Genomic DNA, 144,179 nt, shown 5'->3' on the forward strand with positions numbered 1-144,179 from the left:
TAAATATTTATTCATATTCACCGATTGATGAACTTAGAAGGTGAAAGGAGGATAAATGAGTAGCAACGTACTTAGTGAATGGAGAAACTGAAGCCTAATTTCCAGTGTGGGGTGGGAATGTAATAAGAAGCAAGTTGATTCATAATGCAACACTCAGGCAAGGTCAAGGCATAGAGGTGCCGGGTACCTCTGATGGCCGGCGGGTGGGGGGTGGCTGGAAGCAGATTGACTGTAAATCTGTATCAGGAGCAGTTAGTCTCCAGATCTTTTTTCCTACCCTGCACATCCAGCTGATTTTTTTCCACTACTCTTTCCCCATCCCAGCAGAAGGCAGGAGGTTTACTCTCGAGAAACGATGAATCAGAGACATCCTGTGCTCAGAAACAATAGGTATGGTTGAGAGCAGGGGGAAGAACTATACCTTAAAGATAAATTACATGAAAATTTCTATTCTGAACATTGGAATTCCTCCATTTCCTTCCTTGTGTAAAGGTTTCTAAATGCTGGCAGCCAGGATTGGACCCCCGGGGAGGAGATTGGAGGAATCCTCTCCGCGGAAACTGACTGACCCAAGCAAAACATTCATGAATGCTGACATTTGAGTGCTCCAGTGAAACCATCAGTCTCCTTCAATCACACTATGGGGAGGCCCAACAGCTGACACTTAAACCTTCTAATTAGCTTTTCAGTACCTCGCTATTAACTAGGAAAAGACAGCTAAGTGTTGCTAGACATTTGAGGAAGACTTTTTTTATTTTTTAATCAATTTTTATCTATTTCTGGGCTTTCTGTTATTTATTTTTAAAGACTTATTATTATTTATTTATTTTGTTTATTTTTGGCTGCATCAGGGCTTAGCTGAGGCACGTGGGATCTTCACTGAGGCATGCTGGATCTTTCGTTGTGGCGCACAGGCTTCTCTCTAGCTGTGGCGGCGTGCGGGTTTTTTTTTTCCCCTTCTCTAGTTGTGGCACACAGGCTGCAGGGCACGTGGGCTCTGTAGTTTGTGGCACACAGGCTCTACTTGAGGCGCACGAGCTCAGCAGTTGTGGCGCGCGGGCTTAGTTGCCCTGGGGCATGTGGGATCTTAGTTCCCTGACCAGGGATTGAACCCAAATCCCATGCATTGTAATGCAGATTCTTTACCACTGGACCACCAGGGAAGTCCCTGAGGAAGACTTCTAACATGGAAGACAAAGACCAAAGCAAACAGAAAAGAAATTCAGAAAAAATAGAGATAAGCAACCAGGAGTAGAATAAAACGTTTCTAAAAATTCATTCATGACATCAGAGAGATGGAGAGTTTCTAGACAGGTATGCAAGCAAAAGAAAATTGACAGATTACCTTACATTACTGAGAGAAATTTAAGAATCACATCAGGAAGTTTGTGGATGAATTATGACAGGTATATAGAAAACTGAGCAAAGTTTAAAATGAGGCAATTAAATTTCAGGGGAAAATAAAGTTAAGCAAGAAAAGAAGTGAAATCACAGTACAGTGTAAGGCTCAAACGTGAGTAATATTTACATAGGGTAATAATGTGAACTCTTAACCACCAGTTGTGCTATAACTATATGGGAAGGATGGGGGAGAAGTGAGCATGTGTGTGTGTGGTGGCGGGGGGGTGTTGTAGTAAATCTAAATCCTTTCTCTCCATAGTGGAAAGTCAGTAGACAATGTTCAGAACTGTAAACCCCAGAAATATTAGTATTAAGTTGAACCATCTGAAATTGTTGATGTTAACCACTTTTCACCTACAAAAATCTCAATTTCTTATGATTCAGCCTAATATAAGCATTATTTAGAAATATGGAAGTAAATACTAGAACTATGTGGAAGAGTTGAAGGGGATTACCTGGACCTAGAACACTTTTTAACCAAGAGATAAAGAGCCCACACAGCCTGTGCTGGGCTTATCACCTTGTGCGAGAATATCTTTCTCTGTTTCGTACTCAGTCAAGTATGCTTTTGTTTTGCTTAATTGTATGTCAAAGGCCCTCAGGCTCACCCCCAGCTTTTATATAGTATTTCAGACTTCACATGGGAAGGGTCAGGGTCCTTTCTGCCAACATGAGAGGGGTCCATGTAGGCAAACTGCCTTGTGTGGGCTGCCAGGAAAGACCTGCTGGCCATGGGGGACCAATGTCCACTACTGAAGCTGGTCTTGCTCCATCTCTCTTCTATGTAAGTAAAGTGTTGTTCCATCCATTGCTTTACTGTGTTGTTTTCTGTGGTGTCTCTGATACCTAGATGCAATAGGGAGAAGTGTTTAGAGTTCTCACCTGGGATTGGTAACCAGTACATGGTACTCTGATGGACAGCTACTATCAAAAAAACCCAAAAAACAAAACCAACAACCCAGAAAATTAACAAGTGTTAGTGAGGATATGGAAAAATTGGAACCCTTGTGCACTATCGGTGGGAATATAGAATAGCACAACCACTATAGTACTTCAAAAAATTAAGAATAGAACTATCTTACGATTGAAAAATCACACTTTTGGGTTTATATCCAAAAGAACTGAAAGCAGGGCTTTAAAGAGATATTTGCACACCCATGTTCATAGCACCATTCACAATAGCCAAGAGGTGGAATCAACCTCAGTGGATAAACAAAATGTGATACATACATACAATGGGATATTATTCATCTTGAAAAATGAAGGAAATCCTGTCATATGCTACAACATGCATGAACCTTGAAGACATCATGCTAAGCGAAATAAACCAGTCACAAAAAGAAATACTGTATGATTCCAATTATATATGGTGTCTAAAGAAGTCAAAATCATAGAAACAAAAAGTAGAATTATGGTTACCAGGGGCTGGGTGGGGTGGGGAAGGGGAGCTCTTGTTTAATGGGTATAGTGTTTCATATTTGCAAGATGAGAAAGTTCTGGAGACCTGTTTCACAAAAATGTGAATATACTTGACACTACTGAACTGTGCACTTAAAAACGTTTAAGACATTAAATTTTGTTATATGTTTTTTATCACAATAAAAAAAAGAAATATGAAGCTGAAGAATTATTTCACTCTTCTCCACTGTAGAATTAGATTATTCAGAAATCCAAGAAACCCTTTTGGATTTTAAAACAATACTTTTAGGACACAAGGAATGTAAATTGAGAGAAACTGTCTGGAAATGACTAACTAAACAACTTAGTATAACATTTTCCAGAATGTGTTTTATAGAACACTAGTTCCTTGGGATGTTAATATGAGCTAAATAATGTAGTCTAAATTGTTTGAGAAGTGCTAGATTAAACTTATATTTTAAAATATAAGTTCCTTACTCTGGGACATCTTAAAATCTTTTATAGTCTAATATGCATTTTTAATCTCTGAGGGAAGATATATGTTTCCCAAGCTTATCTGACCACAGAAGTCTTTTTTTTTTCGTGGAACATCTCTGAGGGGTAATCTTATAAAAAACACATTTTGAGAAACAATGATAGAATATAGAGAAATAAAAAAATATTTAACTGGTTTAAGCAAAATTTTAATTAGACTGGTGAGCTAAAACAGTTTCAAATAAGTGCTGAAAATAAGAGGCAATACTGCTAACAACAACAAGTTAAAAAAAAAAATACCAGAGGAACAATCTCTAGCTGGTGTCCTTTACTGTGCATTGAATGTCCTCAGAGTGCTTAGCAGAGGACTAACCTTGCATATAGTTGGTGTAAATATTTTTAAATAACTGAGTGAACTACATAAGTTAGTAAGAAACAAATTTTAACCTTTAAATATTTCACCAAGTAAATCGTTCAGAATTTGGAAACCTAAATATTTCTTTAGATGTATCTCAAAGAAGTTATGACATTGCCTTCTAAATTCCAAAATTCTCATATCTAGTTCAAATGTGAGACTTGAAAATTATATAATGGCCTGTGGTCATCATCAAAACTATGGCTGCACTACTGAATCCTTACAGTCATTTTGTTAACGGCAGGCAGGCTAACTTTTTCGAGACATAAATCAGATCATGTCACTCTGATATTCACCATTCCAATCCTCCAATTCAAAACTCTAATGACATAGTATTGTACTCTCAATAAAATCCAAACTCCTTACCTAGGCCCCTGAGGGTCTACATGATATAGTCCTTGCTTACCTTACTGACTTCATCGCCTACCTCTCCTTCCTCACTCAGTCCTTCCTTGAAAACACCTAACTTTTTTTTTTTTTTGGTACGCGGGCCTCTCACCGCTGCGGCCTCTCCCGTTGCAGAGCACAAGCTCTGGACGCGCAGGCTCAGCGGCCAGGGCCCAAGGACCCAGCCATTCCGCGGCATGCGGGATCCTCCCGGACCGGGGCACGAACCCGCGTCCCCTGCATCGGCAGGCGGACTCCCAACCACTGCGCCACCAGGGAAGCCCCACCTAACTTATTTTTGATTCTAGAACTTTGCCTTCTACCTGAAGGCCTTTTCTCTTATTACCCTTCATATTGTAAACATCCTCCCTTTTATGCCCTTCATATTGTTGGATCTTTCACTTCATTTTTGTTATTACTCAAGTGTCACCTCCTCAGAGTAAGATCTTCCTAGGTCACCTTATCTAAATAGTACCTCTGTTACTCTCTAGCTTCTTACCCTACTTCCTCAGTTTTCTTCATATAATTTATTACTTCCTGACATATTATTTTTACTGACTTTCTCTCACCCACTGAATGTAAGCTCTACAGGGGAGGGACACTGTTTTGTTATCTCCAATATTCCATGTCTAGGACTCAGGAACTGGGAATGTTCAATAAATTTTTGTTGAAACAATAGAATATGATACTTTCTGATATTAATACCAAATGAGTGAAATATAAATAGCTTGTGGCTTTTTAACTTTATCCTTCATAATGCTAATGGACATTCAATGATCTACTTGGTTTTTTTGTTGGGGAGGGTGATTATTTTTGTCACTACTCAAAAGTCAGTCAACAAATATTTATTGAAAACCTACTGAGAGTCAGTCACTATTCTAGTAATCATGCTTAAGAAAAAATTATGGCTTAGGAAAAAAACAGTGACTAACCTTAGGATATCTGCTGTTAGATTGGATTAGTTTTTAGGTCTAATTCTACTCTGAGAGATTTAAGAATATACAAAGGATGACTGACAGAAGAGAATGATTAGCTTGCCATTCTTTGTTTAGAATTCTTCAAAGTATAATAGGAATCTAACAAGTAGATGCTGAACTTTAAACAATCGTTCATTGTTTAAACATTTAAATAGTTATTGGTCCTGAAGTAAAAATTAATCAATTAATTATATTATGAAAAAAACTGAAAAATATCACCTGCTTCTCCAGTTCTATTCTGTTGTTGGTCCCTCTGAATGAAAAAAAATTTTGTGTTAAAATACCCAGTGAATAGCAGTGATCTTAAAGTTAATTTTATGAACTAATGAATGTATACACCCATGTAACCACCACCCTAGATATAGACCATTTCGTTACTCCACAAAGTTCCATTATGCTCCTTTCCCAGTCAGTTCCCACCCACCACATTGTTTTGATTATTGTAACTTTATAGTAAATTTATTTTTGGCTGCATTGGGTCTTCGTTGCTGTGTGTGGGCTTTCTCTAGTTGTGGCGAGTGGGGGCTACTCTTTTTAGCGGTGCATGGGCTTCTCATTGCAGTGGCTTCTCTTGTTGTGGAGCACAGGCCGTAGAGTGTGCGGGCTTCAGTAGCTGTGGTGCATGGGCTCTGTAGTTGTGGCTCACGGGCTCTAGAGTGCAGTCTCAGTAGTTGTGGCGCACAGGCTTAGTTGCTCTGCTGCATGTGGGATCTTCCCAGAACAGGGATTGAACCCATGTCCCCTGCGTTGGCAGGCGGATTCTTAACCACTGCACCACCAAGAAAGTCCCTATAGTAAAATTTTGAAATTAGGTAGTGTAAGTCCATCAGCTTTGTTTTATTTTTTTCCAAGATTGGGTTTTGTTTTTCCATATAAATTTTAATATCAACTTGTCAACTTCTAAAAACAGCCTGTTGAGATTTTGATTGTGGTTGAATTGAATCTATGTTTATAAACTTTGAGAGAATGGAGTTTTTAAATCTATAAACATGGTACATATCTCTCTACTTATTTTGGTCTTTTAAAATTTCCCTGTGAAATATTTCTTAGTTTTCAATGTATAGGTCTTATAGTAAGTACTAAAGTAATGTTACTTTTTTTTTTTTTGCGGTATGTGGGCCTCTCCCGTTGTGGAGCACAGGCTCCGGACACACAGGCTCAGCGGCCATGGCTCACGGGCCCAGCCGCTCCGTGGCACGTGGTATCTTCCTGGACTGGGGCACGAACCCATGTCCCCTACATTGGCAGGTGGACTCTCAACCACTGCGCCACCAGGGAAGCCCTAAAGTAATGTTATTGAATTAAAGTCTCTTCTTTCATTTACTACCAAAATGTGGTTTAAACCCTTTGAGCATTCCTCAGCACCTAACCATCATCCTATAATTCCACCTCCATTACTCTGTTGAAACACATATCCATAGCCATCAGTGGTCTCCTTATTATTTCTAAATCCTTATTTTTCCTTACTTCTCTGTAGCAGTTAAAGCCATTTACAACCTCCCCTTTGAAACTCCCTGTGCACTTGGCTTTCATCCTCCTTTGACTTCTCGTACTACTATTCTGACTCTTCTTTCCTTGTTTACCCCCTAACCATGAGTATTCCATAAGACTCAGCACTCAACTGTTTGTCTTCTGTTCTGCTTGCTGCTTCTGCCTTATAGAACCAGTGATTCATAACCTAAATATAAATTCAACCATCTTCCAAGTGCAGGATTTCAAAATTTATATATATCCCCATCCATCTATCTTTTGTGAAATGAGTGAGAAATTTTAAAATACTCTCAGCCCTAACCCTTTCTCTAAACATAAGTCATATAACTTCAAATGCCTTCTACACTCATGAGTCATCAATTGCCATCTCAATCTTAATATATGAAAATATAAACTTACTATCTTCTCTCCTCCCTATTATCTTCAGCTCCTCCTCCTAACCCCTAATTTTTTCCAGTAACACTGGCTCAAAATCTAGAAATCATAATTGAGGCCTTTTTCATTTGTCATAGCCAATTAGTGAGGAAGTTTTTTCAGGGCTTTCCATTTAATAGTTTTCACCTGTCCTTTCTTTTCCATCTCCAGTCACCCCTTTGAACTTTGCATAGAAACACGTCAAAAATTACTTCAAGCAACTTTTCTGATCACAATGGCATGAAACTAGAAATCAACCACAGAAAAAGAAATGACAAAAAACCAATTACATGAAGACTAAACAACATGCTACTTAAAAAAAACCAATGGGTCAATAAGGAAATCAAATGGGAAATTTAAAAATACCTTGAGCCAAATGACAATGAAAACACAACCATACAAAATCTATGGGATGTAGCAAAAGTAATCCTTAAAGGAAGTTCATAGTGATACAGCCCTTCCTCAAGAAAACAAGAAAAATCTCAAATAAACAACTTGACCTACCACTTAAAAGAATCAGAAGAAGAAGAACAAACAAAACGTAAAGTCAACAGAAGGGAGGAAATAATAAAGATCAGAGAGGAAATAAATAAAAATAGAGATTAAAAAACAATAGAGGGCGAGAGGGGGAAGATGGCGGAAGAGTAAGACACAGAGATCACCTTCCTCCCCACAGATACATCTGTAATACATCTACACGTGGAACAACTCCTACAGAACACCCACTGAACGCTGGCAGAAGACCTCAGACCTCCCAAAAAGCAAGAAACTCCCCACGTACCTGGGTTGGGCAAAAGAAAAAAGAATAAACAGAGAAAAAAGAATAGGGATGGGACCTGCACCAGTGGGAGGGAGCTGTGAAGGAGGAAATGTTTCCACAAACTAGGAAGCCCCTTCGCGGGCGGAGACTGCAGGTGGCGGAGGGGGGAAGCTTCGGAGCCGCGGAGGAGAGCACAGCAACAGGGGTGCGGGGGCAAAGCGGAGAGATTCCTGCACAGAGGATCGGTGCCGACCAGCACTCACCAGTCCGAGAGGCTTGTCTGCTCACCCGCCGGGGTGGGCGGGGGCTGGGAGCTGAGGCTCGGGCTTCGGAAGTCGCATCCCAGGGAAAGGAGTGGGGTTGGCGGAGTGAACACAGCCTGAAGGGGTTAGTGCGCCACGGCTGGCCGGGAGGGAGTCCGGGAAAAAGTCTGGACCTGCCGAAGAGGCAAGAGAATTTTTCTTCCCTCTTTGTTTCCTGGTGCACGAGGAGAGGGGATTAAGAGCGCTGCTTAAAGGAGCTCCAGAGAAGGGCACACGCCGCGGCTAAAAGCACGGACCACAGAGACGGGCATGAGACACTAAGGCTGCTGCTGCTGCCACCAAGAAGCCTGTGTGCGAGCACAGGTCACTATCCACACCTCCCCTCCCGGGAGCCTGTGCAGCCCGCCACTGCCAGGGTCCCGGGATCCAGGGACAACTTTCCCGGGAGAACACAAGGTGCACCTCAGGCTGCTGCAACGTCACGCCGGCCTCTGCCGCCGCAGGTCCGCCCCACATCCGTGCCCCTCCCTCCCCCCGGACTGAGTGAGCCAGAGCCCCCGAATCAGCTGCCCCTTTAACCCCGTCCTGTCTGAGCGAAGAACAGACGCCCTCTGGCGACTTACACGCAGAGGCGGGGCCAAATCCAAAGCTGAGCCCCAGGAGCTGTGCTAACAAAGAACACAAAGGGAAATTTCTCCAAGCAGCCTCAGGAATGGCGGATTAAATCTCTACAATCAACTTGATGTACCCTGCATCTGTGGAATACCTGAATAGACAACGAATCATACAAATTGAGGAGGTGGACTTTGAGAGCAAGATATATTATTTTTTCCCCGTTTCCTCTTTTTGTGAGTGTGTACGTGCATGCTTCTGTGTGAGATTTTGTCTGTATAGCTTTGCTTTCACCATTTGTCCTAGGGTTCTGTCTGTCCGTTTTTTTGTCGTTGCTGTTGTTTTTACTTAAAAAATTTTTTTTCTTAATAATTATTTGTTATTTTAATAACTTTATTTTATTTTATCTTACTCTATTTTATTTTATCCTCTTTCTTTCTTTCTACTTTTCATCCCTTTTGTTCTGAGCCGTGTGGATGAAAGGCTCTTAGTGCTGCAGCCAGGAGTCAGTGCTGTGCCTCTAAGGTGGGAGAGCCAAATTCAGGACACTGGTCCACAAGAGACCTCCCAGCTCCATGTAATATCAAACGGCAAAAACTTCCCAGAGATCTCTATCTCAACACCAACACCCAGCTTCACTCAACGACCAGCAAGCTACAGTGCTGGACAACCTATGCCAAACAACTAACAAGACAGGAAAACAACCCCACCCATTACCAGAGAGGCTGCCTAAAATCATAATAAGGCCAAAGACACCCCAAAACACACCACTAGACGTGGACCTGCCCACCAGAGAGACAAGATCCAGCCTCATCCACCAGAACACAGGCAGTAGGCCCCTCCAACAGGAAGCCTATACAACCCACTGAATCAACTTTAGCCACTGGGGACAGAAACCAAAAACAACGGGAAGTATGAACCTGCAGCCTGCAAAAAGGAGACCCCAAACACAGTAAGATTATCAAAATGAGAAGACAGAAAAACACATAGCAGATAAAGGAGCAAGATAAAAACCCATCAGGCCTAACAAACGAAGAGGAAGTAGGCAGTCTACCTGAAAAAGAATTCAGAATAATGATAATAAAGATGATCCAAAATCTTGGGAATAGAATAGACAAAATGCAAGAAACATTTAACAAGGACCAGGAAGAACTAAAGAGGAAACAAGCAATGAAAACAACACAATAAATGAAATTAAAAATACTCTAGAAGGGATCAACAGCAGGATAACTGAGGCAGAAGAATGGATAAGTGACCTGGGAGATAAAATAGTGGAAATATCTACTGCAGAGAAGAATAAAGAAAAAAGAATGAAAAGAACTGAGGACAGTCTCAGAGACCTCAGGGACAACATTAAACACACCAACATTCGAATTAGAGGGGTCCCAGAAGAAGAAGAGAAAAAGAAAGGGACTGAGAAAATATTTGAAGAGATTATAGTTCAAAAATTCCTTAATATGGGAAAGGAAATAGTTAATCAAGTCCAGGAAACACAGAGAGTCCCATATAGAATAAATCCAAGGAGAAACACGCCAAAACACATATTAATCAAACTGTCAAAAATTAAATTCTAAGAAAACATATTAAAAGCAGCAAGGGAAAAACAACAAATAACACACAAGGGAATCCCCATAAGGTTAACAGCTGATCTTTCAGCAGAGACTTTGCAAGCCAGAAGGGACTGGCAGGGCATATTTAAAGTGATGAAGGAGAAAAACCTACAATCAAGATGACTCTACCCAGCAAGGATCTCATTCAGATTTGATGGAGAAATTAAAACCTTTACAGACAAGCAAAAGCTGAGAGAGTTCAGCACCACCAAATCAGCTTTACAACAAATGCTAAAGGAATTTCTCTAGGCAAGAAACACAACAGAAGGAAAAGACCTACAATAACAAACCCAAAACAATTAAGAAAATGGGAATAGGAACGTACATAACGATAATTACCTTAAATGTAAATAGATTAAATGCTCCCACCAAAAGATATAGACTGGCTGAACAGATACAAAAACAAGACCCATATACATGCTGACTACAAGTGACCCACTTCAGACCTAGAGACACATACAGACTGAAAGTAAGGGGATGGAAAAAGATATTCCATGCAAATGGAAACCAAAAGGAAGCTGGAGTAGCAATTCTCATATCAGACAAAATAGACTTTAAAATAAAGACTATTAGAAGAGACAAAGAAGGACACTACATAATGATCAAGGGATCGATCCAAGAAGAAGATATAACAATTGTAAATATTTATGCACGCAACATAGGAGCATCTCAATACATAAGGCAAATACTAACAGCCATAAAAGGGGAAATCGACAGTAACACATTCATAGTAGGGGACTTTAACACACCACTTTCACCATTGGACAGATCATCCAAAATAAAAATAAATAAGGAAACACAACCTTTAAATGATACATTAAACAAGATGGACTTAATTGATATTTATAGGACATTCCATCCAAAAACAAAAGAATATACACTTTTCTCAAGTGCTCATGGAACATTCTCCAGGATAGATCATATCTTGGGTCACAAATCAAGCCTTGGTAACTTTAAGAAAATTGAAATTTTTTCAGGTATCTTTTCCGACCACAACGCTATGACACTAGATATCAATTACAGGAAAAGATCTGTAAAAAATGCAAACACATGGAAGCTAAACAATACACTACTTAATAATGAAGTGATCACTGAAGAAATCAAAGAGGAAATAAAAAAATACCTAGAAACAAATGACAATGGAGACACGATGACCCAAAACCTATGGGATGCAGCAAAAGCAGTTCTAAGAGGGAAGTCTATAGCAATACAATCCTACCTTAAGAAACAGGAAACATCTCGAATAAACAACCTAACCTTGCACCTAAAGCAATTAGAGAAAGAAGAACAAAAAAACCACAAAGTTAGCAGAAGGAAAGAAATTATAAAAATCAGATCAGAAATAAATGAAAAAGAAATGAAGGAAACGATAGCAAAGATTAATAAAACTAAAAGCTGGTTCTTTGAGAAGATAAAAAAATTGATAAACCATTAGCCAGACTCATCAAGAAAAAAAGGGAGAAGACTCAAATCAATAGAATTAGAAATGAAAAAGGAGAAGTAACAACTGACACTGCAGATACAGAAGATCATGAGAGATTACTACAAGCAACTCTATGCCAATAAAATGGACAACCTGGAAGAAATGGACAAATTCTTAGAAATGCACAACCTGCCATGACTGAATCAGGAAGAAACAGCAAATATGAACAGACCAATCAAAAGCACTGAAATTTAAACTGTGACTAAAAATCTTCCAACAAACAAAAGCCCAGGACCAGATGGCTTCACAGATGAATTCTATCAAACATTTAGAGAAGACCTAACACCTATCCTTCTCAAACTCTTCCAAAATATAGGAGAGGGAGGAACACTCCAAACTCATTCTACAAGGCCACCACCACCCTGATACCAAAACCAGACAAGGATGTCACAAAGAAAGAAAACTACAGGCCAATATAACTGATGAACATAGATGCAAAAAATCCTCAACAAAATACTAGCAAACAGAATCCAACAGCACATTAAAAGGATCATGCACCATGATAAAGTGGGGTTTATTCCAGGAATGCAAGGATTCTTCAATATATGCAAATCAATCAACATAATACACCATATTAACAAATTGAAGGAGAAAAACCATATGATCATGTCAATAGATACAGAGAAAGCTTTCAACACAATTCAACACACATTTATAATAAAATCCCTGCAGAAAGTAGGCATAGAGGGAACTTTTCTCAACATAATAAAAGCCATATATGACAAACCCACAGCCAACATCGTCCTCAATGGTGAAAATCTGAAAGCATTTCCACTAAGATCAGGAACAAGACAAGGTTGCCCACTCTCACCACTCTTATTCAACATAGTTTTGGAAGTTTTAGCCACAGCAATCAGAGAAGAAAAGGAAATAAAAGGAATCCATATTGGAAAAGAAGTAAAGCTGTCACTGTTCGCAGATGACATGATACTATACATAGAGAATCCTAAAGATGCTACCAGAAAACTACTAGAGCTAATCAATGAATTTGGTAAAGTAGCAGGATACAAAATTAATGCACAGAAATCTCTGGCATTCCTATCAAGAATGATGAAAAATCTGAAAGTTAAATTAAGAAAACACTCCCAATTACAACTGCAACAAAAAGAATAAAATATCTAGGAATAAACCTACCTAAGGAGACAAAAGACCTGTGTGCAGAAAATTATAAGACACTGATGAAGGAAATTAAAGATGATACAAATAGATGGAGAGATATACCATGTTCCTGGATTGGAAGAATCAACATTGTGAAAATGACTCTACTATCCAAAGCAATCTACAGATTCGATGCAATCCCTATCAAACTACCACTGGCATTTTTCACAGAACTAGAACAAAAAATTTCACAATTTGTATGGAAACACCAAAGACCCCGAATAGCCAAAGCAATCTTGAGAACGAAAAATGGAGCTGGAGGAATCAGGCTCCCTGACTTCAGACTATACTACAAAGCTACAGTAATCAAGACAGTATGGTACTGGCACAAAAACAGAAAGATAGATCAATGGAACAGGATAGAAAGCCCAGAGATAAACCCACGCACATATGGTCATGTTATCTTTGATAAAGGAGGCAGGAATGTACAGTGGAGAAAGGACAGCCTCTTCAATAAGTGGTGCTGGGAAAACTGGACAGCTACATGTAAAAGTATGTAGAAGATTCCAAAGAATCTACAAAAAAGCTACTAGACCTACTAAGTGAGTTTAGCATGATCACAGGATATAAGGTTAATATAAAAATCAACTATTTCTATATACTATCAATAAATAATGGTCATTCAAAATAAAATGTCAAAAAGCAACATCACTTATAATAGTAACAAAAACGAAAAAAGAAGAAAAGAAAAATAAGTATAAATTCAACAAGATATGCGCAGGATTTGCATTATGAAAATTACAAAATATTGATAAAGGAAATCAAAGCCGATGTAAGTAAATTGAGAAATACACCATGTTCATGGACTGAAGGACTCAAAATTGGTAAAATGTTGCACCTATAGGTCTAATTCAATCCGAATTAAAATCCCACAGGCATTTAAAAATATTAAAAAGCTGATTCAAAAGATATATGGAGGGACTTCCCTGGTGGTGCAGTGGTTAAGAATCCACCAGCCAATGCAAGGGACACAGGCTCAAGCCCTGGTCCAGGAAGATCCCCCATGCTGTGGAGCAACTAAGCCCTTGCACCACAACTACTGCGCCTGCGCTCTAGAGCCCACAAGACACAACTACTGAGCCTACGTGCCACAACTACTGAAGCCCACGTGCCTAGAGCCCGTGTTCCACAAGAGAAGCCACCACAATGAGAAGCCCATGCACCGCAATGAAGAGTAGCCCCCATTCTCTGCAACTAGAGAAAGCCCTCATGCAGCAACAAAGACCGAACACAGCCAAAAATTAATTAATTAATTATATATATATATATATATGGAAAGGCAAAAATACTAGAAGAGCTAAAATAATTTTTAAAAAGAACAAAGTGGTACAAAGATCAAAACAGTATAGCACTGGTAGAAAAACAGACGCACAGATCAATGGGACAGAATAGAGAGCCCAGAAATAAACTCACACACTTATAGTCAAAGAATCTATGACAAAGGGGGCAAGAAAAGACAGTCTCTTCAGTAAGTGGTCCCGGAAAAACTGCACAGCTACATGTAAAAGAATGAAATTAGAACATTTTTAACATCATACACCAAAACTCAAAATGGGGTAAAGACCTAAATGTAAGACCAAAAAACATATAAATCCTAGAAGAAAACATAGGCAGAACACTCTTTGACATAAAACGTAGCAATATTTTTTTCGATCTGTCTCCTAAGGTAAAGGGAAAAAAAGCAAAAATAAACAAATAGGATCTAATTAAACTTAAAAGCTCTTGCTCAGCAAAGGAAACCATTGACAAAATGAAAAGACAACCTACTGAATAGGAGAAAATATTTGCAAAATGATATGACTGATACGGCGTTAATATTCAAAATATAAACAGCCCATACTACTCAATGTCAAAAAAAAAACAACGTGATTAAAATATGGGCAGAAGATCTGAATAGACATTTCTCCAAAGAACACATAAAGATAGTCAACAGGCACATGAAAATATGCTCAACATCGCTAACTACCAGAGAAATACAAATCAAAACCACAATGAAATACCACCTCACATCTGCAAGAGTAGCTATCATCAAAAAGACCACAAAGGGGCTTCCGGGAAGATGGCGGAAGAGTAAGACGCAGAGATCACCTTCCTCCCCACAGATACACCAGAAATACATCTACACGTGGAACAACTCCTACAGAACACCTACTGAACGCTGGCAGAAGACCTCAGACCTCTTAAAAGGCAAGAAACCCCCCACGTACCTGGGTAGGGCAAAAGAAAAAAGAATAAACAGAGACAAAGGAATAGGGACGGGACCTGCACCAGTGGGAGGGAGCTGTGAAGGACGAAAGGTTTCCACACGCTAGGAAGCCCCTTCGTGGGTGGAGACTGCGGGTGGCGGAGGGGGAAGCTTCGGAGCTGCGGAGGAGGAGAACGCAGCAACAGGGATGCGGAGGGCAAAGCGGCGAGATTCCCGCACAGAGGATCAGGGCCAACCGGCACTCACCAGCCCGAGAGGCTTCTCTGCTCACCAGTCGGGGTGGGCGGGGCTGGGAGCTGAGGCTCGGGCTTCGGTCGGAGCGCCGGGACAGGACTGGGGTTGGCGGCGTGGACACAGCCTGCAGGGGGTTAGTGCGCCTCGGCTAGCCGGGATGGAGTCCAAGGAAAAGTCTGGACCTGCCGAAGAGGCAAGAGAATTTTTCTTCCCTCTTTGTTTCCTGGTGCGCGAGGAGAGGGGATTAAGAGCGCTGCTTAAAGGAGCTCCAGAGACGGCCAGAGACGGGCGCAAGCCGCGGCTAAAAGCACGGACCCCAGAGACGGGCATGAGACACTAAGGCTGCTGCTGCCGCCACCAAGAAGCCTGTGTGCGAGCACAGGTCACTATCCACACCCGCCTTCCGGGGAGCCTGTGCAGTCCGCCACTGCCAGGGTCCCGGGATCCAGGGACAACTCCCCCGGGAGAGCGCATGGTGCGCCTCGGGCTGGTGCAACGTCACACCGGCCTCTGCCGCCGCAGGTCCGCCCCGCACCGTGCCCCTCCCTCCCCCCCAGGCCTGAGTGAGCCAGAGCCCCCTAATCAGCGGCTCCTTTAACCCCGTCCTGTCTGAGCAAAGAACAGACGCCCTCCAGCGACCTACACGCAGAGGCGGGGCCAAATCCAAAGCTGAGGCACTGGGAGCTGTGAGAACAAAGAAGAGAAAGGGAAATCTCTCCCAGCAGCCTCAGAAGCAGCGGATTAAAGCTCCACAATCAACTTGATGTACCCTGCATCTGTGGAATACATGAATAGACAACGAATCATCCCAAATTAAGGAAGTGGACTTTGAGAACAAGATTTATGATTCTTTCCCCTTTTCCTCTTGTTGTGAGTGTGTATGTGTATGCTTCTGTGTGAGATTTTGTCTATATAGCTTTGCTTCCACCATTTGTCCTAGGGTTCTATCCGTCCGTTGTTTTGTTGTTTTACTTTTTCTCTTATTATTTTTTTAATTTTAATAACTATTATATTTTATCTTACTTTATCTTCTTGCTTTCTTTTTTTCCTTCCTTCCCTCCTTCCTTCTTTCCTCCCTCCCACCCTCCCTCCTTTCTTTCTTTCTACTTCTACTAATTCTTTATTTCTACTTTTTCTCCCTTTTATTCTGAGCTGTGTGGACGAAAGGCTCTTGGTGCTGCAGCCAGGAGTCAGTGCTGTGCCTCTGAGGTGGGAGAGCCAACTTCAGGACACTGGTCCACAAGAGACCTCCCAGCTCCACATAATATCAAATGGCAAAAATCTCCCAGAGATCTCCATCTCAACACCAGCACCCAGCTTCACTCAACGACCAGCAAGCTACAGTGCTGGACATCCTATGCCAAACAACTAGCAAGACAGGAAGACAACCCCACCCATTAGCAGACAGGCTGCCTAAAATCAAATAAGTCCACAGACACCCCAAAACACACCTCCAGACGTGGACCTGCCCACCAGAAAGACAAGATCCAGCCTCATCCACCAGAACACAGCACTAGTCCCCTCCACCAGGAAGCCTACACAACCCACTGAACCAACCTTAGCCACTGCGGACAGACACCAGAAACAACGGGAAGTACAAACCTGCAGCCTGCAAAAAGGAGGCCCCAAATACAGTAAAATAAGCAAAATGAGAAGACAGAAAAACACACAGCAGATGAAGGAGCAAGATGAAAACCCACCAGACCTAACAAATGAAGAGGAAATAGGCAGTCTACCTGAAAAAGAATTCAGAATAATGATAATAAAGATGATCCAAAATCTTGGGAATAGAATAGACAAAATGCAAGAAACATTTAACAAGGACCAGGAAGAACTAAAGAGGAAACAAACAACGATGAACAACACAATAAATGAAATTAAAAATACTCTAGATGGGATCAATAGCAGAATAACTGAGGCAGAAGAACGGATAAGTGACCTGGAAGATAAAATAGTGGAAATAACTACTGCAGAGCAGAATAAAGAAAAAAGAATGAAAAGAACTGAGAACAGTCTCAGAGACCTCTGGGACAACATTAAACTCACCAACATTCGAATTATAGGGGTTCCAGAAGAATAAGAGAAAAAGAAAGGGACTGAGAAGATATTTGAAGAGATTATAGTTGAAAACTTCCCTAATATGGGAAAGGAAATAGTTAATCAAGTCCAGGAAGCACAGAGAGTCCTATACGGGACAAATCCAAGGAGAAATATGCCAAGACACATATTAATCAAACTGTCAAAAATTAAATACAAAGAAAACATATTAAAAGGAGCAAGGGAAAAACAACAAATAACACACAAGGGAATCCCCATAAGGTTAACAGCTGATCTTTCAGCAGAAAGTCTGCAAGCCAGAAGGGACTGGCAGGACATATTTAAAGTGATGAAGGAGAAAAACCTGCAACCAAGATTACCCAGCAAGAATCTCATTCAGATTTGATGGAGAAATTAAAACCTTTACAGACAAGCAAAAGCTGAGAGAGTTCAGCACCACCAAACCAGCTGTACAACAACTGCTAAAGGAACTTCTCTACGCAAGAAACACAAGAGAAGGAAAAGACCTACAATAACGAACCCAAAACAATTTAGAAAATGGGAATAGGAACATACATATCAATAATTACCTTAAATGTAAATGGACTAAATGCTCCCACCAAAAGACACAGATTGACTGAATGGATACAAAAACAAGACCCATATGTTTGCTGTCTACAAGTGACCCACTTCAGACCTAGAGACACATACAGACTGAAAGTAAGGGGATGGAAAAAGGTATTTCATGCAAATGGAAACCAAAAGAAAGCAAGAGTAGCAATTCTCATATCAGACAAAATAGACTTTAAAATAAAGACTATTAGAAGAGACAAAGAAGGACACTACATAATGATCAAGGGATTGATCCAAGAAGAAGATATAACAATTGTAAATATTTATGCACCCATTATAGGAGCACCTCAATACATCAGGCAAATACTAACAGCCATAAAAGGGGAAATCGACAGTAACACATTCATAGTAGGGGACTTTAACACCCCACTTTCACCCATGGACAGATCATCCAAAATGAAAATAAATAAGGAAACACAAGGTTTAAATGATACATTAAACAAGATGGACTTAATTGATATTTATAGGACATTCCATCCAAAAACAACAGAATACACATTTTTCTCAAGTGCCCATGGAACATTCTCCAGGATAGATCATACCTTGGGTCACAAATCAAGCCTTGGTAAATTTAAGAAAATTGAAAACATATCAAGTATCTTTTCCGACCACAATGCTATGACACTAGATATCAATTACAGGAAAAGATCTGTAAAAAAATACAAACACATGGAGGCTAAACAATACACTACTTAATAATGAAGTGATCACTGAAGAAATCAAAGAGGAAATAAAAAAACACCTAGAAACAAATGACAATGGAGACACGACGACCCAAAACCTATGGGATGCAGCAAAAGCAGTTCTAAGGGGGAAGTTTATAGCAATACAAGCCCACCTTAAGAAGCAGGTAACATCTCGAATAAACAACCTAACCTTGCACCTCAAGCAATTAGAGAAAGAAGAACAGAAAAACCCCAAAGCTAGCAGAAGGAAAGAAATCATAAAAATCAGATCAGAAATAAATGAAAAAGAAATGAAGGAAACAATAGCAAAGATCAATAAAACTAAAAGCTGGTTCTTTGAGAAGATAAACAAAATAGATAAACCACTAGCCAGACTCATCAAGAAAAAAAGGGAGAAGACTCAAATCAATAGAATTAGAAATGAAAAAGGAGAAGAAACAACTGACACTGCAGAAATAAAAAAGATCATGAGAGATTACTACAAGCAACTCTATGCCAATAAAATGGACAATCTGGAAGAAATGGACAAATTCTTAGAAATACACAACCTGCCAAGACTGAATCAGGAAGAAATAGAAAATATGAACAGACCAATCACAAGTACTGAAATTGAAACTGTGATTAAAAATCTTCCAACAAACAAAAGCTCAGGATCAGATGGCTTCACAGGCGAATTATATCAAACATTTAGAGAAGAGCTAACACCTATCCTTCTCAAACTCTTCCGAAATATAGCAGAGGGAGGAACACTCCCAAATTCCTTCTACGAGGCCACCATCACCTTGATACTAAAACGAGACAAGGATGTCACAAAGAAAGAATACTACAGGCCAATATCACTGATGAACATAGATGCAAAAAATCCTCAACAAAATACTAGCAAACAGAATCCAACAGCACATTAAACGGGTCATACACCATGATCAAGTGGGGTTTATTCCAGGAATGCAAGGATTCTTCAATATACGCAAATCTATCAATCTGATAAACCATATTAACAAATTGAAGGAGAAAAACCATATGATCATCTCAATAGATGCAGAGAAAGCTTTTGACAAAATTCAACACCGATTTATGATAAAAACCCTGCAGAATGTAGGCATAGAGGGAACTTTCCTCAACATAATAAAGGCCATATATGACAAACCCACACCAACATCATCCTCAGTGGTGAAAAACTGAAAGCATTTCCACTAATATAAGGAACAAGACAAGGTTGCCCACTCTCACCACTCTTATTCAACATAGTTTTGGAAGTTTTAGCCACAGCAATCAGAGAAGGAAAGGAAATAAAAGGAATCCATATTGGAAAAGAAGAAGTAAAGCTGTCACTGTTCGCAGATGACATGATACTATACATAGAGAATCCTAAAGATGCTACCAGAAAACTACTAGAGCTAATCAATGAATTTGGTAAAGTAGCAGGATACAAAATTAATGCACAGAAATCTCTGGCATTCCTATCACGAATGATGAAAAATCTGAAAGTTAAATTAGGAAAACACTCCCAATTACCATTGCAACAAAAAGAATAAAATATCTAGGAATAAACCTACCTAAGGAGACAAAAGACCTGTGTGCAGAAAATTATAAGACACTGATGAAGGAAATTAAAGATGATACAAATAGATGGAGAGATATACCATGTTCTTGGATTGGAAGAATCAACATTGTGAAAATGACTCTACTACCCAAAGCAATCTACAGATTCAATGCAATCCCTATCAAACTACCACTGGCATTTTTCACAGAACTAGAACAAAAAATCTCACAATTTGTATGGACACACAAAAATCCCCGGATAGCCAAAGCAATCTTGAGAACGAAAAATGGAGCTGGAGGAATCAGGCAGGAATGTTGGCAGGAATGTACAGTGGAGAAAGGACAGCCTCTTCAATAAGTGGTGTTGGGAAAACTGGACAGGTACATGTAAAAGTATGAAATTAGATCACTCCCTAACACCATACACAAAAATAAGCTAAAAATGGATTAAAGACCTAAATGTAAGGCCAGAAACTATCAAACTCTTAGAGGAAAACATAGGCAGAACACTCTATGACATAAATCACAGCAAGATCCTTTCTGATCCACCTCCTAGAGTAATGGAAGTAAAAACAAAAATAAACAAATGGGACCTAATGAAACGTCAAAGCTTTTACACAGCAAAGGAAACCATAAACAAGACCAAAAGACAACCCTCAGAATGGGAGAAAATATTTGCAAATGAAGCAATGGACAAAGGGTTAATCTCCAAATTTATAAGCAGCTCATGCAGCTCAATAACAAAAAAACAAACAACCCAATCCAAAAATAGGCAGAAGACCTAAATAGACATTTCTCCAAAGAAGATATACAGACTGCCAACAAACACATGAAAGAATGGTCAACATCATTAATCATTAGAGAAATGCAAATCAAAACTACAATGAGATATAATCTCACACCAGTCAGAATGGCCATCATCAAAAAATCTAGAAACAATAAATGCTGGAGAGGGTGTGGAGAAAAGGGAACACTCTTGCACTGTTGGTGGGATTGTAAATTGATACAGCCACTGTGGAGAACAGTATGGAGGTTCCTTAAAAATTAAAAATAGAACTACCATATGACCCAGCAATTCCACTACTGGGCATATACCCTGAGAAAACCATAATTCAAAAAGTGTCATGTACCAAAATGTTCATTGCAGCTCTATTTACAATAGCCTGGAGATGGAAACAGCCTAAGTGTCCGTCATCGGATGAATGGATAAAGAAGATGTGGCACATATATACAATGGTATATTACTCAGCCATAAATAGAATCAAAATTGAGCTATTTGTAATGAGGTGGATAGACCTAGAGTCTGTCATACAGAGTGAAGTAAGTCAGAAAGAGAAAGACAAATATCGTATGCTAGCACATATACATGGAATTTAAGAAAAAAAAATGTCATGAAGAACCTAGGGGTAAGACAGGAATAAAGACACAGACCTACTAGAGAATGGACTTGAGGATATGGGGAGGGGGAAGGGTAAGCTGTGACAAAGCGAGAGAGAGGCATGGACATATATACACTACCAAACGTAAGGTAGATAGCTAGTGGGAAGCAGCCACATAGCACAGGGAGATCAGCTCGGTGCTTTGTGACCTCCTGGAGGGGTGGGATAGGGAGGGTGGGAGGGAGCGAGACGCAAGAGGGAAGAGATATGGGAACATATGTATAACTGATTCACTTTGTTATAAAGCAGAAACTAACACAGCATTGTAAAGCAATTATACTCCAATAAAGATGTAAAAAAAAAAAAAAAAAGACCACAAAAACCAAATGTTGGCGAGGATGTGGAGAAGAGAAACCTTGTACACTGTTGGTGGGAACGTAAACTGGTGCAGTCACTATGGAAAACAATATGAAGGTCCCTAAAATAACTAAAAATAGAACTACCATATGACCCAGCAATTCCACTCCTGGGTATATATATGAAAAGAAAAACGTGAACTTGAAAAGATATATGTACCCCAATGTCCATAGCAGCATTATTTACAATATCCAAGATATGGAAGCAACCTAAGGGTCCATCAACAGATGAATGGATAAAGAAGATGTGAGATATATACATATATATATATATATATATATATATATATATATATATATATGTAATGGAGTACAACTTAGCCATAAAAAAGAATGATTTTTTGCCATTTGCAACGACATGGATGGACTTGGAAGTTATTATGCTTAGTGAAGAAAGTCAGACAGAGAAAGACAAATACTGTATGATATCACTTATATGTGGAATCTAAAAAATACAACAAACTAGTGAATATAACAAAAAAAGAAGCAAACACAGGTACAGAGAACACTAGTGGTTACCTGTGTGGAGAGGGAAGAGAGGAGAGACAAGATAGGAGTAGGGGGTTAAGAGGAACCAACTACTATATATAAAATAAATAATCTGCAAGGATATATTGTACAGCATATGGAATACAGCTAGTATTTTAGAATAGCTATAAATGGAGTATAACCTTTAAAAACGGTGAATCACTATGTTATACATCTGAAACTTATATAATATTGTAAATCAACTATACCTCAACTTAAAAAAAAAAGAAGAAAAAGAGCATTTTAGAAAAGAAAAAAAAGTAAAAAGAACAAGGTTACAGGACTTGCACCACCCAATCTCAAGATTCATTATAAATCTACAGTAATCAAAACAATGTGGTATTGGTAAAAGGACAGACATACAAATCAATAGAAAAGAATAGAGAGTCCAGGAATAGACCCATACAAACATGGTCGATTGATTATTGCCAGGGAGCTCCCTGGTTGCCTAGTGGTTAGGATTCCGGGTTTTCACTGTCATGGCCCAGGTTCAATCTCTGGTTGGGGAACTGAGACCCTGCAAGCTGCACGGCGCAGCCAAAGGAAAAAAATTGATTATTGCCAAAGGTACAAATGCAGTTCAATGGAGAAAGGGTAGTCTTTTCAGCAAATGATGCAAAAAAAAAATGTATCTTGATACATATCTCACATCTTATATAAAAACTTAAAATGTACCACAGACATAAATATAAATACAAAACTCTAAAACTTTTAAAAGAAAACATAGGAGAAAAATTTATGACCTTGGGTTTGGCAAAGAGCTTTTAAATATGACACCAAAAGCATGTTCCAATTATAGATTGGACTTTATCAAAATTAAAAATTTTTATTCTGTGAAAGACACTGTTAAGAGAATAAAAAGATAAGCCACAGATTGGGAGAAAATATTTGCAAATAAAGGACCTGTGTCCAGAATACATAAAGAATTTGCGTAATTCAACAATAAGAAAACAAACAACCCAAATTTTTAATGAAAACAGATATTCAGATGGAAAATAAGCATATGAAAAGATGTTCAACATCATTAGACTTTAGGGAAATACAAATTAAAACTACAGCAATATACCACTTTATACCTATTATAATGGCTAAAATCTTAAAAACTGATAATACCAAGTACTGAAAAAAATGTGAAGCAACTGGAACCCTCATGCACTGCTGGTGGGAATGCAAAATAGTACAGTCGCTTTGGAAAAAGTTTGGCAGTTTCTTATAAAGTTAAACATATACTTATTGTGCAACCCAAGAATGCCACTCCCAGGTATTGACTCAGGTGAAATAAAATTTATATTCACATAAAATCCCATACATAAATGTTTATAGCAGCTTTATTCATAATCACTAAAACGTACCAAAATGCCTCTCAACAGGTAAATGAATAAACAAACTGTACTACATCCATACAATGTAATACTTAGCAATAAAAAGGAACAATCTATTGACTTATGCAACTACATGGATGAAGCTTAAATACATTTTGCTAAGTGAAAGAAGCCAGACCCCAAAGGCTACAAAGAATATATTTCCACTTATATGACATTTTGGAAAAGACAAAACTATAGAAACAGAAAACAGGTCCACTGTTTCCAGGCTTTGGAAGTAGAGAGAGGGGTTGGCTACAAAGGGTCAACACTAGGGAACTTTAGGGGTGATGGAACTGTTCTGTATGGTTCTGTAATGCTGGATATATGGAACTCTATTTGTTAAAACCTGCACATCACAAAGAAGTTTTACTTCTTAAAAATCAATCAGGAATTTAGATAAACTCAAGATGAAATGCAGAGGACCACAAATGAATCTAACTGCTTTATAAATGAGTGACATAATCATAATCAAGGGGGTAGGGAAGACAGGAGCTATCCTAAGTAACTTTGGAAAACAGTGTTTTGACTGGATACTCTAATACTATATACTATATAATAGGCTAGAAAATATCTCCCCAAAGATACCCAGGTCCTATCCCCTGGAACCTGTGAATGTTACTTTATATGACAAGAAAAAGGGGGAGGGTCTTTCAGATGTTATTAAGATTTTGAAATGAGAAGATTATCTGAATTATCCAGGTGGACTCTAATGCAACGACGTGTTCTTATAAAAGAAGGGCAGAGGGAGATTTCACACACAGAGAGAAAGCCTTGTGAAGGCAGAGCAGAGAGAGATTTGAAGATGCTGGCTGTGATGGTTAATTGCATGTGTCAACTTGGCTAGGATTTAGTATCCAGTTGTTAGGTCAAACACCATTCTAGATATTGTTGTGAAGGTATTTTTTAATGTGATTAACATTTAAATCAGTAGACTTTTCAGCAAAGCAGATTACTCTGGCTATGGCTTTATCCAATCAGCTGAAGGCCTTAGGAGCAATGACAGGTTTCCCAAAGAAGTTTTGGCCTCAAGACTGTAACATCGAAACCCTGCCTGAGTTTCTAGCCAGCCAGGTCTCCCTGCAGATTTCAGACCCAAATTGCAAAATCAACCCTTACCTAAATTTCCAGCCTGCCAACTTGTCCTACAAATTTCAGAAGTACAACCTGAATAATCATGAAAACCAGTTCCTTAAAATAAATCAAGATGATAGATGAGAGACGGAAAAGGGAGGAAGGGAGGAAGGAAGAGGGGGAGGGAGGAAAAAGGATGGTGCTATTGGTTCTGTTTCTCTGAAAACCTAACATAATGACCTTGGAAAATTGGAGTGATGTGGACACAAGCCAAGGAATATCAGTAGCCACCAGAAGCTGAAACATGCAAGGAATGGATTCGCCCATAGCCTCAGGAGAAAGCATGGTCTTGCCTTGATTGTGGCCCAGTAGAACCGATTTTGGACTTCCAACTGTAAGAGAATAAATTCCTGTTGTTTCAAATCCACCAAGTTTGTGGTAATTTGCTACAGCAGCCATAGAAAACTAATATGACCTATAATAAATTTCTCACAAGGTCTGAGTCCACAATCCTGAAACTACATGTATCCTAGGGTTGAACAGAAAATAAATAAGTTGTAGATAATAAAAGCCAGATTTCTCACTGCCAGAGAAAGGAGTTATACAAATAAGCAAAAGGGTAATACTAAAATGAGCCTCATGTTGCTGAAGTTATCTGTATAAGCTCATGTTTGTTTTGTTTTGTTGTGAGCATTTAGTCAGTTAGATAGACACATGTACGTACAGATAGATTAGTAAACATTCATCTGTTTCCTAGCTCTGTCTACTGAGAGATCCTGGCTTTGTCCACTGAGGAGTAGTGATACCCCAGTAATTATTGTGTGCTCCTTTGAGGATAAATCAGAGTCTTGACTGATTTTGGAATATTCCTCTCATCTACTGAGAATACCTTTCATAATTGTAGAGAAAAAAATTATTCTAAAGATATTAAAATAGCTTTTTTCTTAAACATGATAAGATATGCAGTGTTAGTTGTTAACTAAATGAGAGAGGGTTCTGGAACTGGACTTCATATTTCTGAAATCTTGTTGAGTAGAAGTAGAGACAAATTGCTGTTCTGAAGATTACAGCAGATTTCATCTATCTTTAGGAGAATACCGCTCTTTAAAAAATTACCTTTAGGGCTTCCCTGGTGGCGCAGTGGTTGAGAGTCCGCCTGCTGTTGCAGGGGACACGGGTTTGTGCCCTGGTCCGGGAAGATCCCACATGCCACGGAGCGGCTGGGCCCGTGAGCCATGGCCGTTGAGCCTGTGCATCCGGAGCCTGTGCTCCGCAACGGGAGAGGCCACAACAGTGAGAGGCCCACGTACCGCAAAAAAAAAAAAAAAATTACCTTTAGAAGGCTATTTGATCATACAAAGTTATTTTTGTGATCTGTATTAGAAACACTACACTTGCCTTCACCAGTTGGAGGACCTGTGACATTCAAACACAACCAAATAACTGATTCCTTCCTCCTCTTACCTTATACCTAGATGGTATTCAATCAAATGTACTTAAGGTATACTTTTCCAATTTTAGGTGTTAGGAGTATCAAACAACAAGACAATGTTATTATCACCTGGAACTTAACACTGCATAATGCCTCCTAATTGGTTTAACTCTAATTTCTCCCAACTCTAACTGTATTGTCTGTTTAATCTTAGCCATTTCTTTTTTCTTGCAGCTCTGGCATTTAAGATTAAGTTCCTTATTGCCCTCAGAAATCAAGTCAAAACACTTGAAGATCCTCTACAAATCAGTACCGTATCTATTAAACTCAATTTCCTACTACGTATTATTTTCCACTCCAATTAGGCCTATTCTTGAATTTCTTCCACATACATTAAATTTGTGATTGCATTTTTCTTTTGCTCATCATATTGTCTCCGTTATGTAGAAAGTCCTCCCTGCCTCCTTTACCAATTCAGTTCAACTCTATAAATTCAACAAGCATTTAATGAAATCCTACTAAACACTAGCCAGTGAAATTAAGCAATAAAAAATGTAAACTAGAAAAAGGCATCAACCTTATACTCAAGAATTTTATCATCTACATACTTTTAAAGTCCTAATTCAAGTCCTACCTCTTCAATGAATCCTTCCTAGGCTTTCCAGTCCATGATGGACTTTCTTTTCTAATTCTTAAAGCACTCAATCTCTTCTCTAGCAGAAACCAAGTTATAAGCTGTAGAATTTGATTATCAACTATTTTATTCGCATGTGCTTTTGTTTCCTAAGTTTTGTCTCTTCAACTAAATTATAAGTTCCTTGGGTATAAGACTATATCTTTTGGCTCTTTTATATGCCCTCAAAATGTCACACACACTATAGATACTTTAAAAGCACTTATTTTATTTTACTTCTTTTATTGATACATGATAAATCTAACCATACTGGTTTGCTAGACATTTCTCTATTTAAGGTAAAAATAAACCATGGAATCAGTGGGTTTTCCAAGGCTAAAACCAGTTTTGAACCTCTTACTAAATAATAAGCCAGTTACAACATTTTTATCCTTTCTCATATATAGTAAATGTCTTTATTACATCAAAACTACCAATTAATTAAATCATAGGAACAATAAAATTAATAGTTGGTATAAAAAGAAAAATTCCAGGTTTTTAACTGAAATTTTCATCTTTCAACCAGCTGTTGAAGGTTTTTTAAAACACAATCCAAAGTTTCCTTAAATTCTTTCTAACATTAGTTACACCATCCTTTTGACTTCCAAAAAGTTTGGGAAGGTTTACTTTAATACAATTGTGATATGTTATGGATACCCTGAAGAAGCAAGATTGATTCTCACCCAAAATTTGGTTTGGATATTGAGACTGATGACACCACACATTCCAATAGGGTATGAAAAAGTTATTACTCATATAATAACATTTTCTGGGGAGAGCAGACCAGGCCTCACAAGCTGGTCTGAAAATGGCTTGATAGAGCAGAGAAGGGAGACTGGCTTTGGGTTTTTATGGTGGTTAGGGGTGAACCATGGCAAAAGTTCCTATACATGGTTTGAACTTCCCACTGATGCCAAAGAAGGAAACACCTGTGCTTTCTTACCAGCTTGACCAGATGTGGGGCAGAAGGGGAAGAAAACAGGGTGAGGCTCAAAGTCTTTCAGCAGTCACACATCAAGATATGGATCAGACTCTTTATTTCTTGATAACTCAATACAACTAATTTTAAAAAGCACAAATACAAAGATATTGAGCAATTATGTTTATATAATTTCATCAAATTTTAATTATCTTCATTTAAGCTATATAATTGATTGACAAGCAAATACTACATATAAAACATAAAGGTGAATTTTTTGTTGAAGACAGGAAACAAAATTTTAAATGTTCTTCAAAAAAGTTTAAGCAAAAATATTAATGGTATCACAATTAATGCAACCAACCAATTTTCAGAAATTACTCTAGCCTTTCACATTTAATTTCCTTCTACTAAAGCTATTAGAATATATGATAATATTTTAATTTTTGTTGTATTAGAAGAAAATAACACATTTTATTCACTATCAATAACAAATTCTTTGAGATCATTATTAAAGTACCACTCTTTTACTGCAACAGTGAAGCATAGGTTCTGTATGAATATAACTTGCAAAATCAAAACCAAAATAAATAATGATAGTTAATGCTGCAAATAAAAACAAAAGTAGATGACACAGTCTTAATTTCCTTCAATATTTAAATAAATATAATCAAATAATGTTACTATGGTAACCATTTCTTTAATCAACAAAAGAAAGTGGTCTTCATAGTTTAAGTAATAATGTAAATTTCTGCCCTAGATGATTACAGAGTAGTAAAATAATTCAATAAATTAGTAACTAGTTCAAAATAAAGTAAATTGTGTGGTATTTTGTGAGGAGGATGAAAACTCTTTTTCAGAAGAAGGTGTTGGGTTTTGATCCTGTTCAAATGGAAACACAAAACTAAAATCATCTCTTCCAGCTCCCAATGTATGAGTTGAAGAGTCCAATGGAAAAGAAAAAGTAAAGGTATCTTCTCCTTCTGGTTTCCCAAATAAGTTTCCTGAGGAAGATAAATATTACAATATCATGCTATTCATGTTACATAATATGATTAATTTGGTTATAATCTACCAAATTACAGTTTACTGCACACAATAAACAGGGTAACATTGAATCACATATTTAACTGTTTTTCTCTTATGTGTAAAGCATTGTCCTTTGTACTGTGGAAGGTTAAACAGATCCAAACTTAAACCCCACTTACATGTAATTTGAATTCAAGTATATAAAGAACTAGTATATAAGGTAGAAAGAGGAGTAATAAATGTCAAATGGAGAGAATAACACAAAGGAACAGAAATAGGTGTACATAGGAAATATAAGGGTAACAGAAGTCAATTCAGCTTATCAGAACCATTGAGAAATAACAAAGAGTTATTAAAATGGAATTAATAAAGATGAGCTTGTAAAGACTGCTGAATTTCCAGCTATAGGATCTGGACTTTATTTGATAGATAAGATGAACTCATTAAAAGTTTACAAGCAGAAGGGCTTCCCTGGCGGCGCAGTGGTTGAGAGTCCACCTGCCGATGCAGGGGACACGGGTTCGTGCCCTGGTCCGGGAAGATCCCACATGCCGTGGAGCGGCTGGGCCCGTGAGCCATGGCCGCTGAGCCTGCGCGTCCGGAGCCTGTGCTCCGCAACGGAAGAGGCCACAACAGTGAGAGGCCCGCGTACCGCAAAAAAAAAAAAAAAAAGTTTACAAGCAGAGATATGACAAGATTTGAACTGCTTTATAAGGATTACTCAGGACAGAATGTGTAGAAAGCCTGGAACAGGAAAATGTTTAGAAATGGGGCTAACAGGAAAGAGATGATGAAAGCTTGGCATTACCTACAATCATAGAAAAGGGAATGGAGAAAGAAATGCTAGATTTGAGACATACTGTATAAGTCAAATTTATTCAACTATTACTTATTGCATAACTACAATATACTGTTTATGGCATTGTTCAAGGAAATTGACAGAACAGTGAAAAGGATTTTATAGTTTTAAAAGGAATTTTTGAAATCAACTTTACATAAAGAATTACTTGGTTAATGATTCCCAGAATTGCCTTTAAGGGAAAATATTGTTTTTCATTCATTATATTATTTAAGACTATAATTATAAAAATATATTTTCAACATCTTAATTAGAATTTTTAATTACTATTAAACAATTTTAAATGTATGGTAATCCAAAGACTTACTTGAAATAAGTCTTTTAAAGCATCTATACTTTTTCCACAGAGAACCAATTCAATTAATACGTTAAGCAAAACAATTTACTTTGTGCCACTTTGAAATTTCATATATTTTCAAATATCTCAGTTATTTTACCCTAAATAAAGCTGAGCCAACCAGCAATAGGGTGGGTGGGTAGATGGATGGCTGGAGGGATGGACAGATCAGGATGGACTGATCCTTGGGTTCTTCCTCTCTCCCTTTCTCACTTCAGTACATATCCATAAGACTTAAACAAAGGAAAACAGCTATAACATAGCTATAGATCCAGAAAGAACTAAAAATCTTGAATCTCCCTTTGAAAAATGCATTTGACATTATTTTAATTTCAGAACAAAAGAAGTTCATATGAAGTCGTCATAAAACTCCTGTGATCACCTTAAATAAAATAATAGATTACTGTACAAGATTACTGTGTAGTCTAGGTGCTGTGGAGAATTCAAAGGTAAACAAGAGTCCCTGTCCTCAAAGAACCTATGATTAGAAAAAATTATATATATATTCATAATGACAGATAATAATGGTATAGATACAAAAAAGTATTTTAAAAAAGACATTCAGAAAAGTGAAAGAGCTTTTTTTTCAAAATAGAAAATAAATTTTATTTCTATGATAACGATGACTAAAAATTCAGAAAAATATCTTAAAAATTTATAATTTGTGATAGTATGTGCAGAAGTCATATACCTAGAAATAACCTAATTAAATATGGCTACTTTACTTTTACCGTGTTTTAAAAATGACTAATGGAAAGTCAATTCCAATTGCTGTCTGTCTGTTGTTGATCTGGGAAGTTTTCATAGACTCAGTTACTTAGTCTTCAGATAATATCCTCTTTACTTTCTGTTAGGCAACCAGAGCCCCAAGTTTTACAGCTTGGGGAATAGTCTTCATCTAGGCCCTTTTAGGGAGAGACCTTTTTGGAATGGAATGTCAAAGGGGAAAAATAAAAGGTTCTGTGGAAGAGAACTTGGTCTTGAAAAGATGGTTAGAAAGTGATAGAAGTCGAGGATTTCAGGAAGAAAAAGTGGGTAAGAAAGTGTGGGCAGATTTGGGATGCAGTGAGTTCTTCAGTATGGCCAAAGCACAGATTATTTTTATAGGAGAAAAGGTTTAGGAGCTAGGTTAGAAAACTGGGAGCATAATTTGCTACTCCAGGGGAGCCACTAAAGGTATTTAACCAGGGCAATGAGATGGCCAACATTATGCATAAGGAGAGTAATTGGGGTATGATCTATAAGTAAGCTAAAAGGATGAAAAGACCAATCACAATGTTACTGCAATAGCCCAGGTGAAAGGTAATAAGACTTTGAAATATAATGATTTCCATATAATGAAAATAGAAAAGAAAATAAATATTTCAGAGACAGAACTGATAAAACTTGATGACTAGCTGAATGTAGTCACAGGCACAGAAAGAAGTTAAAATTAACCCTGATGTTCTGAGTCTTGGCAACTAGAATAATGGAGAGACCATTAGGTATATCAGAAAGAGAACAAGTTTGATTTCAGATATACTGAGTTTTTAATGTCAACAGATGCCTTAGATATAAAGAGATATCAATTATACAATTATAAATAAGGTCCTACCAGACGACTTCACTGGTGAATTTTACCAAACATTTAAAGAAGAATTAATTGTCAATCTTTCTCAAGCTCTTCAAAGAAATCAAAGAGGGAACATTTCCAAACTCATTTTATGAGGCCAGCATTACCTTCGTACCAAAGCCAGAAAAGGACACTACCAGAAAAAAAACTACAGATCAATATCTCTGATGAATATAGATACAAAAATTCTCACTAAAATACTTGCAAACTGAATTAAGCAGCATGTTAAAAGGATCATTCATCATGCTCAAGTGGGATTTATACCTGGGATGCAAGGATGGTTTGATGTATGCAAATCAATCAACATGATACATCACATTAATAGAATGAAAGAAAAAAATCATATGATCATCTCAATAGTTGCAGAGACAGCATTTGACAAATTCAACTCATTCATGATAAAACTCTTAAAAAATTACGTATAGAAGAAACTCACCTCAACATAATAAGCATAATAAAGGCTATATACGATAAGCCCATAGCTAACATCATACACAATAATAAAAGATTGAAAGCTTTTCCTCTAAGATCAGGAGCAAGATAAGAGTGTCCACTCCCATTCAACATAGTATTGAGAGTCCATGTCAGAGCATTCAGGCAAGAAAAAGAAATAAAAAGCCTCAAAATTGGAAAGTACGAGGTAAAATTATTTCTATTTGCAGATGGCATGATTTTATATATAGAAAATCCTAAAGACTCCACCAAAAACTTGTTACATCTAAACAACAAATTCACTAAAGTTGCAAGATACATAATAAACATCCAAAAATCAGTAGCATTTCTGTACACTAACAAATTATCTGAAAAAGGAATAAAGGAAATGATCCCATTTACACCAAAACAATTAAATACTTAGGAATAAACTTAACCAGAGAGGTAAAAGACCTCTACTCTGAAAACTACAAGACACTGGTGAAAAAAATTGCAGACAGAAATAAATGGAAAGGTATCCCATGTTCACAGAAAAAATTGAAGACAGAAATAAATGGAAAGGTATCCCATGTTCACAGATTGGAAGAATTAATATTGCTAAAATGACAATACTACCAAAAGCCATCTATAGATTCAGGATGATCTCTACCAAGATTCTAATGACATTTTTTACAGAAGTAGAAAAAAATCCAAAAATTTATATGGAACCACAAAAGAAAAGCCAAAGCAATCTTGAGAAAGAACAAGGAGGGAGGCATCACACTCCTGATTTCAAGCTACAGTAATCAAAACAGAATGGTACTGATATAAAAACAGACAAATAGATCAATGGACCAGAACTGAGAGCCCAGAAATAAACCCAAGCACACACAATTAACTGATATTTGACAGGGGAGCCAAGAATACTCAATGGAGAAAAGACAGTCTCGTCAATAAATGGTGCTGGGAAAATAGGATATTCATACGTAAAAGAATGAAACTAGACCCACTACCTTGCATCACTCACAAAAATTAACTCAAAACAGAGTAAAGACTTAAATGTAAGACCTGACACCATGAAACTCCTAGAAGAAAATATAGGAAAAAAGATCCTTGATATGAGTCTTGGCAACAATATTGGATATGACACCTAAAGCACAAGCAACAGAATGAAAAATAAATGGGATTGCATCAAACTAAGAAGCTTCTGCACAACAAAAGAAACAATCAACAATGTGAAAAGACAACTTACAAAATGGGAAAATATATTTGTAAACCATATATCCAATAAAGGGTTAACATCCAAAATATATAAAGAACTTATACAACACAACAGCAAACAAACAAATAATTCAATTAAAAAATGGGCAGGGCTTCCCTGGTGGTGCAGTGGTTGAGAGTCCACCTGCTGATGCAGGGGACACGGGTTCATGCCCCGGTCCGGGAAGATCCCACATGCCATGGAGCGGCTGGGCCTGTGAGCCATGGCCGCTGAGGCTGCGTGTCCGGAGCCTGTTGCTCCACAACGGGAGAGGCCACAACAGTGAGAGGCTCGCGTACCGCAAAAAAAAAAAAAAAAAAAAGGGCAAACAATCTGAATGGGCATTTTTCCAAAGAAGATATACAAATGGCCAACAGGTACATGAAAAGATGCTCAATGTCACTAGTCACTAGGAAAATGCAAATTAAAAACACAATGAGGGACTTCCCTGGTGGTCCAGTGGTTAAGAATCCGCCTGTCAATGCAGGGGACATGGGTTCGATCCCTCGTCCAGGAAGATCTCACATGCTGTGCGGCAACTAAGCCTGTGCACCACAACTACTGAAGCCCGTGCACTCTAGAGCCCACGCACCACAACTACTGAACCCATGGGCCACAACTACTGAAGCCCACGCACCTAGAGCCCATGTTCCACAACAAGAAAAACCACTGCAATGAGAAGCCCGCACACTGCAGCAAATAGCCCCCGCTTGCCACAACTAGAGAAAGCCTGCATGCATCAACGAAGACCTAGTGCAGCCAAAAAGAAAAAAGAAAAAAACAACAACAGAAACACAATATCTTCTCATACCTGTTAGAATGACCATCATCAAAAAGACAAGAAATAAAAAATGTTGGAGAGGATGTACAGAAAAAGGAACTCTTGGGCTTCCCTGGTGGCGCAGTGGTTGAGAGTCTGCCTGCAGGTGTGGGGGACACGGGTTCAAGCCCTGGTCTGGGAAGGTCCCACATGTTGCAGAGCAACTACGCCCATGAGCCACAACTACTGAGCCTGCTTGTCTGGAGCTTGTGCTCTGCAACAAGAGAGGCCGCGACAGTGAGAGGCCCACGCACTGCGATAAAGAGTGGCCCCCACTTGCCGCAACTAGAGAAAGCCCTCGCACAGAAACGAAGACCCAACACAGCCAAAAATAAATAAATAAATAAAATTTTTAAAAAAAAAGAGAAAAAGGAACTCTTGTGCACTATTGGTGGGATTATAGACTGCTAAAACCACTATGGAAAACAGTATGGAAGTTCCTCAAAAACTTAAAAATAGAACCACTATATGATCCAGCAATTCCACTTCTGGGAATATATCCAAAAGAAATGAAACACTAACTTGAAAAGATATCTGCGCCCCTATGTTCACAGCAGCATTATTTATAATAACCAAGATATGGAAATAACCTGTGTGTGAAATGATGGATGAATGGATAAAGAAGTTGTGAGATATCTAAATATGTATACATGCATATACAAATATTATTCAGCCATAAAAAAGGAGAAAATCCTGTCATTTACAACCACATGGATGGACCTTGAGGGCATTATGCTAAGTGAAATAAGTCAGACCTGTATGACCTCACTTATAAGTAGAAACTAAAAAATTAGAAAAGAAAGAAACCAAACTCCCAGAAAAAGAGATCAGATTTGTGGTTACCAGAGGTGAGGGTATGGAGAGGGGGAAATTGGGAGAAGGTGGTCAAAAGGTACAAACTTCCAGTTATAAGATAAATAAGTACTAGGGATGTAATGTAAAACATGATGCCATAGTTAACATTACTGTGTTATACATATGAAAATTGTTAAGGGATTAAATCCTAAAAGTTCTCATAACAAAGAAGAAAAAATTTTTTTAATTGTTTCTATATTTGATGATAGATGCTAACTAAACTTACTGCAGGAATCATTTCACAATATAAGTACTTCAAACCATTATGTAACACACCTTAAATTTATACAGTGGTGTATGACAATTTTATCTCAGTAAAACGTGGGGGGAGACTAAGAAAAGTAAGGTCCAGGAGTTTAAGAGAGTTAGGAGAAGTCAGGGAGGGAAGATATGTATTATAATATTTGAAAATGCTGAAGTGAATGAGTGTCAAATGAGAGTGTCAAAGGGGAGAATGTAAATAGATTTAATATTTTAGATAGTCACATTTAAAGAATGTCTACAATTGCTGGATTCATTCTGGTCTTGTGGCATTTAATAACCATTTATGACAATTCCAAAATTTATGTCTCACCCCAATGAATTCCAGGTTCATATATAAAATTTCCTACTTACTTTCACTCAGATATCTAATATAGGCTTTTCAGTGATAACACTTCTAAAATTAAACTCCTGTCAATCTCAAATTAACTTCTACAGCCTTCTATATTTCAACAGATGTTAATTCCATTCTTAAAATTATTCAGGTCAAAATCTTGGCATCATCCTTCTTTCTCTTAATGCTTACATCCAGTCCATAAGCAGATCCTTACAACTCTACCTTCAGAAAACTTAATAACCAAAATCTGATCTTTCTCACCACTTCCACTGACATCATCCGCACTATTATCAGTTCTCACCTGTACTATTTCAATAGCTCCCTGATCAATCTCCCTGATCTCCCCCATGTTTCCATATGGTCTGTTCTCCGTATAGGAGCCAAACAATTCTTTTAAAACCTGTCAGATCATTTCAGTCCTTGCTGAAAACTCTCCAATAGCTTCCCATCTCAAACAGAAAAAAAACACCCCGAAGTCCTTAAATGGTCTAAGTGTCCCCTATGGTTTGCTCTCCCTCCAACTTCTCTGATTTAATTTCTTACCAGTTTTTCCTTCCTTATTTGATTCCAATCATATCAATTAAGCTACTGTTCAATGAACATGCTGAGCACACTCCCATCTCAAGGCCTTTGAACCCTCTGCCTAGAACAGTTATCCCAGTAGCTTGTACCTGCACCTCCTTCAGGTCTCTGCTCAAACGCTGCCTTTCAGTGATGCCTTCTCTGATTCCCTTGGAACACAGCAACTATCTTCCCAATCCAAATACTCCCTATTTCCCTTACTCTGCTTTAGTTTTCTTCATAATACTTAACCCCACAAGTGAGTAGAGTTAACATCAGGCCTGTGCTGATCCAGGCCCACCTGGAAGAATGACCTTGGAGTCTGACTCCTCACAGCACTTGTTTTCTTAGAAAATAAGAATTAAGGTAAATGTATAATGATGTGTTTGACTAGTATACTGGGTGGGACTACACCTGAATTAGAGGACCTGTGACTTGGTATATAGTCCTTCCTAGCTCTCAGGTGGGAAACCAAGGCTGCAGCTTTTGTGTGTCAAGGTGATCTACCTGCATCATGCCTTTTGTCCTAGCAGCTTTACATATCCCATGTAGACGAGGTAGCAAAAGAAAGCTTATTATTTGGGTTGCTGGTGGGCCTCTCAATAAGATAAAGACGCTGTACATGCTGTTATCTCCTATCCTGTATCTTTCTATAAAGTTAAGTAAATCTAAGACTAAAAATTGTGACAGTGAGTCTGACTGCCAATTCAAATCCATATCAACTGTTTTTTAGTGCATTACCTTACATATAATCATTGTCTATTTTCAGTTTATCCCACTAGAACATAAACCCTATGAGAATTTTGCATTCTTGTCCACTATTCTATCACCAGAGCCAGAAGCGGTACTTGATATAAAATATACTATATATAAATACATTTATTTTTATATGTTGAATAAATGAACTAATCAACGGATAAATGAAGAAAGAAGGTCCAATAAAAAGTAAGCCCCAGCGAGACAAGACAAAATCCAAAAACTCCAGAAGGGAGATGGGAATAGTCAACAATATCAAATGCTGCAAAGTGACCGAATATGATAATAAAAATAAAATACTCATAATGTTTGATAATTAGTAAGTCATTAGTAATATTGGAAAAAGCAAGTTTTGGTAGAGTAGTGAGAAAAGAAGCTAAATTGCTAAAAAATAATAATAATAATTAGTGAATGGTGCAGAAGTAACGGATATTTTTAAAGAATAAACTGAGTGCCTAAGAAAATCAGAGACAAACTAAACACAAATGGTGAAAGTTAACATGGTTTTATATATAGCAAACTTCAAATCACTTACCAATTTCTTGTTGTGATGAGAGAAGATTTAAATTTCCTGCAGAATAATGTTCATGAAACTGAAAAAAATTTTCCATTAAATATTACTCATGAAATCAGTAGAACAGTAGGTATAGCATTTATATTAGACTCTAAAGCCTAGTTCGTCTAATAAGCATAATTAGGGTAGACAAAATTGCAACATTCTTTATAGCGCATTATTGTAATTAAAAAGAGATCTATCTTCAAAACTATCATTGACTTATATTAAAATAAGGTTTATTGATTTGACTCTGGCAATAGATAAAATATTAATAGGCTATATATATATATATTATACCAAGGATACTTCCTACTTTGGAATATTAATATAACCTAAAATTCTAATTAACTTTGTTTTATTCTGAAGGCCTTTTACAAATCAGGTTGTTGTTACTGCTTTCCTGACTATAAAAATAATACAAAGTATTACAGCTTCATGTCAGTTCAAATAAAGTTTTGCTGCCAAGAGTCCATTTTCTCTGTAAAACAGGGTTTTCAAAAAATGGGATCATGAAACATAGTTTTCTGTCCTCTTAACATTGCATTATGAGCATTTTTCCACATAACTATTCTTCCAAAACCTTATTTTATGGCATTTTATTATTCCTCTAATATGGACATACAATATAGTTTCAATCATGCTTTTGTTTAAAACATTTAGGTTGTTTCTATTTTTTTCTAATATAAATCACACTTGAATATATACTATTATGCACAGATTTATACTTCTTTGACAATTAATAAGGAAAGCTGATTTTCCCAGAGATTTTATAAGGCACTTGAATTTCTTTTTCGGTGAATTATCTATTCACCAAATAGACTCTGTCCATAACTCTATTGAGGCAGTAATTTTCTTGCTGGTACATATAAGCTCTTTATATAATAAAGACCTTAACTGTTTGTGATATTATTGCAAATATTTTATAACACATTATCATTTTGCCTTTAAATTTTTTTAACATATAAAATTTTGTATGTAACCAAACCAAAACCCTCTTTATTTTCTTTTGGCTCTTCTTCCACTGTTTTTATGCTTAGAGAATACTTCCTTCTCTTAAGATCTGGTAAATATTCACCTATATTTCTTCTGAAATATTTTATGGTTAACATTTTAAAATGTAATGCATCTATAATATCTATTGGTGTACAGTGTAAGACAAATGCCTAATTTATCCCCACTAATTTGTGGTCCTATCTATATTGCATTCTAAATTCTTTTGTTTCAAGACATTTCCCATGCCATTGATCAATCAATCAATCCTTGTACCTTTACCACACTATTTTGATTGCTCTACGCTTATAGGGTATTTTAATATGTAAAAGTGAAGTTCCCCCTTATCAGTCTTCTATTTCATACTATTCTCTTATTATTAAAATCAGTAGGAGCCATAATAATATCCTCTCTTTCATTCCTAATATAGGTAAATCTTATCTTTTTATTTGTCAATCTAGTAAGTTTATAAATTTTGTCAATTTTTTTCAAACAACCAACTCTGGCTTTGCTAATTTTCTCTATTGTTTGTTTTCTATTTCATTGACTTCTTATTCTTCGTAGTTTTTCATTCTACTTACTTTGGGTTTACTTTCTTCTTTTTTTAGCTTTTCAAGGTGGAACTTTAGGTCACCGATTACAGACCTTCTTTTCTATTAATTTAATTATTTAAATGGTTAATTAAATTATTTAAAGTTATTTTGCTCTCGTTTTGGCAGCAACCTACAGTTTCTGATATGCTGAATTTTCATAACCATTCATTTCAAAATCTTTTCTAATTTCTTCTTTGATCCATGGCCTAAATATTTAGGACTTTCCTACTATCTTATTGATTTCTAATTTAATTCCATTATGATCAGATAACATATTCCGTATAATTTCTATCCTTTTAAATTTATTAGGAGCCATTTAATGGCCCAGAATATGGTCTATCTTGGTGAATGTACCACCAGTGCTTGAAAAGAATAAATATGCTGCAGTTGTTAGATGTGGTATTCTATAAATGTCTGTTAGGTCAACGGGGTCGATGGGGTTGTTCAGATTTTATATGAGATCTTTCTTGATTGTGTTGCCTAATTCTATCAATTGCTGAGAAAGGAGTATTAAAAACCTCCAACTAAGTTTGTGTTTTTGTCTATTTCTCCCTTTAATCCTGTCAATTTTTGTTTCTACATACACATGTAGTTGAAAAAACCAACTACCTACCTGAAAATTTTTTCACACTGAGAATATATGAAGTTTGTTTAGAATTACAAAGCCAAATTAATTTTTAAACTGCCTTTAACTGCAATTTAAATCATTGCTATCCTGAGATTCTGTTTTATGAACTGATGTCAATTTGAGCCACCTGAGGTTGAAAACATAAAGATAATGGGGGAACGTTGTTATGCTATCAATACTCAGAATCTTTTAAAAATTGCCTCTGCAAGTGGTATTGGGAAAGTTGGAGAGCTACATGTAAATCAACGAAGTTAGAACACACCTTCATGCCATACACAAAAATAAACTCAAAATGGCTTAAAGACTTAAATATAAAACAAAACACCATAAAACTCCTAGAAGAGAACATAGGCAAAACATTCTCTGACATAAATCATACCAATGTTTTCTTAGGTCAGTCTCCCAATGTAATAGAAATAAAAGCAAAAATAAACAAATAGAACCTAATCAAACTTACAAGCTTTTGCACAGCAAAAGAAACCTTAAACAAAATGAAAAGACAACCTACAGACTGGGAGAAAATATTTGCAAATGATGTGACCAACAGGGCTTAATTTCCAAAACATACAAACAGCTCATACAACTCAATAACAACAACAAAACAAACAAGCCAATCAAAAAATGGGCAGAAGAATTAAACAGACATTTCTCCAAAGAAGACATACAGATGGCCATTAGGCACACGAAAAGACGCTTAATATCGCTAATCATTAGAGAAATGCAAATCAAAAGTACAATGAGATACCACCTCACACCAGTCAGAGTGGCCATAATTTAAAAGTTGACAAATTACAAATGCTGGAGAGGCTGTGGAGAAAAGGGAACCCTCCTACACTGTTGGTGGGAATGTAAATTGGTGCAGCCACAATGGAAAACAGTATGGAGGTTCCTCAAAAAACTAAAAATAGAGTTGTCATACGATCCAGCAATCCCAGTCCTGGACATATATCCAGACAAAATTATAATTCTAAAAAATACATACACCCCTGTGTTCACAGCAGCACTACTTATAATAGCCAAGACGTGGAAACAACCTAAATGTCTATCGACAGATGAATGGATAAAGAAGATGCGGCATATATATATATATACAATGGAATACTACTCACTCATTAAAAAGAATGAAATGATGCCATGTTGCAGCAACATGGATGAACCTAGAAATTATCATACTAAGCGAAGTAAGTCAGAAAGAGAAATATAAATACCATATGATATCACTTACATGTGGAATCTAAAATATGACACAAGTCAACATACCTACAAAACAAAAACAGACTCACAGATATAGAGAACGGACTTGTGGTTGCCAAGGAGGCGGGAGGGGAGGGAAGGATTGGGAGTCTAGGATTAGCAAAGGCAGACTTTGTATATAGGATGGATAAACAACAAGTTCTGACTGTCCAGCACAGGGAACTATATTCAATATCCTGTGGCGAACCATAATGGAAACGAATATGAAAAAGAATATATATATATATATATATAAATATATATATAACTGACTCACTTTGCTGTACAGTAGAAATGAACACAACATTGTGAATCAACTATACATCAATAAAAAAATTTTTTAAATAAAATAAATTGCCTCTGTTTTGTACTGTGCTCCAAGGAAGTTTAGTATTAAAGAATTAAACTTTCTGAGGTTTCAGTGTACAATTTTTTTAGAAATAGAACTTTAGCTTCTCATATTACCTGATGTGATGAGATTTCTGAATCAAATACAGAAGAATCAAATAAATTCAATCCAGGAGATCTAGAAGTATAACTCATAAGAAAAGAAAATCCAGGGGATTCCTTTTGTGTTTGACATTCAGTAGCTGTATTTCTATTTCTGATACAGAGAAATAAGAAATCATCAAAATGTTAAATACATATTATTAAATATTGCAGACTGGTAAGCACCATAGGCAATGGCATAGAGGTAAGAATTAGCATAGCAGGAAAAGGGAGGAAGTAGTTATTGAAGTGACAAACCTATGGAGAAAAAAACAAACCTATGGTTTTGGGTGGAGAATAATATTAACTAAAGTAGAATAATCAATTATGAAATGATAATAAAGAATTCCTACTAAGAATATACTGTCAGGCTCTATTCTATGTATTTTCATTATCATTAATTTACTTATTCCTCACAATAACCCTATGAGATAGCTACCATTATTATCACCTCCATTTCAGAGAAGAGGATTTTGAAGCATAGGAAGATTAAATGATTTGCTCAAAAGAATGTAAGTGCCAGAGTTGGTATTTGAATGTAGCAACAAAGATTCAAAGTCTAAGCTCTTAAGCCTGATGCTATACTGTCCCCAAGATCTTGAAAGCAGTCACAAAATTTTAGTCTTAATGAGAAGCCAGCCATCAGATTGCTTCATAAGGGAGTTAAGTTATAAAATGATTTGGGAAAAATAATTAGACAAGACAGTATATAACACGTGGTTAAAACATGAATTCTGGAGGCAGAACTGCCTAGGTTTAAATCTCAACTCTGTCACCAATGAGTTGTATCACCTGTGATTCTATTTCCTCATCTATAAAATAAGGATAATAATGTACTTACATCTCATAAAGCCGTTGTGAATATGAAAGGAGCAATATTTATTAAATGCTTACACATAGTGTTATTAAGTGCGTGTTAAATAATAGAAGTCTGAAGATACTTCTATAACTCTCTCCATGACCATTAATGAGTCACTTTACAGACTGGTTTTCTCATCCATAAAGAGAGGTTTTAGTATACGATTGACACATACTTTTACAGTTCTCAGATTTGATGATGAGTTCCACTTTGAACATGCTGTGTTTGAGTCAACAGCATGACATTCATATATAAAAATCTTAGTAGCAATTTAAAAAACAGAGTAGAACACAGGTGAGCGATTTCTGATGAAGTGAAATCTGTTTGACATATATTTTAGAAGAATCTCAGGGTTCAGATTTAAGAAAAGATTGAACTAAACAGAGAGCCTGAATGCAGCACTATTTTCTTGGCTGTAAACTACAAATCTGTATTTTCCAAAGTTAAATAATGATGTTACAGATATTTATGCCTACTAAGGTTACTTAAAAGAATGGTAACTCTTGTTTTAGACACTATAACATTAAGGAAAAATGACTGCTGGAACATTATTCAATGATGTACACAACCTACCAAATGTGATAGTAACTTTTTAGCTCGACATTTAAAATTTTTCCATACATTTTTTATTCTTCTTAAAATCTTAAATCTTATACTATTGAACTTGATAAGTACTCATGATCTAGTCCACCTTCAGCTAAATGTTTCAGGGAAAATGGGGAAGAGGATCTATGAAACGAGATGGCAGAATGTTTATAACTGTTCCAACAGAGTGATGGGTACATGAGAGTTCATTATACTTTCTCTCTCTCCTTTGTATATTTGAAATATTCCATAATAAAAACTTTTAAAAGTTTCAGGTATTAGGCATTTTACTATTCCTATCAATTACTTACATAACTCAATATGTAGATTCTTTCATTATAATTACTAATTAAAATCTTACATTTCAAATGAGGGGGTTTTAGGTAATTTCTCCACAGAGTCAGGTGTTCTCACAGCTTCAGGAGTCCTTAAAAATAAAGGAATTTCAGGAGTTCGTGGAAAAATCTCAGCCCTTTCTTCTACTTCATCACTATTACTTTCTATTGGCTTCCCCAAATGTTCGACATATGTAACCTGCAAATTCAAAGTAACAGAAAACTATAAAAATGAATGTTATTGCATTAATAAACTCATATATGTAAAAATATGAGGTTAAAAACATCCTATTAACATACGATGTTATCATTTCATAGACAAAGTAAGTAAAATAAGAATAATTGGTGAAAGTGATATCAAAATATATCTGTTCAAAAAACAGGAAAATAATTATTTTTGATTTTCCAATTTTTCTTTTCTTCCCAGCTCTATCTCACCTACCCCTACCTGAAAAAGTAACTCATAACAAGGACATACTCAGATTGATGAAAAATGGTTAGGAATGATTTTTCTTTTAAAATTTCCACATCATGCTCTGGGTCAAGATTTGTATACGATATCACCTTGAAAGAAAAGAGCAATCTTGCTCTCACTTCTTATGTTCTTTGCACTTTTTGCCCTAATAAATTCATTATATACTTTCCCTGCAAAGATTGAGAACTTGAATACTAATTTTCCTTTATATCATTTTGTAGGCTTAGGAATATGATTTCTCAAATGTTTTGTTACCAAATCCCATTACGGAAACAGTTTGGGTCCCTCCAGCAAAAAAATGAAAATGTGCTTTTTACCTGTATTTCTTTACAGCAGAATACTACTCTTGTTTCTCCTGTCTTATCCCTTAGTAGCTACGGTACATTGCCTACACCTATCATCACTAAAGCTTTCCACTATTAAAAAATATTTTGAAGATACTTTTGTGGCAGCCTGGGCAAATAATTCAATCTTACCAAACAAAATTGTTTTCTTCAGTTATGATTTAGTTGTTGTGGTATCAATTATATATAGTCAATTATTAATGACAATTTTTTGTGTAAATTTTCATGTAAACTTTTTGTGGCTTCATTTTTAAATCTATAACTCCTCCAAGGGATAGAATCTGTAACATCACAGCAACTTGATTACCAAACTAATAAGATCTAGACCTCACATAAATAATCTTCATTATACCAAATTGAAATTAAAATGGAAACAGAATACTTTAAATTGTAATATTTTGCTTAGAAATTAGAAACCAAACATTTGACTTACTTGTGAAGTACATTTTGATTCTCTCAATTGTTTTACCGTCTCTTTATCTCCACACTCAGCATCTGTTTGTTATATGAGAACAAAATATATTTTCTGTTTGTAATTTAATTGTAAATGAAACATATTAGCCAAACCATATGAAATTGCCAATATTTAACTATTCTGGGTCTATAAAAATGGAAATTTTAGGGCTTCCCTGGTGGTTGAGACTCTGCCTGCCAACGCAGGGGACACGGGTTCGAGCCCTGGTCTGGGAAGGTCCCACATGCCGCGGAGCAACTAGGCCCGTGAGCCACAACTACTGAGCCTGCGCATCTGGAGCTTGTGCTCCGCAACAAGAGAGGCCGCGACAGTGAGAGGCCCGTGCACCGCGATGAAGAGTGGCCCCCGCTCGCCACAACTAGAGAAAGCCCTCGCACAGAAACGAAGACCCAACACAGCCAAAAATAAATAAATAAAATTTTTTTTAAAAATGGAGATTTTAGATAGTTCAACCCAATACATAAAGAGAATAAAACCTATATGAACAGTTTAACGAACGAAATTATAAAGAGAACATCCCATGTAAGCACCACCTAGGTAAAGAAACAGAACATTATGAGTTCTCCATAAGGCCCCATATTCCACATATCTTCCTCCTTATCGGTAAACACTAACCTGACTTCTGTAATAATCAATACCCTGATTTGCTTTATACAGTTTTATCACCTGAGCAATATAGTTTTTTTCCTGTTTTAAAATGTTATATGATGAAATAATAATATATTTTTCGTGCTTTTTTGTTTAGTATACACTTATGAGATTCGTTATGTATTGTTGCATATAGACATAGTTTGCTTCCTTTTACGGATGTATTCCATTGTACAAACACAATATATCTATCTATCCATTCTATTGCAAATGGACATTTGGGGTGTTTCTGCTTTGAGGCTATTACAAACAATGTTGTTAACATTCTTCTATATATATACTTGTATATTTATGTACTTGTATTTCTCTAGGTATATACCTAGGAGTGGAATTACAAAATATAGGGTAGTGTATCTTTCATTTTACCAGATGTTAAACTATTTTCCAAACTTTAGTTTTGAAACTATTCACCAATTTTTGTTGTGGCAGCTAGCCATCCTGAGCTATCCTAGGAAATCATTCGATTTCACCAGACAAAATTACTAGTTCCAATTATAATTTAGTTATATGACAATATATTTCATTTATAAATGACAGTCCCTACCAATAGTTATGAGAGTTCTAACTGTCCTACATTCCCATCAACATCTAGTATTGTCAGACTTTCCGAATTTTGCTCATCTGATGGGTGTATAATATCTCATTGTGGGTTTATTTTTCAGTTTCCTGATTTGTTGAACATCTTTTCATGTTTATCTGCCACAAAAGTTTCTCTATTTGAAGTGCCTATTCATTTATTTTGCACATATTTCTTACTGGGTTGTCCATATTTTTATTCTTGGTTTGTAGAAGTTTTTTATACATTTTTGGAAACTAGTCCTTTGACAGTTTTATGTATTGGAAATATATTCTCTTGCCTCCCATTCTTTTCATAGTGTCTTTTGATGAATAGAAATTCTTAATTTTAATATAGCCAAATTTATCAATTTTTCTTTTATGATTGGGCTTTTTAATTCTTTTTAAGAAATTCTTTCCTATCTTGAATAAATGTTTCCCTATTTGGTCATCTGAATGATTTATAGTTTTGTCTCTTGAGTTCAGTCACACTACTATTTTCACAACATATTAACTTCTTCAAAAGATAGGGTTGGAGATTGTTGAAGAGTCTTTTCTTCTTGGAAGATAATTATATGCCTTCTTGGGTGTGAAGCCTCACCATACATGCTCACTGGCAACTAGGACTATGCCAGATACATGCATTTCCCCATATATCTGTATTAGGGGGTATATTGTTCCTAGAGATTGTCTGTTCCTCCCTTGTCTAACACTCTGTCAGCTTAGCATATATAGAGGATTATAAACAGGTGAAATATATCACCTGGGCAGATAAGATATAATTCTTTTCTCCAGAAGAAAGCAGGAAGACTATCCATCTACATTAAATAAGCATATTGTCTTGGTTGAATCCTATATTGAGAGTGAGAGGAACAGACTCATAGTATATTATATGACCATTCTGAATGTGCATATATTTGCAGAAAACTACACTGCCAGAATGAGCCATTTTTTAAATTTCAAAATAAGTCAGTAATCCACATGCTATAGACAAGAAGAGGTAAAGACTTTTATATAGCCTAATGAATAGAATAATTACTATGCGTTATTGGGCTACCAAAAAAATATATATATATACATATCTATGTGTCTTTATGATATATTATATATATACATACATGTATACATATACATACACATATATACATAGAGACAGAGAATGAGTCTCTGTCTCTCAAGGGTGCATCAAAGTTCCAATAGCTAGTTGATTCTAGGATAATAAACTCATACATATATATTCTGTGACCTTTCTATGATTTTATTCAAAGAAAGTAATCCAAGATAATAAAATATTTATATAAAAGAATATAGTAGCGTTATTTATAACAGCAAAAACCTGGAAATAACAAAATATTCACTGTGAGAGAATGGCTAAATAAATTACATCATACCGATGCAAAGACCTATTATAAGTCATCACAAATAAAATCTATTTAATGGCATGGAAAAATATCCTTAACAGTACATCAAGTGGAAAGAAAAGGATACAAAATAATATACACAGTATGCTTCAAATTTGGAGGAATAAACTAAAAGAACAAAACACAGATATGCATAGAAAAAAATATAAGAATATACAACAGTATTATGTAGTGTCAGTTATATCTGGGTGGTCATATTTTTGTTTCTTTTATATTTTTCTCCATTTTCCAAATTTTCTACAATAAAATGTATTTGTTTTATATTTAAGAAAAATGTATTTAAAAACCAGGCATGCATGGTCAGTTAACCAGAGATGCAATCAATACAAATAATTTATTTGACTAGTATAAAAACCTGATATAACTTGTTACTCCCATTTCTTAGGAAAAATATAAACAGCAAATACCTGTATCTCCCTTTTCCAACCATTGATTGCAATCTGATTGTTTTGGTGGAGTTAACAATCTAAAATACAATAAACAAAATTTTTATATTATTTACTGAGCTGATAAATTATTTCAGAAATTAAAGCATTTTCTTATTTTTAAACGTTACCTGAACTGCATAAAATTTTGTGAACTTTTAGAAGCCGTAACATGTGAACGCTTTGAATGGTTATTCACAGCAGAGTCATTCAATACCTGAACAAAAGAAATTAAGCATTAGAATTGACTACACAAAACAATGTTTTGCTTGCCATGGATACTCAGGGCTCTCCAAGAACACTGTCATCTTCCTCATCCTCACTGTTATTATCAACATCAACAACAACTACAAACAAAACATTAAATTAAATGAAACAACTACATACAAAACATTAAGTCAAACACTGGGAAACAAAAAAGGTTTAACTCTCAAGGAATTTGATGTTTTTGACAAGTATAATAACTATGTCTGATAGTATTTCTTCATTTAAGGTAAACTTTAAAATTTTTCTTCCTTATTCATGATTAATCAAGTGAATCTTACCATTTTCTCAACTAATAACCTGATGTCCGTGTCTCTCCATCCCCTATAATCTCACAAATTGACTACAGGAAAGGAAAACAGTAGGTTAAAAGATTAAAGCCTGAAACTTTCTTTTTAAAATATGTATGATATGTATGACAAAGCTAATATTTCATTTTTAACTTTAATTTTATTTAATACTAATATTATTTTAACATCTTTATTGGAGTACAATTGCTTTACAATGGTGTGTTAGTTTCTGCTTTATAACAAAGTGAATCAGTTATACATATACATATGTTCCCATATCTCTTCCCTCTTGCGTCTCCCTCCCTCCCACCCTCCCTATCCCACCCCTCTAGGTGGTCACAAAGCACTAATACTAATATTTAAATCGCTACTTTACTAATGTTTGTATTGTCTGTTTCAAGTCTTTCATTCTCCCTGAGTCACTCATTTTGAAGAGTCACTGATTTTTCTTATTTGACCTGAAATTAAAATACCTTTAATAGGAAAGTTTATCCATTTATATTTGTTATAACAGCCACTGGTCTTAATTCTGTCATCTTATGTGCCTTTAGATCATAAGAAAAAGACCTTGTTCCTCAAAGAACACTTGGCCCTTAAAGAACAAGTGTTGTTCCAGTTTTGATGTATGTTTTTTGTTTGGTTTTTTTTTTTTGCGGTACGCGGGCCTCTTGTGGCCTCTTCCGTTGCGGAGCACAGGCTCCGGACACGCAGGCTCAGCGGCCGTGGCTCTCAGGTCCAGCCGCTCCGCGACATGTGGGATCTTCCCGGACTGGGGCACAAACCCGTGTCCCCTGCATCGGCAGGCGGACTCTCAACCACTGCGTCACCAGGGAGGCCCTTGATGTATGTTTTAAACAATATACATGTTTGTATATTCCTCCTGGTACAAGTATTTGTACAAGTATTTCAAGTAATTGTTTAGAGTAGGTGCCAAGAAGTGAAATTGCTGAGTATGTGCGTTTTTATTTTTAATGAGTACTGTGAACCAGTCCTCTAAAGCAGTTGTCCCAAATTATACTCCCACTGGTGTTGACCTCACTAGACATTATCAAATGTTTTAATGTGTGCAAATCTGACAGGTGAAACCAGGTATCTCATTGGTTTAATTTGCATTTCCCTGTTCTCCTGAGGTCAGGCATCTTGTTATGTTTAGTGACCCTTAGTCTTTCCTTTTATGTAAGCTGACTTATCCTCTGACCATTTTTATAGTTTTTTAAATTAATTTTTAAGAATTATTATGTATTTCTTTGTATATTATACATTACAGATACCAATCCCCTAAGTGAGAATTCTGTCACTCTTTTAACTCTGTTAGTGTCTTTCACCATACAAAAGCTTTTTTATTTTGATATACTCCATTGATCAATTTGTCTTTTATTGTACCACACTGTTATAATAACTGCATTTTGATAATGTTTAAAAATGTTTGGGGATGATGAAAATGTTCTGAAATTACAGTGATGATGGTTACACTATCTTGTGAACATACTATAAACCACTGAATCGTACACTTTAAAACAATCAATTTTATATGTGAATTATATCTCAGTAATGAAAGTTTAAAAATAAACATTTTAGGACTTCCCTGGTGGCACAGTGGTTAAGAATCTGCCTGCCAATGCAGGGGACACGGGTTCAAGCCCTGGTCTGGGAAGATCCCACATGCCGCAGAGCAACTAAGCCCGTGTGCCACAACTACTGAGCTTGTGCTCTAGAGCCCGCGAGCCACAACTACTGAGCCCACGTGCCACAACTACTGAAGCCTGTGCGCCTACAGCCCGTGCTCCACAACGAGAAGCCACTGCAACGAGAAGCCTGCGCACCGCAATGAAGAGTAGCCCCCGCCCGCTCCAACTAGAGAAAGCCCTCGCGCAACAACGAAGACCCAACGCAGCCAAAAATAAATAATTTATTTAAAAATTAATTAAAAAATAAAAAAATAAACATTTTAATATCTGGTAGTAAGAGTCTCCCTAACATTCTTTTAAAAATCTTTATTTAAAATCATTTATTAATCTATTAATATAGGAAATCATATTGTTAGATTTTTCTTAATGCTAAACAATCATTGTATTCTTTGGGAAAACCAAGGTTAATTATAATATATTACTCTTTCAATGTTACATTGCAAAATTTGGTTTGCTAGTAACTTATTTAGGATTTTTACATCTATGTTCATTCTTGAGACTTATGTACCATAATCTTTCTTTTCTTTCACTATCCTTGTCCTTGCTATCTAATGGATTATTCATTTATAACTTGTTGGATAGTTTCCGACTCTTTTTATACTCTGGAATTGTTTGTATAAAAAGATTATTTAATCCAATGGTTCTCAACTGGGGGCAATTTTGCCTCTTAGGAGACATTTGACAATGTCTGGAGATATTTTTGATTGTCATAATTTGGGGATGAGGTGCTATTGGACTCTAGTGGGTCACAAGACAACCCCACAACAAAGAATTATCTGACCCAAAATGTCAACAGTGCCACCACTATTGAGAAACTCTGATCTAATCCTTAACAGTTTGGTAGAATTCAACTGAAAAATTGAGTCTGGCGTGTTCTGAAGGGCATGTGTGGTGGAGGGAAAAGGGAGGGAAATAAGGGAGAAAAGAGGGAAATAGGTATTTATATACACTTCCGTTTCACTTACATCAGTTTCTTCTAAGTTATTGATCTATTCATGTTTTTCTTTTTCAGTCTATTTAGCAATTTATATTGTGCTAAAAACCTGTCCATCTTACCTAAATTTTCAAATTTATGGGTATATAGTTTTATAGTATCCTTTTAGGACTTAGAAAAGATGTCTTACGTAAGTGTAGAGATATGCACTTTTCCCCCCTTTTATTATTTTCTTTTGTTGGGGGGGTATTCTCTTTTTTCTCTACACTTGCTGAAACTTATTAGCTTTTGGCTATATTAATTAACCCAACTTCTAAATTTCATTAATTTCTACTTTCTTTGCATTTATTATTTTATTTCTGTATTTTGAGTTAAGCTTTTCATACTTTGGGTGCAACTTTTCATACTTAAAGTTCAGCTAATTTTAATCTTTCTTATTTTCTAGTATATTTGTTTTCAAATATAAATGTCTCTCTGAGGACCAATTTGGCTACTTTTCACAGGTTTGGGTTTATAGTATTCTTTTAAGTAGTTTTTAAATTCTATTTTGATTTCTTCTATAACCCAGAAGTAATTTCAAAGTATGTGAATTTCTTTTTTCTCAGCCAAATAGTTTTTTGAGGAGAGGGCTATGTTTTCGTTTAACTTGTATTTTTTTATGCTGTGGTTAGTGAAGATAGCAGCTTTTTAGAATTGGTTGAGATATCCTTTTTGTTCTAGTAAATAGTCAATTTTGGTGAATACTGCAAACAAAATTTAACTGAATTCTGTGTATGTTGGGTAAAAAGTTTGCTAATTGTGCTACTCAGATCCTCTACATCCTTACTTATTTTTCATCTATTTGATTTGTTCTTATGACAGAAACTGCCAGTTTTCTATCCTATCCAAAATCTACATTTCCTTTGTGCTGTGATTTTAAAAGCAAACAAACAAAAAACCCATCATATTTCTTAGCCTTTCTGCAGATAGAGGTAGCCATGTTACAAAGTTCTGGCCAATGAAACATTAACATAAATTGTTTAAGAAGCTTCCATATAAGATCCCTAAAATGAGGCTGACTCAACTAGCCTTTCTCCCCTTCTTCTTTCCTGCCTAGAAGGAAGATATGATGACAAGTTGTAATGGTTAGCTTCTGACCATGAAATAACCTTGAGGTGAAAGCTTAGCGTTAAGGATAGCAGGGAAAGGAAACACCAATGGAGCTTGAGAAATGATGACATTGTGGAGATGGTGCCACAGTTCCCCTCTTCAATACAATTCCTTTAGAAATGTCTTACCGTTTTTGGTCTACTGGGTACAGAGATTGGTATTTTCAAATATGTTTTATTTTTAGAAGTAAGGGAGGAGGCTACAGTATGTGCTCAGGCTGCCATATTGAAACTCTTTTAAGTCTTTTAGATCCTGAGATTGAACTAATGGCTACTTTAACATATTTATAACACACACACACGTCCTAAATGCAATACATTCACTATCTCATTTAATGCAAGCACTTAATTTGTACTATTAAAAAAGAAATACCTACCTGAGTATCACTTTCTTTTTGTCTGAAGTCAATACTGGCAAGTTTTGACTGCTTCACAGAACTTTCTTCTTTTTTATCTAGGTTATTAAATGGTACTACTTCAAATCAATTCCAGAAATAGAATCAAATAGCATGCCCAATATTTAACCTAACCTTGTAATTTTAAAAAATCAAGTTACATTAATATTTAATTTAAATTAAAATAAAGAATTATGAATCACTACATATTCTTAATTCCTCAATATATAATAGCTATTACAATAACCATGAATGAAAAACAGCTGACAAAAATAAATTAATTAAATTAAATTTAAAAAAACAGCTGACAGGGCTTCCCTGGTGGCGCAGTGGTTGAGAGTCCGCCTGCTGATGCAGGGGACACGGGTTCGTGCCCTGGTCCGGGAGGATCCCACATGCCGTGGAGCGGCTGGGCCCGTGAGCCATGGCCACTGAGACTGCGCGTCCGGAGCCTGTGCTCCTCAACGGGAGAGGCCACAACAGTGAGAGGCCCGTGTACCGCAAAAAAAAAAAAAAAAAAGGGGAAAAAAAATAAAATAAAAAAACAGCTGACAAAACTACATCTTTATAATGGGACTACATCTTTATAATGGGGAACCAAAGAACAAAGAGTGGTGATATTAATGACTGGGGGACTAAAACAGCCAATACAGTTAACCTAACACAATGTAGTTAATCTATCCATTGAATGAAACATTCAAATATCTCAGTGACTAAGTCATAAATATCATTATCACAAGTCTGCCACCCACTTTAATCATACATATTGATAATACAACCTCTCAAATGAAAAATATATAATTATTCATCCTCCCCTGACAGCTGGAAACCAGGCTGAAACACTTTTTAAAAAAATATGGTATGAGTGATTTCTTTCTCAAAGAGAAAAATGTTATGTATAGAAGGCACATCTTGTTTGCTCTCAGAAAAAATCAAAGTGGCACTTTACTGAGTCTATAGGTCTCCAGTATTGTTTGCTCTTGCTTACACCAAATGATAACTAAAGTTGCTCCTTTCTATTTCTTCTTTTATGTGTTTTCAAAGAAAACTAAGTTTTTGAATAATAAACAGATACTGTACCTTTAACTCTTGGTTCTGAAGGATGCATCTTTATTGGTTTGACTAATTTCTGAGATTCATATGGAAGAAATAATTGACTGCTTTGAGGGGTTTTATTCAACATAAGTACATGCTGTTCATCTTTTTCAAAAATTCTAAAGAGTGAATTATAAATATTAGCTAAGTAAAAAATTAACATATTTTAAAGCTAGAAGAGATACTTAGATATTATATAGTTAAAACTCCTCAATTTGCAGATAATGAAAAGAAGTTCCAGAGAATTTAACAAACCTGCCCAATATTATTAAATTACTTACTAGTGTCACAACTAAAATACACTTTTCCTGATTAAGTCCAGTGCTCTTCTCAATGTACCACACCCTCATTTTTAAAACATAATCATTTTAAAAGACTTTCTAAACCTGTGTAAAACATTTTAAACCAAAACTGTATTTGCAAATAGCATGCTTTAGATTTTGAAGTACTACTTCAAACTTTAAAAAGATTTATTCAGAAAAAAATCAACTAGCATGAACACAGACATCATTAAAGCAATATTACAATCATAAATGGATCTCTTAAGTATTTTACTGGAAGAATAATTTCATTGAATTTTTCCTAAATTAGAGAAATAATTTATATTATTGATAGTTAAATAATAATTTAAATACTGGTATTATTTGATAATAACTATCAAAATATAAGTTAAAATAACTAAAGTTATATAAGTTTCTCTCAACAGAGAATTTTTATATTAAAAAGTTAACAATAAAGTGAAATTCTGTACATTTCTGTATTTTTCTAATCAATTTCATTATAAAATTAAAGACACATTACCATGGATGTGAGACGTGGGAGTGGGGAAATCAATAAAAATAACAGATCCAAGGAAATAAGATAAGGGAAATTAACTTGGGAGAAGAGTGTGTTGAAAAATCAGATTAAGAGCAATATAGCCTGAGAAGAGGAATTTAAGATTTTAAAAGGGTATAGGCAGAAAGAGAAAAAGTAGAAAGTTTATCAAAAACAGCAACAGTAATACATCTATTTTTCTGTCACACGATAACAGACAAAATCAATCTTTTCTTTTTAAGTGTCTCCACCACTGATGTCTATTTTATCACCATTAGGATGAAAGACAAGGAAACATATGATGCCACAGATTCAGTAACATTTTGATTCATCTTCACTCTCTGTGGCAAAGGAGAGCTGGTCAAGCTGGCGACAGGATGATAAAAAGGCAAATACATTGCTGTTCCCATCATTTTTCCTCTTGTTTTACTCCTTTTGGTGACCCATAATGGAAAACTGGGTGAAATGTACAACTGACTGGTTACAGAACAGCAAATGGGCTGCTGCTACCCTATTTCTCTCTACACATTATCCTTTACCTTACTAAATAATAAGCAATTTTGAATATTAGTCCATAATATTTAAAGGTATAAATTAATATTTTTGTAAGAAATGAATAGAAAACAGCCTGCACAATAAACGTTTATAGATACTATGTAAATATTAGTGGCTTGGGCTAGAATATGTAATCAAATTTTAAATGCAGAATAACTGTTCATATAAAATCCCATTTTAAAGTTTACTTATACCTTTCTTTCGATTCCTTTCTCTTTTCTATATTTTTATTTTTTTCTTCCCAAGTTTCTGAAAGATTCTTCATTTCATAAAGTCTTGCAATCTGCTAAAAGGAAAAATGATAAAGCAAAACAAAATAATTACCTGCAAAGCATTAAGGATAAACATATGGTTTATCCTAACTAATGAATATGATTTTTTTCTACATAATCACAAGACATATTTTTGGTAGTATTAGCAATCTTTTAGTGAAAAGAGTCAAAATTAACAATAAATCATACTCCTTTTTTCTTACAACTCCATTAGCAAACCTATTAGATTTCAATGAACTTTCATCTTCTTTTTTAAAAAGGACAGTCAGAAGCAAAGTAGACATTGATTACCTACGTAGAGATGTAGTTACCATATATTTTAAAGAAAGTAGCATCCACTTTCTTCTCATTACTAAAATGATATTAATACTACTTGGAACCTCATGCCTATGAATGATAAATATACCATCTTTACACAGTTTTCAGAAAATTTAGAAAATCAGCTATTCAACTTTTTTTCAAGATTTGGAAGTGACTTTGATGGGTTCTCATATCCATCAATGAAAGCCACATTTCAATACAATACTAAAAATGTATTCATGAAGATATCATGCACCATCAATCTTAAAGGCTAAACTAGCTTTATAAAGATTATAGTCATAAATTTTCTAGATTAAGTCTTTTAAATTATTTACTGCCTTGTTCTCTTTTTTGACAACACTGTTGTAAGCTCTGCTAATGCCTTTAAATACCTATTATTAAGCTCCATCTTGTTCCTTCCTATCTTCTTTCCTTAGCACCCAAAGAAAGTTAAACTATTCCCCAAAACTCAGAGCTGAATACACTCAATACCTAAAACACATTTTGGCTTCAATGGTAATCTGAGGCAAAAAAATTATTATAAGCTTTTCTCCATATCGAGGCTCTTTAGAAACAGCTCTTCTTAGACATTCATCTAACACACCATTACACTTATACATTAACACATATATTAGAAACATATAACAAAATTAATACCTGGTTTAAATAATTAATTTCTATTTCCACATCATCTACTTCTTTCTTCAATTCATATGATCTTTTGGAAAATTTGTTGGCATGTTTAAGAGTATCTTGTGTTTTACATCTCAAATTAACCCTTTTATGTTAAGGAACTATGTTATACAAGTAACTTTCACACTTACATACACTATATAAAAATAATTAGTATTATGTAACATTATTTGTATATGTACCATATAAGCAATATTAATAACAATATCTGAAAATAGCTGTAAGACTAGTACAAACATTTGGCAAACTGACAATTTATTGTTCGTCTATGTTATATATTTAGCTTAAAAATAACATTTCTTCAAAAATATGTGTCAGGATTTTTTATTTCAGTTAAATATTTTCACAGGGTGGTTTTTTTACTTTTGGTTTTTACCCAACTTTATCATGTCATTTGGCATGATGAACATAATCAATTCAGGTCCAAACTTAACATCTTGTGTTTCTATAATTTATTTGTTCCAAAGTTAACATTAAAAATCCACTCAATTTTCCTTTTCTTGCTGTTTAAGGTCCATCAGTGCACCCTGCAGAACTCAAAAGAGAGCTGCATCTTCTATCTGAACTTTCTGCTTGAACTGGATTTATACCCAATTTCAAGTAGAGAATTTCTCAGCTGTTAATAGACACCCTGCATGGTTATTAGCTACTACCATTTCCTAAGTTACTCTACAATCCATTTAGGAGAATTTAAAAATGAATAAAACAGTGTCAATGAACAAGAATTCCAGAGAAAATCTTTATCAGACCTTTCCTATTTCACTAAAACTTATGATTTATATGCTAGCACATGAAATTTCAGATGAACATTATTTATAATGCTATGCTGTTATTAAAAGTATCAATTTAAAATTTCAGATATAGACATTTAAATCCTAATCTTCAATTCTCCCTACCTCCATCACCTCTTCATGTCATGTAATCTTATGTCTCATCCGTTTCTACATCCAACTCCCTAAACCCCTGCTGTGCCTTATGCATCTACCAACCTCTGCCTCTTCCTAAACACAGATGGGCAGCAAATGAACAACTAAGTACAGAATAAGCTAAAACCCAAACATGGAGAGAGCAAGCAGCAAAGGAGTTAAAAGGATGATTTGGGATGAAGTAGAATGAAGCAAGGTAGAATGCAGGGATAAAGAAGACTTAGTACAAACAGTGGAGTTATAATCTGATAGGAAAGCATATGAAGGATTGTGTAGGTTGGAAGAGGATTAAAGTTCCAAGTTCATCATCAGGGAAGGTCTCCTTGACAAACAGATGAGACTTAGACCAATTAAGAATTACTTAAGCATCTAATACAATGCCACTGTATTACTTGTTTACATGTCTGTTTCCTCTACTAAACTGTGAGCTCCTTATAAGAAAGTTCTGTATCTTCTTGAGTATTGCCTGGCACAAAGTAGGTACCCAATGAATTCTGACTCACCTCCCTACCATCTTCCATCTTAACAAGTAATAATCAATTGATTTAATTGGAACTCTTTGGTAAGACAGAGCAAGATGACTTTTTCATTGGTTTGGGTGATAAGATATGCCACTTAAAGACAGATACATAGGGCTTCCCTGGTGGCGCAGTGGTTGAGAGTCCGCCTGCTGATGCAGGGGACACGGGTTCGTGCCCCGGTCCGGGAAGATCCCACATACCGCGGAGCGGCTGGGCCCGTGAGCCATGGCAGCTGGGCCTGCACGTCCGGAGCCTGTGCTCCGCAACGGGAGAGGCCACAACAGTGAGAGGCCCGCGTACCGCAAAAAAAAAAAAAAAAAAAAAAAAAAGACAGATACATATACCACTTATTGGCATTAAAATTTCTTGCTTCTGATGACATGCACATGTATGAAAACTAATCCCAAATGATCTTTAAAGTAATCTCTAAATTTTTTAATTAAACAAAATACCAAATCAATGTGATTCTCACAAGGAAATGCAATAACAATTAAAATACAGAAATAATACTTATCCAATAAAAATTCTAAGTAGAAATACTACTGTGGATACATATGTAATGTCCAACTGGTAAGTGATGGAAAGGGAGCAGGCACTGAAAAACAAAGTCATATTTTAGACTAATTTATTATATTTTTATTACAAAAATAATGTTATTAAAACAGTATGTAACAAAACCATTAATACCTAAAAATTCCATAAAAATAGTTTCATTCATTTTTAGTTGTTCAGTACATGCCAACACTCTGTTTTGAATTTCTTCATGTTCTCTTTTCTTCTCATAATATTCATGTGAAAGAGGTGTTTCTGAGTATTTTTGTTGGTATTGCTTTAAAACATCTTTATACTGACATATATAACTGTGGTACATTTTTCTGTTAAAATTAAAAGAAATGATGTCAATATAACAAAAGTATATCTAAAATCACTTGTTAAATAAAGTCTACTAAATTAAGCATAACAGACAAGTTAAAAATCTACTTATTCTGCTTCCTCAATACTGTCTGTCCTTCAAACTTTTTTCTTAACTCTATTACACTTTCCAATTCTCTACTCTTTTTCTCCACTACCTGAGTTACTCACTCCTTAATCATTTTCAATTAAACTTCCACTTCCACCAGTTTAATGAAACTACCCTTCCCAAGGTTATCAATGATCTAATTTGTCCACCTTAGTGATCTCTTTTCACTTTTCATCCTAAATGACACTGCAGAACCTGGTTCTTTTGATGACTTCTTGAATCTCTATCCTCCCTGAGTTCTGAATCTCTATTCTTCCCAGTTCAGCTACCTCTATAACTATGCTATTAAATCTCTTCAGTTTTCTAAGCTAAAGTTATCATGTTCTAGGTGATAGAACTCTGGGCTCACAAACATTCTTGTATGCTCCAGAACTATTTTATAAGAAAATTTCAACACTGTTTGGAGGAACTCCTTCAAGTACAACTAAGGTAGAGGTGCCTGGTCATCTATTTCGGAACCAGTCTTGAATGAGATGGTCAATTCTTGCAAAAGGATATTAACTCTTCCTTCTCATTTGAATTTTGCTTGATCTACAATAGGGGTCAGTTACTATGATCAATGGGCCAAATCTAATCTGCCACCTGTTTTTGTACAGCCTATGAGCTAAGAACAATTTTTACATTTTTAAATGATTAAAATAACAAAAGAATAATAATGTTTCATGGCATATTAAAATTATATGAAAATCAAACTGTAATGTCCATAAATAAAGTTTTATTAGAACACAGTCAATCACTTATGTACTGCCTAAAGTTGCTCTTGTACCACAGTATCAGACTTGAGTAGCTGTGACAAAGACTGTATATTCCCACAAAGCCTGGAATGTTTACTATATGGCCCTTTACAAAAAAAAGTTTGTCAGTCCTCATCTACAACACTGAACATGTTCAATCCAGGTTCATTGCAAAAAACATATTCTTGGGAGGAGAAAAAGATGGCAGAGTAGAGGGACGTGGAGCTTACCTCCTCCACAAACACATCAAAACTACATCTACAAGTGGAACAATTCTCACAGAATACCTACTGAAAACTTGCAGAAGATCTCATACAACCAAAGCTATAAGAAAAATTCCCATGTAACCACTGCTCCTGCAGAAGGGCTGAAATCTGAGCCAATTACCTGCACTTCCCCTTTGGCACGGGGGTGAGGCTTGGGCAGGTTCTTGTGCAGGCAGATTTGCGAGCACACGTGCATGCCTAAAGGACCTCTGAGCTCATTATGAGCACTTCGGCAGTGGATGTGGCCCCTCGAGGGCAGCGCTAACAACAGATTTCTTTGTGGGCGTGCACACCAAGTAGCAGGTGGCATCACAGAGTTGCATGTCCCAGTGGACAGCTCCTACGGAAGAACACGCAGTGGCTCCTTTCTCAGAGGGAGAGCTCCCAGTCCCACCTACCTCACATCACAGCTTAGAACCGGATCTGGGGGCTTCTACTCCAACAACTGGGGAGCAGACCCTGACCCTGACAGGGCTGTGACAACCACCAGAGCAAAGAGGAGGCCCCACCCAACATCCAGTGCAGGCTCTGGTCACCACAACACCAAACACATCCCCTATCAAGGGGACAAGGGCCAGCACAACCTGAGGAAAGTCTTGGCAAGCATCCATACCACAAACAGCCCTCGCACCGAAAATACTGCACTCACACAGTCTACACAAGGGTCACTCCCACATAAAAACAGACCTTCAAGACCACAGTAGATAACTGTTTCTCCAAAATTCACAGAGTTGGAGAAATATAAGTAAAATGAAAAAAGCAGAGGAACTACTCTGAATTAAAAGAACCAGAAAAAAAAAAAAAAAGAACCAGAGAAATTCCCTGAAAGAACAATGAAACAGACCTCTCCAATCTACCAGACGCTGAGTTCAAAACGGAGGTAATAAAAATGCTGAAGGAACTACAAAAGACTATCAATAGAAATGCAGATCACTGTAACAAGGAATTAGAAACTATAAAAAGAAGCCAATCGAAATTAGACAACTCAATTTCCAAAATGAAAACTGAGCAAAAGGCATAAATAGTAAACTAAATAATGCAGAATAAGAAGTGATCTGGAAGACAGAATAACTGAAATCACCCAAGCAAAACAGCAGACAGAAAGACAAATGAAAAAATGAAACAAAGCAACATACGAGATCTATGGAATAATAAGAGTAAGCCAATCTATACATAATAGGAATCCCAGGAAAAAAAGAAGAGAAAGGGGGATCAAAAATGTTTTCAAAGAAATTATAGCTGAAAACTTCCCAAACCTAAAGAAGGAAACAGCAATACAGGTACAGGAAGCACAGAGGTTCCCAAACAAGATGAACCCAAACAGTCCAAATCCAAGATATATCATAATTAAAATGGCAAAAGTGAAAGATAAAGAGAGGATTCTAAAGGCAGCAAAAGAAAAAACAAAGAGTCAGTTACAGGGGAACCCCCATAAGGCTACCAGCTAATTTCTCTAAAGAAACTTTGCAGGCCATAAAGGAGGGGCAAGATATATCCAAAGTCCTGAAGAACAACAACCTGCAACCTAGGATACTCTACCCAGCCAGACTGTCATTTAGAATAGAAGGAGAGATAAACAATTTCTCAGACAAGCAAAAACTAAAAGAAGACAGCAATACTAAATCTATCCTAAAAGAAATATTGAGAGATCTTCTCTAAATAGAAAAGAAGCAGGAATCAATAAAAAAGGTAAACTCACAATAGGAAAGACAAATATATAAAAGGATTGAATATCACTTAAATAAGGCAAGTACATGGATTAAAAAAAATTCTGTGAAAGCAATTATAAATACAATGAACAGCAAAAAGATAAACATGAAGATGTAAAACAGGACATTAAAATCACAAAATGTGGGGGAGGGGAGTAAGAAAATGCAAATCTTTTAGAATGTGTTTGAGCTTATATGACTATGAATCTAAAGGAAGTAGATACAGTTATGAGATAACATACTTGAAAACCAGGGTAATCACAAATCAAAAACATAAAATAGATTCACAAAAACCAAAAATAAAGGAACTCAAGCATAATACAAACCACAAACGGAAAAACAAAAAGGGGAGAAAGGAACAAAGATGTGCAAAATGAACCGGAAAACAAGGTTTAAAATGGCAATAAATACATACTATCAATAATTACTTTATATATAAATGGACTAAATGCACCAATCAAATACACAGAGTGGCAGGTTAGATAATAAAACAAGAATCTACAATATGCTGCCTACAAGAAACCCACTTCTGGGTGAAAGACACATATAGATTGAAAGTGAGGGGATGGAAAAAGATATTTCATGCAAAAGGAAATGACAAGAAAGTGGGGGTAGCAATACTCACATCAGACAAAATAGACTTTAAAATGAAGGCCACAAAGAAAGACAATGAAGGCCAACATATAATAAGATGATCAATACAAGAAGAGGATATCACACTCATTAACACATATGCACCCAATATAGGAGGACCAAAATACATAAAACAAATATCAAGAGACAAAAAGGGAGAAACTGATGGGAATACAACAATAGTAGGAGAGTTTAACACCCTACTGACATCAATTGACAGATCTTCCAGACAGAAAATCAATAAGGCAACAGAGATCCTAAGTGACACAATAGAACAGACTTAATTGATATCTACAGGACATTACATCCAAAACAAAACAAAATACACATTCTTTTCAAGAGCACATGGAACATTCCCTAGGATAGACCACATACCAGGACACAAAACAAGCCTCAACAAATTTAAGAGGACAGAAATTATTTCAAGCAACTTTTCTGAGTGCAACGGTATGAAACTAGATATCAACCACAGAAAGAGAAATGAGAAAAAAATGATTACATGGAGACTAAACAACATGCCACTAAAAAACCAATGGGTCAGTGATGAAATCAAAGAGGAAATTTAAAAATACCTCGAAACAAATGACAATGAAAACACAACCATACAAAATCTATGGGATGCAGAAAAAGCAGTTCTAAGAGAGAAGTTCATAGCAATACAGGCCTTCTTCCAAAAACAAGAAAAATCTTAAATAAACAACCTAACCTACCACCTAAAAGAATTAGAAAAAGAAAAACAAATAAAACCTAAATTCAGCAGAAGGAAGGAAATAATAAAGACCAGAGAGGAAATGAATAAATGGAGATTTAAAAAATAGAAAAAAATTAATAAAACCAAGAGATAGTTGAAAGGATAAATGAAATTGACAAGCCTCTAGCCAAGCTCACCAAGAAGAAAAGAGACAGGATACAAATAAATAAGAAATGGAAGAGGAGAAATAACAACCAATATTGTTACAGGGAAGAACAAATCTGACTACATGTTGGATCTGTTTCTCTTACTTTAACCTTTGCTTCCTGGTGCTTTTGTTCACTAAAAGGTTACTGTCTATACATAATGGTCTGCTTCAGGGAACCTGCCCCTCTGCCTGAATGTTAAACCAAAGTGCCTTTGTTTGGGGAAACATCCTGACCCTGTCCACCTATGAATGGCTGCAAGAAAGAAGAAATTAACACATCCCCTTCCCAAGGCTGGCTATTCCAGGAGATATCTGCAAGACTTATGGCCTTTTTACTTTACTTCCTCACCTCTGCCCCCTCTCTGTTCTATAGAAGAAACTGGCATCCAGACCCCAATAAGATGGTTCTTCTAAGACACTAGTCTGCCATCTTCTTGGTCTGCTGGCTTTCCGAATAAAGTCACTATTCCTTGCCTCAACACCTCTTCTCCCGATTTACTGGCCTGCCATGTGGCAAGCAGAGTGAGCTTGGACTCAGTAACAATACCATAGAAATACAAAAAATTACTAAGAAGATATTGTGAACAGTTATATGCCAACAAATTTGACAACCTAGAAGAAATGGACAAGTTGCTAGAAACATACAGCCTGCCAAAACTGAATCAAGAAGAAACAGATAAGTTGAACAGACTGATCACTAGAAGTGAAATAAAATCTGTAATAAAAAAGGCTCCCTGCAAACAAAAGTCCAGGACTGGATGGCTTCACTGGGTTATTCTACCAAACATACAAAGAAGAACTTATATCTATCCTTCTCAAACTCTTCCAAAAGACTGAAGAGGAGAGAACACTCCCAAAGTCATTCTATGAAGTCACCATCACCCTGATACCAAAACCAGAAAAAGACACCACCAAAAAAGAAAATTACAGGCCAATATCTTTGATGAATGTAGATGCAAAAATCCTCAACAAAATATTAGCAAACCAAGTCCAACAACACATAAAAAGGGCCATACACCATAATCAAATTGGATTCATCCCAGAGTCACAAGGATGGTTCAACAAACACAAATCAATCAACGTGATACACCACAATAACAAAAGAAAATACAAAAACCACATGATCATCTCAATAGAGGCAGAAAAAGCATTTGATAAAATTCAACATTTATTCATGATAAAAACTCTCACCAAAGTGGGTATAAAGGGAACATAACATAATAAAAGCCATTTATGACAAATCCACAGCTTACATGATACTAAATGGTGGAAAGCTGAACGTCTTCCTGCTAAGTGCTGGAATAAGACAAGGATGCCCACTCTCACCACTTTTATTCAACATACTATTGGAAGTCCTAGGCACAGCAATCAGGCAAGAAAAAGAAATAAAAGGCATCCAAATTAGAAGGGAAGAGGTAAAGTTGTCATTATATGCAGATAACATGATACTCTACAGAAAACCCTTAAGACTCCAAACAGAAACTACCAGAACTGATAAACGAATTCAGCAAGGTATCAGGATACAAGATTAATATACAGAAATCTGTTGCACTTCTTTACACTAACAATGAAGTATCAGAAAGAGAAAGTAAAAAAAGCAATCCTATTTAAAATCACATTGCATCCAAAAAAAAAAAAAAAAACTAGGAATAAACCTAACTGGAGGTGAAAGATTTATATGCTGAGAACTATAAAACACTGATGAAGGAAACTGAAGATGATTCAAAGAAATGAAAAGATATCCCATGGTCTTGGGTTGGAAGAATTAATATAGTGAAAATTGCCATACTACCCAAACAAATCTACAGATTTAATGCAATCCCTATCAAATTACCCATGACATTTTTCACAGAACTAGAACAAATAATTCTAAAATTTATATGGAACCACAAAAGACCCAGAATTGCCAAAGCAATCCTGAGGGAAAAGAACAAAGCTGGGGCATAACCCTTCTAGACTTCAGGCAATATTACAAAGCTACAGTAATCAAAACAGGGTGGTACTGGCACAAAAACAGACATATAGAGATGGAACAGAATAGAGGACCCAGAAATAAACCCCCACACCTATGGCCAATTAATCTTCGACCAAGGAGGCAAGAATATACAATAGAGAAAAGACAGTCTCTTCAGCAAGTAGTGTTGGGAAAGCTGGACAGACTCATGTAAATCGATGAAGTCAGAACACTCCCTTATACCACACACAAAAATAAATTCAAAATGGCTTAAAGACTTAAATATAAAACATGACACCATAAAACTCCTAGAAGAGAACATAGGTAAAACATTCTCTGACATAAATCGTACCAATGTTTTCTTGGGTCAGTCTCTCAAGGCAAAATAAATAAAAGCAAAAATAAACAAATGGGACCTAATCAAACTTAACAGCTTTCACACAGTAAAGGAAACCATAAACAAAACAAAAAGACAACCCACAGACTGGGAGAAGATATTTGCAAAGAATGCAGCTGACAGGGGCTTCATTTCCAAAACATACAAAGAGCTCATACAACTCAATATCAGAGAAACAAACAACCCAATCAAAAAATGGGCAGAACAAGTGTACCCCAATAAAGATGTTAAAAAAAAAAAAAAGGGCAGAAGACTAAATAGACATTTCTCGAAAGAAGACATACAGATGGCCAACAGACACATGAAAAGATGCTCAACACTGCTAATTATTAGAGAAATGCAAAGCAAAACTACAGTGAGGTATCACCTCACAGTCTACAAATAATAAATGCTGGATAGGGTATGGGGAAAAGGGTACCCTCCTACACTGTTGGTGGGAATGTAAATTAGTGCAGCCACTATGGAAAACAATATGGAGGTTCCTTAAAAAACTAAAAATGGAGTTACCACTACTGGGCGTATATCTGTAAAAGATGAAAACTCTAATTTGAAAAGATACATGCACCCCAATGATCATAGCAGCACTGTTTACAATAGGCAAGATATAGAAGCAATCTCAGTGTCCATCAACAGATGAATGGATAAAGAAGACGTGGCATATATATATATAATAGAATATTACTCCAACATAAAAAAAAATGAAATAATGCATTTTGCGGCAATAGGGATGGACCTAGAGATTATCATGCTAAATGAAGTAAGTCAGACAGAGAAAGACAAATACCATATGATATCACTTACATGTGGAATCTAAAAAAAAAAAAATAGTACAAATGAATTTATTTACAAAACAGAAACAGACTCATAGACATAGAAAGCAAACTTATGGTTACCAAAGAGGGGGAGGAATAAATAAGAAGTATGGGATTAACAGATATGCACTACCATATATAAAACAGATAAACAACAAGGCTTTACTGTATAGCACAGAGAACTGTATTCAATATCTTATAATAACCTATAATGGAAAACAATCGGAAAATGTGTATATGTATATATAAATATATGTATTTATATATATAAAACTGATCACTTTGCTGTACACTGAAACTAACACAATATTGTAAATATTGTAAATCAACCATACTTCAATTTAAAAACAGGAAATATATTTTTGGATCCTTTTTTTACCCAGTTATTAACAAATACATACTTTCAAAAAATAACATTCATAGAAAATTTTCTAAAAATATATAGTCCTTATATTCCTCAAAAGTTTATAAATTTTCTAAATCAAGCCATACTATATGGGGGAATTTCTTAAAAGATACTTCAATGATTATCTTGCCTTAGCAGATGAGAAAAGAAGTATTCATAAACTGCTTGTATAGTAAGAAGAAAAGGATAACAGCCTTCTACTGGTCAGCAGGTCTGAATCTTAAGAATGTTTTAATTTCTTAATATTACTAAACTCTGTCCCCTTATGCAAGATAAAGTAGTTTAGCCTAAAACAAGTTTCTTCCTATTCTTCTAAATGCATACTGGCTAATTAAGCCTTCACTTTTTGGGAAAATAGTCCAAAAGGAGGGAAATACCTATAAGAAAACTGAGTCTGGGACACCAGTTTCAGATGAGATTAGCACACCCCATCTACCCTGTTCAGACTGCATATTCACGGCAACTCTTCTAATATACTCCATACAAGAACCTTGCTAGCCCAAGCCATGATTCAAGAAGAGCCATTAATATCTCATCTCTTGCCAGCAATGCTAGTCTTCGTGAATGCCTGGGACAGGGATGGGAGATTAGGAGAAATAAGTAGCTGGTGCCTCTACTTCCTTCATTACCCATGATACCAACAAATGGACTCTTTTCCTCTTATAAATACATAGTATTGAGTCATCAAGTCAATCAACCTATGTGGCTGGTTTAAGAAAGAAAGAGATAGATGTTTTCACTTCCATACCTCTGGCTAGCTAAGAGAAGTCATCCACAACAAACACTATCAGAGAGGTACTTATTGGACTGGTTTGCTTTAGCCCCTCATAGAATCATTTTAAATAATATTTTATAGCTATAGCTTGCACTGAGAGATGTTATAAAAAGCAGTAATACATATTGTGTTTATTTGGGGGAGGCCACTGAAGATACTGACTACCATATCGCACAACTTCCCCTTTATGAGAATCCAGGGAACAAATTTCTCTCAAGTCTGAGTACTAGGGAAAAAACCTCTGCTCATCCTAAGCAACTGAACTGTTTTTTTGTTTGTTTGTTTGTTTGTTTTTGCGGTACGCGGGCCTCTCACTGTTGTGGCCTCTCCCGCTGCGGAGCACAGGCTCCAGACGCGCAGGCACAGCGGCCATGGCTCACAGGCCCAGCCGCTCCGTGGCATGTGGGATCTTCCCGGACCGGGGCACGAACCCGCGTCCCCTGCATCAGCAGGCGGACTCTCAACTACTGCGCCACCAGGGACGCCCTGAACTGTTTTTTAAATGAATATTCTGAATTCCAAATTGATCACACTTCCACAATGCTTTGACTACTATTAGGAATTTCAAAGCCTAATTTTGCCTATATCTAACAAATGTGTAAGACCATATAGTATGAATTTCTATCAAGATCAAAGGCTTCATCTTCCTATATTACCCTTACTTCCCTATAGCTCAGTTTGTATGTCTAACTTTATTTTAACACTATGGTATTATTTATATAAATCATTTCAAATTCTTTTTGAATTGAAGTGGGGCCTATAAATAACAAAGTAAGTCTCCTTTGTTAATTCTACCCTCTGCCTATTTCTTGGATGATTATGTACTCCAGCTTTCTCTTCTTTTTGCTTTATACTTTCCCTGGGCAATCTCATCTATTTTTATGATTTCAAATGCCAATGAAGTCCAAATCTATACCTCAGTCCCTACCTTAAGACCCAGTTTTTAATATGAAATGTACTGCATTCTAGATTTTATGTGGGTGTTTTTAATTAGAATATTAGAATAGGAGTGACATCGGCAAGATGGCAGAATAAAATGCCCCTTGCGCATATCACCCCCCTCAGCAATAAAAGTCTGCCATCCAACCATGGACAAAAGTGCCTTTGTGGAAGCTTTGGAATCCAGGTAGGAGACTGTGAAATCCTGGTGCAGTCCAAGACTGAGGAGAGCCATTTTGAGAAAACGGACTCACATCTTGGTGGTTTAACTTGCTGACTGTGGTCCTGGCTACAGACCCAGAAAACATCTCTGTACCCCTGAGAACTCAGCTACAGGCCTATCTAGCTTTGGGTCTGTAACCAGCCCCATAAACCAAGGGACCTGGGAGAAGTCACACCTACCTGTGTGTCAGGCAATAGGCATACAGACCCTGGTCCTGGCTGTGGTCTCAGAAGTGGCAGGTGAACCAGTTCCAGCCCTTCATGGCCACAGTCTGGAAATACCAGGAGATAAACCTGCCAAGCTCAGTGAGACTGTAGATTTTGAAAGGGCCCTGTAACTGGATTCCAACCTGTTCCAGCCACAGTCACTGAAGAATCCTGCTGGCACACAGACCCAGCAGGAGACACTCCTGTCTATGCCCCTAAAGATCCTAAAGCACCCTATAGTTGGTTCCAGCCCTCTCACAGCACAGTTTGTCCACAGTACTGAGGGTCCAGGGTTCAAGCAAGAGACACTCCTGTCTGCACCCCATAGATCATGAAAGGACCCATACTTGATTCTAGATCTCAAGCAGTCTAGCACTAACAGAACTTCTGGCCCAGGGACCCAAAGAGATACTGCTATATGCTCCCCTGGAGATCTTGAAAGGGCCCTATACTTGGCTCCAGCCCCTCTAGCCACAATCAGGGAGCAGTCCAGCCCACGGAGGGAGCTGGTTGGAGACATGCCTATCTGCGCCTTGAGAACCAGGACTGTAGACCTCAATTTTGTTTGCAGAATCTGAAACAGCCCTGAGACTCAGTTCTAGCCCCTCTCAGCCACAGTCCAGGGCCAGTCCTGACCACCCATGAATCCATTCAGTGACTAGGCATGAACTCTCCCAGGGACTTGCTGGGAGACAAACTTGTCTACACACTTGGTAATATGCCTGCTGACTAAGGACCCAACTGTGGAACCTGAATCAGACCTTTGTCCCAGTACTATTCTACTGAACAAAGTACTGGAGGAAGTCTCACCCACCCAGGGACCAGACAGGATCCATACCTGCCTGAGCCCCTGGTAACAAGCACACCAACCATGGATCCCACTACAAACTCAATGACAGCTTCAAAATTAGCTCCAACTCAGCACAACTGCAGCTCTATAGGTAACCCCATCAGCCCAGGAAACCAACAAGAGAAGGTCTTTACCTCCCAAAACCAGACTGTAAAGACTGGAAGAAGTGTTTGTTCGTTCAAGTGCACAGACACCAATGCAAGACTAAGCATATCACAAAGAATAAGGCAAACATGACACCATCAAAAGAAAAGTAATAAATCTTCAGTAACTGACCCCAAAGAAATGGAGATCTACAGTTTGCCTTGAAAAGAATTCAAAGTAATCATCTTAAAGAAACTCAATAAAATACAAGAGAACACAGACAACTAAACGAAATCAGGAAAACAATGCATGTACAAAATGAGAAGTTTAATAAAGAAATAGAAACTATAAAATAGAACCAAACAGAAACTGTGGAGCTAAAGAACACAACAGCAAGACTGAAATATTCAATAGAGAGCATCAGTAATAGACTTGATCATATAAAAGAAAGAATCAGCAAATTCAAAGACTATTCATTTGAAATTAGCTACTTAGAGGAACAAAAAGAAAAAGAATGAAAAACAGTGAAGAAAATCTACATAAATTATGGAACACTGCAAAGCAAACAAATATTTGCATCACGGAAGTCCCAGAAGGAGAAAAGAGAGACAGAAAAAGGCAGAAAGCTTATTTAAAGAAATAATAGCTGATTACTCAGCTATAAAAAAGAACAAAATAATGCCATTTGCAGCAACATGGATGGACCTAGAGATTCTCATACTGAGTCAAGTAAGTCATACAGAGAAAGACAAATATCATATGATATCACTTATATGTGGAATCTTAAAAAAGGCTACAAATGAACTTATCTACAAAACAGAAATAGAGCTACAGATGTAGAAAATAAACTTATGTTACCAGAGGTTGGGGGAGGAGAGATAAAGTGGAAGATTGGAATTGACACATACACACTACTATATATAAAACAGATAACTAGGGCTTCCCTGGGGGCACGGTGGTTAAGAATCCACCTGCATGGGGACATGGGTTCGAGCCCTGGTCCAGGAAGATCTCACATGCCACAAAGCAACTAAGCCCATGCACCACAACTACTGAGAGCGCACTCTAGAGCCCGCAAGCCACAACTGCTGAGCCCATGTGCCACAATTACTGAAGCCCACACACCTAGAGTTTATGCTCCACAACAAGAGAGGCCACCACAATAAGAAGCCCGCACACCACAACCAAGAGTAGCCCGTGCTCGCTGCAACTAGAGAAAGCCTGTGCGCAGCAACAAAGACCCAATGCAGCCAAAGATAAACATATAAATAAATAAATTTCTTTAAAAAAAAAACAGATAACTAATAAGGACCTACTGTATAGCACAAGGAACTCTACTCAATACTCTGTAATGGCCTATATGGGAAAAGAATCTAAAAAAGAGTGGATATCTGTATTTGTATAACAGATTCACTTTGCTGTATACCTGAAACTAACACAACATTGTAAATTGATTATACCTCAACAAAAATTTTTAAAAAAGAAAAGAAATAATAGCTGAAAACTTCCCAAATATTAGGAAAGAGATAGACATCTGGGTACAGGAAGCCCAAAAGACCCCAAGCAAGATCAACCCAAAGAAGATTACTCCAAGACACATTATAATCAAAATGTTAAAATGCAAAGACAAAAAGAATTTTGAAAGCATCAAGAGAAAAATAACTCATCACTAGGGAACCCCTGTAATGTCATCAGGAGATTTCTCTGCACAAACCTTCCAGGCCAGAAGAGAATGGGATCACATATTCAAAGTACTGAAAGAAAAAACTGCCAACCAAAAATACTACACCCAGCAAAACTGTCCTTTAGAAATGAAGGAAAAATAAGGACATTCCCAGACAGACAAAAGCTAAGGGAGTTCATTACCACTAAAGGAGTTCATTACTACTGCCTTTTAGAAAATATTAAGGGGAGTTTTTCAAGCTGAAATAAAAGGATGCTAAGTAACAACATGAAAACATATAAAAGAATAAAACTTAATGGTAAAGGTGAATATATACTCAAATTCAGAATACCATAATACTGTAATGATAGTATGCAAATCACTTTAATCTCTAGTATGAAAGTTTAAAATATTATTAAAATTATAGCTACAATAATTTGTTAATGGATGCACAATATAAAGTATGACATCGATAGCCTTAAATGTGGGGGGAGGAGAAGTAAAAGTGCAGTTTTTGTATGCAATTGAAGGTTACTTGTTATCAATAAGTCTGTTATATCTATAAGATGTTTTATGTAAGCGTCATGGTAACCACAGAGAAAAAATTTATAGTAGATACACAAAAAAGAAAGAGAAAGGAATTAAAGCATACCACTACAAAAAAAAATCACAAAGGAAGACAGCAAGAGAGGAAGAAAGGAACAAAGGGACTAAAAATACACTCAGAAAACGATTAATTAAATGGCAATAGTAAGTCCATACCTATCAATAATTACTTTAAATGTAAATAGACTAAATTCAAAAGACAAAGAGTGGCTGAGTGGATTAAAAAAAACAAGACCCAACAATATGCTGCCTGCAAGAAACTTACTTTAGCTTTAATGAAACACATGAGCTGCAAGTGAAGGGATAGAAAAAGATATTCCATACAAATGTAACCAAAGGAAATCAGAAGTGCTTATACTTAAATCAGATAAGATAGACTTTCAGTCAAAATCAGTCACAAGAGACAAAGAAGGTCACTTCCCAAGGAATTAGAAAAAGAAGAACAATCTAACCATAAAGATAGCAGAAAGAAGGAAATAACAAAGGCTAGAGCAGAAATAAATGGACTAGAGACATGAAAGACAACAGGAAAACATCAATGAAACAAAAGTTGCTTTTTTGAAAAGATAAACAAAATTTACAAACCTTTAGCTAGACTAACCAAGGGAAAGAGAGAGGACTCAAACAAAGTTATAAATGAAAGAGGAGATACTATACCTGACACCAAAGAAATATAAATGCTCTTAAGAGGCTACTATTAACAATTATAGGACAACAAATTAGATAACCTAAAAGAAATGGATAAATTTCTAGAAACATACAACCTACCAAGATTGAATTATGAAAAAAAATTAAAAATCTGAACAGGTCAATTCCTAGTAAGGAGATAGAAGCAATAATCAAAACCCTCCCAACAAAGAAAAGCCCAGGACCAGATGGTTTCACTGGTAAACTGTTACCAAACATTTAAAGAAGAATTAACACCAATCCTTCTCAAACTCTTCCCAAAAAATGGAAGAGGAGAAGACACTCTCCAATTCATTTTATGAGGCCAGCATTACCCTGATAAAAAGCCAAATAAGGACACTACAAGAAAAGAAAACTAGAAGCCAATATTCCTGATGAATATGGATGAAAAAATTCTCAAAAAAAATACTAGCAAACAAATTCAACAGCACTTTAAAAGAATCATACACGAATACGAAATGGGATTTATCCTTGGATGCAAGGATGGTTCAATATACACAAATAATTAAACATGAAATACCACATTAATAGAGTGAAGGATAAAAATTATATGATCTCAGTAGATGCAGAAAAAGTATTTGGCAAAATCTGACACCCTTTCATGATAAAAACTTTCAATAAATTGGGTATACCTCAACATAATAAAGGCTATATATGACAAGTCAATAACTAATATCATACTCAATGGTAAATAGCTAAAAGCTTTTCCTCCAAAATCAGAAACAAGACAAAGGTGCCATTCTCACCACTCTTATTCAATATAATACTGGAAGAGCTAGCTAAAGTAATTAGACAAGAAAAAGAAATAAAAGGCATCCAAATAGGAAAGGAAAAAGTGAAATGGTCTGTTTGTAAACAGTATATCCTTATATCAATATATAGAAAATTCTAAGACTCCACCAAAAACCTATTAGAACTAATCAACAAATTCAATAAAGTTTCAGGATACAAAATCAACATACAAAAATCAGTTGCACTTCTATACACAAACAACGAACTACCTGAAAAAAAAATAAAGAAAACAATCCCATTTACAGTAGCATCAAACACATTTAAAAACTTAGGAATAAATTTAACCAAGAAGGTGAAAGATTTGTACACTGAAAACTATAAGACACTATGAAAGAAACTGAAGAAGACATAAATATGGAAAGATATTCTGTGCTCACAGATCATAAGAATTAATACTGTTATAATATCCATACTACCCAAAGCTATCTAAAAATTCAATGCAATCCCATCAAAATTACAATGGCATTTTTCACAGAAATAGAAAAAAAAATCCCAAAATTTGTATGGAACCACAAAAGACCCCAAATAGTCAATTTCTGGAAATCTCAAAAAAAAAACAAAGGTGGAAGCATCACACTTCCTCATTTCAAACTATGCTACAAAGATATAGTAATCAAAATAGCATCGGGCTTCCCTGGTGGCGCGGTGGTTGAGAGTCCGCCTGCCGATGCAGGGGACATGGGTTCGTGCCCCGGTCTGGGAAGATCCCACATGCCACGGAGCGCCTGGGCCCGTGAGCCATGGCCGCTGAGCCTGCGCGTCCAGAGCCTGTGCTCCACAACGGGAGAGGCCACAACAGTGAGAGGCCCGCGTACCGCCAAAACAAACAAACAAACAAAAAAAACAGCATAGTATTGGCATAAAAACAGACAGATAAACCAATGGAACAGAATCAAAAGTCCAGAAATAAATCCATGCATATACAGTCAATCAATATTTGGAAAGGAAGCCAAGAATACTCAATGGGGAAAGGATAGTCTGCAATAAACAATGCTGGGAAAACTGGACAGCCACATGCAAAAGAATGGAACTGGACCCCTATCTTATACCACTCATAAAGATGAACTCAAAATGGATTAAAGACTTAAATTAAATGTAAGACCTGAAATCATAAAACTCCTAAGGAAAAAAATCTCCTTGATGTTGGTTTTGGCAATGATTTTTGGGGATATGATACCAAAAGCACAAGCAACAAAAGCAAAAATAAACAAGTGGGACTACATCAAACTATAAAAGCTTCTGCACAGCAAAAGAATCAATCAACAAAATGAAGAGGCAAACTACAGAATGGGAGAAAATGTTTGCAAACCATATATCCAATAAGGGGTTAATATCCAAAATACATAAGGAACTCATACAACTGAATAGCAAAAAGACTAATAATCCAAGTTAAAAATGGGCAAAGGGCTGAGAGACATTTTTCCAAAGAAGACAAATAGTCAACAGGTACATGAAAAGATGCTCAACACCACCAATTATCAGAGAAATGCAAATCAAAACCACAATGAGATAGTACCTCATATGTGTAGAATGGCTATTACCGAAAGACAAAAGATAGGTGTTGGCAAGGATGTAGAGAAAAGGGAACCCTTGTATACTGGTGGTGGGAATGTAAATTGATACAGCCACCATGGAAAACAGTATGGAGGCACCTCAAAAAATTAAAAATAGAAAAGCCATATGATCCAGTAATCCCACTTCTAGTTACATATTCAAAGGAAATAAAATCACTATCCCAAAGAGATATCTGCACCATGTTCATTGAAGCATTATTCACAATGGCCAAGACATGGAAACAACCTAAGTGTCCACTGACAGATGAATAGATTTTTTGAATGCGATATATATAAAAATGGAATGTTATTTAGCCACTAAAAAAGAAGGAAATCCTGCCATTTGTGACAACACAGATGGACCTTGAGAGTGTTATGCTAACTGAATAAGTCAAAGACAAAGACAAATACTGTTATGATCTCACTTATATGTAAAATCTTTTTAAAAAGCTGAATTCATAGAAGCAGAGAGTATAATGGTGGTTTCCAGGGGCTGACGGGTAGAGGAAATGAAAAGATGTTGGTCAGAGAGTACAAGCTTCCAGTTAAAAGCTGAATAAGTTCTGGGGATCTAATATAAAGCATGGTGAATATAATAATACTGTATTATATACTTGAAAGTTGTTAAAAGAGTAAATCTTAAATATTCTCACCACAAAAAATATAATAGAGTGGTAGATGTGTTACCTAACCTTATTGTGGTAATCATTTCACAATACACACATGTATTAAATCATGTTTTACACCTCAGACTTACTGCTATGTGTCAATTATACCTCAATAAAGCTAGGGGGAAAGTAGTAAGATAAATAAATAAAAATTAAATCAACACTGCTCTTGTCCAATTATGTTAAAAATAAAAATATTGCAATTTTTTAAATTAAGCGAAATTATAATGCTATATAACGTGTTCAAAGTTCCTCGCCTTGTTTCATTATATTCATTAATTACATTTACTCCCCCAAACCAGGTGATTTAACACATAATAAAATAAGCCCACACAAATATTATTGGGTTGGCCAAAAAGTTCATTCGGATTTCTCCATAACATCTTAATTTTTGGCCAACCCAATAGTATTTCTCTGTCAGAATATAACACCCCACTAAATCAGCACTCTGTAAAACAAGTTCAATATAAATATACCCTTCAAAAGTCAACACTCCAAATTTTTCATAAGCTAATTATACAGCTAACTACTCCCCCAGATGTTTGACTATAGCAATTCAGTCATAAAAAATATTAATTGAAGCACTCTGCCTTGTAACTGCTACTGATAAATAGTTTCTAAGGACATATTTAAATATATCAAAGGTTGGATAGAGCTTTATAACAAATAGGTAGGCCAACAGTGACAACCAGAGTCCAAAACGCTGAATTTGCTTTAAAAATAAATAAACTAAAAAAATTTTTCAATTAATATTTTTGCAAAGAGTATTTTATTAATACTAAGTTAGAGAATTGATAAGCTTAAATTAATATATGTACTGTACCTGTCTTTTTCAACAGTTTCTTGATAAATAGTAAACTGGTCCTTCATATAGTCTTCATGTTTATGAAATATATCACATGTTGGCCTCCAGCTATGGAAAAAAAATACTGTAATTAGCATCTCAGAATGATAAACTAATTTAAGAAATAATAAAAATGAATGTAACCATTTAAAGATAAACAAATCTTTCCTTTCCTGGAAAAAACAAGCTTACATCAAGAAAAACATTCCCATCTCCGATCACCACCACTATGACCATTCATGCAATCATACATATGCTCAAATATCAATATCGATTAATTTTTACATAAAGCCTGTTTTGGAACCATGACTAGGGAAGGAACAAATATGACATGGATGGACTGTGTATTACTATGGCATTTCTGGAATATACTCTGCAACACTCCAACATCAGGCTTTGTTTCTCATCATACTTCCAAGATCTTAGCTAAGAAATTCTTTTGGAGTAAACATTTAAAGAGCTAGGATAAGGGATAAAGAGAGGCTTTTTTCTCCTTTGAAATTTAGAAAGTCAGGTTTTATACCCTCCTGAACTTGAAAGAAAGAAACTAGACCATAATGAATTATGAAATCAGATAGTTAGAATAAAATGAATATTCAACTTATACATTTGTTTTATTACATGACTCAAAAAATGTTGCCAGTGTGAAGAATCTAAAATTAAGTATACACCATGGCAGCTTACATTCTAAGTATTGTTCAAATATTTCCTCTAGCTCTTTTTTCTAATCTTTTTTATTTTTTCAGATTCAAAAAGTATGCATACCCATTTTGGAAGAACAGAAAAGTATACATAAGAAAATAATTATCATCTATATTCTCAACACTGAATAATAACTACTAATATTTATATTATTTTAATAAATTATTTCCAGATTTTACTATAAGTATATAGTTTAACATCTTTGAGATCATATTCACATATACAACATATCATCCTTTATCACTTACTTTTAAACTATCAATATATACATTTTCTTTGTCACTAAGAATTCATTGTAAAAGTTTTAATAAATACAACATATTACACAATTTATCTAACCATTCCAATATTGTTGGCCATTTTGGTTAGTCAAAGTTTCTCTTAAGAACTTGTACTTAAACACTTGTCTGAGTTTGCAACCATTTCCTTAGGCAATATTCCCCAAAATAGAGTTATAAGGTCAAAGGTTATATATACATACATTCTGAATATTTTTTAAATTCCATAAGAAATACATGTTCACTAAAAAGATATTCACTGTAACCATTTTGATGTACATATTTCTAGACTTTTTAAATTATACATAAATACACAATTACTAAATTGAGTTACTATGAATGTTGTTTTAATGTTTTGTTCAATTTGTAATATACTGTTAACACCTTTCCATGTCAATATTCACTTATATCATAAACTAATGGGCTGCCTACTGTTCATTCATATGGATATACCAAAATTCATCTAAACAATCACCTAATGTTGAACATTTGAGTTGCTTGCAATGTTTTCCTATCGTAAAAAAGTTGAAATAAATACCTTGCTGTACATTACATCTTTGAGAAAATGCCTAATTATTTCCTTATGAAAAATTATCAGAAATGGAACTGTTTAATCAAAAGTCATGCTTATTTTTAAAGCCTTTGAAGTATACTTATATGTCATCCAAAAGGTATAAGGTATATACCAGTGTACATTCCTACAGTGTATGAGAGGGGTGATTTCCTTATTTCCTGGTCAACATTGGGTATTATCCTTCTTTAAATTTCTGCAAAACTTAAAGGCAAAAGAATATATAGTATTTTATTATTGCTTTAATTTGGATGTCTTTGATTATTAGTAAGATTGAGCATTTGTTCACATTTATTAGACATACATTTCTTCATTTTGGTATTTACCTGTTTACCTTCTTTGCTTATTTTTCTAATGGGACTTTGGCTCTTTCTTATTAATTTCTACAAGCACTTTATATTTTAAAAATTAACCCTTCTTTAACATTTTTCTACCTTATCCTTTTGCTTTTTGTATCATTTTGAGGTGTTTTTCTTTTTAATTTGCATATGTCATATTTATCCATTGTTTCCTATGTGGTTTCTACCTTTGATGACATACTTAGAAAGGCCTTCCTCTCTCAAAGATTATAGTCACCTATATTTTCTTCTAATACTTTCATGAATTCATATTTCACATTTAAACCTCTTAACCAGCATGCTGAAATCATGAACTAGAGGTATTCATGCATTAAAATCAACAGATCCTAAAATCAACAGATCCTACTAACTGCCCTCAGAACCCAGCAGAGAATAATCTTGTTTAAAGTAAAGTACATCTTGGACACAGTAGGTTCTGCGGGGAAACTACCAGTACTTTCCCAGCACCCTTTGCAGCTACTTGAGGGAAACCACTGGTAAAACTTAACTACCATAAACCTAAATCAAACTAAAAGAAAAAGTTCAACAATATGTAGTTTTTTCGTTGATCAGATTGCCAAAAAACTTAAACATTGATAATTTCAGTGTTAGCAAGGGTGTGAGGAATAGAAACTCTCATATATTGTTGGTGAAAGTATAAATTAGTATAATTTTTTTGGGAGAGCAGTTTGGCATTACTTATCAAATATTTAAACATGCATACTCTTCAACCTGGCAATTTCACTTCCAGAAGGTCATTCTATAGCAACTGGTCTAGAAATATGGAAGGATACCTGTACATGTTGTTTATAATAGGAAATAACTGGAAATAACCTAAATGTCTATTAATAGGAGAATGGTTAAATAACTTAGGATACATCAATACTATAAAATACTATGGAGCTGTTAAAAAAAAAAAGAATGAAATCCATACATAATCATTACATGTGTAGTACCATTTACATTACATATTGTTAAATTTAAAAAATAAGTTGAAAAATAAGTATGGTATGATCGCATTCTTTAAAAAAGGAAAGGCAGATATACAGGTGGATGTATATATAAGCATATGTAATAGTGATGTTGAATACATATTTTAAAAGGTCTGGAAGGGTACTCGCTGTTAAGAGTGATCACCTGTAAGGAAGAGGACAGGGTGGGGATGGGGACTACAGGCAGGGAAAACCTTTTTACTCCATACAGTTGTATAGTCTTTGAATTTTTATACTAGGCATGTGTTACTTTTATAAAATTTTAAAACCAATATAAAAAAAGTAATGAGGGAAAACCAAAAAGTTTATGAAATTTTAAAATAACAAAATATTTTTAAACAAATATGATTCTTAATATAGTACTTATTACAAAGACAGTGATCCACATAAAATTAAATACAGAAAACTAAACATTTTATTTTTGTAAGTACCTGTCCATACAATTAAGTTCCATTAACAAGTCTTTGTTTCAAAATGTTTGTCTTATAATAGATGTAACTACTAGAATCCAGAACCTGAAGCTATACTGAAAGAATTCTTAACTTACTAAATAGTTTTATTTTGAAAAGCTACTAATTTTAGGCTAGGTTGCCTTAGACAAAAATAAGATCTTGAAAATTCGAAGATGGAAATTATTTCAAATTTATTTATCTAATCGGAATTTTCTATACTGAGCCTAGATTATTCAACATACTGTATTTAGACTAACTGGATCTGAATTAGATCTTACAGCTCTTCTATTTTTCTTTTGAAACTTCTGTGATCCCTTTTACAGTGGCATGTAACAAGGAAATTTAAGACTTGCTTCATCATTTTCCTAATATAAAATACTACTTTAAAGCAACAGTGTCTTCAACTATAAACTCAAAAACCTCGAATTAGAGAATCTAATGACAACTATTGAAAATTTCTTTAAAATACTCACTTACTACAGTTGTCTTTGATCTCCTTACTATGTTTACAGTAATGACTGATTTCCTCATCAGTTGTATTTATAGTTTCATGTATCTTACAAATGGTCGCTTTGTTTTCTTTAATATCTTCAAAGCATTCTGGAAATCATAAATTCAAAATAAATACAGTAGAAAAAAAGGTATGGCAACTGACCTACAAAAGGAGAACCAGAGAATGGAGAGGAAGTGAAGCTTGAGATGGGAAGGGCCCTATACTAAAAAGCACAGGACCAGAGTCAGGCTTGCTCCTAGACCCAGAAGTTAAGAATTTGTGTTTTAGATTGAAGAGAAATAAACGTCCCCTGTCCCACATCTTTAATGTAAGATGGCTGGATTAAGTAATATCTAAGATCAATGGCATCCTATGATGCTATGAGTTCATGTAAACATTTACCCATATGATACTAACATAAGAGTTTTGTTTTTGACAAATGTGTAATTTCTATTCATCAATTCCATGTCATTATTTAACGCACCTTCAACTCACTTATTTCTTTGTTATAGTGAGTAAACACAAGCTAAAAATAAAATGTAATTTCTTAAAAAGATTAAAATAAATTCTTAATATCCAATATCCTTTTTTGCTGCAGAAAAGATAACCAAATTCTATAATACCTTTCAGAACTATTAAGAAATTATTGAGTGTAGTTTCTTTTGATAGTTTTTATGTAGGATCTTAAAATACTATATTTATGTAATCTGCTTTGTCATTCCACTCATAATATTAATTTTCATAATTAGCATTCCTGAAAATGTGGCTTCCATTAATCCTGGCCACTGACTTTTGATGATTTCTAAAAATATTTTAAAATTTTCACTCAAATGTTTAAAATAACCTGTGTTACTTGAGAAAAATAACATTTTCAATTGTATTTCATTAAGGGTGATATCTACTTAAAACAAAATTCTTAAACACAAAATAATTAAACACTGAATACAGAAAATTATTGAAAAAACAGGGTAAATAGCTCATTATTAGTCACTAGATAGAACCAGGGGAAAAGTTCTAATGCCAACTATAAATTACCCTAAACAAGGCAACAGCATAATACCTTATATTCCATAAAAAAAAAAATCTTTGTCATGCAAAACTACTTACTATTAATTCGTTGAATCATATCTTCTTTAGTACTTATATCTTGCTCATACTGGAAAACTAAAATAAATTACTCTTTTGTGACTTCATTTCATTGTTAAAATGTCCAATGATAATACAAATAGTTATCTACTTTTTATTTCCATTTTATACCTACCAAATTCTAGCAAAAGTCTGTCCAAACTGACAAATAGGCTGTCATTCATCTTGGATACTTTGCTAAAAAAAAATAATAATAAGGAAGGGTTTTCTAAAAACAACCTTTTGAAATAGCATTATTACATAAAAATGTGGGTGGAGCAAGAAGTGGGGAGGGAAGAGACACCTTCATCCCGGTACTGGGCAGAGCTCTAGCAGGTATTTAATAAATGAGTGTCGTTATATATATTAAAATAAATGTATACAGTTATCTATAATAAAATAAATTGAATGTCGTTGCATGACTGAAACTTCATAATTGTTTATACATGGTCGTGCCATAAGTTATTGGATATTCTGGAGTCCACGGACATCCAGATTTCTTAAAAGGATATGCCTTTAAAATAAATAATATCTCTAAATATGTCCTTTCTCGGCGTGTGTACTACTACACGCTGAAAAACTCTTAGAGAAAGTCAGTCACCAACAGCGAAGTAAAACCTACAGGAACCGTGCAATTTGACACTTGCGAATTTACCACCGAGAATCCAAAAGCGGAGGTATTCACTGGACTACCAAGCCGCATTTAAAAAAAAAAAAAAATACGCGTATGGCGGGGTTTGGATCACTCGCTACCCGCAGAGTCGAGGAGCTACTCTTCCCGCGCGTTTTGAGGCGGGGAGTTCGCTCGCCGACTACCTTCACAGCCTACTCTCTTCTCCTCACCGGAGTCCCACCCCGAAACTCCGGCCACACGGCGGCCCCCGAAGCCTCGGGCGGCAGTGTGACCAAAGGCGAGGCCACGCGCTGGGAAGCCCCCAGAACGCGACCTCCGGTCGTACATCGGGGACAGGGCCCGCCAACCCCCCAAACCCCTCAGGGCCGCCTGCCTAAGGAATAACCGCCACACGCAGTTCTTTCCCACCCACCTCAGCGGCCCCTCTGGGACCCGAACGCCCACCCTTCCTTCCCGGATCCCAGACTCTAGTCAGGGTCGCGAGCGCCGAGGACACTACAGCAGGTCGCGACACAGAACGACCCGAGCCCAACCTTGACCCCGCTCGGTCCCAACCAGTCCGACAAAGCCCACGGCGGGAGCTGCAGATCACGCTGAAGAGAAAGACGCAACTCCACGCGAGATCTGTGCGGCGGCGCCCCCTCCTCCCTCCCGCGGCGAAGCGAGAACCAGAAGGGTGTGCTGGGGTCAGAAGCCCTAAAACCAGGCTAGGGAACGTGTCAGGGGCTGGTTGTTTTTTTTTTTTTAAGGCTATCCATTCCGCTTGTGAAATAACAGTTTAAAATATATTGTGGAGAACAGCACTAAAATTGATATTAACTTTTAACGTGGCAACAAAAACCACTCCAATCGTCAAAATTCAATTTCGCATTCAGCATTCAAAACTTCTTGAAAAGCAAGTATAAGAATTCAAATACGTTTTCTTTCAACAAAATGTTTTGAGAGTGACTCATTTATTTAGTTTCAAATAAAATGCACATTAATATTTTCTGTCCAAAATGCTGTCTTTGGGTAATTTATGCTCTTAGACTTTGCATATACAAGGTGAAATAAAGAGCTCACTTTATTTATAATTTATAAATTATTTATGGTTTATAACTTGTTCACAATAATTAAACAAATAGTCCCCCAAACTGCCTTCATTATTGGTGTATTTCTGGTGAAAATATTTTTAATACTAAATGATGTAAATAGTTGCCTCAATTCCCAACAACCTGTTTCACAGATTATTAAAATGAAAAAGATACTTTCAGAGATTTGCTTAAGTACTTCAGATCATATATGCATACCAATTTTATTATAATGTGATGTAATGCTGCTCATTAGTATTAATGATAGTCATCAAGGCTAATTTAATGTAAATTTGATGACATAAGAGATTTAGAAGCTTTATTCTTGTTTATATTTATTAGCTATCCCTTTTTAGGAAGGTATGAGAGAATGGATATGAAGGCTCAATTATCATTAGTCTTGCTAGCACTGCTTTGCTATGACTGTCAAGAAAATGTGACAGGTCAAAAGAGCTGTCCACTTCAACTTAATAGTAGATTCTCTTAGGTAAAATTGTGGAAACCTAGAAACACCACCTTACTGAGACCTGAAAATCAATTTATTTGCATTTACATTCACATTTATGCATATCCTAATTACTCTCATAAAAATATACCTGAGTTCTACCAACTCCACTACCCCTTATTCCATTGTGAAAATTCCTTCTGGAAAAGCAATAAAGATGAAGATGTTCCATCTACTGGAGAGTTTTAAATAATAAATTTTATTCTCTCGTCTAAATCCCCTCAATGAAATATAATGTTCTGCTTGAAAAATTGTAGAATGTTGACTCAGGTAAGCATTTATCCTAACAACTCATTAAAATCTCTCCCTACCTATTTTTAGCAACTTCCCCTCTTGCTCCACACATGTAAATCAGAATCTAAAGAAATTCTTAGTTTAAAACTGCTGCCCATTCTAATTGCACTGTATCACTGTTACATTTACTGCTAAATTTATCAATAGAAAGCACGTCTCCTACCTACAATTCCTTTCCACTCCTTTCTTCATTGACTTTTTCAACTCAACCACTGTACCCCATCACATTTAACTGCTTTCTCAGATAATCAATAAAATACTTTTATTCCAAATATAATGGTGTTTTATCAGTCTTATCCTTCCCTCTTTTTTTCCTAACTCTCTTCCATACTTGGCCCCATTAAAATTCTCTGCAACCCTAACCCTGGCTTCCAAGACACTACTTTCTTAAAGTTCTCCCACTTCTCTTACCTGCCCTTCTGATTTTGGCTTCTACTTCTTTCCCTCTCACCATCACTACACAACTATAGACTCTTATCTAAGCTTTTTCTTTAACTATACCCCCTTCTATACATTCTTTGGATTATTCATTCAAAATGTGCTTAAAACTCCCAAATCTATATTCCCAGTTGTATCCTATTATCTGAGTGTTATCCAATATTTACATTTACATGCCTTTCCATCAATCTGGGTTCAATCTGATCCAAATCCAAAGTCATCTCTTCCTCTCCCTCTGACATACCTGTCTCAGTGGCAGAGTAATTCTCCACAAAATCAATACATGAAGAGTTGGTATCTTACATGACTCATTACTCCCTCTTATAAATAATTATTCACAAAATCTTGTTGATTTTTTTCTTTGATATATCCCTTGTATACATCCAATCAACTCTGTAAATAGTCTTTGTAGTTAGATATGGATTCAACTTCTGGTTCTGTTATTTGTTAAGTCAAAACTTTGGGCAAGTTTCTAACCTAAACTTCAGTTTCCTCAAATGTAAAGTGAGAATTAATAATTCTACATCTTGGCTTCTAAGACACAGTATTTACTTGATTTTTCTTCTATCTCTAATAATTTTTCTATCTCCCCTTTCAGATTCATCCTCTTCTACTCAATCATTAACTGTCATAAATTTCATAGGCTCAGTCCTAGCCCTTTTCTTTCATTCTGTTCTCTATGTTTAAGTAATCTCATCACTGTCTATAGCTTACCGCTATACATATGACTCACAAATGTGTATCTCTAGCACAGACCTCTAGTATCGATTCAAGTCCTTAGTGGCAAATAACAGAAGTTGATTCTGGCTGATTTAAGCTAATATCAAATTTGTTAAAGAGGATATTGTGTAACACACAATCCCCAGAATAGCTTGAGACCCAACCTCTAGCAAGGAAGCAGCAGAGCAAGGATCAGTGCCCAAACTCATACTACAGAACTGGTGGTCAAGATACCCAGTCACAACCAAGAGCTACAGGCTGCACCTCACACCACTACTACCGGCACAAGATGCTTCAGTACCACAACCGCCCTAAAAACTTGATCTTATTTCAACTGCCTCCACTGCCAGAGGGGGTTCTTCCTAGGGCATACTTCTTTGTGTCATTTATTCCCAATCCAAAATTTTGAATGGATACATTTGATTAGAGAAGCCTAGGCCCATACTCCACTTCTTTGTCCTTTCAGACTGTTAAGTTATGAACTCCAAACATAAGAAGTGGATTTAAATGCTGGGAAGTCAAAAATAATAGGGACTTTCCATGATACATAACCTCTGAATTCTAAACCCACATATCTAACTGCCTACATGATAAGTCAAAACACAACTCGTGTGTCCCCCCCACTAATCCTGGACCTTTTTTATCATCTCTCTTTTCATGAATGGGATCAGTATCCAGCTGTACATACCAGAAACCTAGGCATCATCCTTGACAGCCTTCCTCTCCTATCATCCCCCATATCTAATCCATCACAAATCCTACCAAATTTACCTTTTAAATATCTTTCAAATCCACCCATTTCTCTCCATCTCAATTGCCACCATCTTAGGCCAAGTTACCACCAGTCTCTCATTTAGATTATTGTAATAGCTTCCAAAATGGTTTTAATGCATATCTACTCTGGCCCTCTTGTCCATTAATCATCCATCCTTCAACAGAGCAATTCTTAATTGCAAATTTTGTACTCTCTCTGACTCTCTCTGTCTCTCTCCTTCTTTCTCTCTCTCTCTCTCTCTCACATACACACACACGCACACACACATACACACACAACTTAAGACACATCAATGGCTTCCTATTCTTCTAAGAATAGGGGACAAAATTCTTATCATGGCTTACAAGGCCGTTTATGATCCTGTCCCCATCTATCTCTGCTTCTTCATATTATACCAAATTTATCTTCCTCCTGAAATCCAGCATTAACATGCTTCTTTCCATCACAGGGACAATGCACTTGCTGGCTCCTCAGGCTGGAATGCTCTATCCTTCCTCATTTAATAGCCTCCTACTCATTTTTCAAATCTCAACTAAAGTATCACAGCCTCAGCAATGCCCATTATCAACTCTCAATGTTGTTATACTTATCCTTCATAGCCTTTCACATGGTTATAATTTAAATTATTTGTGCAGGTATTGTATAAATATCTATATCATCTACCATACTGTAGGCTCCATGAAAACAGGCCCCCCTTTTTCCCCTCCCCCAACACATACAAATATCTTGGCAGCCACAAGAATAGGTTACAGCAGTGTTTTGTTATAATGGCTATAGTCCTAATTCAATTCACAAGCAATTCCAAGGGAATAAATGCCACTTCATTCTAAGAACAGTCCTTATAGGGAAAATAGTCATAAAATAGGAAGTGAAGAAATGTGAATCTGCTAACACAAGTTCATTTACATGAATAGAAATCAGGTCGGTGGGAAAAACAACAGGATTAAAGTGTGCCAGGATTTTCAAATATGTATGATTAAATTTACATTTTAATATTAAAACAAAAACCTCTCCTTTGTTTTCTCAGTTGATCCCCTGTGTTGAAATTAGTTGACTTTCCCGGTCAAATTAGGTCTATACCTTCATCACCTCCTTGAATTACCAAGTCAATAAAATATAGGTAGTTGTCTGACAACTCTGCTGACCTTTCTTGACAGTAATTCTAACACTAGTAGGTTTCCAAGTGTGTGCAAACCATATTAGGCAAATAAAAAAAAAAAGCCGTTTTTGTTCTTGTAGATGCCATTTAACATTAATCTGACTCATTCATTGCTTTACTGTTCATGTACCTTTGATTTTATTCTTGGTGCAAGGCTATTTCCCTCAAATATGTCTACTTACCTCTAAAATCCTATTAAGTGGAATTTTAAATTTTAATTTACTCTTCATTATACTATCCTTTATGTCACATAATTCTTTAATTTTATTCTTTTTTTGCTCACCATTTATCCCCAGCACCTAGCAGAGTGCCTAATACATGATAGAAACTCAACAGATACCTTAAGGAATAAATGAATGAATGGTAAATGCTCAAAAAGTGGTTACATCATTTCACATCTGGGTTACTGTAACAGGCTGGGGACAACCCTTCCCCTTTGATCTATTCTATATTCTTCCTATTCCATCCTATAACAATACTGGTTTTTCTTACATGCATTTCATCATGATTCTCATATAATTCAAAGAAATTATTGATTATATTTTCCTCTGCTTCAAATTGGAATGCCTCTGCACTATTTTAAGATCTTCTATAATTTGACCTCAACTTTATTTCTCAACAAAATCTCTCTATTTTAAGCTGTTCCCTCACTGATCCATGAAGACATTATGTTTATTTAAGCCTCCATGGCTTTGTGTTCAATGTTCCTCCCAACTGGAAAGTTTCTTTCCTTGATCCAATCAAGATCTACCCATTCTTCAGAGTTCAATTCCCAAGAAAGCCTTCCCTGACTATTATAGATATTCCTTTTCTCTGCAGTATATGGCACTGTGTGTACTACTTAACAAACACTGGTTTTATAAAGATGAACAAAGTCCTTGCTCTCAAAAACCTCAGCATTTGACAGTGAAGACAGATACTGATAGTTATGACTACTATCACAGAGATACACATATGTGATGGGATGATAGTTTGGGGATATTAAATCAGTGACTTCAGTGACCTTTAATTCAAAGTCAGTCAGCAACTCTGTACCAGTCAGGGTTCCAGCAGGAAACAAAAATCGCCCCAGATGATTCAAGTGATAAGACTTTACTGAAGAGACTACTTATAAATGTACAGGCAGAGGACAAGGTGTATGGTGTTTCACTCATAAAGGTAAATGTCTAGAAACCCAGATTCTAGCAACAGGTGGCTGCTCAACACTCCAAAAAGCCATATGGGGCCAATCCATACTGTAAAACCATCCATTCCAAAGCAGAGACCAGAAAGGATCCAAAGAAAACCAAATGTATCTGAAGCCCCATCTACCCCACAATGAAGTCACTTTTACTCCACTCCCCATACATTAAAATGCCATTTTAGAGAGGAAGGCAAAGGAAATCTAAAAGATTTAGCATACCTCTGAAGCAGACTGTTATCTAAAAGAAACTTTTAAACTGGCAGTATCTATCAGAAGTTTAAAGTTGTCGCCCTGACTGCCCCTGGTATCCAGCAGGGTAGAAGCTCGCAAGAAAGATTCGATCAGTTATAAAGAGCTAAAGTCTCAGGACATCCAAGACTCCCTTCTCAGACAACAGAACTCCTCTTTCATAACAGTAATCAGTAACACTACTATCTAGCTCCCACAGGGCTCTGATCTCAGAAATGGACATGTGACTAGGTAGGGAATGGCCTGGCCAATCACAGCACTCCACCTCTGAGGCCAGTCTTTCCTTAACTGGTACATGTAGAATAATAGAAGAAAATTGTCTCTCTGAGCTGGTGAACTCCAAAAACCTTGTAAAGATGGAGCAGGTGATAACTATCTTTCTCACCACATGGAAAAATCTGCCCTATAACGAAGACAACACAGATGAACGCATAAGCAAGATATAGAAGAGTCAGCTAGTCAGTTCTGTAAGTCAAGAGATTCTCTTTTCATTCAAGATAGCCTGAGTTGGGTTTATATTGCCTGCACCCTTAAGGTCTTTTTAAAGAAAGCAGAAAAGTAGAGATGATGAAATTTTGTGTCACTACACATGCCATTTGAAATTTACTTGCATCAAATTTCCAAGCATTGGGACTTCCCTGGTGGTCCAGTGGTTAAGACTTCACCTTCCATTGCAGGGGGTGCAGGTTCAATTCCTGGTCAGGGAGCTAGATCCCGCATGCATGCCACAACTAAGAGTTCGTGTGCCACAGCTAAGGGTTCACATGTCACAACTAAGGAGCCTGCCTCCCGCAGCTAAGACCCAGTGCAACCAAATAAATAATAAATAACTAAATATTAAAAAATAAAATAAAACCAAAGTGTCACAAAATTTGTTTTAAAAAAATGGTCCACATCAAAAAAAATCTAAAAGTAAAAAATTTCCAAGCATCAAAATCAATTAAATTTTCTTTGTTTAGTCTCCACCAATTGATTATAATCATGCCATATTTTCATTTGTTTCACATTTGATCCTTGATTTCTTATACAGATTTTGTTTTCCCCAGAGTTTCTAAGTGTACTTTTTCCCCCTGTATACAGAAGAAACATATGTCTTCTTTACCATATCACTAAATCCCTCAGGCTCCTTACTGATTTTTGAATGCACTAGCATAATTTCTAAGCCCTGAGTAAGTATAAATTCTCCACTTTGAAAGACCTATACCTTCCCAGGCTAACCACTCAATTTCATTAAAGACTATTTCTTAGGCTTCAGTCTGGGTGCTTTCACAGGAGTAGGGGGCAGATAGGAAAGGCCAATTATCAAGACCCTGCCCTAGACAATTCCTCAAGCTCTAACCTCATTTTCTGCTCCTCCTCCTGTTCCAATTATCTATATCTACCAACTCAAGGGGACTCAACGGAAAAACTTCCTCATTCATTTTAAACAATAGTAAATGTTAATTATTGTACCATGCTGTAATACAATGATGCCTTCAAAATCCACAGAGTTGTATAGGACTTCAGACCTTTATAATAATAACCTCAAGCCATGATGCTTTTTCAATTCTCATGTCTGTTTTTCCTACATGAGGAAAGTATAAAATTTTATTGAAGGACATAAAAGAGTGTTTGAATAAATGAGAGCCAGTCTATGTACCTGAATGGGAGCATTCAACATTGTAAAGATGCAATTTATCCCAAATTAATCTATGTAATGAAACTTGTTACAGGAGGTCATCAAGAGGACATGACCGCCAGTTGACCCAAGAGCTGGACCCAGGCAACTGGAAGCTCCTCACCCCCTCCTCTGTCCGTAGAATGTACACTTTGCTTACCATTCCAACAGTGGGGGTCATCTTCAAGGATGAAGCTTTAAGAGAGTGAGGTGTTGTTGAGACCATCTGGACTGTATATGTGACTGAACCCAGTTAAGGCCTCTATTATAAACTTTTAAGATTTGGTGGGTTGGTTCGGAGACCTACTCAAATTGCAGTCACCAAAGACAAGTCTTGTAAGCAAGTTCCCTTGCTTATTAAACCTGCCAGCTACCAATCTGGAGTAGTCTGCCTCTTTCTTTGTTCTCTCCTTGCTGTCTGTGTTCAGGGGGCCAGTTTGCAAACCAACAACTGGTGAGCCAGCCAGGAGATGGAATAAATTGGCCTTGAGAAAGAGTAATCTGTGGGGGAAATCCTGAGTTGGCCATTGACCTCTATGTGAGGAGAGGTGGCCCATATGTCAGATGCATGTGGACCACCCCATGAGTATGAGGACACCCCAAAAATGTGGCTGTTTTAATGAGCTTGTTTGAGAAACTACATTTAAGAGAGAACTTAAGTAAAGAAGGGAAACAAATGGCTGCCACAGTGGGCTGGCCTGTACTGTGGGCAGTTTGGCTGACCATCGATGCCCAACTAGAGACTAACTCGAGTTAGAAAGTTGGAAGAAGAGCTGAAGTTAGAAAAGGACATGCAGTTATCCATTACTCTGCTAGTTTCAGGAGCGGCAGACAATTTTGGAAGACCAGAATAATAAGTTGGAGACCTTAGAATGCTATTTTGGAAAGCTAGGAGATCACAAGCTGCCCTTGATTAAAGTCCATATGCTTGTGATAAAGCCTGATTAGGACAGTAAGAGGTAGAATCTTTGGGAAAGTGAGGAGAGCAAAGAGGAGGATATTGTAGTGATTGACAATGAAATGGCAGAGTAGGCCCATGCCATCCGACCTTTAATACAAAGAAAAATTTTAAATAGTACTTTGATAGTAGAGAAATACACCCCAAAACTCCCAGGAGAAAACTTGCATTCATTTTCTGTCCCTTCAAGTTGTAAATTTTATCTGAAATGTAAATACCTAAGGAGATAACTAAAACAGCCCATGATTGCCTGAGACTGAATAGAAAAAAGGAGGGAAAGAGACTATTTAAAATACAGATGACTACAGAAGCTCCCTTGCTCAAAATCTAATCCACAGCTCCATAAGATTACCAGTAAAGGGCAAATACAAATTTTAATTTTAAAAGTCTTCTCCACAAATATCAGTAAAAAGCTTTAGCCATGTGAGTGGGTAAACTTAACTTGTTCCATCTACCAGAAACACATTTGGATTCAACTGGCTTATAAATTAGTGAGTTTTATATTGTTGTACTTGATTCTTGGCTAAAGTTTTAGAATGAAAACTATGGGGTCTCTGTGTCTGTCTGTATGTTGATGTATGTCTATGAATATATGTTACATATATGTGACATTTTTCTACCTCTGGAGGGTGTTGTCAAAATTAATCTGTAAATGAGCTCTATTTAATTGGCTTAAAGAAAAATAAGCTTTAATATCAATAGTGTACTTATGTAAAAATGAAACGATTTTTTTTTGTCTGCTAAAAGGACAAAGTTGTTTTGGACTGTTGGTCTGTTCTTAGTGGGACTGTGAAAGGTTTTTCTTCACCTTTTAAGTAATCTGCCTAGAAAACAGAGATTCTGTGTTTTATCAAAATAATTTTCTGTGCTTCATGTTGTCTTTATCAGGCTTTGATTACTTAAGAAAACTGAGTCTTCTCTATTAAAAGAGGTACGTTGTGTTTTTGTTTTTACAACTATGTAACTTTATGTATTTGCCTTTGAAGTCTCTGATTATCACTTTGGTTAACTGGATAACTAGGTACTGTTTCACGGTGACCTATGGTCCTATTCAATCAAGTGTTTTAAACCTTTTGATATTTTTGACAAACTTACCCCAAATCAAATTCTTAACAAAGTCCTGTTGACCTTGAACTAGCTGGGATTTTCTAGAGGGCCCCTGGAACATCTCAGAGATATGTAATCTCTCCTTATAAAAGAGAATTAAATTAATTAGGCTTATTTGATATATTAAATTACATGGGAAGCACTGTCAAATAAGAAGTGATGTTAAACTTTCTTTAGGTTATTTTGTATAAATATATGTTATTAATATAAATGTTCCTGCAAAAGTGCTTCATCTTCAAGGTGTTTTAAGGAAAAGACTCTGACAGTACAGGTTTCTGATAATTAAGATCAATTTGCTTTCATGTGGGAGGGACAACAATAGACCTTTCAAATATCTCCTTAAGGCTACCTGCACAGCCCCACAGTATCTTATGGGATGGTAGCCCAATATCTGTCCCTGTTCTCCTTCCTCACTACAGTAAAATGGGCCCATTACACTGATATTAACATGTGAAGACTTGCCTCTGCTGTAGGACACTCTGCAGACTTTGCTGGAACATCTGTGAGGGAGAGGATGGGTGGTGAACCCATAGAAAATTCAAGGCCCAGGCACGGCCATAGAGTTTGGGGGAGTTATTTGGTTGGGTAAGATGTGCATTATCCTAGTAGCTGTGATTGAAAAGGTGCAAGCCTATCCAAGCCCTAAGAACATGAAAGAGGTCCAAGCTTTTGTAGGAATTTGGGGGTTTTGGTTTTATTCCCTACCTAGCACGGTGCCTCCATCCCTTACCTGCCTGCTGAAGAAAGGGCACATGTGGGACTGGGAATGAGAGCAACAAGCTACCTCTGAAAAGACAAAAGTATTCGTGAAGCAGATTAAAGCTCTGGGCATCTCTCATGCAGGGCTACCATTTGAGTTAGATGTATCTGTGACTCTGGAAGCTTTGGGTTGGGTGCTGTGGCAGGGGCAACAGAATGAGAAAGTATCCCTAGGATTTTGGTCCCAGTCCTGGAAGGGGGCAGAAACCCAATATACCCACCCCACCCCCAACACACACATACAGCAACAGCTCCTGACAGTGTATACCGTGCTCCTCAGGGTACATTCTCTCACTAAAGAACAGCATATCATGGTAAGAACTTCCCTTCCTATCAAAGGGTGGATGGAGAATATGTTTCATCAACCCACTTCTGTCACGGCTCAAATTCCCACTTTGACTAAGTGGCATGCCTATATGCAGCAGAAGAGCACCCTGTCTGCCAGCCCACTGTCTCTAGAAGTACAGGTGCTACTAAGTCCTGTAGAATATGAAGATGCTCTGAATGCCTCCACCCCTATTCCTGTGGCAGCCCCTGCAGCCTATAGAAAGGGAGTGGAGAAAATTCCTGCTGATATCTGATAAACAAATGCCTGGAAACAGGAACAAACCACAGCAGCCAGTGGGCTGAACTCAGAGCAGTTTGGCTGGTGATCACTCATGAACCCTGGTCATTAACCCTTTGCCATGACAGTTGGGCTATTATAAAGGGATGAACCCTATGACTTGGACAATGGGAAGCTAAGGAGTGGATGATAATGAAAAAGCCTCTGTAGGGTCAGGATGTGTGGAAAGACTTTTAGGTTCGCCTGGAAGAGCTTCAGGCTGTCCTTACTGTCTTCCACATGCTGGTTCACAAGGCACTGACACACCCTGGCAATCAAGAAGCTGATGCCCTAGCTCAGGTACAAGCCCTAGCAACTGACCCTTCACTATATATGGCAGATTGGTTGCATAGAAAGAGTGACCACCCACAATAGCAGCATATGGGTGGGATGGCATATTGTCAAGGATGCTGGATTGCCCTTGAAATACAGTGACTTGGTTAATGCAGTAACGACGTGTCCTTTGTGTTCTAAACAACACCTAAGGCAATTACCAAAGGAGTCTGGGGCCATATACTGGAGTTCCCAAACAGTGAGGTATTGGCAATTGATTATATTGGTCCCCTCCCTCCAAGTAAGGCTTCTAAATATGCCTTGGTTTTCGTGAACACTGCATCTGGCCTAACTCAATCTTTCCCCTGCCACGGCTCAAACCAGGCTGCCACCATTAGGGGATTAGAGAAGCTGAGTACCATGTACAGATACCTTCATCAAATAGATAGTAATTGGAGGTCACATTTCAAGGGTTATGATATGCAGGACTGGGCAAAAGAACATGACATTGAATGGAGGTTTCATCGCCCCTATAATTGGCAAGCAGCAAAGTTGATAGAAAGGAAAAATAGGATATCAAAGCAGCAGATTAAAATACTAACAGGTAAAACCGCCTTGGCTTTAATACATTTGAACGATCAACCAGTAGGGCCTGTTGCCCCATATGACAGACTAGGGACCCCTGACGAGACGCTCAATACCGTAAAGGTATGGAAGTTGTAGGAAACAGCCTGACTCTCACCACGGATCAATCTGCTATGCTGCTGAGAACACCAAAGGCCGTATCATGTCTGGGAAAGGTGTCATCTACTATAATCTGCAATGGTACATGTCACCCGGATGGCCAGATAGCTGCTAAACAAGCCACCGCCATGCTAGTGAAACCCCTTGCTGGCCGCTCAGGGCACACTGGGAAAGAGTGGCTGTGTAAGACCATAAGAGCCAGTCACAAGGGGTGGAGTGTTGGAGGAAGTCATCAAGAGGACATGACAACCAGCTGACCCATGTGCTAGACCCAGGCAATCAGAGGCTCCTCACCTCCTCCCCATCCTTGGAATGAATGTTCTGCCCACCATTCCCACGTCGGAGCCATTTTCATGGATGTAGCCTTAAGAGAGTAAGGTTCTGGTGAGGCCATCTGGACTAAATGCATGACTGAACCCAGTTAAGGTCTCTATATAAACTTTAAGATTTGGCAGGCAGATGCAGAGATCTACTCATCTTGTGGTCAACCAAGACAAGTCTCATAAATAAGTTCCCTTGGTTATTAAACCTGCCACCTACCAATCTGGAGTGGTCTGCCTCTTTCTTCAGTCTCTCCCTGCCTCCATGTATGGGGCCAGTTTGCAAAACAGCACAATTCCATGAAAACTCCACTGGAATCTGGGGTTGTGAAAAAGACTTGACAAAACTTACCTTAAAGTTGATCTGGAAGAAAATATTCACAAAACAGCCAAAGAATTTTTCTTTAAAAATACTGAAGAAGAACTTGCCCTATCAAATATTAAAATGTATTTGAACGACAGTAGGGGAACCATAGGAATAAATAGACATATCAGTGAAAGAGAAAAGAAAGTCCAAAAGAATACCTATGTACACATAGAAATTTAATATGTGATAAAAGTGGAGTTTCATATCTGTGGGAAAAGAATTATCAATCAATAAATAATGGCAGGATTCAGAGGTGGTAAAACTAAACTCTGGGAAATATATAACAGAGGCACTTTTTGGTCTAAAAAATCTCTTAGAGCGCTGGTTTTAATCTCCAGACTGTCTCCAGACCACTTCATTATCTCCAACCTGAATCTCTGCTCATCCCAACAAGTCCTTAAGGCTCAGGTCAAGAGCTTCCCTCTCCCGCATGGTGACACACTCGCTCCTGTCTTCTTCCAGCCGCGGAAGTCTTCTTGGCACCTTAGGCAACCCCACCTGCTTCCACCCTCTTAACATTCCGAGAACAAGCACAGTCTAGACACACCCAGGCCAAGCAAGACTGCCAGAGAAAGAAGAGAACCCAGGCTGTCAGAAGACAAACCCAGGTCTGGAATGGAAGGAGGTTTCCAGGACATTCTGAGGCCTGAGGTGAATTAGCTGAAGCAGAAGGGGGAAGAAAAGTCACAAAGAAAAGTTTACATTCTTTTGATTGAAGGAGGAAGGGGCCTAGAAAGGAAATGGGGCCAGGGATGAAAGGGGATGCATTTCTAGTTTTTTTGGTCCAGGGAAGGAAGGAAGGAAGGAGGGGGGGGGAGGGAGGGAGGGAGAAGAATTAGAAAATGATTTGAAGGGGGAAAAAAACCTGTTAGAGCCCAAATTTCCATGAGACCTCAAAATAAATCCAGATGGCTTAATTTTTTTTTTAATCTAGAAAGAGCAGGAGAAGAAAATACACGTTATCTATAACATGGAAGGGACACTGTACTAAGTATAACACCCGAGACAGAAACAGATTTGATAGATCTGACTATGTGAAAATTATAAAAACTATAGGACAAATAACACCATAAAGTGAAAAAGCAAGTGAAAAAGCAGGAAGAAATATTTGCAATATATGACAGGAAAAAATGCATCCTTAATGTTGGAAGAAATACTACAAATGAATAAAAAGAATAAACATCCCAAATCAAGGGATAGAATTGGGAAATTCTCAAAAGAAGAAATACAAATGACCAGTAAATATGTAAAACTGCATAACCTTATTAATAACCAAAGAAATGGCTATTTTGAAAACATGAGAAACCATTTTTCAAATATTTGTTTATTTATTTATTTTATTTTTGGCTGTGTAGAGTCTTAGTTACGACACATGGGATCTTTCCGTTGTGGTGCGCGGGCTCTTTGTTGTGTCGCACAGTTGTCGCGCGCAGGCTCCAGAGATCACGGGCTCTGTAGTTGCTGCACGCGGGCTTAGTAATGGCAGCGCACGGGCTTAGTTGCCCTGCAGCATGTGGGATCTTAGTTCCCCGACCAGGGATCGAACCCGCGTCCCCTGCATTGGAAGGCGGATTCTTAACCACTGGACCACCAGGGAAGTCCCAAAGAAACCATTTTTCATCTATCAATCTGGCAAAGATTTAAAAGAAGAATAATGGCCAGGGTGTGGGGGAAAATGACACTCACACGGTGTGGGTATAAGTAAAAATTGGTAAAAATCCTTTTGGATGACAATTTGGAAATACATATCACTTTTTAAGTATGTAAACCCTTTAACCCATTCATCTTACTTCCAAGAATTTGAAGGAAAAATTGAACAATACATAAAGATGCTCATTGTTCCACTGTTTATAATGGTGAAAATTTGGAACCAATTTAAACAATCGTCAATAGGGACTGGTTAAATAAGTTATGGTATGTATGCTGTGGAATACAGTGCAGCCATTCAAAATGATAACATGTATTTATTATCAGGAAAAATGTTCATAAAATGTTATCATAAAAAAAGAAGGCTAAAAAAAAAGAAGGCTATAAACAGTATGGATAATATGACAGCATTTCTGTCAAAAGAAAAAAAATCTGTATCTCTGTGTGTAGAAAAACAAAAGTATATAAGGATATGCACTGAGCACTAATAGTGATTTATCTATGGAATAATGACATTATAAAAAAACTTTCACTTTTGACTCCATAAGTATATGGATATTTATTGCAGTGAGCATGTGTTGCTTTTATAAAGAGAAAAACACAAAAGGTATTTCCAGTAGGGGAAAAAATAACACTCCAGATGAGGAAAATACATGAGAAAAAAGAAATCTAAATATCAACAAATGAACCATAGCAGAGGGAAAGAATGGAGAGGAATATGTGTCTGTATGTGTGTGTAATAAGAATAGACTGTCTAGAAGTGTGTGACATAATTGCTAAATAAGTATTTTTAAAACTGAAGGGATACACTACAAGGAAAACTCTAGGTACTACATCATTTCAGAAAACTTTGGGATCGGGGTAACAGAGGAGGAGGAAAGTGGGGAAGTGAAAATACTGTAAAAGTCTAATCCTATTTGGATGGCGAGAACAATGGGGAAAGTAATGCCATGGTAGGAAAAACAGTGCATCTTAATGGGGAAGATATTAAGTGTCCCGTTTACAGACAATGATAGAGTCATATGTAACAAGAGAGCAAGGAAAGGAGAGATAACCATTGATGGACTAGAAAATACTGCAAAACTTCTAAATTATTATTTCAAGGACAAGGATAAAAAGATGGTCAAGCAGAAAGGAGATGAGAGGGGTAGAAAGAAAATTTAACTAAATGAAGGTTAAAACTAAATATTAAAATTCCAAAAAAATCAGTTCAGCCCCAAATTTTAATCACTGTAAAGACAAATTCTCTTACATTAACTTCAGAAAAACCTAGGAATAATAGGGAAAGTAACAGATAAAATACAGAACAGAAAAATGAGAGGATTAAAATTCCATAGTGTGAAGGATCTGAGGGGGAAAATATCTACTGTTAAAGGAAACATGCACACATTTCTCTGCCTCTTAATTTTTTCTAAACCTACTGTCACTGTCTGCCTATATAATTCCGTGCCAGAGCTTTGCAGCTGGTCCCCACTGGGGCTTAAGCAGACTCCTCTCTGTGTTTCCATTTAAAAGTCTTTATTTCAATAGGTGGGCCTAGAGCATCTGCACTTCCAAAATTACCACACAACTGATCCAAAATGATTGAAACAAAATTGGTTTGAAAAATTGCCTTAGGCTGAAAAGAAGATGAAGGCTAACATTTCAGACCTAAAGAAACATTTATCACAATTCTCTGTCTGTAATAGACTTCTGTGGTTGTAATAGAAATGTTGACAGCTTGTTAATTATAGAAATGCTAGTGAGCATCACTGTTATTCTTTTGAAAGACCTGACAAAAGAGTTCGGAGGTTTTTTTACTTAAACCAAGCCTTACAGCACCTCAAGTCCAGTCTCTCCTCCCCAATGAGCCTGAATTCAGTTCCATTTTCCTGCCAGCATACAGTGTGATGACTCAGAGAAAGGTCTTCAATAAACCCAGACTCCAACATTCCCTCCCCACAAAGAAGATAATTGAAGTCCGAGAATCACATTTGAGATTCAAGGACTTTTTAGGGTTTGCAAGGGTACACCATTTGACAAGACCCAGAATAGTTTCAACCTCTCTGAGATCCAAGAACTAGTGTGCATCAAACTATGAAAGTCACATCATCAGGAAATAGCATAGGACCTTACACATGGCAGCCACCAATAAATATTCATGTGTGATTCAGATCCTCACCCTCAAACTCAATGGGAATTATACCATCTTCCTTGGGTAGGGAAAGCAAGGTATGTGATAAATAGAGGATTGCATCTGTGTTTTAAATGTATCTCTGCCACTAACTAGTTGTATAATATGAGTAATCATTTAACCTCTTGGTCTTCGTATTTTATTCACTTGTAAAATGGAGAGGGTCTGAGCAATAATTTTCAACCATTGTTGTCTGTCCCACCAGTTACTCAAAGAACATAGACAGAAACAAAACTCCACTTTCCTCAGAGATATTTCTAAATTTATAAGTATTCAGTCACCATAAGTATCAATTACACAAAATTACAGTGGGTCCTTAGGAAAAGATTTTATAGGTGTGGCCTAGACCCAAGATGAAATTAAAAGGGCACTGATTCCTTTAAAAGTGCTTCAACTCCAAAATAAACACTTTTAGCAGGTTTTGTATGTCTGTGTCTTGTTGATTATTTTGAGCTCCTCTGAAGCAGAGTTTCTTAACAGTGATGCTACTGACATTTTTGGTTAGGGGTGGGGGCCGCTGTGGCGATTCGCTGTAAGATGTTTAGCGGCATCTCTGCCTCCATGCATTCAGGGCCAGTTGTGACAAGCAACAATGTCTTCAGACATTGCCAAATGTCCCCTGGCAAGAGGGGGTATAATTGCCTTCCTGAGATTTGCTACTTTGAAGGGTAAGATGCCATGAAAATTATATTTTTTAATGTAATTCTTTAAAAGTATTTTCTGTTAATGAACTGGATTAATGCAGAATTTAAGGTATTTATTGGAGGCTAATGTTTCTATTTGATTTTACACTACTCGGAAGGAAATTATCATTTATTACACATATAATACATGTAATTAATGCATATATATGACATACAATACATAAAATCAAATGTGAATAATGTTTGACTCATGCCAGAAGACATAAACAAATTTACACTCTTACACTTCATTGAATTATAAGGTGTCTAGGTGTATTTTAGAAAGATACTTTGATCTTAGATTTGAAAATGGTCAAAAATAACCTGCTAGTGGAAAAAAACAAGGTTCTAGTAGAGAATTACAAATTAATTATTCTTTCAGTCATTCAACTAATGTTTCATTACTGATAATAAAGTGTTTATAAATGACATGCTAGTTACATTTTTAAGAGTTAATCCTTCACATAAGAACCCACTGATACATAGCCCTAAGCAAGCTATGCTGTGGTGTGGTTAGCCCTCTGAAGATTTAGACTTACCCTCACAGAAGCAGAAGAGAGAGAGAAAAGTGAATTTAAAACCATAGTTTAAATAAGGGGTATAACTTGCAATATAGTCTTTGGCTTAAATACAAATTATCATCCAAATGCCTAGAAGCAGCAACAAACTGGAGGTCAAAACAAAGTTACATAGTCAGCCTAACATTTTAAAAAACCATTACTGCTAATTAACCAATACCTTCAAATGGTACATTTCCTCACATTTAAACTTATAAACATTTCCTCCAATTAACAACACAAGCAATTTTGCATCATTTAAAAAATAGATGGTAAATAATTTTGCAAATCATAACAAAAATACCTAACCTATTAAAATTAGATCAATACTTTGATTGTAATGCTTTTTTGCCAGTTAATTTTACAGCACCAAGAAATCTACAAAACATTTCTCAAAGAGGCATCTCTGTTCTTTGTTACAAGGTGCATACATACAGTCAGGGGAAGAATGCATGAAAGACAGCAATCTATCTTGGGAACTTATTAGGATAGTTGGTACTTTAAAACTAGGACATTCAATTAATTTCATAATCTGAAGAGCTGGACCACCACATACATAAACAAATATATATTTATATTTATACAGTATCATCTAAAAATCAGAATTCTAAATTCATGAGTAAATGAGAGTGTGAAATTTTAATACTGTAATTTCAAAGGCAGTAAAACGCCTTTCTAATCTTGGATTTTTTTTTTTTTTTTACATTATTCTCACCTATTCGCAACACATGGCTTTGAGGCCCAGGAAAGGAAAACAAAGATCTCTCCCCCCAAAGTCAAAATGGACATACACAAAAGGCTGGGGCCTCGTTGTCTTCCAGTCTGTAACTCTCACATGCAGCACAAACGTCTTTAGCAAGGAATTCAGATGCATTCAATTATGATATCTTTAAAATCCCTGACTATGTGAATTGTATAGGAAAGAAAACAAAGACACATCATTTATTTTACGGCTTGATTTAGGAGAAGTCAAAGAAAAGAAAGACAAAACAAGACGAGAGACTGGAAACTAGACATAAGAATGTATTGACCTCTACAAAGTGCTCTCCACTGGCAAATCTTTCAGCAGAGTGTAACCTGGGCTCCAAGTGTCCCTCTACTCTAGAGAGCAAAATCAGAAGGGGCAAAACGAGGGGAGAGATTGATATGTGCAAGAAGTCCTAGACTGAACTCAAGATTTCTGGTATGAACCTCACAACTCCCTGGAGGCAATTTGCCCTGGCGCCTCTGCAATGAACAATTAGACACATTTTTTTCCCGGGAGGGCATTTATCTTCTACCCGCTTTTTCTCCATATTTTTCTCCATAAAATAAAAGTCTTGAGTTTGCAGAAAGAATAGCCATCTACGTATTCCCAGTGAGAATCTAAGGCCTCCCAAATCTACTAGTAGCTGCAAACCAACCACAGAAAGTTGCAAACCTGCCCAGATGGGCCGAGGCCAAAGGCCGCCGCTGCGCTTTCCAGGTTACCTGGTCAAGCACATAAGAAAAATGAAGTCGGGTGTAGCGAGCTCTCTGCAAGGTTGGCGCAACGTTCCAAAATTGGTAAAATTCTATCCCTCCGTAAAATTAAGAAAAGCTCCAGCCTTCGCCTGGCAAACCCGGAAAAGTGCGCTTCAGCCGTGGGGTGGGGGGCCATCTTCTTCACAGTGGAATTATCTCTAAGGAAATCCTCGAAGCTCCTCATTCTCAGGGACGGGGGCTCACAAATTTCTTCCCTCTGTCCCTTCTCAGAGTGAAGCTGATGAACGAATGTGCTACCTCAGTGTGCCTTGGAGAAGTTTATTCCCCTTGAGTTGATAAAATTAAGCCAAGCCCCCTGCGATGGTGAAGACAGGATATCCTGACAGTAGACCCGGGCCTCTAGACACCTCTCAGAACCCGCCCGCCCCGGCGCCCAGACACAGCGTCCGGCGGGGTTCGGACTCGGCGGCAGCAGCCAGCGCCCTTTTCCCGCGATTCCACCAAGGCCAACCTAGGCTTTTGGTCTCAGTCGCCGGAGAGCCCCAGACAACGCAGAAGCCAAAGGGGACATCTGGAAAGAAACATTCCCATTTCTTGCATAGGGCACCTAGACTCGGAAAATTACACGACTTGCTTAGGGTAAGAAGCCGGAATTCACCACTTTCAAATTGTGCAGCAAAAAGGCGTGCGGAGGCGCGGTCCCCTGGGGCACCGACAACTTCTCCTCACCTCCGGCGGCTAGGAGCAGAGGATGGGGGTCCTCTCTGCGCTCGAGGGCTGTAAGGTCCCGCGGACCCGCGGCTGCTTCTGCTCGCGGAGGGCAATCAAGAAGCTATTGGGCTAGAGAGAGCCCAAAGGGGGAAAATTAGGAAACCTCTGCAAAATGGAGCAATGGGGTGCTTTCCTTCCTTGGCCAGGGGTGCCGGGAACGCAACCCTCCTGGGGTCCCTCTTCACCCCTTCCCCGCCTGCCGGGTTTTCTACACCGTGCATTGTTGGCCCTCGTTTGTGATGTTTCTCACTAAAAGTTGTCCTTGAGGAGGATTCGGAAGTCTCCTCAAGCTAGAGAAGGTTTGTGCTTTGACATTATCCTCATCACCCTCTCCATTTTGCCTCTGCCTGTCGCATTTCATGAAAATAAGCTCTTAGAAAAGAAAGTCTCTCCGTTGAGGCGGCAGCAAACTCACAGAAATGATGTAAATGGTTGCAGGGCTTTTTTCTTCCTCTCTGCTATTTTTTTTTTTTTGAGTGAACTGTGAAGATCTGTGAAAATAATATCAGGGTTTTCCGTCAGAATGAGCTTTGCCCTGCATTCAGGCGTAGCATGATCTGACCCGACACCTCCAACCATCTGTGCTATCTATCTGCCTTCTGATTTACCAGAGCTGTACAAGCCACATACAAATTGTACTTGATACTAAAGAAAAGACAGCCGGGCCCAGTCCAGTTCTGGGGCGAACATTCCCATCTGATTCCTTTCTGGGGATAGGACCTCCAAAGATATTTTTCCTGGCGTTTTCGTTGGACTCCCCTCTTCCAATTATTCTCTTCAAACTAAATAAACCCCTATCAAAAGCCCAGGTGATATCGTAGTTACTTTTGACCTAGGTCTCAGAAAACGGTATGATGAGAATGTCAACTGAGAATCAATAAAGTTGCCAATTCAACTGCTGGCCCCAAGGCAGAGCCGCCAAGAAGGCCCTTTCTCTCTTCAGGAAGGGTCAGGGCTCAGGGGCTTAAGAAGCGCTTTCTACACCCCCTTCTCTATTGGTGTGGTTCCCCCTTCTCTATTTTACTTTTATTGAATTACTTTTGGGTCCAAAGGCCAAGGTTAGAGTTTCTATCCCCAGCTCAAGAGTTAAACATTCTAACACAGGGTATGGCAAAATTAGCCTGCAAGAAGAGCAAATCGATACTTCTTTAAAAAGGTCTTTGAAACAAGCTTTTAAGTTGCTGTCCTGACCTACCAGTGACTTCTCACTCTAGATGTGGCTATGCTGCACATTTGTTGAAGTCCATTAAACTGGGGAGAAAAAACTGAAAAGTATAACTTGGGGTTTGCGGCGCTGCTTTTGTTGCAAGTGTTTCACTACATGGTCAGCACCTGTGTTATCAGGAATGAGAGTGTCCTAGCTCGTATTTTAAATGATATCAGGAGACTTTTGAAGGTGATGGGGGTAGAGTCCAAACTGACCTCTTCTACAGATCCCGGGTCCTGTTCCTTCTGCTTCACATTCGATTCCTACTCGGCTGCTTTGGCAGCCGGCAAGGCATGCAGGGATGGGTGCTGGCAAGAAGAGAGGTGATCCACTTCCCCTCCCTCCCCATTCGTGCCTCCCTCAAGGTTTTGTGTTTCGTTACAACTAAACTTGGTGAGTTCTCTTGGAGGATTTCGATTTGGCCCAGTCCTCTTTGTCCTCTGGAGGCCTCTTGACCCAGGCAGCGCCTCGCCCCAAAGTGGATTTCTGTAGCATCACTGCCTCTTTGGGGGGCGGGGGGCGCTGGGGCAGGGTTGCGGGGGAAGAGAGAGGAACAAGGCTGGGGGTGGTAGTGAAACGCTGCGGCTCTCGCCCGTCTTTTCCTCCTCCAAGTTCTGCAAAATACTAAATCTACCGGAGAACTGCGGGCGCTGTCGAGAGCGGGGAGGTGCTGAAATGGCCGGGGCGCTCCGGTCGCAGTCTTGATTGGCAGAGCTGGCCAGTGACTGACAGGGGGTCTCCATGGCGCCCGCGCCGCCAATCCGCCCACCCCAGTAGCGGCGCCCGCTAGCTGGCCTGCGTGCCCTAACGGAGCCGAGCCGAACCCGAGCTGCGGAGACGGCACCTCCTCCAATACCTTCCGCTCTCTCGCTCCCCGCGGTAGCGCCGCCGCCGCTGCCCCGGCCGTGCGTCCTGGTGGCCCCGAGCCGCTCCCCCAAGGAGAGTCTGGCGCACCCGGCAGCGCCCGCGGGCATCTGCTGCGTGTCCCGCTGCGGACTCAGCGCCTCCGCTGCCGCCGTCACTGCCTCGATGTTCCAGCTGCCTATCTTGAATTTCAGTCCCCAGCAAGTGGCCGGGGTATGCGAGACTCTAGAGGAGAGCGGCGACGTGGAGCGCCTGGGTCGCTTCCTCTGGTCGCTGCCTGTGGCCCCTGCGGCCTGCGAGGCGCTCAACAAGAATGAATCCGTGCTGCGCGCGAGAGCCATCGTGGCCTTCCATGGTGGCAACTACCGCGAGCTGTACCATATCCTGGAAAACCACAAGTTCACCAAGGAGTCGCACGCCAAACTGCAGGCGCTGTGGCTCGAAGCGCATTACCAGGAGGCTGAGAAGCTGCGAGGACGGCCCTTGGGGCCAGTGGACAAGTACCGCGTAAGGAAGAAGTTCCCGCTGCCGCGCACCATCTGGGATGGCGAACAGAAGACACACTGCTTCAAGGAGCGCACGCGGCACCTGCTTCGGGAATGGTACCTGCAGGACCCATACCCTAACCCCAGCAAAAAGCGTGAGCTCGCCCAGGCAACCGGACTGACCCCTACGCAGGTGGGCAACTGGTTCAAAAACCGCCGACAAAGGGACCGGGCGGCTGCAGCCAAGAACAGGTCGGTACCTAAAGGCCTTCTCTGAGCCTTGAACTCACCAGGGAGGGAGAGGGTGACCGCACCCCCCGCGCCCTTACCCAAGGCCTGGAGACTTGGATTTCGTAGGAATTGGGATGGGATTGAGGTCTTCGGTTTTGAGCCCACTGCGTTCTGGGATCCTGGGTCGGGGTTTCCTTCCGGGCTTTTGATTCCCCACCCTTTCTTTTTGGTTCTCGGCGCCTGGGGGTTGCTCCAGCAGCTGGTTCCAGTCACCAAACCAAGGCTACATTGAGAGGGAGAAGGAAAGAAAAATTAAAATCCCATAAGCAATTACAGACCCCAAGGCCCAAAGCTAATTCTTGTCAGCCCGGGCCCAGGCTCCTATTATTAAGTGAAGCCTGGCTTATTAGCAGTGTGGCAGTTTAGTGTTGTCATTTTTAAAGCCCAGATGCATCCTTCTCTAATGCTTTGAAATTTCTAACTTATGTCTGTAAGAAGTGGAAAGTCAAGTTCTACTCTTCCCACGTGTGGGCAGCCCTGTCTCAAAACAGCAAACTAGTTGGCAGAGGTTTTTCATTCCCCAGCATGTGGCTCTCAATCAGCCAAATATTTTGACCAAGAACCCAGCCTTTTCTCCCAGGTCCAAAGCCTCTGTGGAACCGTCAGGCCGCCCTTTTTGCCGGCCTCGGGGGCACTCACACAGGCGTATGCCCTAGGCAGACGCAGGCTGGGAAAGGGGTCTCCTGTCCCAGAGCCTGACCTCTCCTTGTCACCCACACCTCATTTATCCTGAGAGCATTGTAAATCTCCCAAAGGTGACCAACACCAGGAACGACCTTGCAAGCACAGCATCCCAAAGACTGGGGAGATAGGGAGCCAAGAAAGGACTAAGAAGGAGGAGGGGGCAACCGCAGGGCTCCACAGAACAGCCGCCGCACGCCTCCTGCCCGGCCTCTGTTGCCTCGTCTTACCCGCTTTAACTGCCCGGGTCTGAGGGAGAGTCGCTGACTGCTGGGCTTAAGGGATGCGGACCGGGGGACGGGGGTACCGGCGGCTATGTTACACACAGTGACTCGTTTCCTTTCCTTCCCCGTAGGCTTCAGCAGCAGGTTCTGTCGCAGGGCCCCGGCCGGGCGCTAAGGGCCGAGGAAGAGGGCACGCCCGAGGTGCTGGGCACCGCCGCCAGCCCGGCCGCCAGCCTGTCCAGCAAGGCAGCCACTTCGGCCATCTCCATCACGTCCAGCGACAGCGAGTGCGACATCTGAGCTGCCTGCCCAGCTCTCTCAGAAACAGAATTCGGTGTAAAAAACGAGACAAACAAAATGAAGGAGAGAGGAAGGACGAGAGACCAAGCAACCCAGTGCTTGCGAATCCAGGTGGCCAGGGACCCGCGGGCTCGGGTTGCCGTGTCCGCCCCGCGGCCTGACCCGTTCCACTGGCGCCCTCCGGCTGCTACCACAAGGGCCCGCGGTGAGGCCAGACCCAGCTCCACGTTCTCCTTGCTTTGCTTTTTCCCAAGGATTTTGCTGCAAAGATGCCTCCGGAACCCGAACTGCACGCTGAGAGCCTGCCCTGAATCTCCCGTGGGTATTTCACATCGAAAGGACGCTGTTACATATGTATAACTTTTGCTTTAAAGTTTTTTTTAACAAAACATATATATGTTGTTTATTTACTTATTTAAGAGACTGCATGGTAGGTTTCTCTGTATCCAGAGAACTTGCTGTTTCTAAAGGTGCAGGGTGAAGCCAATGGGTTCTGTGTGAGGAAGCCAAACAATAAAAACCTGGTGAGCAACCTTTCTTAATTAAGAGAGCTGCTCTCAGATTCCTAAAAAGAAAACAGAGAGATCTTTCTCTTGGGAACCCAGGTAGGGGTCCTTGTGCAAATGGTCTCAGGAGAGTCTTCTCTGTATCTTTTGCCTTTTCTGATGTCTCCTGGTATATTTTTAAAACAGCCCAAGGTAGGTCCATAACCACTTCCTTGTCAAATTGTATGCATGTGTGTATGTATGTACATACATATGCGTGCATGTGTGATATATTTAAACCTGGAAACTGGCAACATGATCATCCTCTATAAGGCAACTCCCTCGCATCCCCAGCACAGATAACTAACTATGGCTTGTCCATTTGATACTCACTCGGCTTTCAGGAACAGTTTTGGAAGCCAAACTCTGGAACTCAATAGTGAGTTCTATTTTATAAAAATGCAAGACTATTCCAACAGAGGCTCTCCAATGAGAAAGGTTTTCCATCTCCTTTGAGGCCCCCCACCCGTACAAAAGCAGTAGGTACCCATAATCATGCAAGTGAGCACATACTGCATGTAGTATTGAACTTGTACTAAAATAAGACAAAAGAAGATAGGAGAGGTTGTAATAACTAGACTAGCATCTTCTCAACGCAGAAGCAGGTTTTAATCAAATGCATTGTTTTCAACAAAACGGATACTGAGATGGGGGAAAGGATGTAATCATGTCACATAGTGTGGTCAAATAAAAGGCTGCAGAGAAAGGACTGGCATTTTAAAAATCTGATCGTTGTATTGAACATGAAACAAGTTATCTAGAGCCTCGTTGTCCTGTAATGGCCTCTATTAAAAATATCAAATATTCTCAGGATTAAATTTGTCCTCCCAAAGTGTGCAGGTGCACACAGGCACATAGACACACACATACCAAAAACAAAACAAAACAAACCACCTACTGTCCTAGCACTAAAAAAGTAAATGCTACCTGGAAGGGTCTCTAAGCTTTTTCCTAGTGAAATGGATTGCATATTCTAAAATTTGACATTGATCATTAAATCACTTGAGCTGAATTTCCTCCTGGAGCACCCGCCCTCACTTCCACCGTTGTTGGACTTCTTTCAATTTGCCTCTCCATCCTTAGCAGATGCTCTTTGGTTCAGAAGCCTGCTAACTTATTTGGGTAGAAGTGCCAATGTGCAAACCAAACAAAAATAAGTGAAGTCATGGAAGACAAAAAGCAGTCAAATGGCAAGATATATGGGGAAAGCCCAGGACATGAATAAGGGCTGATTTTTAGTTTCTAAATCACTTAAACAGATTTGGCCTCGTTTGGGCTGTATAAATGGTTGTCTTTGTATACCGGGACCCTTATCCAGAGAATTGTTGACAATCAAAACTCTCTTGCACAAGAGCTCTACATGGAAGGAGTGGGGAAGTCTTTGTGATCAAGCTGGTGTTCTTCCGGAAAGCAACCAAATGCCCTTCTGTGGGTCCTGAAAGGCTAGGATGGTAGAGCTTCTTCAAGGCTCTATTTTATTTCCTAGAGCCCCTGGTACTTCCTAGAATGCCAAGAAGCAGGACCAGGACTCCAAAGAGAAGGGAGGCATCTAGACTACAAAATTTAAAGAGGCATTCACTCTCAAGGTCAAGCAAGTGCACAGCATCTGGGAGTGAGTACCTCCTTAAATTTTGCACTCTAGGTGCCTCCCTTGCCTCACCCTAGCCCTGAATCTGCTAAGGAGTATCGCTCTTCAACGAAAAATCAATAGATTTCCAGTTTTGTTCCCCAGTCAGACTCCATCCTAACTACACAGCTGTCTAGACCAGCATTTGAAGAAAATAGCTGGCAAATTTTATCTCTTAAGCTGATGCTTCCAGGTCTAAGAGGGAAGGAAAAGGACTAATTAGTGGAACGATGTGAAGGAATTTAAGATTCTAAAAATCCCACACCACTCGGCAGTTCAAATGATGCCTAAGAGCAGAAGGAAGTGTCCATTCTGCATTCTCAAGGGGGGGTAACATAACATAAACATAGTTCTTAGCAAGAACTAAACTTTCTTTTTACAAATACTTTTTAAATAATGCTTAATTGTGTGGCAAAAAAGAGACAGCCAAACAGTGATGGAGGATTTTTCTTCCTGCTTTGGTGAAAGCCTTTAAAGTACATCTAATTTGCTTAAAGTAACATGCTGCCTAAGGGTTACATTATAAAGTAACTATTCTGTTTCACCAATTTGTTGATTTATTTATATAATTTCACTTTAGCATCTTAAGAGGTGACACATTATTTAAAAGATTTTTAAAAATGTTTATCTGAAACCTGGTGGCACCGAACTATGAATAATCATTCTTTGTGAATAATCAATTCATTGATGATTACTTGCTGGAAATTGGTCCAAATCTTCACACAGATTTACTTTATTTTAATTGGTCCAAAGCTTCCCATGGACAGGTATTGTAAAGTTTTTCGTTTTCTTTTTAAGATATTTTTTCCTTATCAGCTTTATCCTGGTCTAGAAAGGGGTTCTTTGTTGTTGTTGTTGTTTTTGTTTTTAATTCCAGTTACTAGCAGTGCTGAAGGTTTCTGAATCTGGAGAAATACTTATGATGATGGGTTTCTTTTCTTAAAATTCTTTTCCTATAACAATTTCCCCCAAAGCAGTTACTGCAGCAGAGTAGAAAGAAGCTGCATTTTTACATTTCAACCGATCTGACCAGTGTGAGGATTTAACCCTCAGCCCCAGCTCGGGCTCCTTTACGGGTAATAAATATTTCAACCACCCGGCAGTTAAACCAAAAGCGCGACAGCTCCTGAGCCCCAAATGCCGCAGTTCCTCTGTCCTCCACTTTAATGACCCACTCGGCTTCCACGGTCGCCCTCGTACCCCATCCCACCCCGACTCCCTGTGCCGCCTTTCCCAACACCAGTTTGTTTATAAAAATCTGGGAGGGAGGGTATGAGAGGCTGGGGGTGGGGGAAGACTTGTTCTTTGTTTACATTAAACAAATGACAGGCAAAGAGCTCAAGCAAAATCTTCCTTGACCTCGTTCCTTCTCCCCAATTTTAACAAAAAGGAAAAAAAATATTGTATCCAACGACAGAGTGAATAGGGCGGGAGGAGAAGAGAAGCAGCTTTTCGCTCTATTCATCCGGGACGCGGGAGCGCCGACGATTTCCGCTCCTATTGTGAGGCGGGGCCGGGGGTCGGCGGTGAATGGGGGGGTGGTCCGCCGAGCGGCCCGCGGGGCTGTCAGGCGGCTCAGCGTAATCAGGGCTAATGACGGTGGCTGGGCGCTCCGCGGGACAATGCGCGGGGCCGCGGGGTTTTGTCGGTCTGAATGGCTAATAGGTTTGCCTGGGGGCTGCGAGGGGGGGCGGTGTCGGGAGGAGGAGGCGGCGAGGGGAGAAGGAGTCATTGTCCGCGCACTGGCCCGGGCACCGAGGCGCGTCCCTCTGCCGCGCGGCCGCCCCCATGCCCGGAGCAGCCGACTGGAAGGCCGCGGCGGGGAGGCCCCCTGGAGGCCTGGTGGGAAATGGCGGCCGGAGCGGTGGGCGCGTGGGTCTCCTAGGGGAGGTAGCCTGGAGCGAGGAAGTGCAGCCCGAACTTTGCTCCCCAGGAGAAGCCTAGAGTGGGCCCGCAGTACCCGGGAAGGTGGGCCCTTCCTCCAGGCTCCGGATCGCGACTCTGTGAGGTGACAACTCCACACACCCACCTTTTCCGTCCGGCGCCCTGGGAGCTCTCAGACGTGTAGGCCTCGAGCCACTCCTATTGTTAGACTGCCTGACATACAGATCGAAGAAAGAAACCTCTCAAAATGGGGGCGTGGGGAAGAATTAAATAAAAACCGAGGTGAGGGGATAAACAGCCACAGGTGCACTCTGGCAGCAGCTGAGGCGCTCGCCCGCCCTCGAGCCTCTGACAGCTCGGCGGTTTGTGAGCCTAGAGCGGGAGGAGGCGACCAGCGCCGCAGGACTGTCGCGCGGGTCTGGGCCTGCGCAAGTTGCTGCCGCGTGCGTCGGGCCCCTGCGCAAGGGGCCTGCGCAGGCGGGCCGCGAGCGTCGGACCTGGACACGCCGCCGAGAGCAGTTTGGCGTGGCCGCGGAGGAGAGTACAATTTGCCACCGCCGTCTCTCGGCGGCTCCGAGCTAGTCTCCGAGCAGGGACGGGAGAGCAGGGGGGCTCCAGGCTCAGGAAGCGGAATTTGCGCACCCGGCAGATCCACAGGGTCAGCCGTCGGGGCGGGGACCCAGAGCAGGGCTCCCTGAGAACCAAATGTCCGCGACCGCACAGTTAAACTCTGGCAAGCCGCCACCGGAGCCCCCTTCTTTTGCAAACTTGGCCGCTTTCGTTTCAGCTCTTAGAAATCTCCTCAGGCTAGATCCTGCCTAGCAGCCCTACTTGCTAGGATTTATAGTCCCAAACTTCTTTAGACGTACCCTACCGTGAGGGATCGAACTCCTTGTCTGGAGACAAAGGGGTGTAAGGCCGATCCCAGGGCAGAACAAGCAGTTTCACGCCTCAGTGCCTCTCTTCTAGCTGTTTCCGCTTGCCCAGTGGTTTCCTCTGCCCAGAACGTCGCCCCCTACCTCGATGGCTAACCTGTCAATCCATCAGTCCTGCCTCTCCTCGAAGGAGTCTTTCTAGAATCATTGGGCTCCCCACAGCGACTTTTCCACTTCCTTTTTAATGCTGCCGCCCTACCTTATCTAAACGTCTGTTTTAAAGTTCGTAATACATTTGTGCATTTATTTATCTGTATGTTGGACTCACCCATCACCCCCCCACCAGAGTGTAAGCTCCTTAAGGGCAAGGACTGAATCTTACTCATCTGTATATTCCCAGCGCCTCGCCTAAGTAGTAGGTGCTCAATACATATACATATATATATATATATAATTTGGTTTCTGTCCTTGGTTCCAGAAACGGTTTCAGAGCAATAAAGGTGAAACAGGTGTCTTTTTTCTTTTCGCTGCGTTGGCTCTTCGTTGCTATGCGGGCTTTCTCTAGCTGCAGCGAGTGGTAGGTTACTCTTCCTTGCGGTGTGCTGGCTTGTCATTGCAGTGGCTTCTATTGTTGCAGAGCACCGGCTCTAGGTGCCCGGGCTTCAGTAGTTGTGGCACGCGGGCTTAGTTGCTCCGTGGCATGCGGGATCTTCCCCGACCAGAGCTGGGCCGTGTCCCCTGCATTGGCAGGCTCATTCTTAACCACTGCGCCACCAGAGAAGCCCTCAATAAATATTTTTAAATTGAATGAATTAATGGATATTCCTTGAAGCCCTCTGTGTTCTGAATTAATGGAGGAGTTTTGGCAGCTCTGTGCTCATTTGAACAGCAAAGATGACTTATGTTGATGGGACCCAAAGTTCACCTGAATCCTCCCAGCTCAGGTTAATGGCTTGTATCTACTTCTCAGGTTCTCTGGGATGATTCTCCCTTTAGACATACAGTTTTTCAGAATCCTGTGGTTTTGGGTTCATAACATGAACATTATCTTCTCACAAACATATTTTCCCAAATAGAAAGGTACAAGTCATTCCCTTAGGTTTTGAAAATTCTAGCTGTTACACTCTCTGAACCCTGTAGAATATAATTCCTAATAGTTTTTGTCTATGATAAGATGATAGAAGTTTCACCTTCCAAAATAACACCTCCCTTCTTCTCTCTCTCTCTCTCTCTCTCATTCCCTCCCCAATTTTAGTTTTGACCTACAAATTAAAAAGTAAATACAAAAAATCACAAATCAGATGAGGTGTCCAATTTTGAAAGTGTGTTGATTCCCACCCCACGCTTAGGCTGACCTGGGGGATGAGGTAGGGGGCAGAGTTTTCATTAAAATCGTAAATCACAAAAGCCCTGTGAATAACTACTGGCTACCAAACTCATCTCAATTTTAAAATTTAATGGAAAGAAGCAAGTGAACTGTGTGTAATTTTGAATTCTGATAAAATATTTATAAAGCTGCCAAGAGGAAAGTCATTTTAGCCTGGTACTGTCAATCTGCAACCTGAGAATGTTGGTTTCCTTTTTTTTTTTCCTGGATGAAGAGATTAATCTTGAATTTTCTAGCATGAAATCAAATATCTGAGCTCAGGTGGTGCATTTTTTTCCTGTATATATATATATTTTAACATCTTTATTGGAGTATAATTGCTTTACAGTGTTGTGAGGTGGTGCATATTAAATTGATATATGAAAAGCGTGGTTGGTGGTAAACTAGTTTATTGTGCATCTCAAACATTTTCAGGTATTTAAAATTCCTAATAAAGATTTGTCCATTTAAATCATATTTTATGTTTAAATTAAGCACCATTTAAAGCATATTCTAGGGGACTCCCTGGAGGTCCAGTGGTTAAAACTTCACCTTCCAGTGCAGGGTGTGCGGGTTCGATCCCTGGTCAGGGAGCTAAGATCCCACATGCCTCATGGCCAAAAGACCAAAATGTAAAACAGAAGCAATATTGTAAAAAATCCAATAAAGATTTTAAAAATGGTCCACATCAAAAAATATATATAAAGCATATTCTATTGCTATGGATATATTCTTGATTTTCCACAAATTCATGACAAAGTATATATTTCAACAAAAGACCTATGTGTATATACTAGACATCTGATCTATAAAATTATTTTTGCAGGCAATTGTGACTGAGCTGGATTCATCAATTTAAAACAGACAAGCGGGCTTCCCTGGTAGCGCAGTGGTTGAGAATCTGCCTGCCAATGCAGGGGACACGGGTTCGAGCCCTGGGCTGGGAAGATCCCACATGCCGTGGAGCAACTAGGCCCGTGTGCCACAACTTCTGAGCCTGCACGTCTGGAGCTTGTGCTCTGCAACAAGATAGGCCGCGACAGTGAGAGGCCCGCGCACCGCAATGAAGAGTGGCCCCCGCTCGCTGCAACTAGAGAAAGCCCTCGCACAGAAACGAAGACCCAACACAGCCAAAAATAAATAAATAAAAAATTAAAAAAAAAAAACAGACAAGCAAATAGGAAAAGGAAAACTAGACTGTAAGCAGGATGTAGCAATGAGCTGGTACCTGAGGAGGGTGGAATCAAACACACCTTGCTTAAAATACCAAATCGCTGTGAATGTGGGCAAGTCACTCAATTCTTTAAGCTTTGGTTTTTACTTTTGCAAAAAGCGGTTGACAATATCCGGAGAAATTGTCTATAAATTCACTGAACACCTATTATATGTATGGTTCTGTGCTAGGTGTCTGGGATAATGTATTTAAAGCACCTAGCACAGAACCATACATAATAATACACATATAATAGGTGCTGAGTGAATGGAACTTCCCCTTTCCCATTTTTCCTAGTTAAATGCCAGGGCAAAGAAAAAGGCTGTACAACTCCCCTTAAATTTGTTTTTTAAATAGATGTCATCTACATATTTGGAATATTGTTGAATTTAAATGCTAAATGCTGTCCTTAGTATCAGAAGCAGCTCTGCTCACCACACTCAGCAGGGAGAACCTAGCATGTTGGTTTTCCAACAGTGGTAATAAATGGGCTTAGGCTAACACACCATCATTCTTTCCTAGGCTTTTTACTCTGCTTGGGGCTGCTTGTCATCTATGTGAAACTCTCCAAAAGATCCTGCCCCATCCTGCAAGTCAGGATAACCCCAAATGTAACGTTTGATCCTGAAAAGATAACATAACCTCTTGGAGAAAAGGCAAGGTGCATTTCTTTGAGGAGGAAGCAGAGATCCCACTTTATTTACATTTGTATGGTTCTTCTTTCACCTGCATCATCTCACTTCCTCACAAGAACACTGTATGGTAAGTCAGCAGATATGGTGATTCACACCTTCCAGATAAGAAAACTGGGGCTCACATTACTTGCTCAAAGTCACAGGATGGGGTAAGAATCCAGATTTTGTAGAACTTGAAATTAACACAGTTTGGAGAGGAGGATACTCTTTAAGATAAAGGATACCAGATTGTGAGTAAAAAATCGGATATAAGAAGTGACAACAATTACAAAATTTTAAAACCTGGCAAATACAACAAACATCACAAAATTCAAACACTAACAAAATCATTTTATTAATTAACTGTTGTATAAACCTCTAGAATAGTTTTTCCCTACTTTTTTTCCTCTGTTATGTTCTTTGATTGCTTCTCTTTTTCTTTTTAATGATTTTTTAACAGTTTATTTATTTAGTTATTTTTGGCTGCATTGGGTCTTTGTTGCTATGTGCAGGCTTTCTCTAGTTGCGGTGAGTGGGGGCTACTCTTTGTTGCGGTGTGCAGGCTTCTCACTGCGGTGGCTTCTCTTGTTGCGGAGCACGGGCTCTAGGCGCACAGGCTTCAATAGTTGTAGGACGGAGGCTCAGAAGTTGTGGCTCGCGGGCTCTAGAGCACAGGCTCAGTTGTTGTGGTGCACGGGCTTAGTTGCTCCGCGGCATGGGGGATCTTCCCAGACCACAGCTTGAACCCGTGTCTCCTGCATTAGCAGGTGGATTCTTAACCACTGCGCCACCAGGGAAGTCCGTTTCCTTCTTTATATGACAACAATTTTATAGTACAATCTCAAATAGAAAGATAATTCAGTTTTTCCTGTAATGTGGGTTGATTTCAATGTTTTTTTATTATTTATGGTTTAGAAAGGTTTCTTTCAGCTTCATAGCTCATGATTGGTAATGCCATATACAATTTGGTATTAAATTTGGGAAGGCCTCTATAAAGTTTCTGTCATATATAAGCAGTAAGGTTTCATGATATTTCAAGGTTCCTTGAACAGTGACCCACCTTAAATAATCTTTGCATTGGTAACACTCATTAACCATTTTGTGATCAAAGACCTTAAACATTCATGTTGTGACACATAAAGCAGCACAGTGGGCAGTAGGAATATTCCTGCAAGACATCCTTGCACTGAAGCAGCTAGCAATAACCTAGCAATACAGAGAAGTGACAGCAAACCATAACAATTTATACTACTAAATCCAAACTACCTGCATCTCCAACTCAACTTCCCTTTAGCTACTGGATCACAAAGATGACTGTAGTTACTCAGGTGCCACCCAGAACTTAGGGGAAATGTGACAAAGAGAAAATAAGAGTGGAAAGAGACTGTGGTCTATTGTAGTTACATCATCTTATTTTGCTAATTTTTTTTAAATGCATGATCATGGGAACAGATTGCTAGAATCCCTCCCAGGGCCTTGAAAGGGGCATGTGCAGGTGAGGTATCTTGAAACCCAAGCATCATTTGCTTCAAGGTAATTCTGCCTCTGCACATGCCCAGTGAGAGTTTGACAAAAAGAGGTTTTCTGACTCCAAGTTCAGTACTCTTTTCTATTATCTAGGACAAAATTGTATTTTCCAAGAAAGTTTTGACAAGGTTCTACTCAAAAGCTGTCTTTAAAAATGATCCATTGATGGAGGAAGGGAGAGCTTAAGATTGCAAACGGAAAGCTGACCTTGGGTAGAATTGAGGTAGACAGGTTACCCCTTAGAACCTGGTTACCTTTCCTTTTGGGGGTGTCTTCACCTTGCCTTTTTACAGGTGCTGCATCCCAAACTGTCAAAAACTCTTCAGGGTTCTTCACTCTCCCTTTATCAAAATCTATTTTCAGTTGTCACCAAAAAATCAGATAAACCAATTCACATCAACACACAAATAGCTGCTAAAAGCTTAATGAATTACTTACAGATGGGGGCCTGGGAGGGTACTTACTAACTGCTAGGAGATAATCCTTTAATTTAATAACCCCAAATCACTAATGGTAGCAATTCAGACATCACTCATAGGCCAGTAGAAAATTAGTTTTGGTTGGAAGAGAGCCAGGAACACTTCAAGTCATTCCATGGAAGCAGATGACTGATTTGGGGGTCAGATACTGCCAATATCAAAAATAAAATGAAAATAAACTTGTTGGTTCCCCAGCTTTCCCCTCAAGTTGCACTTCCTTCCTTATCATTCCCTTCACCACCAAACTTCATGAGAGAGTAGTCTACATTCTTTGCCTCCATTTTTAAGACTATACCTCAATCTCCTGCAGTCTAGCTTTTACTTGCACCGTTCCATCAAAACTGTTCCCTCAAAGGTCACTCTACTTGGTCCTCAAACAACTCAGCCTGTTGATTTTCAACACTGTTGAGCATCCCTTCCTTCTAAACAGGGCCAGGATTAGGTTGAGGAAAGCAACCTGCATAAAGTACAAAATTTAAGAAGGCACTCACTCAGAGTTTTACAAGTTCAGGATTGGCATCTGAGAGCTAGTATCTCCTTAAATTTTGCACCAGAGATGCATCACTTCCCTCATACTGGTCTCAGTCTTCCTTCTGAAACATTAACTGAGCTTCTCACCATACTCAAAGCACAGCCTGTAATTTTTCTGCCTTCATGCCTTTGCTCATGCTAGAGAGGTAAATGAGCCTCCATGCCTTGTACCTGCCCTGCACCCTTCCTACCTTCCTCTGGTAGCAGCACTCTTAGAGCACTGCTCCCCAATTCGATGTGTTTCTAGTGGGGCTGCCAAACACAGGACCTCCCTCCCCAACTCACAGTGGGGTATAATCACCAAGTTGGACAAGTTCTTTCCCAAAATTTCTGAATTGGAAGCAAAGGGGCAACAGTCTCTTTACTCTTGGATTGAGACCAGTAAGGATATGGTGCCAAAGTTATTGGCAACCATACCACCTGTTACAAGAAGGAGCCTCCAGGAGAAGAAGCACTATGGAGGGAGGACAGACAGAAAAGGCTAACTTAATAAAGTCTTTGTATGCTGTTGACGCTGATGCTAGCTCCAGCCTTGTCTTTTCTAGTTTTGTTTACAGAAGCTAATACGTTACCTTCCTACTTTTTCTTTCTTTAAGTTCCTGTCACTTTTTTTTTTTTAATTGGGGTATAGTTGCTTTACAATGTTGTGTTAGTTTCTGCTGTACAACAAAGTGAATCAGCTGTATGTATACATGTATCCCCTCCCTCTTGGGCCTCCCTCCCAACCCCCTCCATCCCACCCATCTAGGTCACCACAGAGCACTGAGCTGAGCTCCCTGCACTGTACAGCAGGTTCCCACTAGCTATCTGTTTTACACATGGTGGTGTATATACGTCAATCACAATCTCCCAATTCATCCCCCCTTCCCCCCGCCCTGTTTCCACACGTGCGTTCTCTACACCTGTGTCTTTATTCCTGCCTGGCAAATAGGTTCATCCGTACCATTTTTCTAGATTCCACATATATGCATTAATATATGATATTTGTTTTTCTCTTTCTGACTAACTTCACTCTGTATGAGAGACTCTAGGTCCATCCACATCTCTACAAATGACCCAATTTCGTTCTTTTTGTTCTTCCTTTTCTCTCAGCCCATCTCCACAGGTACATAGGCTCAAAATTTCTTGGCTCAGCTCAAAGGTCATTTTCTTCCCAGAGCCTTCCTTGATCCATAGGATTTGACTAATCTCTTCCTTTTCTGAACTGCTGTGGCATTTCATATGTCTCTCATGGTTATTTAGCTTTATGTCTTATAGCTCCTACTATACTATATGTTCTTCAAAGGCAAGATCCATAATCTTTGAATCCTGAGAACTGAGTACAGGATCTTCTGACACAGAAGAAAATCAGTAGATTTTTGTTGAAGGGATGAATTAAACAGATGAATGAACATAACAAAGGGATATATGGAATCTCTATGTTTCATTTCAGGAAATTTCAGTCTGAATAATAAGTTCTAAAAATAATAAAAAGTACTTTTTTCCAAAAGAAAAATAAAAGAAAAAATGGCTCACTGATTTCCAGGGGAAAATGGTGAATGTTAAACGGTGTCAGTGTTTTTTAAAAGATGCGTAAGTGAGACCTAAATTTATATTTATTCATATATGAATAAATAAACTCTTGGATGATACACAAGAAACTGTAAAGTGATCTCAAATTTGGGGGAGCAACTGAGCAGATGGGGTTCACAGATAAGAGGGAGACTTTTCACTGTATACTTTTTTTAACCAGGTGATTCATTGTTTATTCAAGGATAATTCAAACTAAATGAATAAAATAAACTCTAAATAAAGTGGTTTTGTTATAGCGATCATTCATCTACAACATAAAGGAAGAACCTTCTTTCCTAATGTAATATGCATGAAGTGCTAGCACCATGCTTTGGTTTAAAAAGTGCAACAGATCAAATAATTTATATAGAAATGAAGATGATGTGCTCTGGACAACTCTGTTAGAGGTCTCAATAAATGGAGTAAACAGCCCTGGTGATGATAATGATACCAATGTTGAAGCTAAACACAAAATGTTCAAATTGTTTCACACAAAAAAATAAAAGATAACAGAGATAGCTAGTGGGAAGCAGCCACATAGCACAGGGAGATCAGCTCGGTGGTTTGTGACCACCTAGAGGGGTGGGATAGGGAGATTGGAAGGGAGGGAGATGCAAGAGGAAAGAGATATGGGAACATATGTATATGTATAACTGATTCACTTTGTTATAAAGCAGAAACTAACACACCATTGTAAAGCAATTATACTCCAATAAAGATGTTAAAAAAAAAACCAGAGAGCACAAAATTCTCCATCTACCAATTAGTGTTTCTCTTCCCAGTAAAAAAAAAAGTTCTTAAAACCTATTAAAATTTACACTTTCAGACAGGTGAATTTAGTTGTATGTAAATTATACATCAATAAAGCTGATTTTTAAAACGTAAAACATAAAATGTTAGATTGAAAGGGACCTTAGAGATTTTGTCTAGTCATCCCCAATCTTTATCCAAGGACTCCTTGTATTTTGCTTTTAATCATGGATCCCCATATCTTGAAAGATTCTGTGACCTAAAGGAAATCACATAAACCACTGTGATGGATAATGCTAATAAGCAATAAAGTTAAGTAGGTTTATGGACAGAAAAAAAAAAGGTCTTAATCTTATTTCGCTAGTTTAAAAGTCAGAGCTTTTGACACACAATATACCTAGATGCTAATTTAAAATTAGCTAAATAACATTCCTATTAGCTAAAGGAAGCGGTGTGGTATTTGATTTATTATATCTTAACTAGTAAACTTATAATAACTTGTATAAATCAGAAATCCCATTCCTCTAGTGAGGAAGTACTTTCCCTGTTAACACCCAGTGTATCACTAACACTATTATAGATACGCAATCTGGTCAGAAATTCATTCACTCATTCAGTCATCCTATAATCATCCATTTAATCGTTCAACATGTATTGGGCATATAGTGTGGTGCAAGGCACTTTAAAGTTTCTACCCACACTAAAATTCTCTCCACCTTTTAACAGCTTAACTAATTATTAGTAAATGACCAACAGGTAGAGATCAGAAAGGAGCACTTAGCCACATTAAATGACTTCATATTTCTACATCTTAATGAATTACATTCATGGATCCTGAAAGAACTTGCTGAGGTGGTCTCTGAATCAAGAAATCTTAGAGAATCAGTGGACAATGGGAGAGGTGCCAGAATCCTAGAATGGGAAGATAATCTCCTTGTCTCAGAAAGAGGAAAAAGGGTAGATTTTAGAAACCATAGATTGAGCCATAGTTCTCTAACTGCAGGGAGGATCATAATGCCTGCCACAAGTCACCATCCTAAGTCAACATTTTTATTCTGCACTTGAATTAAGGTTAAAAAAAAAGTCATGTTTTTGAAATGAACAGAATTATAACCAAAAACAATAATTAATATGATGGATGATAAAAACAAAATTCAAGATGATCTTACTGGATCATTGGGGGAAAGCTATCAAGATAAACTTTAATAGATCTATCCCAAATTTCCAGGCTTTAACAACCTATAACTACAAAATAAGGTCACAGCTCATACTCCCACTAAATCTGGAAGTTACAATGGACCCTGCTGACTCAATTGAAAGAAACTACTGGAAAGTTCTCCAGATTGTGTTACAGGTGTGCTGTTGTTTTTCTGCTATGGCCACCTCCTACTACCACATGAAACTGCCACTCCACCGGCACAGCTGTTCCCAGCTATGATCCCCCCCGCCACTGTAACTTCCTCTCCAGATTCAAGGAAGAGGGTATTGTTCTCCCTTTTGCATCTCCATCTATGTAGGATAGACACGCCACTAAAATCCCTGAAGCACAGCTAATGTGAAGCCACAACTTCTGAATAAAATTGTACTTAAGGGCTAGAGAATAACAGAAAGGAAGTATGAGGAAGGAAATACAGTTGCTACTAGAAGTGACTATTATCAGAGCCCATGGACTGGGCCGTTGCTTAGGGTTTTCGTAGGGCTCCTGGCCTGGCTCTACCTGCTGGGACCATCCATTCACTGGGAGTTCGTTGACATCTCTACCACTAAGAATTCAAGCTACACTCTCCCCAAAAAGCCCAGGGAGAGGAACAAGTTTACCCTACCCCACCTCTCAGTCTAATCAGCACAGCTAAACGTAGCTGATGAGTTTAGTCCTCCATAGCACTCAACTACGCCACCTAGTGAGATGCGGTTTGGGAGGCGTCAGGGTCAGTCAGTACAGTAAATAAAAGAGTAAGCTCCAACATTGGGATCCATGGGTCTCAGACTAGATAAAACAGTAGCAAGAGGTCCCTAGGAGACACCGAGAGCCAAAGGAGAAAAAGAATCCATAGTTCAGAGGGTAACATAGAGGCACAATGAAAGCACCAGAAGAGGTTCATTAGCTATTTCTCAGGACAGTTTATGCCTAGGGATTGGCCTTCCAAGTCCAAAGTCAGAGAAAGAAACTGAGTATAGGAGAACATCATATCCAAAAGGCTACCCACCCAGGCAGAGCAGTGCAAGACCTCAGGACAAAGCCAACAGAAGGAATCAGGACTTCTTAGCGAAGTGGTTGATTCCAGGGCTGGGGCAGGATGAACCTGGGTAATCTTGTGGTACCAGAAAACAAGGAAGTTTTCAAAAAAGGATGGGGCAAGTCAAAGGATGCAGGAGCCAACCCAAAGATACCCTACAATGGCCAAATGTGGAACAACTTGAGCAACTAAATAAAATAATGATAGTATTAGATTATAAACCATAAAATAAATATCCGTGAGTCCATACCAATACAAATGAGTAAATAAATAAATGGAGAAGAGAGGGCAGCTCTTCCTTATAGAAGAATTCTAATTAACAAATGTAGAGATAATAAAAAATACAAAGTCCTTATTAGGCAAATACTGCAGTATTTATTATTTATACTGCATATTTATTGCAGACAAGACCCACCTACGGAGGCAAAAATCAATGGGCAAAACTTTTAGGAGAAACAGGGTATTAGCCTAATCTCAAAATAGCCAAGATAGTTATCAATTACAAAAGGGAAAATGGGAACTTTCCGGTAAAGAAACCCAACATGACCAACTTAAACAAGTGATCAAAGTTAACATCACCAATAATGAGACAAATCAACATCATGTACCTCTGTCATGATGCCCTGAGAAGGACATAAGATGACTTGTATATTATCCTTGCCAAAAATGCATAACCCCATCATGAGAAAACACTAGACAAACCCAAATTGAGAGATACTCTACAAACTAAACAGTACTCTTCAAAAGTGCGAAGGTTGGGCTTCCCTGGTGGCGGAGTGGTTAAGAATCTGCCTTCCAGTGCAGGGGACACGGGTTTGAGCCCTGGTCCAGGAAGATCCCACATGTCGCAGAGCAACTAAGCCCGTGCACCAAAACCACTGAACCTGCGCTCTAGAGCCCGTGAGCCACAACTACTGAGCCCACATGCCACAACTACTGAAGCCCGTGTGCCTAGAGCCCATGCTCCACAACAAGAGAAGCCACCACAATGAGAAGCCCATGTGCCACAGCTAGAGAAAGTCCTTGCGCAGCAAAAAAGACCCAACACAGACAAAAATAAATTAAAAAAAAAAAAGTGCCAAGGTTATGAAAGACTAAAGAATGTCACAGATTGTCAGAGACCAAATGCAATGTGGGATCCTAGACTGGATACTGAAACAGAAAATTAGGACATTGGGGGAAAACTGGTAAACTTTAGATAACAGTAATTTCCTGGTTCTTCCATCATACGATGGAAATAGTTAACATCATATTTAACTGTTAATTAATAGTTATGTAAATAATTAACATTAGGGGAAGCTCGATGAAGCATATATGTGACATCTTTGTACTATTTTTTTCAAATTTTCTATGTCTAAAATTATTACAAAATAAAAAGTAAAAAAATATCATCACCTTTTCTGGAGTCAATACATTGTTCATGATAGAGAGGCTCCAGCACATTTGTGCTTCCAGGTAAGGATGTCAAATAGACATGTGCTTATTTATTTGTTAAATCAAACTGCAAAAGCCAAGAAAAGTGATTTTGCATAATTTTAATTTACCTAAATGAATTTCCTCTCTCCCTCCTCCTCCCCTGATGAAAAAAAAGAAAAAGTCAAAACAAACAAATGAAAAACCCCAAACTGAAAGAGACATCAAAGAACATCCTGTGTTAGGATTACCAAATTACCTTAGCTGACTCACCATGAATCACCATGGGCTTACTGTTTTTAACTTGCATCTACTCATTAACGTGGCATTCCCTAATCAACGTTTTTTAAAAATCCGTTTCTTACTCTTGAATCTCTGCCACAAAACATAACATACTGTTGCCTTTGAATCTCTGAATTACTTCTAAAACTTGCATGACTGCTATTGTCTTCTGCAAAGATTCTTTTGTTCTCTTCCTTCTACAAAAGGCGTTTAGCAGTTATCCTAAGGAAATCAAAGACCCATGACTATTTTATATGGAGAGTAAAATAGAGCAATAAAGACTATTCTTGACTCTTTTTTCCCCTCATTATGTAGAGTCAGACTTCGAGGGAAGTTCTGGGGACCCTCCCCATCTCCGAGCAAGTTCCAAAGGCTTCCCAAGGGAGCTCACTTCCACACATAGTATGACTAGAGAGAAGGGGTGAATATGCGCAGAGTGAAAGCAACGGCAGACCTTTTGAAGGTTTAATTAGAGAAGAAAACAAGTATCCCTATGGCATCTAAATTCCTCACACTTTCCTTTATATTGTTGGAGAATTTCCTTGCTCTGTATATTTTTGGTATAGAAATTTCTGAATTTTGAAGACAAATATATTTCATCTCTGGTTATATGCATAATACTTTGGGTAGATAACCAACCAGGTTTCTCCTTTTGATCCAACACCTTATTCTTTTAAGAAATAAATCCAAAGAAGTAAAAAGTAGTAAGGCTTTTGATTTGTAACTTAGGTAGTTTCTTTCACAGCTAACCAAAGGGCCAAGAGGAAATATTACACTTAAAGAATCTCAGATTCAAAAAACTGTCTGGGGACTTCCCTGGTGGCGCAGTGGTTAAGAAACCGCCTGCCAATGCAGGGGACATGGGTTCAAGCCCTCCTCCTGGAAGATCCCACACGCCACGGAGCAACTAAGCCTATGCACCACAACTACTGAAGCCTGTGCTCTCTAGGGCCCGTGCTCTGTGAAGAGAAGCCACCGCAATGAGAAGCCGGAGCACCACAACCAAGAGTAGCTCCCGCTTGCCGCAGCTAGAGAAAGCGGAACGAAGACCGAACCCAGCCAAAAATGAAAAAAAAAAAACAAACTGTCTGATGGAACTGACTCCTCCTCTTTGCAGGACCTCTGGGCAGTCATACAGGCTTTGGGTTACAAATCTGTTTATCTACCTACTGTCACTACCACTCCAGTGAACAGACACAGTTCTTTCTCAACTAGTGAAGTAATCAACAATGACTAGACTCAATAACTGTAAAATCACGATAAAGAGCTATCCATAAAAGCCACAGAACACCTTCCAGTTGTAATAACTTGTGTGATTTCCTATCCACACATCCCTCCTTCACACCTGCGACTCCTGGTACTTGTGGGACTTCACACCTGAAAATTTTATCGGGACTCATGACCCTATTGCCTCCACTCCCTTCAGCTCCAAGACTTTTACTCTCTCCACCATAGGCTCTGAAGAGCTCTAGTTCAGCACTAATGGAATAGACATCAAGCCAGCCTGTTTTCCATCTCATACCTCAGATTTGGTACCTGGAGTTTGATTGTGCTTCTAAAATTAAGCCCTTGCCTTTCCCTTTCTAGTATCTTAAATGCTTATCTCAATAATTTGCCCAGGGCTTCACTGGTGGCACAGTGGTTGAGAGTCCGCCTGCCGATGCAGGGGACACGGGTTCGTGCCCTGGTCCGGGAAGATCCCACATGCCGCGGAGCGGCTGGGCCCGTGAGAGCCATGGCCGCTAAGCCTGCGCGTCCGGAACCTGTGCTCCGCAACGGGAGAGGCCACGACAGTGAGAGGCCTGCGCACCGGAAAATAAATAAATAATTTGCCCAATCTCCCAGTTTCTATGCTTTACCTTGATCTTTACCTCCCCATGCCAGCCTTTATTCTCATTCCCCATCCCCACCCATATTATTTGAATACTGTCCCTTGAACCCCAGTCCTGGAGATGGAGCCCTGTTACTGGTCACCAATTCTCTCTGATGCTGAATACCTATAAGCCATTCTCTGCCTACCTGGACTTCTTCGCACTGCCCACAGCAAAGTATCCTCTTAGCTCCAGCCTTGCCCTGTGAGTGTGTCATCCCAACTGTACACCACAGTCCCAGCCCTAGCCCCATAGCCTTCTCTTTCTCAAATTATTTCATGTCTTAAGGAGAACAACATATCCCATATGTATCTTACTTTTGTATTTCTCAAAACTATGTTCAAAGTAAGTGCTCTAGTCATTGCTCTCCTACGAGTCAAGAGCATTTAGCAAATAACAAAATTCTATGGCCCAAAAGAACATCAAAACTTGGATAATAGTGCTCCCATTAAGGAATAATTCAAGTAATTACATCTAAAATGTTCAAACTCAATCTCACACACATAGCCTTCTCCAGTTTTCTTCTGACCAGATGCTATAGAATTATACCCAATTGACAAATGTCTTCTAGATTAGTGCTACTCAAGGGTGGCCCCTGAAGCTTGCTAGAAGTACGGAATCTCAGTCCCCCAACTCAAACCTACTGAATTGGAAGCTACTTTAATGAAATCTCCAAGTGGATTTGGTGGAGCTGCTAATCACAGTGTCTTTCCTCCCCATCACACCACGGAGGGGTAGGCCTATAAGCCAGGCTGAGCTGATCGCAGGACTACAGCCCCCTGGAAACAGTGATTTGTCCAGGCGGCCAGTCTGGCAAGTAATCAACCCAGAGCAATCAATATTCATGAAATTTTCCAAACTGGAGGCCAAGGGACAGTTTTCTCTCTCCCTTTGGAGCCCAAGCTGTAGAGCAATGACACCTGCATTGCCAGAGGCCATCTTTCTCCCTTGGGGGGAATGCCACATACAATGGAAAAGCAAGAAACTAAGCAGAAAGGAGCAGAAAGGAGAGACAGGTAAGGAAACAGAATCAAGAAAGCATTGTTTGAGACCCCAGATCCAGGTATAGCCACAGGCAGATGTTCCTCAGATATTCCTCAGTTATGTAAACAGGTTAAAAATCTCTTTTTCACTTAAACTAGTTTGAATTCGTCTTCTTTCAGTTGCACCCAGGCTTCTTGACTAAGGCACAGCTCATATATCTGAAGATTGCTATAATATTTTCTGTTATTTTTTATTAGTCTAATCAGCGTATTTTTCTTAATCTTTTTTTCTCCATGGATTTTCTAAGTTGACAACCATTTGGGGGTTTTTGAGGGCTACTATCAGATCTCCAGACTCCTAGCTGCTTTCCTGATAGCTTATTTATTCTACCGTCCCTTGGGAACCCCCCTGAACCTCCTAAGAACCCTTTAGAGAGAAACACTTTCTTATCAAGCCTGACATTTGTGGGGGTTTTCCTCCCTGCTTGGGGATGTCTCTGAATATTTTTCAACTCACGTATGAATACTTAGTCAAGAGAACAATAGATCGGCCTATTTACGAGCAGATTCTGAGAACACTTAATGGAAGCTCCATGCATTAATTCTACAAGAAGAGCTACTGGATGCATTGTAATAATGACGATAGATCTAAATGGTTACAGTGCTTTGCTTTTGAAAACACTGAGTGCATCATGGCCATTTTAAAAGATTGCTTCAGCTCAGATCATTTGGTAAAGCTAAAGCAAAGGAGGAGAAATATTTGCCTTAGAGAACCAATTCTAACAAGTTACAGGGCAAATGTGAACCATCACATTTATCCACTTATCCTTGGAATCTAGAGGCAATAAATGTGTACATAGGGAAACAGAAGGAGATAATGTAAAATCATTTTTTTTTAAGAGTCTTGAAGAGATGTGGCCGTTGTAACATGGTGAAGCTCTTCTTTTACTTGGTTTAAAAATAACCACTTCTCTATAACACTGGAGTTAGGCTAATGTTAGAGAAAAGACCCCTTCAGAAACACTTCTGAACCATACCTGTATGGTAAGGTAACGAGAAGGCCTACAGTTCTACTGCGCTCGACATAAAGGATTTATGTAAACTGGTTAGCATCACTCTATTTCACCGTCATAGAAGCTCCTTTAACCATATCTCACAATTGTGTCTTACTTGTTATAAAAAAATAAAATAAAACAGTGCTGGTCCACGTCAGGCCAATAATCCATCTACCCCAGTAGTTTTTCTTTTTTTCTAACTATATAACCTATTTAGGTGGGGAAAGGGCCAGGAAGTCCTTCTACTCTACCTGTTCCCACTTTCTAGGGAAAAAAGAACTTGATAATAACAAAATTTCAACCACACATAAATTTACAAGAAAAAATAACAGCAAGTCTATATTTTCATTCATACTCCAATAGTAGCAATTTAAAACCACAACTAACTCAAGACAACACTAATGGTATACTGTGATAAGAAAACTTCCTTCTGAAAAACTGGAAGAATTCCAAATATGTGTGCATATATAAAGTAGGAGCTTTGAAGGACCTTGTTCGGGGTTCTTTCTAAGCTATAATACCTTTTTTCATGTGCTGCCCAATAGAGTGGCTATTGAGTACTTAAAATATAATATAAATTTTGAGATGTGCTGTAAGTTTAAAATACACACTGGATTTTGAAGACTTAAGTAGTAAAGAAAGAATTAAAATATATCATTAATAATTATTTATGTTAAATATACACTGAAATGATATTTTGGATATACTGTGTTAAATGAAAGATATCATTAAAATTAATTTTACCTGTTTCTCATTACTTTTTAGAATGTGGCTCCTTGAAAAACTTTAATTACATACATGGTTCACATCATATTTCTATTGAACAGCACTGTTCTATACTATATTCAGTGATTAAGAGCATAGTCTGGAGTCAGCCTGAAACCCAGTCTGTGTCATTAGGCAAATTATTATTTGGGGGGGGGGGTCTCAATTTCATCATCTGTAAAATGGAGTTAATAATAGCACCAGCCTTATGTAATTGTAAAGATTTAATTGTAAAGATTAAAAGGGTGTTTATATGTAAAGTACATGGAACAGTGCCTAGCGCATACTAAGTCTGTGTATATATATATATATATATATATATATATTTAGTTTCAAGCTGACTCCAGACTATGCTCCTAATCACTGAATATATATATATATAGAGAGAGAGAGAGAGAGACTACATATATATAACCTGTATAATATACTACTTTATGGTTTTGGACTCCAAATTTTATTATTTCACTTAATTTTAGTGTCTCACTTAGTGAGTATATCAGTCTGTTCAGGCTGCCATAACAAAATACCACAGATTGGGTGCCTTAAACAACAGAACTTTATTTTCTCACAGTACTGGAGGCTGGAAGTCCAAGATCAAGGTTCCGGCAGGATTGGTGCCGGTGAGGTCTCTCTCCTCAGCTTGCAGACAGTGCTTTCTTGATGTGTCCTCACATGGTAGTCTGGTGTCCCTCCCTCTTCTTATAAGAACACCAGTCCTATCCGATTAGGGCCATATCCTTATGACCTCACTTAACCTTAATTATCCCGTTAAAGGCCCTATCTTCAAATGCAGTCACATTGGGGGTTAGGGCTTTAACATATGAATTTGGGGGTGGGGAAACAATTTGTCTATAATAGTGGGTTATGTGTAAATAGTTTCTTAGACACATATAAAACTGAAAGCCAGTGGACTCATAATTTTGGATCCACTCACAGTCCCTCAAGAAGAGCAGGTGGCTACTGATCACTGAAAAATTCTCATTTTAAGCAACAGGTCCATCCATGGCATAAAAGGTAGTTAGCAGAAGGGCATGATGATTCCCCCCAACATCAACCTCAAAATACTTCTGTGTGTTTTTAAACCAGCCCAATTTTTATAACTTGGTATGAACTGAATAGCCCTGAATTTAATACAACTCTTAATTCATATCACCTCTTAGAGTATTGAATTTAAAAACTGCCTGTTAAAAAAAGTTGTTTCTTCTTCTTTTAAAATTGCTTTGTCAATACTAAAGTGTGCCCCCAAATTTTTGAAATTTGGAATTTGATAGAAAGACTCTGTTTTTATCTTTTTTTAAAATATATATAAACTTATTTATTTATTTTTGGCTGCGTTGGGTCTTCGTTGCTGCACACGGGCTTTCTCTAGTTGCAGTGAGCAGGGGCTACTCTTCACTGCAGTGTGCAGGCTTCTCTTCGTGGCAGCTTCTCTTGTTGCAGAGCACAGGCTCTGGGCTCACGCGTTCAGTAGTTGTGGCGCACGGGCTTAGAAGCTCTGTGGCATGTGGGATCTCCCTGGACCAGGGGCTCGAACCTGTGTCCCCTGCATTGGCAGGCAGATTCTTAACCACTGCACCACCAGGGAAGTCCCCTGTTTTTATCTTAAGCTGTGCCTCTTGCTTGATTATATTTTCTCTCAGACTGTTTTTCTGCACCCAAGATCTGGGTTGTCAATCTATCTTCACTAAGCAATTCTTTTATTCTCTTGATTATCTCACAGCAGCAGTTATAGTCTTTTCTAGCTCTTTATTTGAGATTCATCATTCAAAATTCAAACAGGAGTTTGTTCACTGGTAGGATAATGTTTTCTATTTTATTTCTGATTTTGAGTATGAGGATTTGTTCTTACCTTTCATCTCTATATATTTATGATTGTATTTCTTTCTACTTTTGTCTGTTTTTTTTGACTGAGGCAACATATTAGGTCAAAACCTTCAAGAAATAATCCAGATGGACTCCTAAATCCTTTCCCTATGTTGGAAATCATAGCTTGGAACTCATTAACCATATGCATCATTCCCAAATTTCAACTCTTTTATTTCACCCATCTGTCCACATCCTCATTCCATCTTCTTGCAGTTTATCCACATCAGCACATTGTTCAACTATCTAATGAGACTAAATGCAATGAATGAAAGTCAAGCTTTCTCATGTACCTCCTTTTCTAGATTATTTTGAAATGTTAAATGAATTCAAACACAAATTCCATTTCTCTATCCAAAGAAACAACAGTAAATTTAGTTGGATAAATACTTGCTAAACACCAACTATAAGGCAAAGCATTAAAATAGGGATAAAAGTTAAATATAATATGTTCTCTACTTTCCCTTCCAGTCTAGAAGGAGGCAGCCATGGAAACCATTAACCTTGAAATAGAACCAAATAGATTCAAGTGTTGGACTGAATATTTGTGTCTCCCAAAATTCATATGTTGAAGTCCTAATCCCCTATGTGATTGTATTTGGGGTCTTTGGGAGGCAATTAGGTCATCAGGGTGGAGCCCTCATGAATGGGATTAGTGACCTTATAAGAATGGACACAAGAGAGTTGATCTCTCTCTAGGCCAAGTGAGGGTGTAGTGAGAAGGTGGCTGTATGTAAGCCAGGAAGCAAGCTCTCATCAGACAGTGGATCTTCCAGTGCTTTGATCATGGACTTCCCAGTCTTCAGAATTGTGAGAAATAAATGTTTGTTGCTTAAACCACTCAGTCTACAGTATTTTTGTCATATCAGCCTGAACCAAGACACTGAAGTCTGAAAGGAAGAGAAATGGCATCCAACCGGCTTGACTGAGTAAGCCTCCACAGAATATGAGACATTTGAGCTGAGGCTGGAAGAAGGGCTATCTTTTGATTAATACCATCACCTGAGGACAAAGTCCATATGCAAAATTGAGAAGAACCAAAAGAGTCTGGGAGAAATGGAGAACCCTGTCCATACCATTCCTAGAAATTACTGTCCCTATGGACTCCCTTTTGAGTGAGATTACAAGATTATGAATTTTTTTTATCATTTAAGCCAGTTTGAGCTGGGTTTTCTATTACTTGCACTCTAATTGATATAACCTCTCTAAAGCTCTTGACCTATATTTGTTACTGTCAGCTGGGCATCTCTAAATGGATGTCCCAATAACAACTTGTGTTAGCATGGGTTGCTGAGAAGCAGTGTCAAAATGGGATTAGACGTGGAAGAGATTAATTGGGGGCGATACTGGCAAGGGAAAAATGGGGAGGATGTCCATGAAGCTGTGAAAGCTGGCAGACTAGTCTGCCCCTTTGTGAGGGGAGAAGGAAGGAAAGAAGGAAGGGGGGTTGAGTGGAAGAGCCTTACTCTGCTATGCAGTTCTGAGACAGGCTGGGACCTGGGACCCTTTGTTGGGACCTGGGACCCTTTGCTGCAATGCTTGCACCTGGACACACCTCTCCTCCAGCAACAAAATACAAAGAAACTATATGGGACTAAAAATAAGTGTGTGCATGCTGCAGTTGGGGCAAATTCTGGACCCAAAAGATACAAAGAGACCAAAAAACCCAACTGCCACTTTTGAAGAGCCTGGAGCAAAAACAGGGTGTCAGGAGCAAAAGCAGAGTACTGTGCATGCCCCCTGCACACAACATCACCTAAGGGATGGGCAAACCACCTAAGCCACGCCTCTGGCCCGACCCCTGGACACACCCCTACCCTCACCCTATATAAGGAACCAGCTCGCACCCACCCCCCACAGGGTGAGCAAGCAAGCAAGGGAACCCGTTGTTTGTTCTTGGTCCCCCCTGCCACAGCAGGGGCCCCAATAAAGCCTTGCCTGAATTTTTTGTCTGGCCTCTAGTCAATTTCTATTGCTTGGGAAAGGCCAAGAACTCTGGTCGGTAACAGTTCTAAGAAATTTCAGCAAGGCTGATGGAGAGTCCTCAGCCAATATTGCTGATTAAAGAAAGAAATTCTAAATCTGCCTGGGGGACCTGTTCAGTATTCCTGCCATACCCAGTCACTGGCTGGGAGCTGCCCATTGGAGGCTTGGCCTGGCCTGATTGATATAATTAGTGTCAGTACACAGCAGCAACTGGGACCCTTAACCAAACACGCTACCCCTAGTCAGCCACTTCTGCAAGGTGCATTTTCCTCACATCTACACACTTCAAACTCAATACGTCCAAACTGAATTCATCTCACCCAGCTGCCAAACCTCCCTTTCCACCTGTGTTCCCTACCTTCCTAGTCATCCAAAGCAGAAGTTATATAGTCATCCTTGATTTCTTCCTCTTCTTCACCCTCATCACCCAAAATACCTCCTATTGTAATGGCTTGACCTCCAAACCATCTTTGACCCACCCCTGATATTGCTTGTGTAATCCAGGCTTTCATCCCTTGCCTGTGCCATTGAAGTAGCCTAGGCAGAACTCATTTCTGACTCCTTATCCAGCATTCTTTTCACTACATCAAACCACTTTCAACAAGCTTGGAAAGACCATCTAACTCATTTCTTTTTAGCATTTGATCCACTCTAACATACCTGAGAGATTTTGATATGCCATTCTCCACCCCAAATGAGAATTACTCATAATTTTTAAAAGCCATTGTAGAGGGTTAATGGAATCATCCTCTGTTCAGGACACACCACTATTATTGGTGTGTGTAAGGTCATCTCTAGTTTTATTTATTTAGACCTTTTTTTTTTTTTTTTGCTGTACGCGGGCCTCTCACTGTTGTGGCCTCTCCCGTTGCGGAGCACAGGCTCCGGACGCGCAGGCTCAGCGGCCATGGCGCATGGGCCCAGCAGCTCCGTGGCATGTGGGATCTTCCTGGAGCAGGGCACGAACCCGTGTCCCCTGCATCGGCAGGCGGACTCTCAACCACTGCGCCACCAGGGAAGCCCTATTTAGACCTTTTATTCCCATTCTTTACTTCCATTCCCCTCTCTGCCAATAGGTAATCATTCTAATGTGTTGATATGTTATAATCACAGGTGGATGGGAAGTTATTTTAGTTGAAGATTTAATCAGTTATTATTAATAAAGCATTAAAAACAATTTTTCTCTAGGTGCCACATGAAGGATAATATATATTGCAAACTTATAAAATCAATTATTAAAGCAAAACCATTTTTTTTGGCTGAACCACACGGCATTGGGAGTCTACCCCGACCAGGGATCGAACCCATGCCCCCTGCCTTGGGAGCGCAGAGTCTTAACCACTGGACCACCAGGAAGTCCAGCAAAACATATTTTAAAAGTATTTCAAAATAAGAACAAATTCTAAGAGGAGAAGAGTGTATTTTAGTTGCCACAAACCTCATGTTCCTTTGCAGAATCCTCTGGCTCTGAAGATGAGTATCAATAACTGGGAAGGGGCAGAATGGCCTGCAGGGATTTAACCATCTCTTATCATCTCATCATCTCCTTATCACAGACTACAGTTGGAATCTTGGGAACTTTCTTTTTTTATCATTATATCTTCATATACTTCAGTGGATTCAGGTTCAAATCCACAGATTTGATTCTCATCCAGCCACCTGACTGCAGCCACCTACTTGGCCCGCCCCTTAGCCCTCCCTTGGGAATCTCCCAGATACTGGCAGCTTTTGGTTTGGAACACTTCCCCCAGAGATTTTGGATACAAAATTGTTACTTATCTACCCAGAATGGGCAAGGAGGTGTCTTTTGGCACCACCTGCCTCCTTAGTATCTTCTAGGTTATCACGATCAACCTCAGGACCTCCAAGTGGAAAGAGCTTAAAATAAAAGCTCCCAAGCATATTGGCTTTTCTATTTCCCTGTGCTGAGTCTTGCACATGCTTTTTTTAAAAAAAAGACATTAAAAAAATTAATATATTTCGGGCTTCCCTGGTGGCGCAGTGGTTGAGAGTCTGCCTGCCGATGCAGGGGACACGGGTTCGTGCCCCGGTCCGGGAAGATCCCACATGCCACGGAGCGGCTGGGTCCCTGAGCCATGGCCGCTGAGCCTGCGCGTCCGGAGCCTGTGCTCCGCAACGGGAGAGGCCACAACAGTGAGAGGCCCGTGTATCGCAAAAAAAAAAAAAAAAAAAAAATTAATATATTTCATTTCTTAAAGCTGTTTTAGGTTTGCAGAAAAAGTGAACAAAAAATACAGAGTTCCCGTATGTTCTATATATTCTCTCTGCCCCCACTACCACCGTCAGTTTCAGTTTCTTCTATTATTAACATCTTACATTGGCGTGGTACAACTGTTACAACTGATGAACCTATAGTGATACATTATTAATTAAAGTCCATATTTTACATGACACTGTGTTGTATACTGAGTTTTAACAAATGCATTATGACATATATCCACCATTACACTATCATTCAGAATAGTTTTACTGCCCTAAAAATTCTCTGTGCTCTCTACCTATTCATTCCTCCTTGACCCCAAACCTCTAGCAACCACTGATCTTTTTACTGCCTCCATACATTTGTCTTTTTTCAGAATGTCATATACTTGGAGTTATACAGTATGCAGTTTTTCAGACTGGCTTCTTTCACTTGGTAATATGTTTCCTCTATGTCTCTTCACGATTTGATAGCTTATTTCTTTTTATTACTGAATAATATTCTATAGCATGTATATACTATAGTTTGTTTATCCATTTACCTATTGAAGGACATTTTGGATGCTTCCGAGTTTTGATAATTTTGAATAAAGCTGCTCTAAATATCTGTGTGCAGGTTTTTATGTGGGTGTACGTTTTTAACTCACTTGGGTAAATATCTAGCAGTACAACTGCTGGAGTGTATGGTAAGACTATGCTTGACTTTGTGAGAAACCACCAAGCTGTCTTCCAAAGGGGCTGTGCCATTTTGTATCCCCTAGCCTATCTCACTAAGAGTTAGGTTATAATTACTCTTGGCTGTGGCTGTTGTTTCAGGGGCTAAAATTTCCTCCAGTATCCTTGTTTTTGTCTCCTCTGTTGTCTTTGAGTTTCCCTAAGGACTCCTTAAATAGGGTCTGAGGCTTTCAGTTCTTTTAGTTGTAATCCCCTGTTACACGGGAGCCCCACTGAGGTGTCAAGGAAGGGAAGTGTTCTACAGTCCTGTGATTAGGCCTCAGTCCTTTAGTGAACTTGAGCTGGGTACTTTTCTTCTTCTAAGTCAAAGGCTAGTGTAGGCTGGAGTTGGGTATTTCCCTTTCCCTGATTGGTTAGGCTTTGGTAAAGTGCCAGGCGGTTAGGTTCTGGTAAAATAGTTTCCCTTTAGGGCAGCCCTTGTTAAGAAGAACAGAGAGCTCTGAGAGTAACCATATTTCAAAATGGTTACTCTTCCCCTCCCCCTGCCAGACGCACTAGGGGATTTTTTTCTCCAGTCTATACTTTGAGAAGCTGTTGGGGGGCTTCTGGAGGTAAAACTCATGAAAGTGTAGCCTCCTAAGACTGGGACCCCTCAGAGTTTTTAACTCTCAAGCTAGTCTACATCGAAACCTCAGCACTTAGTCACATAAAATTTAAAGTGCTCCTACTGATACTAGCTTCAGCTTCAGGCTTCTGCCCCTGTTAAGCTGTGACTCCCTTTATCCACCCATCTGTCTCTGTGGTTTGGGGGCAGGAGTCTACCCTGTGGCCTCAATTATCTGATGAATTTAAGAGTTGTTGATGTTCAGTTTGTTCAGCTTTTTCCTTATTGTGACGATGGGAGTGACAATCTCCAAGCTCTTTATCTGTATGTAGGGCTGGAAACCAGAAGTCCTTTCATATGTGTTTTTATGAAGCATGTGGTGTTTAGTTTATATTTTTATTTTCTTAAGTCATCCTGTGCTAGACTTCATCCTATTTCTTCCTTTTTCATTCAGCATCATATTTATAACAACTTTCCATGTTGCTGGGTGAACATCTAGCTCATCACTTCTTAACCAGTTTAGTATGGTATTCCACAGTGTGTATCTACCACACTTTTTTCATCTCTACTCTCCCAGTAAGGGACACCTAATTTGCCCTCAGTCTCCTAGTACACAAACAACTCAAGAATTAACATCTGCAAATATGTTTCCTTGCGGACCTGTGGAGGAATTTCCTGGAATATGTACCTGTTACCGAGTCCAAGCTCGCCCTGCTCGCCACACAACAGGCCAATGAATTGGAGACAAGGTGTTGAGGCAAGGAATACGACTTTATTCGGAAAGCTGGCAGACTGAGAAGATGGTGGACTAGTGTCTCCGAAAAACCATCTTATCAGGGTTTGGATGTCAGTTTCTTTTATAGCACAGAGAAGGGGAGGAGATGAGGAAGTAAAGTGAAAAGACCATAAGTTTTGCAAATATCTCTTGGAATGGCCAGCCTGAGGGAGGGGATGTGTTAATTTCTTCTTTCTTGCAGCCATCCACAGGTGGACTGGGTTTGGATGTTTCCCTGAACTTTGGTTTAACATTCAGGCAGAGGAGCAGGGTTCCCCAGGGCAGGCCAGTATGTATAGACAGTATCCTTTTAGTGAACAAAAGCAATGGGAAGCAAAGGTTAAAGTAAAAGAAACAGGTCCAACATGTAGTCAGATTTGGCTCTTCCCTGTTACATACCTAGGAAGGACCTGGTGGCTCATAGGGAATGGGTGCACTTAATTTGACCGTAAAGCACCGAACTGCTCTCTAAAAAAGGTGCTAAGCAGGGCATGAAGCTTCCTCTATCCTCACTCTCTGACAGCATTTGACCTCAACTAACTGGCTAATTGTTGCCTTTTCTATGCATGTAAAATGCTCTCTCCTTGTTATTTTCATGCCCACTTTTCTAATTAACTAATGTTTGAGCTCTTGTCACATGCTTGTTAACATTTTGATTTTTTTTCTGTGGATTAGTTATTCATGACCTTTGCCCATTTTTCTGTTGTAGTTTCTGCTCTTTCCTTGTTGGTTTGTAGGAATACCTTATATTAGGTCCTTTCAAGTATTTTCTCCAAATTTATCACATCTGTTTCCTTTTTCCATATTTTCATTCGTTGAATGAAACAATCTTGATAGAATCAAGGTCATCAGTGTTTCTCCTTATGATTTTTGCTTCCCCAACCTAGGTCATTAAAGACATTTTTTAACATTATTTCTATTAACTTTATAGTTTTACCTTTCCCATTCAGGTTATGTACTAAATCAATCTGCAGCCTACCTTATAAACAGAGTTAGATAAAGATGAGGCAAAGTTTCCTGACAAAATGACATATAAGCTGCAATGTGAAGTAAAAATAGAGGTAGGCCAGTTAAAAATGGGAAGAGCAGTGCTTCATTTGCAAAGGCAAGGAGGTTAGAGACAATTTATGTCAAGATGAATCTGAAAAGAAAGGCAATGGAGAAATAATGGAAGATAATGTAATCAAGTGCAACACATGGTCAGCTACATAAAGACCTAGATAAGCCAGATCTAAAACTTCATTCCACCAGAATTCAGAAGGTCCAAAGCCTTCCATCAAATTTCTAATAGGTTTATATTACTGACTGTGAATTTCTGCTTAATTCAGTTAAAGGATTATCACTGTCATGAATGAGGACTAGTCCTATCCCTACACAATGTTGACCAGGACATGGAACCAGCCCTTTCTTTTCTTTTACACACAAACACCCACTCACCCACATATGTACACACACTATCACCAACACACCCAGGTAATTTGTGTAAGTAGCAGATTTTACAGAGTGTATGAGAGGGTTATAACATTGCAACATAAAAATTAAAGTGAATACTAGAATTCTGGGTCTCCAAAGTCCTTAGCCTCTTCACCATCAGGACTTTCACCAACTTCATATTTCTATTTATTTTGACTGACAATTATTTTGTTACCTTAGTTTTTGGCATCTCATGTCATTAGAACTTTCCTCAGCTCATCCCCAGTAACACATTAAAGTATTTTTCTTAACAAAGACCATTTTCTCCCTAATAAGAAAAATGCTAGTTCCCGTTGTTAGGATAATAAATGTTCTACTCTGCTACATAGGTTTAGAGGTTTGGGTATTGTCTAAGGGCAACTGGAGCCCACTGGAGGGTTTTAAATAGAGGTTCTTCTTTTTTTAATGTGTTTGAGTGATAGATCAGATGTGTTTGAGTGACAGATCACTCTGAGTATAGTGTGGAGAATGGATTGGAGGGGAGTGAGATTTGAAGCAGAAAGATTATTTAGGAGACAGTGGTAGTTGTCTAGGTAAGAAATGATGGGAATCTGAATAAGGATAGTGGCAATAAAGTGTTGGTACAGATGGAGATGGAGATGGATACAAGATGGATATAGTCAGTAGGTAGAAACAACTTGGCAATTTGATTGGATATAAAAGTTCCCTCAGTTTCTGACTTGGAAACCTCTGGGAACTGTGGTGCCTTTTCTTAAAATAGAAAATATAGGCGGAGGAGCAGGCATGGGGGAAATCCTGAGCCCCATTGTGGTCATGTGGAGTTGAACTGCCTGAGGGACCCCTGCAGAGAGATCAAGCACATAAATGGGTATATTGGTGTGGAGCTCAGGAGAAATATCAGGGCAGGAGATACGTATTTAGAGGTTACCATAGACGGGGATAGATGAGATTGCTCAAGGAAACAGTATAGAGGAAGAAGAGAAGAAGGCCCAAGGCAGAGTTCTAAGAATTCCAATATTTGAGAGACAAGTAAAGGAGGAGGGACTTTGAAAGAAGAGAATAAATAACCAGAGAAAAAGAAAATCTGAAAGGTATAGTGTCACACAAGCTGTGTGGAGACAATATTTCACAACAAAGGGAGGGCCTGAAGCTCACCTTTACAGATGAAGAAACTGAGATTAAGAAAGCTTAAGCAAGCCACTGAAAGATATACACACACAAGTAGGGATTCTGACTCAGAACTCTGTGCTTGTGGGCCTCAGTTTCCTCATCCATAATATGTTGAGGAAGTAGAATCAAAAGAGAGAGAGATTGGGCTAAATTCTATAAATTCCAGCTCTATAGTTGTATAAATGAGGACGAAAGCCTGGAATGGAGTATATGGGTAATCACTGGTGAGCCCTTTAGTTATTTGTTCCTCTACTCCTAATAGCAGGACAGAGCAGACATGCAATAAATGTCTGCTGAATTGAACATGGACATACAATGATTATTGCCAAAGCAAATTCATAGAATCCCATTAAATATCCATTAATACACAAGGCATTAGAGGTGTAGCTGAAACCTATTATTAAGTCATCATTAGCTGACTGACATCCACCCTGCCAAACTATTTTTATTTTTTCTCCAGTGGTTCTTACTTGGCCTGACCCCACAGAAAAAGAAGCCCAGTATCATCTGTATCTATCAGCATTATTATTATGAAAACAGGACAAGTGGCTCATAAATTGGATTATTCAGTATCTGCGGTTACAAGGTGGTTCCGTGTGTCTGCATTTTGAACAATGAAATGATCAGAGATTAGACCTTGCTCCCTCCAGAGTCCCAAAAGAGAGATGCTTGGGTTTAGTTGTATTGAGAAAGATAACCCTACCCTACAAGTGCATACTTTCAAGAGAACTTCCTTCTTGCTGGAATACCCGGGGCAAGAGTCAGACAAATATGCTTGGCCACTTGTTGGTAAAGAGCCCACAGTGAGGGGAGGAGGATCTTTCTCATCATATCCCGCTTCAATGACTTTCATGTCTCCTTAACTCTGTGTTTGGATCAGAGCTCACGAACCAAGAGACAGACCTGGTCTTATTGGTCCATTCAGTAGTTGAATATCATCTCAGCCTTCCATGTAGAGGTTTTATTTTTTAAATCAAATGCCCCAATGTAAATCTATGCCTTCAAGACAGTATGTGATTCCACAGAAAAACTAAGCATGGAATTACCATATGACCCAGAAATTTCACTTCTGGGTATACAGCCAAAAGAATTGAAAGTAGGATCTTGAACAGATAATTGAACACCAATGTTCAAAGCAACATTATTCACAACAGCCAAAAGGTAGAAACAATCCAAGTCTCCACCAATGGATAAACAGATAAATAAAATGTGGTATATAGTTACAGTGTAATACTATGCAGCCCCAAAAAGGGATCAAATCCTGATACATGCTACAATATGGATGAACCTTAGAAACATTATCAGTTTAAGATAAAGAATCTTGAGATGGATAATGGTGATGGTTGCACAAAAATGTGAGTGCACTTAATGCCACTGAATTGTACACTTAAAATGGTTCGAGTGGTAAATTTTATGTTATGTATATTTTATCACAATTTATTTTAATTGGAAAGAGGCAGAGCTTGGAGATAAGAGGTAGTTGCAGTTCCAGTTCTGACATTTACAGGCTGTGTGACCTGGGGAAAGTCATTTAGCCTAAGACTCAGCTTTCTCATCTCTAAAATGGACAATAATCTCTACCTTGCATGGTTGTCCTGAGGTTTAGAGATAATATATGTAAAGCACCTGGCAACATATCTGATATTGCATGAGTGCTCATTAAATGGTATGTTTATGAATCTGAAAAAAAATACACATCCCAATTCAGAGGATGATATAGGCAAAAAACAAATTGACTTTCCAAAATTTGAAGTTATATACATAAATTATTTAGATTACTCTGAGATTTGCTAAAGAAAAACTGTTTAATATCAAAATAACTTATTCCAAACTTTAGCTTCACCATCATCTCTGATTTCTAATTTGGCCATAAGTCTTAGCAGTAAAACGCTGCCTCCCTGTGGGTCTGAATTTCTGAGCTCCGAGAGCCAAAGGATTATTCTGTTTTTCATCTCCCTTTGGGTTTCAGCTTACTAATATTTTCATTAAACATTTAATTACTTTGCCATTAAGCGATTCTCTGTTCCATGCTCAATTCAAAGCTAAACAAGTGGAAAGGTTTAATATAACTCTTACAGTAAAATATCTAGGGTTGGAATTAATCCCTAAATTATCTGAAAATAGACATAACTTTAGGGAGACACACTAAGGAGAAAGCAATTCCTTGTGTGCCGTTTTGTTAGGGAACAAAGAAGGTTGGAGGCGCAAAAACAGCTCTGTTCAGAGGAGGCCCCCAGTGAATTAAGGTTAAAAGGATTTGCCCTTGCAGGACCCCAGGTCTCTAATTGGGAACTTCAATTCCTGTAATCCAGAAGGATTGGGACCAGATGCTTCTAGATTATTGCCAAAGCCCACAGGTGACTCGTAAGGAAAAAACAATTAGTATCCAAAAAAAAAAAAAAAAAACCTTCAGATAGATAGTAAAGAGGCATTTAATGAAACCTGATACAAGCCCAGACCAGGCAAGGTGCTTAGTGAATATTCAGTCATTAGCAAAAAAGAGGAAAGTCTATGTATTTCTCTCTTCAGTTTTAATCTCACTGATGTTTTTCTTTCAAAGTACATTAATTTGCTACTTTAAAGGGAATACAAGAGTGATTAGACCTATATTTAGGAAAGATGGTTTTCTTTGTAACTCCACAATCTTTAAGAGTAATAAAAATAAAAAACATCATATAAAGAACTCAGATTTCATACACCTTTGTTCCTCTAACACACAAAACCTGTGCAAAGCATCTAAAATCTTCCAAGCATATGATACGACTTACATGTGGTTTCCGAAAAATAAAACAAACTAGTAAATACAACAAAAAATAAACAGACTCACAGATATAGAGAATAAACTAGTGGTTACCAGTAGGGAGAGGGAAGGGGGTAGGGGCAAGATATGGGTAGGGGATTATGAGGTACAAACTATTGTGTAGAAAATAAATAAGCTACAAGGATATATCGTACAATACAGGCAATATAGCCAATATTTTATAATAACTATAAATGGAGTATAACCTTTAAAAATTGTGAATCACTATGTTGTACACCTGAAACTTACATAATATTGGAAATCAACTATACCTCAATTATAAATAAATAAATTAATTAAATCTTATAAGCCCATTAAACTGCAAGAGCAATCCAAGCAAGGGAGATCGGTATGGAAGTAAGGTTCTGGAAATAAGGCTCCAAACTTACACTGGTTCTCAGCCTGGGCTGCACATTGTAATCATCTGAGGAATGTTTTTAAGAACCAATGCCTGGAACCCACCTATGAAGATTGTGGTGTAATCGGTCTGGGGACAGCCTGGGAATTGGTATTTTCAAAAACTCCCCAGGTGATTCTAAAGTGCAACCAAAGACAAGAACTACTTTTCAAAAACAAATGGACTTGAGGACACAGGGAGGGGGAAGGGTAAGCTGGGATGAAGTCAGAGAGTGGCATGGACATATATACACTACCAAATGTAAAATAGATAGCTAGTGGGAAGAGCCACATAGCACAGGGAGATCAGCTCAGTGCTTTGTGACCACCGAGAGGGGTGGGATAGGGAGGGTGGGAGGAAGACGCAAGAGGGAGGAAACATGGGGATGTATGTATAGATGATTCACTTTGTTATAAGGCAGAAACTAACACACCACTGTAAAGCAATTATACTCCAATAAAGATGTTAAAAAAAAAAACAGAAGGATGGAAAACAATCTACTGCTTTCAGAACCAGCTACATACAGAATTTTCATGGGCCAGTGCAAAATAAAAATGTGAGGCCATTTATTCAAAAATTATTAAGAACACAAGAAGAACATTAAACCAAGCATGGGGTTCTTCTAAGCTTAGGGCCCTGTGTGACTGCACAGGACACAAACCTGTGAAACAAGGCTTGCTTCCATTCTTTTATTTTACTTTAGAACAAGTCTCTTTGGAATGGCTAGGAAATATGTCATCTTTCTCAATGTGGTATTCATTTTGTCCCTAAGATCCCACAAATAACTGAACTCTGCACAATATTATTGTCTATTTAAACAACTCGATTTGCCTTGAAAGCTCCTTCACTTTGTCAAGACTAATAAAAGGCTGAACCACAGAATCGATACGTAGAGACACTTGGGACTTACACTTCATATCCCATCCAAAACAGGAAAAACATCTTACCTATGAAATATCAACTGTGAATGCAGGCTTCTTGGTCTAGAAAGCAAAGCAAAACCAAACCAAACAAACAAAAAAAAAACCCTCTGAGTCTGGAATTGTTAGACTCTTTTAAAAGACTAATCCTCATTGTTCCCCCACACACCTGGCAATTATCACACAACTTTTATTAGCCAACATCTACAGTAAAGACTCAAACTTCCAAGCCTCAGTTTACTTATCGTTCTTATATATTATTGTCCTTTTCTATTTATCAATTAGTGATTTTTAAGTCTTATTTTAATTTCTGGGCAAACGTAGTAATCAAAACAGTGTAGAAACTCCCTAATTGCAAATGTAGTCAAACACTCCAGTCTTTTAAAGGATCACTTCCATTTCTCTCTTTCGAGGCCTCACTATCCTTTATACAATGTTAGGAGAGCCCTCTGGTGGCCAAAGTAAAATTCTAACATCAGCAAATTTAAAGAAATGGAGCACAATAGAAAATTTTCCGAAATGAACAATTCCAAAAGAGGCATAGCTTCCATACCTCTCCTCACCCAACTTATCCTCTTATTGCTATTGGAACTACTAGGGGAAGACGTGGGATTATATTAGAGAGAAGCAGCTGTGAAAAACAGGGCCTGATCTGGGGGGCAGAGGATTCCAGTCAGATTCCTAATTAGTTCTCAAGATGCTCACTCGCCTCACCCTAACCTCCTCCATGCACGTGCGCGCACACACACACACACACACACACACACACACCCCTCAGCCTCTACCCAATAGTCCTAACCTTCTATGTCCTTCCCATTTTCTTTTTTTCAGTTTTCCACTGCTTGAGATCCATTTGGGTTAGTAAGCAACTTCTTTTTAAAATGCAAATATCTCTGGATTCCACTGAGTTTACATAATAAATAGATCAATGGTTCTCAAACTGTGGTCCTCAAACTAGCAGCATTAAGATTACTTGGGGACTTGTTAGAAATGAAAATTCAGGGGCCTACCCCAGACCTACTAAATCAGAAACTGGGGGTGAGGGTCCAGTAGTCTGTGTTTTCACAAGCCAACCAGAGGATTCTGATGTATGCCAAAGTTCAAGAAACACTCGTTTACACTGTACGCTCTTCTTTCTTATTTTTTCTCATGATTTTTATTTTTTAATAAAAATTGTATATATCTAAGGTATATAGCATGATATTTTGAAATACATATATAGAGTGAAATGCTTACTATGGTCAAATTAATTAACATATCCATCCCCTCATATAGTTACCA

At 38.2% G+C, this 144,179-nt stretch overlaps 2 protein-coding genes across 2 annotated transcripts; one reads left to right on the plus strand and one right to left on the minus strand.

Moving 5' to 3' along the window:
- Positions 1-28,617: 28,617 nt before the first annotated feature.
- Positions 28,618-81,966, minus strand: C2H14orf39 (chromosome 2 C14orf39 homolog). The gene is given in 18 exon segments (XM_089906270.1): positions 28,618-28,988; positions 37,619-37,676; positions 41,549-41,687; positions 43,378-43,550; positions 44,604-44,665; positions 47,677-47,735; positions 47,826-47,911; positions 52,396-52,472; positions 53,494-53,627; positions 55,068-55,165; positions 56,109-56,229; positions 58,144-58,186; positions 58,279-58,466; positions 76,292-76,381; positions 80,119-80,245; positions 81,246-81,317; positions 81,400-81,503; positions 81,869-81,966. Coding segments are annotated over 18 exon segments (1,929 nt in total). The 3' UTR covers positions 28,618-28,788.
- A 22,644-nt stretch (positions 81,967-104,610) lies between these two features.
- Positions 104,611-106,426, plus strand: SIX6 (SIX homeobox 6). Its single transcript, XM_022570764.3, has 2 exons — positions 104,611-105,182; positions 106,258-106,426. Exons 1-2 carry the CDS (start codon positions 104,611-104,613, stop codon positions 106,424-106,426), a joined length of 741 nt encoding a protein of 246 aa, XP_022426472.1.
- Positions 106,427-144,179: the final 37,753 nt, after the last annotated feature.

The sequence above is a fragment of the Delphinapterus leucas genome, chromosome 2, assembly GCF_059928025.1.
Source record: "Delphinapterus leucas isolate spDelLeu-1000000601 "Yukka" chromosome 2, BTC_Dleu_Yukka2, whole genome shotgun sequence".
Lineage (NCBI taxonomy): Eukaryota > Metazoa > Chordata > Mammalia > Artiodactyla > Monodontidae > Delphinapterus > Delphinapterus leucas.

Excerpts from the sequence above, each read along its gene's own strand:
- SIX6 (XM_022570764.3), top strand. The coding sequence starts at position 104,611 with ATGTTCCAGCTGCCTATCTTGAATTTCAGTCCCCAGCAAGTGGCCGGG. Across the intron at positions 105,183-106,257 it reads GCGGCTGCAGCCAAGAACAG|GCTTCAGCAGCAGGTTCTGT; the intron begins GTCGGTACCTAA and ends CCTTCCCCGTAG.